The sequence below is a fragment of the Dipodomys spectabilis genome, unplaced genomic scaffold (assembly GCF_019054845.1).
Source record: "Dipodomys spectabilis isolate Male_0828 unplaced genomic scaffold, ASM1905484v1 ptg000096l, whole genome shotgun sequence".
Lineage (NCBI taxonomy): Eukaryota > Metazoa > Chordata > Mammalia > Rodentia > Heteromyidae > Dipodomys > Dipodomys spectabilis.
The window spans coordinates 25,747,911-25,889,392 of record NW_024870773.1 but is presented as its reverse complement, the minus strand read 5'-3'; the positions used below and the strand labels follow the sequence as shown (position 1 = coordinate 25,889,392).

The 141,482-nt window shown below is 42.8% G+C and overlaps 1 protein-coding gene and 1 non-coding gene across 4 annotated transcripts; both read right to left on the bottom strand.

The window, feature by feature from the left end:
* Positions 1–13,902: 13,902 nt before the first annotated feature.
* On the bottom strand, positions 13,903–13,967 carry Trnat-ugu. The gene has a single exon. It is a non-coding gene; the product is annotated as a tRNA-Thr (tRNA).
* Positions 13,968–29,301: 15,334 nt separating this feature from the next.
* On the bottom strand, positions 29,302–118,993 carry Larp4b (La ribonucleoprotein 4B). Of its 3 annotated transcripts, XR_006148355.1 has the most exons (20): positions 118,957–118,993; positions 94,685–94,804; positions 93,130–93,189; positions 79,719–79,866; positions 79,369–79,509; positions 74,847–74,928; positions 72,656–72,792; positions 69,945–70,048; positions 66,528–66,638; positions 65,502–65,555; positions 65,211–65,420; positions 61,592–61,698; positions 60,934–61,185; positions 58,243–58,288; positions 54,890–55,054; positions 53,913–54,037; positions 53,450–53,558; positions 50,245–51,396; positions 44,819–44,825; positions 29,302–29,312 (listed from the first exon to the last, which is right to left on the bottom strand). XR_006148355.1 is itself a non-coding variant. In XM_042685906.1 (18 exons), exons 2-18 carry the CDS (start codon positions 94,763–94,765, stop codon positions 51,079–51,081), a joined length of 2,250 nt encoding a protein of 749 aa, XP_042541840.1. In that variant the 5' UTR covers positions 94,766–94,804; positions 118,957–118,993; the 3' UTR covers positions 47,756–51,078. The 3 variants fall into 3 exon arrangements, 2 of the variants coding, with proteins under 2 accessions (XP_042541840.1, XP_042541841.1); XM_042685906.1 differs by lacking the exons at positions 29,302–29,312; positions 44,819–44,825 and having other exon boundaries at positions 47,756–51,396; XM_042685907.1 differs by lacking the exons at positions 29,302–29,312; positions 44,819–44,825; positions 93,130–93,189 and having other exon boundaries at positions 47,756–51,396.
* Between the last annotated feature and the right edge of the window lie 22,489 nt (positions 118,994–141,482).

The window sequence follows — 141,482 nt, the reverse complement described above, 5'->3', positions numbered from 1 at the left end:
GCACTTGAGGAAAGTTCCTGATGCACTACATCCTTATTCACATTGGATCATGTCACCTTTTGAATGCCATTGGTGTGATGGAAGATAGCTATGTCCTTATATGATCCCATTTGGTAATTTGTGGTTGCTGATAAGGTAGAATGCATGGTCACACTTACTGGTCTTAGAATCCTCTTTGCAATGTACTCATTCAAACATTATGGCTCATTTTCTCTTCGTCATTGGGTTTTGCTCACTGACGTGTAGAAGTCCTTTTTATATCCTCAGTGTGAGTTCTTTTTCAAATAGCTTTTCCTACAATCAGACTTATCTTCTCATTCGTATTATGGTGTACTTAGAAGAATAAAGTTTTTAATTTTGATGTGTCAAATTTAGCAATTGTGTGTGTGTGTGTGTGTGTGTGTGTGTGTGTGTGATGTTTACTAAGTCTTGTTTAGAAACCTTTCTCTCTCCAGGTTGTGGAGTTATCCCTAATAGCCCTTTCTAAAGGCATTCCCTTTTGCATTTAGGTGTTAATGTTCCTACCTCTGATAATCACAGGCTAAAACCCCATTGAATGATGGCTGCTTTCTGCAGGCAACAGCTGTAACATCTGGCTGTGCCCAGAATCAAGAAGGAGCTGTCAGAGGAATGTGATGTGAACAGAGCTCATGAGCTCTGACAGGGAGCCTGTGCTTTGGGGAGGAAGAGTGGGGAGCTATATAAGAAAGTCCCTGTTTACAGGTCTTTTAGTCTAAGGCTAAATGGGGTTCAGACAGCAAGCCCAGTGGTACGCGGGTAGAGAATCTACATGGAATAATTCACAGCCTTTGATGGCATGGCAAACCAGAAAGGTAGAGCCAAAAAACTGGCATGATTGCAGAGGGATGGAGAAAGAACCTCAGTGAAAAAAGCCGAGGTCCTTGGATTCTGTCTTTCCCCTTATATCCACTGACCTCCCACACCAGTGTGATGCCAACCCAGGCACCTTTTGGAGATCTAAATGTACTGAAATTGTCACAAAGAGAGGATCTGCAATTTGGGTCGTGTGTAGCTCGGTGGTACAGCTTGGAGCCTAGTAAACATCAGGCTCTGGATTTGATCCATGGCACTAGAAAGAAGGAAGGAAGGAAAGCAAGCAGGCAGGCCAGCAAGCAAGCTTTAGGAAAGACATTTTTTTTAATAATGTTACTTTTAGTGGCATACTTTTCAAGTGTTTATTTTTTTCTGAAATAGAGAAGTGCCACTGTAGTGTACTTATTATGTATATAATGAAAAGCTCCTGTATTAATTCTAATAATACACCTATGAGTCATGGTTTTACCATGTGCACAATAATCCGTGAATAATAGTAACTATATTTTCTTTCCTTTAAGATCTTTATAACTCTATTACTTCCTGCACAGGCTGGGGCCTCTAATACAAAGCTGGATATAGATGATGTTAGCTGACACCTGGTTGTGTTTTCATTTCTCAGGTGAATTCTGACCTTCTCGCCACTGATTGTGATGCAAGCCATGTTTTGTGGCCATCCTTTATCTCTGAGGAAGTTCCCGTCCACTCTGAGATCTGCTGTGATGATCTTATTATTGTTCTCATTTAATGTGTTAATGTGGTGACTTATATTCATTGAATTTCTAACGCCAAACCTATTCTTAGAACACATCCAGCGTGGTAATGACATGTTTTTCTTTCCATTACTGACTTCAATTTGCTAATACTTTGTTTAGCATTTCTGCATTCATAAGAGAGATTAGTCTGTAATCTTCCTCTCTTGCTATGACATCTGGTTTTCATATCCAGGTTATGCTAGTCTCATAAACAAGTTGGGGTGTTTGTTCTTTGATGACTTTCTGAGATGGCTGATATATGATCAGTGTTAGTTATTCCGGAAATACTTCTCAGAGCTCATGAGATTCCAGTCTGCACAAAGGGAGCAAACCCTAGCTGACAGCCTGTGGCCACAGTATGCCAGAAGCCTCCTCTCCTCTGCTTGCCTTCCTTACTCTCCATGAGTTCCCAGGGTACACTGTGGACATGGCTTTGAGTCTTTCACCAGATCTCTTGCCATGGGTGGGCCTTAGCCTGTCTACCTCCATCCTAGATCTCTTTGCCCTTGGTCTGTGGTCAACAGACTCCTCTGGTCAGTGGGACTCTGACACCCAACCTTTCTGTTTCCATCCAACAAGTGGTCTTGAATTTCTCCACACTACCTAGTCAGATTTTTAATGCTTCCATGGTACTTTACTCTCCCCAAATGTGGTCTTTTCCATTTTGTTTCAGCAGGAAGGTTTAGCTTAGAAACATTAGAGACAGGAGAAGCATCCACCATCAAATCCACTCCCTGAAATCTTCAACTGCCCAAGTCAGACCCCCCCTACTCCCCAACACAGCAGCCCCGTGCAGAGGGAAGGGCAGCTGCACAATCAACCCTCCTGTTTTTGTCAATAACCAGAAACCAAAGCAAGCTAAAATGTACAAATGTTTTTTGCTGGCAATCCTGGGGTTGAATGCTGGGCCTTGAATTCTGTGCACAATGGTAATGCTCTACCACTTGAGACACAGCTCCACTTCTGGATTTTGCGGGGGGGGGGGGGGTTAGTTAATTGGAGATAAGAGTCTTACTGGCTTTACTACTGCCCTGGATGGCTTTGAACCTCAATCTCAGATCTCACCCTCCTGAGTAGCTAAGATTACAGGTATGAGCCACTGGCACCCAGCTAAAATGTACAGTTTTTGAATTAGTAGGCATCTTAGTGTTTTTGCTTACGTGAATAAAAACAGAAAGCTAAAATTTTCATCTGTCGGACCCTACGAAATATCTTGTGATAAGTATTGCCAAGATGTACGTCTAAGAGTAATCAAATAGGGATCCGGAACATTGTTGAATAAATCAGAAGCAGCAGAAAAATCAATGATTGCGCAAATACTTATGTGTTTGCAAGGTAGAAGGAAATTTCCAACTATGTCTAGCTTTCATTTTATCTTCTCAATTTCTTGGGGTTTCGTGTCTATAATATTTGCAGATGTTGATGATCTCTGAATGTAAAACAATATTACAATGATTCTTAGCCCTTTGTTTCATTTTTTCTCTGTGGAAATTCCATGTATATTGAACACCAATACTTATTTTTGTTCCCATTATGAAAGAAAAAACATAAACTTCCTCTATTCTAGGTCCAAAAGTCCTCACTATTTTTAAAATGGAGTGAGGAACAGGATTCTCTAAATAATACACACTGGGGGGCTAGGAAGGTGGCTTAGTGGTAGAGTGCTTGCCTTGCATGCATGAGGCCCTGGGTTCGATTCCTTAGCACCGCATAAACAGAAAAAGCCAGAAGCGGCGCTGGGGCTCAAGTGGTAGAGGGCTAGCCTTGAGCTGAAGAGCTGAGGGACAGCGTCCAGGCCCAGAGTTCAGGCCCCATGACTGGCCAAAATAAATAAAATAATACACACTGGATTTTGCATATCAAAATAGCATCCTATTAGGCACTGGTGGGTAGTAGATGGGCATATATATTCTGCATGTGTTTACCTGTTCACACAGGGATTATTCTGTGGTTACTTGGCAAGGTGACATTTACAAAAAGCATTAGACCACTGGGTGGGAGCCTATTATAAATAAGTGTAAGGAAACAGTTGTCCAGGTAAAAGAGAACTGGTAAATATTTAGGATTTAAATAATATGGAAGAGTCTTCCAGAGAGTGAATTCTTCTTCTACACTACATAGGTTGGTGACATTCGGTGTGTGTGTGTGTGTGTGTGTGTGTGTGTGTGTGTGTGTGTGTGTGTGTGTGTGTGTGTGTGTGTGTGTGTGTGTGTGCTGGTATTAGGGCATGCACTCAAGGCCTGGGACCTGTCCTGAGCTTTCTTTTCTCAAGGCCAGTGCTCTTCCACTAGAGTCATAGCTTCATTTCTGGCACTTTGGTGGCTAATTGGCAATAAGAATCTCATGCATTTTCCTGCCCCAGCTTGCTTTGAACCACAAATCTGCAGATCTCAGCTTCCTGAATAGCTAAGGTTACAGGCGTGAGCCATCAGCACCTGGCCGATTATATTCATTTGTAAGCAGAGAAAATGATGTTGATGACCAATACACAGGGTCTCCATCCATCTGGGGTTGGACCAGTGCTTGACATCCAGTTTTCCCATGCTCCATCACAAAAGCCAGGCACAGGGCACATGAGGGTGTAAGTGGTTAGCATGTCATCAGAGACCTCGTAGCAAACACCTCTCTGCCCTCTAGCTGCCAACATTATTGGTATGCTGTGTGGTGAGTACTTGGTTAAGATAGAAGAGGTACAAAAAAAAAAAAAAAAGGAAGTTAGATATTCTTTGCTCTTCCAGGAGTCTTAGAACACCTGGATAAGAGGTTAACTATAAATAAATCTAGTAACCATCCTTGCACACAATACAGCCTGGGCACTGTCCTTGAGCTTCTTCATTCAGGGCTGGCATTCTACCACTTGAACGACTGCTCTTTTTGTGGTTAATTGAAGATAAATGTCTTACGGACTTTTCTGTCCTGGCTGCAGTCTTCAGATTTCTCTCTCCTCAGACGTCTTACAGACGTAAGCCACCCATGCCTGGCCATGATACGTATTTTCCTAATTATACCTTGGGTTCTGGCGATGGGAAAGTAAGGTTTCATGCCTCTGCAGAGCAGAGAAGAGACATTAGCTCTGGGGAAAGTGTGAGTCAGGCACACAGTGATATCATCTATCTTGGGTTATCTCCATCTCCTGTCTTCATTCACAAATCCAGAATGAAATGCTCTTTTCTCTTCTAGTACTTGACCAGAATTGCATAATTCCATCATGCCAACTTTGCTGAGGTCGGAACCACTCAGCTATGGCAGGTGCAGTGGTACAGGAAGTCATGGTACAGCTAAGTACAGGTAAGTGATCCTGGAATAGTAGTGAATTGGTTCAGGTAGAACCAACCTGAGCAGGGGAGAATCGTGGCTCCTACAGAGCAGCCAGCCTGCCCTCCACAAAATGTAGACCAGGAGGTGAGGAAAACCTGGCCAACCAGCTGACTCCTGACTATTGATATGCATGGCTCCCTGAAAACTAGACCCAAAAGATCTTTCTGTTGGGTTTTTCTCCTACTTGTACTTAGCGTTATTTGAAATGCTATTGTCCACTTGGCAATTGTTCCCATTGCTTATTTATTTTTTCACTTGCTGTCATTCACTAATGTAACATTGCACCTCACCATCAGCTAAAAGCTAGGTGCCAATATGAAACCTAAGGCACACAAAAATCAGAGGCAATTACCAAGACTAATTTACTTCACTCGTTCGGCAAATATTTGGCAGCCATCTGTTGTATGAGATGTGGTGATATCAGCCTCGAGACCCAAGAGTGAACAAAACCAGGGTACTTCCTGTGGAGATAAAGATGAGACACAGCAAGGAGACAGACGTGCATATGTCAGGTGATAAAGCCATGTCATCACCAAGTTCTATTGCACACAGACATGGATGGATAATGCATCAGGTGACTGTCCTTACCCAGGAGCAAAGCTCATGGAGCTTGCTTCGAACTGACCAGAGACTGGAATTCAGGGCTTCTACTTCGCAGATCCATGTTTCTAATGATGCACTAGTGTTTGTTGATACTTATTTATGCAGCCCATGTTTCTGAAGCATCTATTTGCTGCTCAAATAACTATTTGCTGGAGGATGTGTTTAGCTTTGAGGATACAATGAGGAAAAGGGCTGTGCTTTGATTCTCCTGCCTCTCATCAGTATAACCTGTTTGTACAGTGAATGTGTCCAAGGCTAAACCAACTGGCACAGAAAATCACAAGTAAATTCAACTGGGCCTTTGTTTCTCTGGACAAGGCAAGGATTACAGATAAGCTTAAACTCACCAAGGTCATCCTTAGCTAAAACACCCATCTTGATGAGCATGGCCGTCACATGCCTGGAGTCCTGGCTACTTGGGAGGCAGAGGTGGGAAGATCTCTAGAATCCAGGAGTTCAAGACAAGCCAGGTCAAGCCAGAACTCGTCTCAAAAATTAATAAAATAAAAACACAAATCTAACATCCATCTTGCATCAGTCTGGGAGATCTAGAATTATGTGTTGAACATTAATGGTGTTTTAAAACTGTAGCAAATCAACATGTTCTAGATGAAAATTTCTCTTCATATAAGCTTTCGACAGAAATCTTGGGGTTAAGTGAGAAGATAATTACCCTTTAACTTCTGTGTTGTTTTATACCTCATTTTCAAAAGCTCAAAAAGAGACCTGCTGGTATATTTTCCCCCTATATTTAGAAATCTACTACTCCTGAGGAAGAATAGAGGGCTTGTCTAGCTCTCTTTTGGGAGACAAGTTTCAGGACTGGGGTTTTGGTTACCATAGAACAATGGAACAGGACGGGTGCTGGTGGCTCACGCCTGTAATCCTAGCTCTCAGGAGGCTGAGATCTAAGGACCAGGGTTCCAAGCCAGCCTCAGCAAGAAAATCCATGAGACTTAATTTATTGGAGAAAAAAACTACTCAGAAAAAAAGCCAGAAGTGGAGCTGTGGCTCAGTGCTAACCTTGAGCCAAAGAAGCTCAGGGACAGTGCCCAGGTCCAGAGTTCAAGCTCCAGGCGGGACTGACAAAAAACAAACAAACAAAAAACCAATGGAACAATAGTGGATAAAACCAAATGAAGGTTTTTTTAACTTTATTTTCCTATAAAGATAATGTACAGAGGGGTTACAGTTACATGAGTAAAGTAATGAGTCCATTTCTTGTCGAGCATTGTTACCCTCTCCTTTGTTTTTCTCTTACTATCTCTTCCCTCCCCACAAATGAAAGTTTTAACTGGATTTGTGTCAATAAAACAAGGCTTTCTTATGATTGGTCCTCATATCTGCATATAAATGAGTGCACACAGGTACACACACACACACACACACACACACTCCATTTTCTCTGCAACTAGTCAGACTATGCAACTTCCTAGTCCCCATCCTACCCCTCCCCCCTTCTCAGCCTTCTTGTTCTGGGTGCCAGTGTTGAAGCACATTTGGGGCCAGTCTTGTGGGCCAGGCTGCAGGCCCCAGGCCCCACTGCAATCAGCTGTGATGTGGGGACATAAATACTCTGCTTGCAGATTCCTGAACGAGTATGTATTGATCTCCTTCAGTGGCTGCGTGCCTGTCAGCATAAGAGTCTATTACTCCAAAGGAAAAGTCCTAGTGGGATGTGCACAAAGGTGGGCAGTGGCCACTCTCTCTCGGGACGGCCTGAGCTGCCCCTGCAGGCTCACCATGCCTGGCCCACGCCCCCTGCTGGCCGCTCCTAAAATTCCAGCGGCCAAGCTCTTCTGAGCCTTTTGTTTCCCTGACTTTGCTGTGACCTTGACGCTTCATCCAGAATGGCTGCCTTGAAAACACCGACCTTGTCTTGGTCCTCTGGTCAACACGACATGATTTAACTCCTAATGAATCAAGAAAGGTGATTTCACATGTGAGAACCATATGTCTGGCCAGTGCCAAACTCAGTCTCAGAGTCGGGTGGTCCAAGGACCAATTCCTCACTCACACCAACAGTGGTATGGATGCTGACCTGTCTCCTGGGTTGAGCATCTAAGATCCTCAGTCCCCAACTCTGAGACTCTCTACCCTGTGGTGACTGGTATTCACTCCCACACATGTCCACTGACTGTTGGTGGTCTCAACACTCTACAGTGCAGATGTGAGCTGGGGAAGACTCATCCCGCCAGTCACAGCCCCTGTGGTTTAGGAAACAGGCCCTGAAGTAGAGAGTCAGCCACGGGGGCTTCCGTGGGACTGGCCAGCCAGCCAGGCTGGGAGGGGTCAGAGCAGACCACAGGCAAAGCAGGGACTGCTTGGCATGTCCTTCTGGGCCCTGGCACCTGAGGACCCCCCTGTGTCTATGTGAACTGGCAGCAGTGGGCTTTTGTCATCATCCAGAAGCATGGCATCTCTCTTTCCTCCTCTCCTCTCCCTTCTCTCTTCTCTCTTCTCTCCTCTCTTCTCTCCTCTCCTCTCCTCTCCTCTCCCTTTCTCTCTTCTCTCCTCTCTCTTCTCCTCTCTTCTCTCCTCTTCTCTTCTGGTTGTAATGGGATTGACTCAGGCCCCCAGGCATCTACGGCTTCTGCCATTTCTCCAGCCCACTCAGCAATCTTATCAATAGATGCTCTTTCTACATCGAAGGCACCTGTCTAAGTGCATTCATACAGTTCTTTGTATATCCAATACATAGAAATCACAGAGAAGTTATTTTAAAACCCTGGCTGTACTTTAGAACAAGAAGGGGCTCCACCGATGTGTGGGCTCTACAGTGGGGGTGGGACATGGGGTGGGCACCAGGACCCACTGGGAATTCTGTCCCAGGGGCCACAGAGAGGCAGCACCAGGAGGTACTTGCTCTTATTCAGAACTGGGAGCGGATTGAGCAGTCCCAGCCCTGCCCCAGGAACTGGGCAAAAAACTAGACCACAAGAGCAGTTGCATCCAACAATCACCAAACATGGAAGAGACGCCAAGACCAACAAAGTAAGTTAAATTCAACAAAGAGAAAGGCTTCAAACCCAGGCAGTGGAGTTAAGGTGAGAATCGGAGAAGGTAGTTTAAAAAAATATCATGAATAGCTCGACAGAGAAAGACAGACAGAAAATGTTCTCTATGTAGAAGCTGAAAGGCTGAATAATAGAATAGTGGCTGTAATGTGGGAAGAGCCAGAAGAAGGGGGTAGGAAGGGGGAGGGAAGAAGAGGGGCAGTTAACAGTAAGCAGATGCAGCCGATAGGAGAAATAATTTCTAGCATCTGCATAAGTGTACTTGACAGCAATTAATTGACTATTTTATTGTAGCTAGCTGAGACCATGTTGAATGATCTCAAGACAAAGAAAAAATACATGTTAGAGGTGATAGATTTACCAGTTATACTGATCTGAGCACTACACACGGTACATGAGTATTGAACTCTCCTATTGTACAATTACTTTGTACAATTACCTGGTGTCTGTTGAAATTAAATTTCTGCAATTACTCCATGTCAATTAAAATTAAATTAAAAATATAATTAATATCACCAGAGGGACAAAGGTAAATATCTGACATTTCATATTCAGCTTTAAAATAAAACAGGTGCAACTGAAACACACAATTGTTAATGGGGAAAAAGAATGAATTGGCAGAAATGGATTTCAGTCTAGAATGGAAACAAACCTAGGGCCAGTCAACTAGAAGATCAATTCAAGTGATCATACTGAACTTAGCATAAAGAGCCAAAAACGATTTAATATGATGTTCATTTTGTATATTTTACTATATTTGGACATTATACATTTCCTGTTCCTTCAAACTTTTTTTTTTGCTTTTAATTTTATTTTATTTGTGAACATACTGTACAGAGGGGTTACAATTACATGGGCAGGATAATGCGTACATTTCTTACCAAGCATTGCAGCCTCCTCCTTTAGTTTACCCTTCACATCCCTTCCCAGCCTCCCCCCTCCCCCCCAATCCCAATCCTTCTCCTTCCCCCCCCTTCCCCCCCCCCCCCCCCGCACCGACGTTGTAAAGCTCGTTTTGGACATGACAACTTGTACTTCTCATTGTTGCAACAGGTCCACCTGTACCCTTAAACAACTGGTTTTTCCCCATCTCCTCCACAAGTTATACTGACATCAAATATAGTGAAAGCAGGGTCAAACTTTTTTTTTAATGCTAGAAATTTCAGTTAAAGGAAACATTTAACCAGAAAAGCTTTCCCAAGTATTTTTTTTTTTTAATTTGAAAGGTCCTTAATAACAGCCCTTACATACATATCCAGGGCTAGCCCACTTAGCATCTATGTGTAAATTTTTAAAAATACCAAAGCTGAGTGCTTCAAGCTGATTGATCTGCTCATGATTCTGTGGTCAGTCACTTAGGCTGATACAAATTGCTGGGAAGCCCTAGGCCACGCCCTCTAGGTACCTGGGGGTGCGTGTGCAGCTCCCTCCTGGCCTCAATTACATGTGGCTGTTGGGCTGGCCTTACACCTCCAGAAGGTCAGACTCCGTGTCCCTTCAGATTACTGATGACTGCAGACGGCTGAGACTCAAGCCTGCATCTCACTGCTATCCCATTGGCTGTGTCCCTGAGGAGGTGGGACCTGTGGGGGTGGGATGGGACCACTACTTCCTGAAAATGCCACTTCTACCACAGGAAGGTTGAGCCATACTAGTGTAATGCAGATAGGAAGCCTTACTGGGATTTCATGAAAGTTATCAAAAAGAGTCCCCAATGTCAAGCAAAGCAAAATGACCCCAGGTCCAGGTGTACCTGGTGAGGTACACCCTCACCTGCTTGTCTGCAGATAGGCTGTTCCCACATGGGATCAACCAAGAGTCCACATCACCCCAAGCTGAGCATTCTGCTCCAAGCCTGGCCAGGGACCCTGCTCTTGGCCTCCAAGAGATTGTAGTACATTTTAAATTTTCTGCTTCCTTGTTAAGACCTACGTAAGCTCACCCAGAAATCCAGTCCCTCGCACAACCTTCAAACCTGCAGGAAGGTCTGTGCTCCTCGCTGATTATAAACAGTCCTAGCTGGCCTATTCCCTTTCCATTCTCCATTTTCCTAGCTAAAGCTACAAAACGAAAGGGTTGAACTAACATAGCTGTGCTGCCATATTGGTTCTTGGTGGCTCAGAAAGGAGCTGCCCAAAGGAGCTGCCATTTAACAGCTTATGAATACAAGACATCCTGATCAATGTCGACCCTTTCTCTAAGGTCAGAAGTCAGCCTGATGAGTAAGCCCCAGCCCTGTATCATTACCTGTTTATTAAAAAATCTGTTAAATTTCTATTTCCCCAATGTTGTACTGTTCCCCCCCCCCTACAGTCTCATTACACTCCTTCTTGGAATGTGACCCTCCCTCCAATTCCCATAGCCCATCTAAAACCTCCTTCTCGAAACTGACCCCCTCCCAATTCCCATGGTCCATGTAATGTGATCCATGTGACTGCCCCCTAAAATTTTGTTTAAATCCTGCCCATACCTGTCCACTGCTGTTGCCCGCATTCCTGCTTGGAGCAGCCGGGCAGGTCTGCCCCCCAATAAAGCCTTGAGCCAGTATCCAAAGATTGCCTTTGGATTCTTGACTTGCATTCACCCCTGTCTTCTCTTCATTCCTCTACCTCTTTCCCCTCGGTCCCTCCCTACCCCTTTCCAGTACCCACATCCTGGTATTATCTTTTGCTGACCTTTCTAAAGAATTACACACTTTGGATTTTCCTTTAAGTCTCATGGTCACTTCTGATGGCTTCACACACAGCCAACAAAACATTTTTCTGACCTCGCCATGCATGTGGCCAGCAGCCCCAGGTGTCACGCTGGAAAGCGCATATGCAGGGTGAAACTAAGTCCTTGTATCAGAGGATTTGTCTGGATGTATAAACAACCATCATGGAAGTGATGATGGCGCACCTAGGTAACCCTGTGGGGCCTCAGGGAGGGCCTGAAGACTAAGTTCCTGCAACATAGCACCCTTCCAGGAGACCATGGGTTCTGAACACCTGGGGATGGAATTGATGTATTCCTTCCAAGGACCCTTCTGTAGTGGAAAGAATTTTAAGATCTACTTTCCATTTAAAAAAAAGAAATTCGTCTTTTCTTTAAAAACGAAGGACAAAGCCCGGCACTAGCTGGCTCATGCCTGTAATCCTAGCTACTCAGGAGGCTGAGATCTGAGGAGTAAGATTTAAAGCCAGCTGGGGCAGGAAAGTCCCTGAGACACTTATTTCTAATCAAGCACTAGGAAATAGGAAGTGAAGCTGTGGTTCAAAGTGGTAGAGCCCTAGCCTTGAGTAAAACAGCTTAGGAAACAGCTCCCAGGCCCCAGAACTGGAAAAAGAAAAGAAGGACAAATGGTGAGGCTTTCTCCAAGGAAGGCTTGGAGCTACAGTGGTGCCTATGGGTATCGGCCATGTTCCCTTTTCCAGATGTTACGGATAGGCTCTGCTCTGATTTTGAGAGCAGGCCACATTCAGCTACCCCCTGGTGAGATCACCTCCTATATTTGATCCTGAGAAACTAAAATACTGCTTCATTACAAAGTGGAATAGGAGCAATGGCTTCACACGGGTCGCTTTCCTCTCTCTTTCATTCAATAGCATCCAACAAGAAACACAACTTGGCTCAGATTTGTCAAATACCTGCATTAATGCTTTGTTAAGATGGAAAATTACTCCTTGTGAAATGTCTTACAAGTTTGATGAAAAGTAGTTATGTGATTTAACCGAGACAATTTAAAAATGATTATTATGCCTAGTTCTTCAAATAACTTTCCATTGCAAAAAAAAAAAAAGAATGAAAAATTTTATTGGAGTGGTTTTTTTTTAAAGGCAATCATATTTCTTTATTGGATCTATGAAACCCTCTGGCTAGTTCCTGTCTTAACCTCTTTTTTTTGGTGTGTGTCAGTTTGAAATAAAGACTGTTTATGAACTAATTCCCAGATCAGTTGGATTTAGCCAGAGCTCCTCCCCCACACATTCCAGTTGCCGCCATGTTCTCCGTTGTCTCCGGCTTAAAACCAGCGGAACCAAATGACTGAAGACTAAAACCTCTGACTCCATGAGTCTAAATAAACCTCTCTCTTTTTTTTGATAAGATTTAAAAAAAAAAATCTTTAAATTGTTGTACAGAGGAGTTGCCATTTACCACACCAGTTTATGAATACAACGCATCTTGATCCGTGTCTCGCCTTTCCACATTCTCACCCATCCTTCCCAACCCAGCCCTTTCCTTGCTCTTCTTAATTTTGTAGGATATTAATTGAATCCTTGATAGCATTCTCCCCTTCTCCTCACCTAAATAAATCTATCCTCCTTGAAGCTGTTCATCTCAGGTCCTCTTTTCACAGGCTCACGGGAGTGGAGATCTGATTAACACACATCCCCAACATCCCCTCCGAAGATACGCCTCCAAATGACTGGAAGTCCTCTCCTTAGGCCCCACCTCTTAACAGTTTCTACCACCATCTCCTATAGCACCAGGAGCTGGGGGTCATGCATTCGATATGGGCCACTAAAGGGCTCTGATCCAAACTACAGCAAGAAGCAAGGGAAATGGCAGGGCCTGGGCTTGCTTCAAAGATATCTCTTCTACACAGCAGATAGAACCCAGGGACAGTAGCCCCATCTTTCCAACACAGATACACACGGGCACCATGTCAGCTCTAGGCCCACCTATGTGACTCCTGTACCATCGCGCTTAGGCTTCCTTCCATGACTGATTTCAGATGAAATACAGCCTGGTGTCCAGGCTGGATGCTCCCCGAAGAGCATGTGCCTCTATGGCTCAGCTCAGAGTCTGAGAGCTCTATATCAGGGTAAAGTCACATGATCATTTCTATTTTTGAATGCACCTCACTTTGGATAAAATTAACCTCGTAATTTCACTGACAATCTTCCCTTCCATGACTACCCAGGAAGTACTCGCAAGGTTTTATATCTCGAGTTTGTCATCAGCTTAAATATTTGTGAAGCACCTAGTTGAAATTAAGATAAAATTGCTTTGGCTTAATTGGATGGCATCAATACTTTGAGGAATCATTAAAGCAGCTTCTCTCTCTCTTTCTCTCTCCATATACATATATATGTGTATATATACATATGAACTTATATATATGAATATATATACATAGACATAGACATACATGAATGTGTATGTATACACGCACACACATATATAAATGTATCACAAATAGATACCTAGTTTCACAGTTGGGTAAACTCTTGTGCCAGGCCAATTCAAGGCCTCAGTTTTTGTTTTTTTTTGGGTCCAGTCGTGGGGCCTGAACTCTGGGCCTGGGCGCTGTCCCTTAGCTCTTCAGCTCAAGGCTAGTGCTCTACCACTTGAGCCACAGCACCACTTCTGGCTTTTTTTTCTTTTTGCTTATGTGGTGCTGGGGAATCGAACCCAGGGCCTCGTGCATACAAGGCAAGCGCTCTACCACTGAGCCACCTTCCCAGCCCCCTCAGTTTTTTTTAATGTTTTTTTTTAAAAAAGGTTCTTTACAAGACCAATCTATGTTTTATTTGACTGACTAAGGCAAAAATCTCTCTGATCCTTATGTTGTGTTATTGTCAGCAGCCCTTCCCTCTGTCTAAATTATACCATGCTTCACACATAATAACAATGTTGTCATGCCTCCAAAGTTATACAAGGTGACTTTTTTTCGGTCCCAGATGTGCATAGCTGAGTTATAATTTCACAATCCAGTGGCCAGAAGGAAATGTTATATTTGGAAGGAGGCTTAAGGTCAGCAACTTGATGTCCCACAAATTTTCATATGAGAAAGGGTGTGCAGGGCTGGGTATCGGCCAATGGGAAGCAGGTCTATAGGTTGTGGCGCTATCATTTAGTTTCTAGAACTAAAATCTGAAAGTGTATGGGGGTCTGATAAATGGGCATAAGGATAAAAAGTTTTACAAAAAAGAAGACAACTATATTGTGCTACTTTTAATTATGAAAGATGTGAAATGATACATTATCAAACTTGGAAGCTGCTATATACAGCTATATAATTATTGGTCGTGGGGTTTGAACTCTGGGCCTGGTGCTGGCCCTGAGCTCTGGAGCTCAAGGTGAGCTCTCTCCTACTTGAGCTACAGTGCCACTACCAGTTTTCTGAGTGGTTTATTGGAGATAAGAGTCTCACAGACTTTCCTGCCCAGGCTGGCTTTGAACGGTGACCCTCAGATCTCAGCCTCCTGAGTAGCTAGGATGACAGGCATGAGCCACCCATGCCCAGCCAGGCTCCAGTTTTAAATACTATTTAATCAGGGGCCTGGGGGTGCAGCACTCACAGGAAGTGGTGTGGGCCTCGTGAGAAGCCATGGAATTGACTCAGAGCTACCTGTGCACACATCGGAAGGGCCAGCAAGAGTTAGCATGGGAAGCGAGTTCAACTCCAAGGATAGATCCGAACACACTGCCTTGCAGCTCAGGGAATATACAGTAGATTTGGAGAGATAGAACAGGGCCAAGGAGAGCAAGATGAAGATGATTGTCTTCTAGCACCCAATGTCCTGAAATCCATGCTGTAGGGAGAGGAAAACAGGAAAGAGATAGGGGTTTCATTCGATGCTGTTTAACTGCTAGTAACTGAGCTGGAGTCTGGTCACAAAAGTAAATACTGGAAAATATTGCTTGGGAGGTCTTGCTACTTCCAATGCTGAGGTCCAAGAGAGCTTTGTCACGGGGGCAGTGTGGGCACAGGCTCACACAGAGGGAGATCTTTCCTGCATAGATGTCCGTCCAGACAAGACAAGGTGGGCTGTGAGTCACATGCCCAGACTAATGGACCAAAGGGCAGTCTTCTTTGTCAACATCCTCTGGATGCCCACACTTTCACACCACCTGCAGGTGCCCGGACAGGTAGGGGCACAAGAAGATAGATACGTATCAATACTTAGGCCTAACACATTCCACAAAGCAGAAGATGCTATTCCATTTTTACAGAGAGATCAAAGGAGAAAGGCTTGGGCTCTGATTCTAAAGCTCTTCACATTGTATCTAATGTGATATTCTTTACAAGGAGGGTTCCAAAATACTTGAAAAAAGTAGCTAGAGGGCTGGGAAGGTGGCTCAGTGGTAGAGTGCTTGCCTTGCATACATGAGGCCCTGGGTTCAATTCCTCAGTACTACACAAGCAGAAAAGGCTGGAAGTGGTACTGTGGCTCCAGTGGTAGAGCCCTAGCCTTGAGCTGAAGAGCTAGGGACAGCGCCCAGGCCCACAGTTCAAGCCCCACAACCGACAAGGAAAAAAGAAAAAGAAAAAAGTACCGTAGAGACTATCTTTCTTCAACATAAAGTTTGAGATCTTTTATCAAGAATCTGTTGGCTGTAGTGCATGGATTTATTTCTAGGACCCTAGTCAGTTGTACTGATCCTCAGGCTTGTTTTTGTGACAGTACCATGTTGTTTTTGTCAGTATGGCTTTAGAGTATAATTTGAAGTCTGGTATTATGATAACTCCAGTGCAGTTTGTTTGGTTTTATTTGTTTTCTCAGGACTACTTTGACTATTTGAGACCTTCAAACAAGTCCTGTTCAACTCTGGCTTTGGCCTCCTCTTTGGCTCTTTGCTTTGTTGCGTGGCTCTGATATATACTAAACCCGCAGCTTCTGTAATCTCAGTATTTCAAACAGACTGTGACCACAAAACAGGCTATGTTCAAATTCGAATTTAGAAAGAGGAAAAAGTTGGGCCAGGCACCAGGGCACAAGCCTGTAATCCTAGTTATGTGCGAGGTGGAGATGAGAGGACTCTGTGGTCTGAGTGAGTCTAGCCAGGACATAGAAGATTGAGAGACCCCAGCTCACTCCATGTCTGGGCTCAGTGGGACACGTTTGTTATCCCAGCTACAGAGGAAGCACATGGCTGCGTGCAGTGGTGTATACTTATCCCCAGAAACACAGGGAAATACAAGTAGGAGACCATGGCTCAGGCTGACCCAGGTATAAATCAAGACACTACCATGAAAATCAACAAAGCAAAAAGGATCAGGAGCAGGGCTTAAATGGCGGAATGTCTGTTTTGTAAGCCACAGGGGCTGAATTCAATCCCCAGTAATAATGAGGAGGAGGAGGAGAAAGAGGAGGAGGAAGAAAGAAAACAAATGGGAAGGAGTTTACTTTTAACTTAAAACATCGAAAGAAACTATTATTCTCTTTATTTTTCAAAAGGAAATATTAAAATACAGACTACTAAATATTTTTCACTGTTGTTTGGACATTAAATTCCAGTACTATAGAGTATTATTTTGTAACCCAGTTATTCCCTAGTTATAAAATACAGTATTTTAAACTATGGTATTTTATAAACCAGTTGTGCATTAACATTCAGTTCCAGAACACTATTCTGATGTATAAAATTCTACATAGATTCAGGGCTGTATTTTAGGAGTTTCCCACAAAGAGGGTTAATTATATATCTATTAGGTAGCTATTTTGGGAAAAAAAAATTGGGGAGTAGGTGTATCCTTAACAGTAGAGTAACTGCTACATTAGTTGTGGTATATTCATACAATGTAATAATGTAAGGTCATGCTTGTGATATTTGTGAGGAATTTTATTTACATAAGAAATATTCAAGATATATGAAATTCCATGTTTAAGTGAGCTTAAATATGTAATCATATACACAAATACTATATATATATATATATATATATACACTCATATACATTAAAAACTGGAAAGGAATATTAGGGAGGAATTTCTCTATTGTTCACATGGTAAAGACACAGCACATAGAAGGATATATTTGGGGTAGGAAAAGATATACACAGGGTTGAGCACCATGACACATGCCTGTGGTTCTAGCTACTTAGAGACAGGAGGATTGGAATCGGAGGCTAGCTGTGGCAGAAGTGTGAGACTTTATCTAAAACCCAACAAAAACTTGGCCTGGAGGTGTGGCTCAAGTTGTAGGATGCCTGCCTACTTAGTAGGAGGTTTAAATTCCAGTACTTGGGGGGGAGGGACCAAAACAAACTAAAGCAAAATGGGCTGCGTGGCATGACTCAAGCGGTAAGCATTTGCTCAGGAAGCATGAGGCTATTAATGCTGTTTAGAAGACACCTTATTGCGGGGCACTGGTGACTCATGCCTGTAATTCTAGCTACTCAGGAGGCTGAGATCTGAGGATCATGGTTCAAAGCCAGCCTGGGCAGAAAAGTCTCTGTGAGACTCTTATCTCCAATTATCCACTCAAAAATTGGAAGTGGCATTGTGGCTCAAGTGGTAGCGCTCTAGCCTTGAGCACAAAAGAGAAATCAGGGACATCTCAAGGCCCCAGAGTTCAAGCCCTGCAACAGATCAAAAAAAAAGAATGAAAACAAATATCAATTTTGTTTAGCAGGTGGCTTTTCCAGCCCTCTCATCAGCCACTTACTCAGGCTGAAGAGGAGAACTCTAGTTCCTGGAAAAACAAAAACAAAAAAAAAAACAAAGTAAAGGCTGTGTGCCCCAAGCATGAAAACCACTTGATCTTATAGCAGCCTGGGAGGGGTGGGGATGGCTGGGGGAGGGGGAGGAAGACGAAAGGGCTGGTTACCATGCATCCATAAACCACCACGTGAGCCGAAATCCCTTGTGTAACCAGTTAAAGGGAATTTAAAAAACGTAAAGAAAAAGCAGCGCAGAACTGTCCATTTGGAAATAAATGAAGCAAATCCCATCTTACAGGCACCCAGCCCTGTGAGCAGGAATAGGAATACAAGCTGTGACCCTCAGGGGGCTGAGATCCCTTTGGGAGTTGCCTGTCGCTTCCGCTGCCCCCACTTCATGTCCCAACTTCAGACTAAACGGTCCCCCACCACGTCACCTGTGGTCAGGGTCCAGCTGGGCTCCAGCAAGGGTCCGAGCCGCAGGCCTGCACAGACAGAAGGCGGACCGCCTGTCCTCCAGGAAAGAGCCACTGGACAGGGGGCATCCACTCTACCAAGTCAATTACAGAGCACCAGACTTCCAACCCACCCGGGAGAAAACACTGTCATCGCTTTCTCAAAGAAAGAACAGACATGTGTCCTGGGGCAGGGAGACAGAGTAATAAGTAAATAATTGCCATTGGATTCCTAAACTCCCTGGGCAGCCTGCAGGGTGGGGCCTGGGCGCCCCTCAGTCAGTAACTGTCAAACCCCGTCACCGTCCACGCAGGTTCAGGGACTCACCCCGAGATTTAGCCCAGTCCGACAGCCCTTGTCCACACTAGAACGACGGCTGTGTTCAAGGCATTTCCTGATGGCCATTTCAGAACTCACCTGGAAAGACAGTGGACGTTAGCAGAAGGGGGCGTTTTCACACAAGCAGAACGTTGGGTAAAGGTAATGTCATGGGAAATAATTTTCTTGTGATGGTACTGGGGTTTGAACTCATGGCCTTGTTAGGCTGAGCCACACTTCCAGCCCTCTTTCTCTGTTGTTGTTGTTAAGGATAGGATCCTGCATCCTGCCAACTTTGCCTGTGTAGTTTCCACTTTTGTAGGCTTCTCATTATGGCTGGGATTATTATAGGCATGTGCTACTGCACCCGGCTTCCTCCCATGGCAACAGTGTCTCATGGACTGTTCTGCCTGGACTGTGGCCCACAGCCTTGATTCTTCCACGTCACCCTCCAATGTAGCCCGGGATGGCCAGGCATGCTTCTGTGCCTATGGGACAAGAAGGGCCCTCACAAACATTTTGTCCAGACTGGCCTTGAATCATGATCCTTCCATCTTCAGCCTCCCAGGGAACTAGGATTACAGGTATAAGTCACCAGCACCTGGTAAGGAAATCATCTTTTCAAAGTGCCAATAGCAGAGATCTCAGTCACTCTCCAATAAGTAGGGGTGTCTTAGAGTGCCACTAGGAGTAGGCAAGGGTGAGTTTACTCAGAAAAACAACATGGTAAATGAGGTTGGGATTATGGGTGCAACCTGAGAGCCCAGACTTGCCTATGAACGGTGAGTCACGGTGACGTGGTGTGGGAAGGGGTACTCAGACCCTACGTCTAGCTGCCGAGAGGTTTGAGCCTGCAATCCATCCGCCCTGCACACCGCAGGCTTATCAACACTGGATGCTAGCAGATTTTAAATGTGTACTGTTCTTATGGGATTAAAAAATAAAACACATTAATCCCTATTTGCTCTTCTTTCCAGGACTAAGTAAGAGCTACGAGGCCACAGTGGCTCGGTTCAATATTCAGCGAAGAGCATAAAAGGAAAGAGATTGAGTATGCCAGTATGGAAGGAAACAAAAAGTAATAAAGTCGGCCATCAGTCTGGGGTGTGTGGCTCAATGGTAGAGTGCTTGCTTAGCATGCCTAAGGTCCCGGGTTCAATTTCCCGTACTAAAAAGCAAATTAGTCTCATTATTTATAGACAATTGCCCCTCTAGAAATGAAAAAGAAACTCTGTGAAAATAATTAAAGCAAATTGCTTTAGCAAAAGTAGTGGGATAAATGGTGGGATGAATTTTTAAAATTTAATAGCATGTACATACTAAGAAGAAATTGAAAATAAAGCTAGAGAAGAGAGAAGGAGAGAGAAAGGAGAAAGAGGAGAGAGGAAGAGTAAGCATACTACTATTCCTGACAGGATCTAAAAATATTAAATGTCTTTGAAAATTTAATGTAAATATGAATAACATATTTGAGAGAGGCTTAAAACACTTTTTGGGAGGGATGGGACTGGGGTTTCAAATCGGGGCCTGTCATTTGCCTGTCCTCAAAGTATTTTTTTTTTAATCAGATAACAAAAGTTCCTCTGGTTTTACTATTGATGAATAAGATACTGGAAGCCAGGCACTGGTGGCTTGTAATCCTAGCTACTCAAGAGGCTGAGATCTGAGGTCTGTGGTTCAAAGCCAGGTCAGGCAGGAAAGTCTGTGAGACTCTTATCCAATTAAGCAACCCCCCAAAAAAGCCAGAAATAGAGGTGTGGCTCTAATGGTAGAGTGGAAGAGAGCTCAGGGACAGCACCCAGACCCTAAGTTTAAGCCCCAGGATCGGTGTGCTCACATGCATACACTCGCACGCACGTGCGCGCACACACACACATACATACTCACACAGATACAGTTGGACTATGGTCATATAGGAAACACTATAAAATTCAGATGTAATACAAGAGGCAGATTACTGAAGGCACAGTAATGGTGTGTGTATATGGGTGTATGGGTAGGGTGTGAGAGAGAGAGAGACAGAGAGATAGAGACAGAGCAGAGAGAGACAGGCAGAAACAGAGACAGAGACAGAGATGAGAGTATGAATGAATATCCCAGACTAGGGAATCTCTGAATTTTGTCTGGCTAGTCTTTGAACTACAAATAGGTAGGACAGACTCAAGGAATATTAAAAAAACAAGATCTTGCTAGGTGGTTCATACACACACACACACACACATCTGAATTGAGACTGAAACAGTGTATCAATCAATATCATAGGCTACAGAAACAACACAGACCACTGAAAAAAAATTTTTTTACAGAACCTTGACTCTTCAGGTTAACATTTGTAATTTCCAGGAAGCCCAATTACCTCACATTATCCAAACAGAGACAGACAGAAAGACAGAACCCAGAAACACAGAATCTATCCTCCAGAGGAAAAAAAAGAACAAAAATTGAGATAAACTAGATGTTGGAACTATTTTAAAGTATTTGTTAGAAGACTTGGCATGATGGGGCATGCCTACAGTATCAGATGCATGAGAGGCAGAGCGGGGAGGATGAGGAGTGTGGTCTAAGGCTGGCCTGGGAAACAGCCTGAGACAATGAAAAACAATGAAAGCAAAAAGAGCTGGTGGTGCTATTGAAGTGATAGAGCATTTGCCTAGAAGGTCCAAGTCCCTGAGTTCAAATCCCAGATAATCACAATCATAATCATAATGTATTTATTATAACTATTATTGGTGTAGTAAAATGGAACATATTCATGGAAAATGTCTTCTGAAAGGCAGGCACCGGTGGCTTACACCTGTAATCCTAGTTACTCAGGAGGCTGAGATCTGAGGATTGTGGTTTGAAGCCAGCCCAGGCTGAAAAGTCCCAATGAACCACTCAAAAGCTGGAAGTGGTCCTATGGCTCAGAGTGGTAGAGCACTGTCCTTGAATGAAAGAGCTCAGGGACAGCACCCAAGCCCTGAGTTCAAGCCCCATGAGTGACAAAAAAAGAAAAGAAAAGAAAATGTCTTCTGAATACATACCCCAAACCTTTTCTATAAATGAAAAAAAAGAATATCTCCAATAAATAAAAATTTTAATGGTCAAATGAAATGGCAGAAGAAAAGGGTAAATAAACTTGATGATTGATTAAAATAACAGCCTAGGGACTGAAGAAAAGAAAGCTTCAACACTTTGGGCATCTGATAGGTGATTTCCAATAACATAATACCTATAACTGGAGCCAAGGAGAAGAAAAAGAAGGAGACAAAAGATTTTTAAAAATAATAGCTAAGGCCGGGCGCTGGTGGCTCATGCCTGTAATCCTAGCTACTCAGGAGGCTGAGATCTGAGGATCGAGGTTCAAAGCTAGCCAGGGCAGGAGAGACTGTGAGACTCCTATCTCCAATAAACCACCAGAAAACCGGAAGTGGCGCTGTAGCTCAAGTGGTAGAGCGCTCGCCTTGAGCTGAAGAGCTGAAGGACAGCACCCAGGCCCAGAGTTCAAGCCCCATGGCCGACCAAAAAAAAAAAAAAAAATAATAATAATAGCTAAGGGGGCTGGGAAGGTGGCTCAGTGGTAGAGCGCTTGCCTTGCATGCACGAGGCCCTGGGTTCGATTCCTCAGCACCACATAAGCAAAAAAAGAAAAACCCGGAAGTGGCACTGTGGCTCAAGTGGTAGAGCACTAGCCTTGAGCTGAAGAGCTGAGGGACAGCGCCCAGGCCCAGAGTTCAGGCCCCACAACCGGACCCCCCCCAAAAAAATAATACATTTGATGTACAGTATTTTCACAATAAAAAAAAGAAAAAAATAATAATAGCTAAGAAATCCCCCAAATCTTATGAAATCAGACTGAGAGAGTTGAGATACTCATAAATACTATCTGGCAAATATAAAGACAGCCCCACTAAGGACCACAGTATATTGCCATTCTAGCTGCTCTGCAGGCTCAGATTTGAAGATCACCAAAGCAGCCAGGGTAGCCAATATTCTTATCTCCAGTAATGGAAGTGTGGCTCAAGTAATAGAGCCAACAGCCTTGAGTGAAAAGGAACAGCACCCAGACCCTGAGTTCAAGCCTCAGTATTAGCACTGCTACCAACAACAACAAAAGAGAGAAAAAAAGGAAAAAAGATCACTGAAGGGCTGAAAGGGGGGTGGGGACAACCCAAAATTCTCTGTATTTTACAGTTTAAAAAGTCTCCCTCAGGAATGAAGACAAAATGGAAATAATGTCACCCACAAACTCCCATTACAAGAAGGGCTGAAGGCAGGTCTTTAGAATTAGAATGCTGATTCCTTAGAAATGAATGAAGAGCACAGGGCTGGGAAGGTGGCTCAGTGGTAGAGCGCTTGCCTTGTATGCGTAAGGCCTTGGGTTCAATTCTTCAGCACCACATAAGCAGAAAAAGCTGGAAGTGGTGCTATGGTTCAAGTGGTAGAGCGCTAGCCTTGAGCTGAAGAGCTGAGGGACAGCGCCCAGGCCCAGAGTTCAGGCCCCACGACCAACCAAAAAAAAAAAAAAAAAAGGAATGAAGAACATAAAAAATGGTAACTGTCTCATTTTTTTTAAAGTACATTTTTGTGTTTTGTTTTGTCTTTTTTTAAATGCTGCATGTGATCATTAAAATAAATACTGTAACATCACCCAGAGGAACTGAAAACGCATTCAGATAAAATACAGCTGATAGCACAGAGGATACAGAAGCAATGGGCCTTTCTCATCCACTCGTGTTCCGGCCCCTAAATCTTTCTGCGGTGGCCACAGTGGTATCCACAGAGAGAATGAGCCGCTCCCAGAAGCTCCAAACAGTGTCAGCAGCAGGGGAGGTGGATGAGTGCCTTCACGTTCACCTTGCGTCTCTGTTGACTGGCGTGGGTGCAGGATCTGGGGCATGAAGTATATCTCAGCACAGAGGCCAAAGTTTGCTGAGTGAAGGCTTGAAATGAAATGGCCATGGAAATTGTGGGGCTAAAGGAACTCAGGAAAATGAATTCATAACGTCACGTAGGAGCATCTGGTTATCTCTGAGCTGTGGACACTTAGGTCTGAACTAAATATATGAAGTTTCTACAGGACCTTCCAAAGACTTAGAACCCTGTTGTGTAATCTTCAGCTTGTCCAGGATATACTTCTGGTTTTACCTGGAGATAAGAGTCCCATGGACTTTCCTGCTGGGGTTGGCTTTGAACCAGGATCCTCAGATCTCAGCCTCCTTGAGCAGATGCCTTCCACAAGTTCTCAATCGCAAACTCCAGGACTGACATCAGTAAGTAAATAAATAAATATGGGAAGATACTTTTGAGACATTTAGAGAACTATTGATATATGAGTTTTCCCTCCAGCCACCTTCCATACTGAGTGATCTCAGGTCCCTTTACCTTGTGCACACGGATGCCGAAAACCACCGCCCTTCCACTGGTTTTCTGGCTCCTACAGGGGTGAGTTGCAAATGGAAGAAACAAGCAAGGTGGAAGATGGAGGCTGGCTCCAGACACTGTGCTCTCTGTATCTGGGACCTAAGTTCTCACAGCAGCTCCTAGGGCCTGCTGGCCCAGGTTCATGCTGGAGGCGGGAAAGGGAATGACAGAGCCAGTGATGTTTGCCTGCTTACTTCCTACAGCCCGGGGCCTCCCTTGGTCCCACTACCTGCTGGGGCACTTGCCCTAGGAGGCTTGCCCCCGCCCCAGGAGTGAAGATGGGGTATGGGTGAGCATTGCTAGGAAACAGAGCCCCAGAGCAACCGTGGGTGTGGAAGGGCACAGCTGGGTGAGGGTTGGATGGTGGGCCAGTGCACTGCAGAGGTCCAGGTTGAAATGGGTTGGGGGGAGGGGAGTGTGGATAAAACAAAGCAGAGTGGGCTGAACCCGGGTGCCAGCGACAAGAAATCATCACACAAAACCCGTGCCAGCTTTACAAAAATGGTTAAAAAAAAAAAAAAAAAAACATGAGTGAAACACAACCACTGTGGCACACCTCGACAATCATTTTATACCGATTATGTGTTGGAACTACAGTATTATGGACACAGGGCCTTTAAATAAGGTGTTTCACTCAACTGATCCTGTAATGGGTCCACTAGGAATTTTAGAATCGCCTAAGTATTTCCTGTTTCTATTAGAGGGCACTGGCTGGGGGGGAGGGCACTGGCTGGGGGGAGGGCACTGGTTAGGGGAGGGCACTGGCTGGGGGGAGGGCACTGGTTGGGGGAGGGTACTGGCTGGGGGGAGGGCACTGGCTGGGGGGGAGGACACTGGCTGGGGGGAGGGCACTGGTTGGGGGGAAGGCACTGGCTGGGGGGAGGGCACTGGCTTGGGGGAAAGGCACTGGCTGGGGGGAGGGCACTGGTTAGGGGAGGGCACTGGTTGGGGGGAAGGCACTGGTTATGGGAGGGCACTGGCTGGGGGGAGGGCACTGGTTGAGGGAGGGCACTGGCTGGGAGGAGGGCACTGGCTGGGGGGAGGGCACTGGTTAGGGGAGGGCACTGGTTGGGGGGAAGGTACTGGTTGAGGGGAAGGCACTGGCTGGGGGGAGGGCACTGGTTGAGGGAGGGCACTGGCTGGGAGGAGGGCACTGGCTGGGGGGAGGGCACTGGTTAGGGGAGGGCACTGGCTGGGGGGAGGGCACTGGTTGGGGGGAGGGCACTGGCTGGGGGGAGGGCACTGGCTGGGGGGAGGGCACTGGCTGGGGGAAAGGCACTGGCTGGGGGGAGGGCACTGGTTAGGGGAGGGCACTGGTTGGGGGGAAGGCACTGGTTAGGGGAGGGCACTGGCTTGGGGGAGGGCACTGGCTGGGGGAGGGCACTGGTTAGGGGAGGGCACTGGCTGGGGGGAGGGCACTGGCTTGGGGGGAGGGCACTGGCTGGGGGGAGGGCACTGGTTAGGGGAGGGCACTGGCTGGGGGGAGGGCACTGGTTGGAGGGAGGGCACTGGCTGGGGGGAGGGCACTGGCTTTGGGGGAGGGCACTGGCTTGGGGGGAGGGCACTGATTGGGGAAGGGTACTGGTTGGGGGGAGGGCACTGGCTGGGGGGAGGGCACTGGTTGCGGGGAGGGCACTGGCTGGGGGGAGGGCACTGGTTGGGGGGAGGGCACTGGCTGGGGGGAGGGCACTGGTTGGGGGGAGGGCACTGGCTTGCGGGGAGGGCACTGGCTGGGGGGGAGGGCACTGGTTGGAGGGAGGGCACTGGCTGGGGGGAGGGCACTGGTTGGGGGGAGGGCACTGATTGGGGGAGGGCACTGGCTGGGGGGAGGGCACTGGCTTGCGGGGAGGGCACTGGCTGGGGGGAGGGCACTGATTGGGGGAGGGCACTGGTTGGGGGGAGGGCACTGGCTGGGGGGAGGGCACTGGTTGGGGGGAAGGCACTGGCTGGGGGGAGGGCACTGGTTGGGGGGAGGGCACTGGCTGGGGGGAGGGCACTGGTTAGGGGAGGGCACTGGTTGGAGGGAGGGCACTGGCTGGGGGGAGGGCACTGGCTGGGGGGAGGGCACTGGCTGGGGGAAGGGCACTGGTTGGGGGAGGGCACTGGCTGGGGGGAGGGCACTGGCTGGGGGGAAGGCACTGGCTGGGGGAGGGCACTGGCAGCAGGCCCCTCCTCTCGGGGGCTCAGATTACTTGCAATGCTACCAAGCCAGGCGGGGTGAGAACACGGTCTAACCCTGTGGAGGGCCGCCTTTGGTGGAGTCACCCTCCCTGATGGACGCCATCTCCGAATGGATCCTGACAAGGTAGAGAGATTGAACGGACACGCTTTTGTTGTACAGATCAAGGCACGTTCCTGCGCTTAGCTAACCCCAGGCCCTATAACTAACCCACATAATGGGATTTCTAGAGGTTAGGAACCAACAAAACTCAAATCGGACTAAACCAAACCAGGATTCTTCCCATCCGAGGACTGTCATCTGGAATCCAGACTCCAGTCACTTTGGTAGTAACAGAAATACACTATTTAGCTGGCCATTGCCCATATAACACCCACCGTTAACACAGGCAATGCAGAAGAGACAGGGCTGCCCTCGCATGGCCAGCACACGGCTGGTGGGGACAGGGCAGGGAGGGCTGCGGGCTCACAGGCAGCAGCGTAGGGCATGCATAGCAACAAGACAGGTATGCATCTTCCCTTCACTGAGGGAGGTTCACAGGCCAGGCCTCACAGAACCTTCCAGAACACACTAAGAACTCTAGGTTTGTTCCTAAAGTCAGAGATGCTACTGGCACACTTGAGCAGGGGTATGATGTGGTTGTTGATGCTCTAACGAGGGCGACCTCATTGACTGCTGTAAGGACATAGGGCTGAAGCTGGAGCCAGAGAGAGATGGGGGGCTGGGACCCGGGACATCACGGTCAACATGGTGAGAAGAGGCTCGACAGACTGCACAAGATGGACAGAAGTCTCCTCCTGGACGCACCAGACAGGAGGACCTGTGGGCCTTCAGCTGGCCAGAGGGAGGGCACACATTACGTGCACACTTGTGATGTGGGAGTGTGCATACATGTACATGCACACTTGTGATGTGTGAGTGTGCAAACATGTACACTCACACTTGTGATGTGGGAGTGTGCAAACATGTACGTGCACACTTGTGATGTGGGAGTGTGCAAACATGTACACTCACACTTGTGATGTGGGAGGGAGGGTGCACATGGACATGCACACTTGTGATGTGGGAAGGCATGAGCAAATATGTACATGCATACTTACGATGTGGGAGGAAGTGTGAATGTGTGTGTGCACACTTGTGGGGTGGGAGGGGTCCCTCAGGACAGTCACCAGCAGCTGTCTCCAAATTCCACCAGATTACTTTTTCCTTTATAGATTAAGTTCCTTATTTTTACCCACTAGTTGTTTTTAAAAGTGGAACAGGGATTTGCAGGCTCTGTCTGGGTCTAAAATACCTGGGTCTTAAGGGTGGATTTAAGGAGAAGTGAAGGCGCTGTACCTTAGAAATAGAACAGTAAGCATGCTTGCAGTGACTGCTGGCTGCCGAAGGCCAGGCCATCTGGAAAGAAAACGGGGCTACTTAACCTAAAGCAGGCAGAGTCTCAAGTGCTTAATCATAATCCTGAAGGAGGGTTGAGCCAGGGAGGAAGAGGATCAGCCCTGCCCTGGACCAAGGCTTCCAGAACCGGACCTTATGAGTCACTGGAGACCTTTCCAAATTGATTAGACGCATTGCGCAGTAGCTTGAGGAGGGCTGATGTCTGTATTTGCAATATTGCCCACGTGAGGCCCAGGCTATGGATTATGGACCCAATTTGGAGCAGCAAGACCCTAACTTGGAATTCAGCATCCTCCTGTCATTAGACACGATTAGTATGCTTAGAGACAAGAATATAGACATGCTGGATGCCTGCTGAAGAGCAAGAATGCTGGGGAATCTTGCAACATCTTTTAAGATGATTATTTTTATCCCCTCCACTCTACTTTCATGCCCTGGGGCAAACCCTAGGGTGCTTGCTCAATTCCAGCTCTGAAGGGGCAGTGGGCTGGAGTTTATTAGCCCAGATGCCCTTTTGGCAAGGTTTGCCTGAGGGCTGAAACGAAAACTTGTGCCACTGCTTGGGAGGATGGAGAAGTGGACCAGCCCGGCAGGAGACAGATGTGCCTGAGTGGAGCATTTCACCCACCCCCTTATAACCACCGGCTTTCTCCCAGCACGGAGACGGTCCACGGAACCAGGTCAAGTAGAAAGAACGGCAGGCTCCATTTTGCCTCTTGTTTTAATGATCATGTAATTATAGAGTCTCATTTTCCACACGATTCAAGTGTCTGTGATCCATCCCATCCTGTTCCAAAGCATTTCTTCTCCAACTAACAGCGGGATTTTAAAACCCTTGTGAAAATCCCATTTTTCCAACTGACTTGCATTTCATACACTGTGGTAAGAGCTGGGTGTGCTTAAGAGCACTTTTGGAGAGTTGTGAGGGTAAGGCCATCCAGGGTTACATAATGAGTTCCAGCTTACATAGTGAGTGCAAGAAACTGGAAATGGAGGCAGGTGGGAAATCATGGGAACCCTCACACCACCAAAACAACAAAAACAACCCAACCTTGTCCAAATATTCATCTGAAAATGTGGCCAGGAAAGACATTATGTCTTTGAGACCTGTTGGGGAAGAACAGTAAGGGTCACTTTACTGTGACTCCATCATCCTCTGTTCATCTTTGGCTACCATCTATTCATGGCTGCTTCCCACTAGAGTCTGGACTGCCTTAGTGGTAGGGAAATGACCAACACAGCCAGGGTGCAGTACTGGATTTTGCCAGCAGGCGCTGCTGTCCAACACCTGATAGAACTTAATCCTGGGATTTAGGTCTGTTTAAAAAAAGTCTTAGGTCTCCAGTTTTCTCCAAGTTCAACCTCCTATGACTACTTGTCAGGATGCTACCATTCATAAATATCTATTTTTTCCCCATTGTCCTAAAATTTATGACTTTGGCAAATTCCTAAATCTTAATCTGTCACGATCATCTTAATGTTTTCATCATCTGTTTATCCTGTGTATGCCATTGAGAAGAAGAATCTCAGGCCCTGAGTTCAAGCTCCAGGACTGGCACCAACAAAAGAAAAGAAAAGAAGAAAAAAGAAAGAAAAAGAGCCTTAATGGCTCAGAGAAGATCTCCCAAAGTGGTAGACAAATCATCCTCTCAGGCCAGGAGCTCACATCTGTAATCCTAGCTACTCGGGAGGCTGAGATCTGAAGATCACAGTTCAAAGCCAGCCCAGGCAGGAAAGTCCATGAGACCCTCATCTGCAATAAACAAAAAAAGCCCAGAATGGAACTATAACTCAAGTGGTGGAGTGCTATTCTTGAGTAAAAGAAGTTCAGGGACAGAGCCTAGGCTCTGAGTTCAAGCCTCACACACGCACACGCACGCGCACCCCCACACACATATACACACACACACCCCCCACATTCATGCCTTTCAGCCAGGGAGGAAACAAGAGAAGCCAAACCAGGAGGAAGTGGGTGGGAAGGCTTCAAACTGGGCTGGGGCGTTGGTCCAGGCTCCGGTCCCAGCCTCTGACCTTGACCAGATTTCAAAAGTACCTTGGCCTGGTATCCCTCATACCCTCACACAAGCCTTCTGCCAGAATGGAGACTTCTGGTTACTTGGCGCCATCGTAGGGATGCTGAGTGGTCTCTGTGGCCCACATCAGCCTTCAAGATCTCCCTCAAGGAGACACTGGAGACATGAGCCAGGGCTGAACCAGCAGCTCAGCATGAAGCGCCGCCTGACCACATCCCTTCCCCCCTCCCCCCAAGTCAAGCGAGGTCAACCCCGGAGGTGGAGGCAGAGGGTATGGAGGTGTACTGCTAAATGTCCTCCCTGGGTTTGCTTTTCTAAGTAAGCTCATCTTGTTTTGCTCCTCAGATCCTCTGGGGTGTGTGGACCCCAGTTCCAGTGTCATGAGCTGCTTTCTTACATGGATTTTAAGAACTGGCCTAGGAGCCTGAATGTGGCAGGTTCTCCAAGGGGTTTGAGTGTGGGGTCCAATTTGACAGCCTGTGGCCTCGATCCAGCCTTCCTGCCTCTACTTTATTTCTATTTACTTATTCATTTACTTTCCTTCCAGATCTGGGGCTTGAAATCAGTGCCTTGGTTGTTGTCCCTGAGCTTTTGGGCTTAAGGCTAGTGCTCTACCATCTGAGCCACAGCTCCACTCCAGGCTTTTTTTTTTTTTGGTGGTTAATTGGAAATAAGAGTCTCACAGACTTTCCAACCTTGATCCTTGATCCTCAGATCTCAGCCTCCTGAGTCGCTAGGATGACAGGTGTGAGCCACTGGTGCCCGGCTCTGTCTCTATGTTAATTCCTAGGCAGCAGAGGTGAATTCCGTGCATGGGGCTTGAGGTGTTTTTAGCTTGTATGTCTGAAACCAGGATGGCTCCGCTCTTCTCTGAGAAACCAAAGCAAGAAAACAAATTTGGCGAAGGCCCGTCCTGCTCCTCCTTGGATGAGGCCTGATCTTCTCGGATCTCAGGGGAAGCAGCTCACATCCCTTGGATTATTTATAAGTTAGGTTGAGTCCAGCCAATCTCAGCCATCTAAATGCTCCTTCAAGCCTGGCCGGCAGCCAGAGAAGCACTCGGAGCCTGCCTCGTGCACTCATCCATGCTGTGGTGGGGATAGAAGCCCAGACACCCTTTCTGGTGTGGGAAGGCCCGTCTTCAGCCAGTGCAGGCTGCACGCTCGGCTGAGCAGGGTCGCCCCGGATCCACACGTATTCAAATCTAGGCCGCATGGGGCATTTCAGTGGGAAACCATGCCAAAGGCTTCCTTCTTGGCTTTTCTGATCATCCTTGCGGTCATCAGCTGCTGGCATTTTCCAAGCGAGGCACCAGGTCCATGTGCGGTGCGGGTTACGGCTCGGCCACCCCCTCTTCTTGTTTCCAACGCAGGGAAAGGTCACAGGGCCGCCCTGAAGGCCAGTGGAATGGCAGACTGTCTAGTGACACCCCGACATCGCCCCAGGTCTGTCTGGCTTCTCCCTCTGGCCCCTCTCACTGAGGAGCTTTTCTGGCCATAGCAAGGTGTCGCTGCATACATCCCGCCGCTCCCTCTTCAGGAGCAGAGTTGAAGAATGTGTCTCATGGTCTCCGCCAAGTCCCTGCAGGCGTGAGCACTGGCTGCCCGCTCCGTGCAGCTGCCCAACAGGGTGTCCCCCCCCTCCTCTTCCCCCCCCCCCCCGTCCTTCCTGTCCCTCAGATAAACTATTTGCCCTCAAACACCAACATCAGCTCCGAGGGGTGGAGGAGGCCCCAGCTCAGCCCTACTTCCTAGAGCCTCCAGACACAAATGTGTGTGAGCTGAAGATAGCCTGGGCAGCGAGGTGGGCTGAGGTCTGGAGCACAGGGGCAGGTAGCCCCTGGGCTGCCTTTCGCAGGAAGCAAGCTGAGTGCTGACACCCAGTGAAGGGTTCCATCTTGGCCAAGACCCTCTGGGGAAAGACCCAAGTGTCAATGGAGCCCGCTCTGGAGGAGGCAATGGAGAAGAAGGCTAAGAAGCCACAGGGGGTCTTTGTGCTGAGGTCTGGACTTCAGTCTGACAGTTCAATCTAAGGTGAGGCTTGCTGGGCAGATTGTTCCAGAAAGGCCCGAGTGTGTCAGGCAGATGGGTTCACAGCTCTGGGTGGATGGGGGGGGAGGGGCTGCTCCTACCTGGCCGGCCTGCTCAGGACCTACTGGCCATGCTTCCCTGACTTGGCTGTTGGGGGGAGGAGGGGCAGATCTACCTGCAATGGTGATACCCACTGTTCCACGCGCTCCGGAATTTGTCCTCTCCAGAGGGACCTCAGAGTGTGTCACAGAACCTTCCGGAGCCTGGAGCAGGGAGGTGAGTCATAGCTCCTTCCTACTCAGTGAGGAGGGCTGCGAGCACCGCTGCTCTCCACTGAGTCAGTGCTGGTGCCTGTTTTAGAAGCCACAGCTCGGCGAGGCCCCATGCCAGTGAATCAGAGTTTCCTGCAGGGAGACAGACTTCACCGCCAGCCCCGCTTCCAGGAGGCGGGGGGGGGGGGGGGGGGGTGGGGGGGGGGAGTGCGGGGAGGGAAGGTGACGGAGCCCACACAGTGAGACTGCGGGTCCCGTCCGCAGCTCTCCTCCGAGGACGGCCATCGCTGCTCGGGCGCCAGTGTGGACGGCACCTGAGAAGGTATGGAGGGGCAGGGCCCAGAGAGGGAGGGTTTGTGTGAACAGGGTCCGTCCACGTGGAGGCTGGTGAGGGAGGATTGCCCTCAGAGGTCACGCAGTTGGTCGCTATGCTAGCACATCTCAGGGCCATCTCCTGTCTGTGGTCCATCTGGGAGGTGACCCCATGGTCCCTCTCCCTGGACAGGAAGCCCCCCACCAACCACACGCTCTTCCTGGCACAGCTAGATGGCAGAGTGTAATCCAGCCCAGCCCCAAATGGTGCCAGGTGTGGGCTCAGCACCCCTGGGATGTGGCAAGGGACGGTGCGAGTTCTTCCGAATGCTTGGAGGCTCACACGGGAAACAGGATGAGGCACACATGGTCACGTGTTCACAGGCTCACGTTGCAGAGGGAGGACTTTCCTGTGGTTTGCTTTGCTTTCTTGGAAGGTCTGTCCCCGGACAGACTTGGGGGAAATGCAGTTGCTCCTTGCTTGGTTTGGGGGCGCCTGTCTGTAGCTCTAGCTACTGGGGGACAGGGGCAGACTGGAGGATCTCTTGAGTTTAGGAGTTGACAGAGTGAGACTCAACTCAAGGCCACAACAAAAGTGGCTGGGATCCAGGCACCAGTGGCTCAGGCCTGTCATCTTAGCTACTTAGAAGGCTGAGATCTGAGGATCAAGGTTCAAAGCCAGCCTGGGCAGGAACATCCACGAGACTCTCAAGAAATCACCAGAAAACCAGAAGTGGCGCTGTGGCTCAAGTGGTAGAGCACTCACCTTGAGCTGAAGAGCTGAGGGACAGCGCCCAGGCCCAGAGTTCAAGCCCCACAACTGACCAAAAAAAAAAAGTGGTTGGGGATTCTCCAACTCCAGGGTGGCTTTGGCGAGGACCCGCCTTTGGTCTCGCTCAGGTGTATCTGTGGCAGAAAGTCAGACGCAGGGACATCAGCTGCACTGGGGAGACAGCCAGCTCAGTCAGAGCCTCACCCAAGGACCAGGGTTCCTATGGCCCTTCGCTTGGCCTGAGCCTCGGGGACCCCTCACCCCACTGACACACAGCTGCCCACGCCCTTCCATGCCACGGGAGGGCAGGACATGGCTCACAGCAACTCCTCACCGGGACCAGAGTCAGAGAATCTGAAAGGAAGCCGAAAGGACCCAAAGTGGCACCGAGATACTGTACCCCTCAAACAGCCCATGTGTGTGTATGGGGGGGGGGGTGGAGGGGAGATGGAGCCAGGACAGATGAAGCCAATGAGTGACCTGGAGATGCCTTCCTTCCCAAGACCTCTCAAGGTCACCGGGTCATTGGATGTTTCAGGCCAAGGTGTGTTGAGGGGTGGGGTGAAGAGGAGCTGCTGGCTCAGTCCCACTGGGGCTGGGCGCAGGGTCTGCCAGCTGTGTGCAGATGTGCATCATGCGGAAGCCAAGGAGGAACTGTATCCTCCTCCCAGCTCGAGCCACACTGTGCTTCTTGTCACGGAAGCAAGTCAAGCCTGAATCATGTCGGGCTTGCGATCGTTTGCTTCCTGGACAGGGGGGTTTCCTCCCCAGAGCCACGCAAAGAGCGGAGCACTACGTCATCATGACGACGCACAAAGACGCCTTAGTTTCTGCCCTTTTTTTAAGGAATGTTATTGCCGATCTTTCTTCTCTCCTATGTTATTTACTCAGCTGATTAGCTCTAATGAGCACCTGGAGACTCGTTTGGCAAAACACGAGCTGAATTCATGGCCCAGTAAATAGGGGGAAAAAAATCTGTTGGTGCTCCAGAGAGATTGCATGCAGGTGGCTTCTCTCCAGGAAATGGGATACACCCACAGAAGCCCCCAAAAATACCGCACTGGGGAGCCAGCCTGCTCCCCAAGCATGCAGGGCAGCATGCAGGCATGCAGCTCCAGGCTCGATGCCGGAGCGGCTGCAGCCCACAGAGTCCTGGGGAAGGGAGACCGAGGGCAGGTTGCCCCCACTTAGGACAGCAGACAGGAGCATTCACCACTCACACAACAGGGCAGGACCCCCGGGCCAGCCAAGTTTCCGGGCTGCTGGGTGTCCCTCGGTCCATAGGACTTTTCTGCCAGGGGCTGCTTCTGGTGGGCTGCACCGGCGTGGCTCAGCTGTAGCAGGAGGAGGTGGCATTGTATCTCGGCCTGGGGATCTAATTATTAATGGTGGAAGACCGTTAGGCAGCCAGTTCAGAAGCCCTGTGGTGCCCCGTGGGCTTTGAGAATCCCTGGTCACCTGAGACTGTGTGTGTGTGTGTGTGTGTGTGTGTGTGTGTGTGTGTGTGTGTGTGTGTGTGTGCGCGCGTGCGCGCGCGTATCTGCCTTTCCTTAAAATTCACACACAGGACCACAGGAATGAGCGAGGAACTCCACACATCATGTTCTTACCTGTAGCCCCACTGTTGGTTCGGATCCCATCAGAGCTGGGAGCAGATCCAGGCCCGTTGCTCTCGCGGATCATCCTCATAGGTGAGGCCCACTGTTGGGGTTCCTCCCGTGTGGGCTGGGGGCTGCGTTGCCCGCACCACCTCCCTGCGGAGACACATGGTGTCTGCTCTCAGCCTCCTAAGAGTCTTTTGAGACATGATGGGCCATGGAGAGACTTCTGTCCATCCACCCTGCAGGCTGTGCTACTGACCAGCCCGGTGCCTGGCATCACGGAGCACTTTCTGAGGTCCGGGCCTGCGCCTGGAGGAGGCTGGTCTTGCACCAAGGTCTGAGGAGCACTGAGCTAGCACCCACGGCCTGGAGGAAACAGCACCGGCTAGAGGCAGAGGGAGGATGAGGAAGCACTCTAGGTGAAGGACGATTAGCGTCTGTCCATGGAGATTTCCAGAACACATGGATCCAGTCCTGTCAGGACAAGTCGAGTCTGACTCCCTGAATCGAGCTTCCAGTACCCCACAGCTCTGACATGGAGCTACTGAGCGCAGGCAGACCTGGAATGAGGACCGGCTGCAGAGGTGCTGGGCTGGGGCTCTGGTCCCAGGGCCGGTGCGCAGAGGCCCCGCCCCTCCCTGGCCAGCCCAGTGTGTGTCTGCAGGTGCAGGCAGCAGAACAGGTGAGGCTGGATTGCCCTGATCACATGGGAGACTGATGTGTGAACCAACATACAATCAAGTGATCATCTTGGGGGTTTCAGTCAGTTAATCAGAACTCATGCTGACGCCACCAGGTGCTTCCAGTGCAGAATGTACAACGGTGCATGTGTGATGGAAGGTGGGTCAGCCTGTCTCTGTCTCGCTCTCCTGCGTGTATGTGTGTGTGTGTGTGTGTGTGTGTGTGTGTGTGTGTGTGTGTGTGTGCGCTGGTCCTGGGGCTTAAACTCAGGTTCTGAATGCTGGCTCTGAGCCAATTGGTGTTCAAGGCAAGCACTCTACCACTTGAACCACAGTACCACTTCTGGCATTTTCGGAGTAGTTTATTGTAGATAAGAATCTCGAGGGGCTGGCTTCACACTGTGATCTTCAGCTCCCAGCCTTCTGAAGAACTAACATTACAGGCATGAGACACTGGCACCGGCTCGAGGCTCAGAGGATTTGATTTTGTGAAGACATCAATCCTCAAACAAACTCAGTGCTACATTCATCAAAATTGCAGCAGAATAAGAAGGCATGATGGTGTGCGTTTATAATCTCAGCACTCAGGAGGCTGAGGCAAGAGGATTATGAGTTTGGGTGTACTTGGGCTCAGAGTGAGATCTTGTCTCAAGGAAGGATGGAAGGAAGGAAGGAAGGGAGGAAGGAAGGAAGGGAGGGAGGGAGGGAGGGAGGGAGGGAGGAAAGGAAGAATTGATTACAAGAAAATTCCAACAGGTTTTTTTCATAGAAATAACCAGCTGGCTCTAATTTTATATTGAGAAAATGGACTAAGAATAGCCAAAATAACCTTGAAAATGAAGAACAAAGTAGGGAGATAGCCTGATTTCAAGGCCTTTGATAAAACCACACTCAACAAGATGGTGTGGTGTTGACAAGAAGAGAGACCTACAGATCAGCAAGCCCGCCACATGGAAGTGCCAACAGTTTCTACAAAGGCACTGAGATAACCCAGTGAGAACAGCATGTTTTTGACAATGGTGTTGTACCTGTTTATTCCCATATTACAGAGCTATAATAAGAGAGAGAGAAAAAAACCAAAATAGATATACTAGCTAAAACTATCAAATATCTAGGCAATTTTCTAAAGAATGGGAGGCAAGCTCAGTGACCTTGGGTTTGGCAAGGAGTTATTAGAATTAAGAATTCTTTCAGAAAACTGGTACAAGCTGGGTGCCAGTGGCTCATGCTTGTCTACTTAGGAGACTGAGATCTGAGGATCACAGTTCAACGCTAACCTGTGCAGGAAAGTCCTTGAGACTCACCTCCAATTAACCACCAAACAGCCAGAAGTGAAGGTGAAGGTATCGCTCAAGTGGTAAAGTGGCAGCCTTGAGTGGAAAAGCCCCAGTACTGGAAAATGAAAAGAAAAAAGAAAAAGAACACCCCAAAGCAAACACACCAAAAATAAAAACAACATCAAAAATAAGCTACACAAAAAAAGAAAAGAAACAGAAATATGTTCAGACCGTACACAACAAAGGATCACATCTAAACTGTGGAAGAGATGAGCAATCTTCTTCCAGACCTGCGGTGGATTCCACCCTGGCCTCATGACCCCCAGGAATCCTGGGACCACGGTTTAAGTGGATCAACCTGTGAGAGGCAAATGCTACTGACAGGGTTGCTTGGCATCTGCAGTGTTCTCCCGATCTAGGGAGGAGAAAACTCCTCCTCGGGGGGGAATCAGCTAGGAAGAGGCCATGGCTGGAATCGGAAGAGCCTCGGGAAAGCCTGAACGAAAAGGTTGCTGACAGAGAGGAAACACATCCCACAGAAGACACAGAAGAGGGGCACTGAAAACCAGCTCGAATGCCTTTGCGTTTTAATGAAGAACAACAAAAAAGAGCCACCCCGCTTCCTCCATGGCTGTGAACAAAGGACCAGCCAAGAGCTGCTCAGGATGGGGGTCGGGCGCCCTCTTGTGGCCAAGGCAGCTCTAACCCATACAAAGGTGTGAACTTAAGAAATTAAGGAGGTCATTGAAGGGGGGACCTCTGGTCTCTTCTGTGCCAAGAACCCACGAAAGTAACGTTCAAGCCTCCAAGATCCTGGCAAGTCGAGGAAGACATGGGCTGTTCAAAAATAAATGGTCAAGGACAGCGTCTCAGGTTTCCATTCTGCAAAGGAAGGTGATGAAGTTCCCACCACTGTCAAGCTCGTAGGCAGAGGAAATTGCAACGCTGAAGAACATCATTCCCACACCAGGTGAAGCCAGGGAGGAGAAGCTACAGTCACAGGCGGCCCTCAGGAAAACCACGTGGCTTATGCACGTGGCAGCCTTGCATAGGAAGTTACAGCTGTGCACTGGAACTGAACTGCCTTCTTCACATTTACCAAAACATTGATGAGGGATTTCCAGTCCATGCTGGATGAGAGGTCGGTAGAGAAAAGAGAAGGCTTTCTGCCTAATGTCTCCTCTGTCCTTGGGCCACTCAAGCCGAACAGTAGACAATCACGGCTGTCAAGGAACCAGCCCAACTTTACTGGCTTGGTCCAGAGTTCCTTTCATCCCTGTGAGTTGTCTCGTCTTCTCATACCCACAGCCGGGACATTCTCTGTAATTATGAATCATCCTTGTTTTACATGAATTCAAAGAGGATGTCTTTGATCAGTTTGTCAGTGTTGGATTGGTTTTCGCTTTATAATAGCAAAACAATTTAGGTGAGCGACCCTTCACGTGTGAAAGGTTTGTAGTTGTATTTTACTGTTTACAAGAAAAAATAATCTATACAAAACAAATCCTGAGCGTTAATTTTAGTATTTTGCACAGGATCCGTTTTCCATGTGTTAACCTCTACAGTTTCACTAACTCAATGTTATTTTTTATTGAGATTTCTGGAGCCTAGCGAGCTACATGCTCTTTCTGTTTCCTTCTGTTCTTATTTCCTCGGCGCAAGAGACTGTATGGACTTCTGTGCAAACACTTGAGACAAGTCTTTCTATTTGGTTGTCTCTTGACTATATAAATTCTGAGTGCAAATCATTGAACACTTTAACCAAGTATTACAGAGAATAAGTCCTATGTGTAAAAAAAAACCAACCCAACATCTGGCCACCACAATGCTTAATCTATAGGGAGCCACAGGCCAGGAGGGGCACACAGCTATTATTATTATTGTTATTGTTGTTGTTGTCAGTACTGGGACCCTGTCCTAGGCACTATCCCTTAACTTTATTTGGCTGACATCTGGAGCTCTACCATTGGAGCCACAGCACCACTTGTGGCTTTTTGGTAGTTGGTTGAAGAGTCTTATGGACTTTCCTGCCCCAGCTGACTGCCAATTACAATCCTCAGATCTCAGCCTCTTGAGTCGCTGGGATTACAGATGGGAGCCACATCTCAGCTCTTTTTCTTGGTGTTCGAAGGAACCCCTGAAATAAAATCAAGCCCCACCATCACTTAGTCCTGTGCTGTCCAACATGGCAGCCACTGGCCACCAAGGCCAGTGAAGGGCAAAAGGGCAAACTACACCGAAGAGCTCAGTTCCCAGTGTGTGTGTGTGTGTGAAAACGGTACGCAATTTTCCACTCATAAACATGTTGGCATGACCTTATTTCCAATGTACTGATTTAACTAAGATAGCTCAAAATTAATCTACGTCTTTTCCTTCCCCTGGCCTCTGGCTGTGAACTAGGATCCTCACCATCGCAGGCAGGGCTTACAATGTGTTCCCATGGGGCAGTGCTGAGCGAGACTCCACTGGCTGAAAGCTGTGGCTGGGTTGATTAGAAACTGGGCCTGTGGGCTGTTGGGCCAAGAAAGGGAGCCAAGAAAGGGAGTCAAGAGCTGTGTCTCTTAGGCTCTCTCTGCTGGGCTCCATAGCTGCCTCCAGCCTTCTAAGCAGAGATGAGGCCCAGGTCCACATGAGATCAGCCAGGCCTGCCACAGAGCACAGCATTTGTTTTGGTATGCACGCACGTGTGTGTGTGTGTGTGTGTGTGTGCCATGTTGTCAGCCATGTTGGGATCCACACAGACCCTGGGAAGGAGTCTGACACGGCAGATGTTGGGGCCAGGACCCTGTGCTCTGGAGAAGAGCCACCTCCCCACGTAGCCTCTTTAGTGGCTGCCCTGTGGATGGGAGCACCCGTGTTGCCAAGAAGCGGCTAGTGGTGCAGGCTATTCCTGTGATTGAAAATGGCAGGGGCTGGGAAGGTGGCTCAGTGGTAGAGTGTTTGCCTTGCAGGCCTGAGGCCCTGGGTTCGATTCCTCAGCACCACATAAGCAGAAAAAGCCAGAGGTGGCACTGTGGCTCAAGTAGTGGAGCACTAGCCTTGAGCTGAAGAAGCTCAGGGACAGTGCCCAGGCCAGGCCTGCATTCAAGCCCCAGGACTGGCAAAAAGAAAAAAAGAAAAAGAAAATGGCAGAATGTGGGGATCTATTCATGACCTTCAGATGTTTTGAGCCTGCGATCTTCCCTTGGGGCTCAATAGCACCATTTTACACAGAAAAGGGAATGGGGTACCTGGAATTTACCTTACAATGATTCGCTTTGAATTCTTTTTTATTAAATATATATACATATTTATATGAATTCTCTTATTAAATATATATATATATTTACCTGCATTCTGTTAAATGTATATATTTAATACATATAAATAGATATTTAAAATATGCATTTTTTTTCCAATTTGACAGCTCGAGGCTTCTTTGGGAATTTATGCTGTGGTTGCCATTTTCCGGGGTGGCTCCCCAAGGCTCCTCGAGCTCTGGGTGTCTCGGGGTACAGGGAGAATCTTGCTCCCTTCCACGTGTCTACCTCTACCTCCTCATCTCAGCGTCAGCATTCAGCTGGAAATGGGAGATTTGGTGTTCTGTTCTTGTTTTTTAAAAAAAACCTTTTTTGTTGTTATTATAAAGGTAATGTGCAGAGGAGTTAGTTACATAAGTCAGGTGAAGAGTGCTCTCTCAGAGTATTTGTTTTGTTTGCTTTTTTGTTTTTGGGTCCGGTCATGGGGCCTGAACTCTGGGCCTGGTTGCTGTCCCTCAGCTGTTCAGCTCAAGGCTAGCGCTCTACCACCTGAGCCACAGTGCCACTTCCGGCTTTTTTCTTTTTGCTTATGTGGTGCTGAGGAATCGAACCCAGGGCCTCAGGCATGCAAGGCAAGCGCTCTACCACTGAGCCACCTTCCCAGCCCCTCGGGGTATTTGTATTGTCTCTTTCCTCCTCTCTTGTACCTTGGTGACCTCAAGTCTCTTTTTTGAGTGACTCTGGGGACACCTCCTCTATTCCTAGGCCGCTCCCCCTTCCATTTTATTTCCCGGAAGGCAGCAAGAATGATCTCCATACAACGTAAATTGTTTTGTTCAGCATTTATTCACAGAACATAGTTTGAAAGATTTTTTGTACAGTTCCTAGCACTTGGGAAATGGCTCTAAACAGAAACAGAAAAGTCATGTTGTGCAGATGTGTGCATTCTGGTGGGACCTGCAGTCAACAAACAAGAGAAGCACAGAGTCTATGGCAACGAGCGGCGTGAGCAGAAAAGCAGCCAGCTGCAAGCAGAACAGGCCGAATTTGGATTGGAGAAGAAGGTAGCTGAAAAAGGTTACATGGAGTAGTGCAGAGGCAGAGAAACTTCTCGAACACTAGCCAGGATGCTGGTGAGTGACGCTTGGTGGTTCTGATCAGGGGGGGTCCAGGGCCATCTAAGGCAGGAGGACAGTGTAGCTCACAGTTGCTCACTGCTGTGGCCCCGAGGCCTACGCAGCAGTTTACACACAAACGTGAGACCCCCTCCCCCCCATACCAGAGATGCCCCGAGAGCAAGAGGGTGTGCATGGCTGGCCAGTCTGTGGAATTCTGGTCCAAGGTAAGTAAATAAGTTTGGAAAACTCAAGTGGTGCCAAGTGCAACAAATGCGACGAGCTGGGAACACGGCGGGGAGTGCGAGTCCTGCTCGGTGCAGGGTCAGGATCATCAGGATGCGGGAAGGGTTCCCGGCTGAGGCTGAGATGGAGCAAGGTGGCCATGTGTGCAATGGGACAGGGCCGTGTGGATGGAGAGGAGGGGAGTGGTAGTGGGGAATGTGGGGGAGGGGCCCCTTGGGGCCTGAGGGAACTCAGAGGGTGGTAAGCCAGCATGGCTCACGGCAGGAGGGAAAAGCTCTGGCTCGGAGGGAGGAGGACCATGAGAGCATCTGCAGGAGATAGCTGTGCCATGCATGGAGGCGGGAGCCAGTTCAATGACTTCACAAAGCTGCCAGGCCTCCCTGATGGGCAAGAAGAAATGGGGACCCGGGATGGACCTGGGAAAGAGGGTTCCAGTTGAGACGGTAATTTTTTTTTTTTTGAGAGGAAGCAAGAGAAAGCAAAAGCTAGGTGTTGATGGTCCCAACTCTAACCCTAGGAATGTTGACCAGTGGATTGTGGTTTGAAGCCAGTGCAGGAAAAAAGTTTGTGAGATTTCCCTTGTTCCTTTCTCAAGCATGAATAGGAGGACTATGGTCTAGGGCTGTCTGGGCAAAACCCAGTAACCCTATTCAGAAAATAACAAAAGATAATGGGGGGGCGGGGATGGTTGCTGAAGTGGTACAAACGCTAGCAAGCTTAGGTTCAAATCCTGGTACTGGAGCTGGATGAGGTGGCTCACACTAGGAGGCTGAGATCTGAGGATCACTGTTCAAAGCTAATTAACCAGCAAAAAGTCAGAAATGGAGCTGTAGCTCAAGTGGTAGAACACTAGTCGAGCACAAAAGCTCAGGGACAGTGCCCAGGCCAAGTTCAAGCTCCAGAACTGGCACTATATTACTATATATATATATATACACACATACATACATACATATATATACACATATATATACATACATACATACATACATATATATACACATATATATACATACATACATATATATACACACACACATATATATGTATATATACACATATATATACATACATATACACATATATATATATATATATAAAGAGAGAGAGAGTATGCCACTCCAACAGCAAGCAACAAGAACAAAAATCTAGGACCTTATTTTGTGTGCATTAAGTCTGAGATAAGGATCAAGTGAGCAGTTACACACACAGCTTGGTACAGGACTGGGGTATGGGGCACTCAAATGTCCAAAGCCTACCTGCTAGTTACCCCTTCTCTCTTAACAACCCCAACTGCACCGGGGGACCCGCATCTCCTGATACCTGGTGAACAGGACAGCAAGCGGAGGCTGACAGTAGAAGAGGTAGTGAAGGCTTGTGTGTGGACCCGCAGCACTGAGATGCTGCCATGGCACTGGTGTTCCTCCATCCCTGGCCCTCAGGTACCGTCAGTCACCCTTGTCTTGTTCACCAGCAGAGGTGGGAAAGCCTGAGCAGGGCTCAGGAGCTGGTCTCAGCCCAGGAGCCTGTGTAGGGACAGCCTGCCCTACTCCCTCCAGTGGGTCCCACGCCCGTCTGCCCCTCAGCAGGGTGTGGGTGAGAACAGGGGTGTTCTGGACTTGATACGCCACATTCCCAAGACAAACACACATCCTGCCCTTTGCACCTGGGTCTCAATGATAGTTAGATGTGTTAGATCATCAGGGCAGGTACTGCACTAAGTACTTCACAGGACTTCATCGACAACTCCATATCTTTTATGAAACATATTGTTATAAACAACAAGCCCACTACGAGCCAGCTTAAGCCAAAAGGAGCCTGTTGGGACACACACTTGAAGATCCCAAAGGAAAGTTCTGGCAGCAGGACTGGGTTCAACTCCGAGGTTTTATGACACCGCTGACTCCACCCTTTGACTGCAGGAGCTGTAAGGCCGAGCCTTGGCTTTGGGACTGCTTCCTCTTGGTCTCACTCCCACCCAACCCAGATCACACAGAAGAAAAGGGAAGACTATCAGGTGATTCCTACAGGAGAAAGATTCTTCCAGAAACTTGTATTCTTAGATCTCCATTCGATTACCCAACCACTGGAGGCCCAAGAGCAAACTGCCCATGGAGAGAAATTTTCTCAGAGAACTTGGGCCATGGAGTGGGTACAATCCCAAACGTTCACTGTTTTCTGAACAGCCCCGGACTGGAGGTCCTGTTGTAATCCCACTCAAAAAATAAGGAATTGGGTTTAGAGTTCAAATAACATGCTTAAGATGGTTTGTGAGGGCTGGGAAGGTGGTTCAGTGGTAGAGCGCTTGCCTTGCATGCCTGAGGCCCTGGGTTCAATTCCTCAGCACCACATAAGCAAAAAGAAAAAAGCCGGAAGTGGTGCTGTGGCTCAAGTGGTAGAGCACTAGCCTTGAGCTGAAGAGCTGAGGGAGCGCCCAGGCTCAGAGTTCAGGCCCCATGACCGGACCTTAAAAAAAAAAAATGGTTTGTGAGCTATGACGTGCCCCAGACAGCAGCAAATCTGGAGAAGGTCATTTGACGGGCACAGAGCACCAGCCCCTTCTTCTTCCATAGTAAGTTCTGGTTGAGATTAAAAATCAACAAGTTATAATGCTTAGGAAGGCAAGCAAAAGAAACAGGGCAGCAAGAAACGGGGAGCAAATGGAGAGTGAAAGATAGCTTCAAGGAAACTTTAAAACAACACACAGGACCAGAATATAGCTGTGAGTTAGTTACTGAGAGGCAAGTTGATAATTTAGAAGAGTCTTTGTATCAGGGTCCAAGAGGGAGATTACTGGAGCAACCTGACAACAGAGAAATCTCTAACATGTGTGAATCAAACAGAACTTCAAAATATGTCAAGCAAAACCTACTTAAATGGAAAGAGACTAAACAAAATGAGGGTAGACCTGCCTTTCATTACAGATGGGAACTTGGACACTTACTCAAGTGAGAGACACCTAACCACTCAGCAGCAAGAGAGAGAACTGAGTGATGTTCTAGCCAAGTGGCCCAGCATTCACCGTGCCCCATCAAAACCATAAAACCTTCAGCACACAGACTGTTTTCTGGACACAATGGAACATTAGAAATCACTAACAGGAGGATAACAGAACCATCTCCAAACACCTGGAAATTGAGTAATATACTTCTAAATAATCCATGAGCCAAAGAAATCTCAAAAGGAAAACAAATACCAAAAAACAGAACATAGAACTAGGATGTAGTTTGAGGTGCTGAGAGGAAATTTATAGCACTAAAATGCTCATGTCAGAAAAAGAAAAAAAAAAGATCATGGTTCAATAGTCTTCAGTACTTTTCTTAAAGAAACTAGGAAACAAAGAGCAAGGTAGAGCAAGCAGAAGGAAGGAAAGATGTTTAGTGGCTTCAGGTCTGGGGCTTTGAGGAGCTACGAATATTCTCTCTGGTGACAGTTTGTCAGCCCAGCCCAGCTTGGTTAGAATACTGCCAACACTGCCCCCAGGCCAGGGCTAGCAGTACAGATCCCTGCCGTCCCCCACACCCCCAAAAAGCACTGTGCTTTCCAGGGGTCCAGAAAGTACTAAGCAGAATCTTCCTAGCTCCACTGACCCAGGGACTTCACCCCCTGCTGCCACCCAGGGAAGTACTGTAGTCACTAGCTGAGCTGCTGCTGTCTGAGTTGGTCCAGGTGGATCTGCTCACCTCTGCACACCCGGAGAGTGAGGCCTGGTAAACAGCCAAACCCCAACACCTCACATTGTGTGGAGGGTGGGAGGGAGGAAGAAGAGGAAGAGGAGGAGGAGGTGGTGCGGGGCTCTTAAAGGTATTTCTTAGGAAGCAGGCGCAGCCTGGTGGCTAACCCTTCCTGCCCTGCCCTAAATCCTCGCCTCATTCCCATATTCACACAGCACCCACAGCCCTCCCTACATGAACACAAATGACTACACGTGCACCCCACCCAGAGGGACCCATCTGCTCAATAAACAGGCCCGGGCTACGCGGTTATGGGAGGGGCCTTGCTCTTGGCAGGAAGCCTGCAATGGGGTGCGGGGCCATCTCCAAGGGGCTCTCGCAAGTCCATGGGGCCGGTGGCCAATTGCATGTGGCCTTTGCTCAGTTCACAGGCGGCCTCGTGGCATCTGCGGGCCCAGCTGACTGCCTTCAACCCTGGTGCACACCTGTCCGTCTGCACTTGCGCTGTGGCTCCTGTCCACTCCTGATGTGAGGACAGGAGGGCAGTCTCTGGCCAGGTCACCTCTGGGCTGTGCCTTCCCTTCCGTTAACTGCCTTCGGCTCACAGTGAAGCAGACACAGCAAACCACCAAGCTCACATACACTGCAGACCAAGTCACTCGGGGCAGAAATGGCTCCCACAGGCCGGGTGCCCACACGGCAGTCTGCTGTGGTACTTCCACCAACGGCTGGATCCAATGGTTTTAGACACGATTTCTACACGGAAAGCCGTGGCTACCCTAATGCCTGAGCTACACTCTGCTTCAAACTTCCTTCATGGGGGAAAAGAGTCAAATGCGGTGGCAAGGCTCGTTGCTGGCCTCGGGTGTGGAAAGGCTGGCTTTCTAGCTGCTAGGCCCCCCACGCCCGCCCTGCTGGCACAGGACAAGCCCAGCTCAGCTTTGGCAGCCTGAGGATCATCTCAAGCCACTCAATTTTCAGATTTCTTCAATGGCATTATCTGACCCCAAACCACACCCTCTGCAATTCCAGAGGCAGGCAGGTGCCTGGAAGCCTTCAAGTTCTTACCACTCATCCCCTGTGTTAAGTGTATAGAGATAGTCTTCAAGATGGATGCAATCCCTGAGTTCCTGGATAGCAATGCACAAGGCACTGTGACCACGGCGAGCTCTGTGAAACTCAGCGACACAGAAGGACGGGTGCACTGTGCTGATGTCACAACAAAGGCAGAAAATAGTACCGGAGAGTGAGCCTGGAAACAGAAACAAGTAGTACTACAGATCAAGATGGGAGAAGGGATGTGACACTAGGAAAAGAAACCTCCCACATAGCTCTACCTAACCAGATTAGACATAAACAAAGGAAGTCTTCAGGGCCTGGGTAGTATCCCTGAGGTGCTTTTGCTTAGGGCTAGCACTCTACCACTTGAGCCACAGTACCACTTCTGGCCTGTTCTGTGTGTGTGATACTGAGGAATCGAATTGAGGGCTTCATGCATGCTAGGCGAGCACTCTACCACAAGTCATATTCCCAGCCCTGGATTACTATTTCTTTGGTAGTATTGAGATTTGGATTCAAGGCCTTGCTTGTACTTGCTAGGCGGGTATGCCAACAACTGAGCCACATAACCAGATCTTTCTGCATGTTATTTTTTGAATAGGGTCTCTCTTTTTTGCCTGGACCATAATCTTCCACTTCTGCTTCCTGCATAGCTGGGATGACAGGTGCTCCACCACGCCTAGCATTCATGGATCGAGAAGAGGTCTAATGAGCTTTCTGCTTGACTAGGACAGAGATCTACCCAGTATATCTCAGGCAGCTAAGACTGAGTGAACCACACGCACGGTCTCCTTTAAGAGTCAAAGACCATCAAACCACAAAGGAAGACTGACTAGTAAGTTTTACGACCTACTAATTATTATATTACGATATATAAATATAATTATACATAATTATAATAATTTGCCACCTATATTAAAAAAGTAACTTTAGTTAAGACAAGAGGTAGGTTGAAATATATTTGTAAGATAGGTAACAGAAGATTAACAGCCACAAGAGATAACTCAGTAAGAAAAAGAAAGCCTAGTAGAAAAATGGGAAAATAAGATATAAAAAGGCAAATTAGTGAGTCAATGTCTTAATCAGATAGTTTGCCCATTCTAAGCTGGGCGCTGGTGGCTCATGCCTGTAATCCTAGCTACTCAGGAGGCTGAGATCTGAGGATTGTGGTTCAAAGCCAACCTGGGCAGGAAAGTCCGTGAGACTCCAATTAACCACCAGAAAACCGGAAATGGCGCTGTGGCTCAAATGGTAGAGCACTCGCCTTGAACTGAAGAGCTCAGGGACAGAGCCCAGGCCCAGAGTTCAAGCCCCATGAACAACAACAACAAAAAAAAAACCCAAACCAAAAAAACTTTCTAAGAAGTCTCACTCGTCCTTGGCCCTTTTGCTGGGATGGGATTGCAGGGTAATGTCCATGATGTAAAAAAGCAGGATGATGTGACACAGCAGCAGCTAACTGTGGAAGTGACAAGAGAAATACAGTCCCCACCCAGGGACAACTGTTTGTGGTAATCCTTGGGCTTCATGATTGACTTGTCACAAGACTTGATGTGAGTGCTCTTTCTGCCTTACGTAGTATGGTCAACTCAACACACTCACATACAGACACACACAACACACACATACATATAAATACACGGTTGCGTGCGTGTGCGTGCTGAGGCTGGCACCCACGGGCTGTCCTCATGCACACGGATGGAGAGACCAAAATAAACAAACAAATGAATAAAATCATTTTTAAAAAGATGCATTCATGAGGAAACTTTTAATTTAAAAAAATCAAAAGAAAAATTGAACAGTGCCTAAATCTTTATTTTTCATAACCTACATTTTTTTCCAAATTAGACAGTTTTACACTGAATGACACAAAAGGAAACTTAAATTACCAATAGTTTACATGTACGCTTGATTCCAGTCTTAATGAAAAGGAGAACAAAAACAAAATCCCTCAAGAAAGCTTCCACATCACACGCCCACTGTGACTCGGCAGCCGTCAGTGCCCCTGGAATCCGATTGTCTGCTGCTTCCCATGTACCAGGCTACAAAGCACACAACCCACAACTACAGCTCACGGAAGGGGTACAAAGACAGGTCTGCACCATTTGTCATTTGCTGTGATATACCAACCCAGTTCCTACATATCAACGGCAGCAATCCTGACGAGTACAGCAATATGAGACGTGTGAGCCACCTACAAGTGGCCACCAGTGATGCAGTGACAGGAGGGACCAGCCAGAGGCATCAATCAGAACACCAACTCTTAAAGAGAGCAATTACTCAAAATTCATGTCTGGTGAATCAGGGCCAGATTCTTATTCCTATATTTCCAACGGATAAGGTATCATCACACAATTTTACAAGCTAAAATGTCATTTGTGACTGCGGTATCTCTGATTCTATAACCTGAGACACTAAAAGAAAATTTAAAAAGTATGAAAGCCACATGTCATTAGCTGTATGTGACAGAGCAAGAGTCCACATGCACCCTCACAACTTCCTATGGTCAAAAATTCCCATTTTTTTCTGAGTGGAAAATCTCAAAGAGTATTATCATATTATCATTTTTTGACATCATATAGCTATTTGGCATATCTATTAATTAAAAAGATATCCAAGCACGATTTCAGCTCCCAGAGCCAGGCTGTGCCACTGATAAGCAGTAATTAAAGTGTCCAACTCGTCCGAGCAGCAGTGGCGGCCTGGCCACGGTGCCCCCTGCCTCATGCCCGCAGCCCCTGAGTGCAGCTGCTGAGGAACAGCGGGCTCTACCCACACGGACTTGTGGCACTGCCATGCTCATGCCTGGGAAAGCATCTCTCTAAAAGCCAAGGCGTAACTCCATGAGCACTGGAAGCTGGGGGTGAAGACGGAGGACGGCTGACCCTGCCCTGGCCCCTCCTCCAGCCAAGATGGGACCCCAAGGACCCGCCAGTGTCTACACCATCTGTTAGTCTGGGCTCAAGAGATCAATTATTTCTGACTTTTTTTTGTCAGTGATCTGACAACTCTAAAAAAATTAATTCCCATGTTTCTTTAACAGGCATTTGAAGCGTATTAGCACTGCATGTTTCTATGTATTTAAATAATGACAATTGATACATCAGGCATGGCTTCCCTGGCAGGATAAATCACACTTAGCAATATATGATTTCGTTAGAAGATTATTTTTTACTTTCATTTGAAGGAACTGCCAGTTTCTGCTTTCCAAATTATATTCTAAACCATTTCCCATTAGATATGATTAGCACTTATTTACATACTTCTTACAAGTATGGAAACATCTGGATGCTCTGAGTAAGACTTTCCATTTTCTTTTTGCAGCAAAGAGGCAGAATCAGTTCCACACACCAGTATGAGAAAAAAAAAAACCTCAACACATTAAAATAATAGTCAAACCACAACATTTAGTTTATCTACATCCAGCTCAACATTTATAATATATCAATAATTTTTTATCAGATTTTTCTCTGTAGGGTACCTTTTTAATATGTTCTGATTATTTACAACTGTACAAGCAAAGCACACTCCCAAGTGCACATATTTAATACAGTATCGACTATTTGCATTTACAGGATTTTTCAACAATCTGAAAAAAGATCAACTGTTGAAGATCTGTAAGGTATATTACAAAACCTGCTAGTTCTTGTACTACCATATGCTTACTCAGAAGATTTATCGACGAGAGATCTGCACGTAACTGAGTAACTCTGATCCTCTCCTGCCAACCCAGCGGCCGGTCTCCATGAGCTCTACACTGTCTTATACAAAAGTTAAGGCAAAGTCATTTTCAAGTTTAAATAAAATTCAAGTCTTTAAATATTGGATGGAAATAATTTTTCTTCTAAAAAAAAAAAAGACAACTTCAGTCTTGTTAAATAATATTTTGTGGAATAAACTGTATGGTTACATTTAGCAGGAAATATTTTAATGTTTGCTGCTTAGAATACTTAAAGAAAAACTTTAGGCATTTTTAAAACAAAATAATTTATATTTAACTTTATGATAAACTTGCTAACTTTAGTGCACCCTTGTTCTTCAGAAGTGCGGCACTTCTAGAAGTGACTCAATGAGACCCTCATACTGGAGGTAAAAAAAGCAGGGAATTTTGTCTCCACCAGCCCAAGAGGGAAAGAAACCACACACACCAATCTCTCATGGCTACACTTGCCAATCCTTGCGCGGGTAGAGGAACAGGAGGGTGTCCACATGGAGCCGACTACGGTGTGGACCCTCTAACAAGCGTGCGTGGGGACACGAGAGATTGTGGAGAGCAGGCACACAGCCGCCCACGGGGATCAAAACAACACCAGGTTCAACTTCATGGTACAGTGTCACTGGGCAGCAAAGTTTGCATTTCATTCAGGTTCTATTCACAATGTGCTTTGAATTTATTTTACATTGCAGCCACTTGAAACTGGAGTGAGAAGCTGGTTACTTGCTTGTAGGATAGTAACACTCAAAGGTTTCATGTCTTTCTAGGACTCTTTGCAGGTTCATTCTGCCCACTAGTTCAAAAAAGGAATATAGATTCCTATTCTCTATTTATGTATTTGTTTAAAGCTAGAATCACCTGATACAGAGTTTAAATGAGAACACAGCTCCCGTGCCAGTGTATTGGCGCCCGGACACTGCCAGCCCCTTTCTCTGTGAGGCCCGGGCCAGCGCATCAGCCCTCATCCATCTGCTGGGACACCGACAAGATATGCACTTGCAGACCAATTATTTAAAACAAAACAAAACCAAAAAAAAAAAAAAAGTAGCATAGTTCCCTTAATTTAGAAAAACTCACTATATATAACTTGCATTCAGAGCCACGTGGAGGCTTAATAAAAAGTATCAATTTGTTAGGATAAATGCATTTTCTATCCTGAAAAAAATCAGACTTATGCATCACCTCCAGTTAAGCACCAACCTAAAATAAGGTTTATATTAATTAAATCCTGAAAAATAGATTTTTTTCAAGAGGGGAAAATTCCGACTCACAGAAAAAAACTAACTTGCAGCATCCCACAGGCCTCACAGACACTGCTGGCTCCTAACTAGCAACTCTTTGTGCTGCTGGGGAGTTTCACGTGGTGAGTGCAGCTCTCCTGGCCCCTCCGGGCATCTGCTCTTCACTGAGGAGACTTGGGGGGAGTGTTCTGTTCTCTGTGGAGACGCTTCCCAACTGCTGATGCTGAAGCTGAAGCCGAGGCCGAGGCTGGGGGAGAGGGCCGACGCCCTGGCTGCCTCCTCTGATCTTTGGGGGCTCCAGGAGTGGGCTTGAGGGCGGGGGGCTCTTTGTATCTCTCCACAGGCTCAGCGAGCTTCTTCTCCTCCTTCCCACAACTGACAGTGTTTGGCTTTTGTTCTTTTTGGGGTTGCGATGGGGAGGAAGGAGGTTCTTTACTCGTTCTCTGACAAATCTCTGCATAACTGGGCTTTCGTAGTTCCTGCCAACAGACAAATGTGGGGTTACACTCAGACAATGGTGGACAACCCCTGAAGGGACGGCTGGCATAGGAAATCAAGTTACTTAAGTAGAATTCCACTTTACAGCTACTTTTTAAAGTTATATTTTTATTATCTTTGGAGAGGTTGTCCAAAGGGGTTATAATTTAACATGGCTAAGGTGCTTTCTTTCTAACAAGCTGGCAGAATCCAATGGTTAAGCATCCCAGTTCTGTAACTTTCCTGAGGATGCTGCAGAAACGCCTCTTATCAATGGCTAACATAAGCACAGTGTGGTGTCACACACCTAACAGCCCAGCTACTGAGGAGGTGAGATCAAACAGATCAAAGTTCAAGGCCAGCCTAGGCAAAAAGTTAACAAGAACCCATCCCAACCTGAGTATGGTAGGGTGCATCTGTCCATTCTAGCTACCTGAGGCTGCAGGGAGGTAGTTCAAAGTGCAAAAAACGCAAGGCCTTAATTGAAAAATAAGTAAGTAAAATAGACTGTGGCTATGCACAAGTAGTAGAGCACCAACCAGCCTTGCAAGCTTGAGACTTTGAGTTCAAACCCCACTACTGCCAAAACCCTGATGATCAACAGATAACATCAGAAAAGTGACAGTGATAAAAGCTGATCTAATCTGCCTGCAGCCTTTAGGTGTTGTTGGCCCATGTGCAAGCCTAAAAAGGGCCCTGGTGGAGAAGTCGATGCTTAGACTTGGCACTGTGTTCGCTACCCTGCTTCCTCTGGCACCGGGAGACTTCTCAACTGTCACCCAGGGGCCCTGTCTATCTTTATGTTAAAACCAAAACAACGTACAATAGGGATTTTAGGTACATAGGGTCATTTGAAAAATAAGTGGTTAACAACTTTAACCTATTAAAGATTTCTTTCTAGACTTAAATCGAGTGGGCAGAAGGCTCAGCTTCCAAGTATCTACAACAGCGGCAACTGCTCACCCTGGCAAATGAGTGAGAGGCCGATTTATCCAAGATGGAAACCACTGGAAGAAACCATCACTGGATAGGTCACTCATCTTGTTTTTCCTTGTAGTTTATTTTTGCTAGTGCTAGAGGTTGCACTCAGTGCCTCCTGCTTGACTGGCTTTCTTGCTCACAGCTGGTGTTCTACCACTTGAGCAGTACTCCTAGCCCAGAATTTTGCTGGTTAATTGGAGATGGAGTCTTGGACTTTTCTGCCACAGTTGGCTCTGAACCTTCGACCTACAGATCTCAGGCTCCCGAGCAGCTATTACAGAAGGATTACAGCTGTGATCACTGGTGCCTGGCCTATTTAATTCCTTGTGAAACACATGATACATCCAAGAGATGCTAAACTGACCACAAGTTCTATGGAAGAACAGGAAGTGGAACCTACTGCTTCAGAAACTCTACCAACTTACATTGAAATAAGGACACTCCAAGGCTGTACTGCAAAGATTACAGAGTAGGAAAATCCTTTGTACAGAAAACAATACACATATGTGCTTACACACATACATGCATGCACACACACACAACTCATCAAATTAGATTTCATTTTTAAAAAAGGGAGGGGCTGGGAAGGTGGCTCAGTGGTAGAGCACTTGCCTTGCATGCATGAGGCCCCTGGGTTTGATTCCTCAGCACCACATAAGCAAAAAGAAAAAAGCCGGAAGTGGCGCTGTGGCTCAAGTGGTAGAGCGCTAGCCTTGAGTTGAAGAGCTGAGGGACAGCGCCCAGGCCCAGAGTTCAGGCCCCACGACTGGACACCCCCCCCAAAAAAAGAAAGAAAGAAAGAAAGAAAGATGTTGAGGCTTGGGCTCTGTCCCTGAGCTCTTATAATCAAGGCTAATGCTCTAGTACTTTGAGCCACCTCACCACTGCTGGTTTTTCTGGGGGTCAATTGGAGATAAGGCCTTTCCTGCCCAGGCTGGCTTGGAACCTCAGATCTCAGCCTCTTGAGTAGGTAGGATTACAGGTGTAGGCCACTGGCGCCCAGCCCAGTGCTATGTCTTTTTGCCACACAGACCCACCCCCATAACTGTTGAGGAGGAAGACAGGTATACATACCGTGGCGGCTCCATTCACCTGCACTGATTTACACGCAGTTGTAGTAAGGGTGGGAGGAAGTCTGTCCACACTGTGCGTTTCCCTTTGCTTTTCTATCACCTTGGTGTCCCTGTGAAAATGCACCTGGCAGATGAGTCTCACACATTACAAGCCAATCCAGAGAGCACACAGTGGGTCTCACAAAACCTTAGAGGCCAGTCCAGTGAGCACACAGTGGGTCTCAGGCAACCTGACAGGCCAGTCCAGTGAGCACACAGTGGGTCTCACACAACATTAGAGGCCAGTCCAGTGAGCACACAGTGGGGCTCATACAACCTGACAGGCCAGTCCAGTGAGCACACAGTGGGTCTCACACAACATTAGAGGCCAGTCCAGTGAGCACACAGTGGGGCTCACGCAACATTAGAGGCGAGGCCAGTCCAGTGAGCATATAGCAGAGCAGCGGTGGAGGAGCAATACTCACTCAGGCAAATGGGCGGGGGATGGGGATTGTTCGTACACTGCTGACACAGCACAGGAAGCTGGCAGAGAGGGCTCTCTGGGGACCATAGCAGGAATGGTATTTGTACTTGCATCTGTACTGAGGCTCTGAAAATCGTCAAAGTCAAATTTATGATAAGGTAAAGAGTCTCTCATCAGATCTTTACTAAAGGAGGTTACAGTCTACTTAATGTAAGTCTAAACATTATCACACATATCTGCAGAGCCTGTGAAGGCACAGGAGTGCTCAAAGGAACTGTGACTACCTTACCCCAGAGGTACAGAGACAAGTGGAAACAAATGACAAACTGCCAAGTCTCAGAATAAAGACACAGAAGACAATCTACTCCAGCAAAGGTCTCATTGGTCCTCTGCCTTCTTGCTTTAACAAATGTAAAACTGGTCTTGTGACCTGGGCTCTCTTCTACATTTCCACTACATCTGCAAGCTTGTTTTCTGAAAAAGTGTCTATCAAACACAACTTACTCATCATGATTCCATAGAACCTGGCATGTAATACTCAATATTTGCTAAGTATGGAGTTCCAAACGCAGTTCACTATGACTTATAACCAAAACAAATCAAAAGACATCTCCATACCTGCATCAGTTTGAATACCTTGTGGCAAGTGGTAGCAACGGACAGCAGTTTTCCTGAATTCACAACATCCCTTGGAAGCAGGTGTGTTACTAATCCCAAATTATTAGGTAGGGAAACTACAGCCTAGAACATAATCTGCCCAAGGTCTTATATCTGAACAAACCCAGATCTTCTGACTAACCAGTGACTTTCTAAGTACAGTAACTACTTCATACAAGTCCATTCTCGTTTAGCTTACAGAATGATATATTTAAATTGTGATTTTGAAAAGGCAACAAGTAATTGGTGTAAATCTGAATGTAAAAACACAAAACCAATGCTTAGAAAATACTAGCAATATGAGAATTGTATTTATCTTACTCGTTCTTTTGACGATCCTATTATCAAACTAGATAGCCTGTTTTCAAACAAGTCCTCTGTCTTCAAATTGCCAGCAGCTCCAGGTAACGGGGGAAAGTTAGACAACCCGAGTTCGAAGGTTGGTGATGGTGGCTTTGGTGGAGTTGGAGACTGAGTCTGGCTGCTCTAAAACAGAATGACACCCCAAAAGTCATACAAGGTGGAAAGAGAAAGACAGCACAAGTGCTAAGCAAGGAGTCTTGACTCCCAACACTGGCCTGAAAAAAGTCACTAAACAAACAATGCGTGTAAATTCCTAGGATATAGGAACTCCATACCTAACTTTACAGGGTTTAACATTTCCCAGAAATTTATTACAACAGGATACCCTATGTGAGGAGTCTAGAATAAATGCGTCAAAGCTGGGCGCTGGTGGCTCATGCCTGTGATCCTGGCTACTCAGGAGGCTGAGATCTGAGGATCATGATTCAAAGCCAGCCCGGGCAGGAATGTCTATGAGACTCTTATCTCCAATTAACCACCAGAAAACTGGAAGTGGTGCTATGGCTCAAGTGATAGAGTGTTCACCTTGAGCTGAAGAGCTGAGGGACAGTGCCCACGCCCAGAGATCAAGCCCCACAACCAACAAAAAAGAAAGAAAAAAATACATCAGAGTTTGAGCGAGAGCAAGTTAAGGAATGAAAATGGATCCAAACTAACAAAAAAAAAAAAAAAAAAATCAGACTATTTTGGAAAGCCTTTCTGTTTAAGCCTCAAGAGTGACACAGATACCTACTTTTAGTTTAATTTCACCCAGCTGTGTGCCCTCAGGACCAAGTTTACACTTACTAACCACTGCTATTGTCCTCTTCTTATAATCTAGAATAATGACAGATACTCAAAATAATCCAGTGATATACAGACATTGTGAATTCAAAGCAAGTCTTAGAGGTTGTAAACATCTACATGTTTCTGAGGTGAAAAGAGATTTTCAGATTAAGCCTTCTATGTTAGTTTTTTAGGAGCCATGGTAGGCAATATATTAGAATTGTAAGATGACAAAGCCTGCAGATAGGGTTTGACTTTGAAGGCAGGGTTAAATATTTTTAAAGAGTTGAATGTCTTTTATATGCTTTTTTGCTTGTCTTTAAAATTTTCAGGTCATTCCAGAACTTCTAAGTGTTCTACAAATACGAACATGTTAATCAGGAAGACAAAGCAAAATGAATCCAAACTAACAGCAGTTGCTTCAGACAGGCCCAACAGAGCAGTACCTATCACAATGGATATGCAAATATCCATCGGACTAAATGGGACACTATTTACATATAGGGACCACTAATTACAAATGGAACTAATTAATGGTATGCCAAATTTAGCTGACATGATTAAATAGAGAATTTCTGAGTTCTAAAACAATCTAGAACACACTTCTAGTGATAGGAAAGCATATCTATGGGATTGCTGAGCCAAGAATTTCCTCAAGGTCTTCTCTGGTTGTCATGCATGTAATTCTAGACCTGCTAAGTCCTTAAACGTCAGTGCACACTATCAACTCTGCAACTATTCTCACAACCCTGATGCTGCAAAGTCCCAGCCTCTATTAAAGCCAGAACAAACTAGCATTTTCCTCAGGAGATACTCTGTTTAATCAATATAAGCAAAATGACAACTCATATACGTAATACACAAATGAATTACTTATTTTTTGTCTGTCTTCTTTGTAAATTATAGCAGAATACGTTACTACTTGGTTTACATACTGGATGGATGATAACATATTTTGGGGCATAGCTCCTTTTTTTTATTTTTTGTCAGTTGTAGGGCTTGAACTAGGACCTGGGTGCTATTCCTGAGCTTTTGTGCTCAAGCTAGCACTCTACCACTTTGAGCCACAGTGCACCTTCTGATAAAATATTTTGAATGATCAAAAACAAATTTTGAACAAATTTCTGCAAGGAAGAAGCTTAATTCTTTCTGATTATCCCTGTTTGGGCCATTTTACTTTCTATAGTTTCATGACTTACGGCCTAAAATGTTACAGGGAATTCTAAAAAGCACAGTCTGTAAGTGGGATTCTCAGTGGGGTGGTGAAATGCTGCACTCTCAGCTGTCCTGCCGGGACAAGAGAGCCATCCCTTTGCACAGTGACTCCACACTATATATGCTACCCTCCTATTATTCACCGAAAGCCATCTTAGTTAAGAGTCAACTGTGGTATCACAGTGCTATATTCAAGTAACTTTTTTTTTTTTTGGGTGTGTGTGTGTGTGTGTGTGTGTGTCAGTCGTGGGGCTTGAACTCTGGGCCTGAGTGCTGTCCTTCAACTCTTCAGCTCAAGGCTAGCACTCTACCACTTGACTGACCTACAGCGCCACTTCCAGTTTTCCGGTGGTTTATTGGAGATAAGAGTTTCACGGACTTTCCTGCCTGGGCTGGCCCCCTTAGTAGCTAAGATTACAGGTGTAAGCCACTAGCGCCTGGCTTCAAGTAACCTTTATTTACTTAATAATGGTCCCCAGGCACAGATGTAGTTATGCTGGCAATTAAGGTAAGGGAAAGAAAAACCAAAGTTTCCTCTAGATGAAAAAGCTCTCCACTTACATGCTGAGTTGCTCAGAATAAATATTTTTTTCATGAAATTGCAAAGGAAAACCAAATTTGTGCTCTATATAGAAGTTACCAACAGTGTGTGCTCAGAGCTTGGTGAAGATGGAAAGGAGCTGTGCAATGGTTGCTCTCACTTGTAATCCTTGCTACCTGAGGGCAGGTTTGGAAGAACTTCATTTCAAGGCCAGACCAGGTAGGAAAGTCCTCAAGGCTCTGTTCTTTAAGGAGGGAAATTGGATGTGAAGGTTTGCCTGTGTGATCCCAGTAATAATGGGAAGCTGAAGTAGATAAGACTGTGGCTCAGGGATGTGCCCCAGGCAGGAAGCCAGGCCTGTAACTGGTAAAGAACAGAGGCCTAGGCCTGGCCCAAATGGTGACACCCTAGCACAGCAACCACAAGGCACAAGTGTTGAAATTCAGGGCCCAGTATCACCCAAGGGTTCTGGTATCCATTAGGAAGGAGTAACAGAATGTATCCCAATGGGATGCCGTTGGGTTTTAAATTCTACCATAAACCTAGACACACTGAAGAATTTTTCTGGACTCACACACAAGTAGTACCTGCAAGCGTAAGCTCTCGGTTGCATCTGTTTCATGCCATAAGTATCTGTGCAAAAGCTAGCTAGCTATGGGTATTTCTAAAATCCTCCACAATCTTTTTAGGCCACCAAAAAGGTTTTGAAATGCTCCTTCTCAATCCATGTAATTAACTCACTATTAGATTTAAACATCTTTGTGAAAATGACATAGGCCTATGTACTCACTGTAAACTTCTCTTCTCTTTTTTTCCGATACCCAAAGGAATTTTTCCTAGAAGTAGAAAGAAAAAGACCATTATATTTTTCTAACTCAGAAAATTTAACAAGTCTGTGCTTATATATTCAAAGCATGCATCAATTTGGTCCTTACTTTGTAATCTTTCAAAGATGATTTTTTTTTTTTGATGGTGTCAGCCCTGGGGTTTGAACTCAGGGCCTGGGCACTGTCCCTGAGTCTTTCCCCCGACTCCTCCTTCAAGGCTAGTGCTCTACCACAACTCCACATCCAACTTTTTGGGTTAACTGGAAATAAGAGGTTCACAGACTAGACTATCTTAACTAGTCTGGCTTCTAACCATGATCCTCAGATCTCAGCCCCGAGTAGCTAGGATTACAGGTGTGGGCTCCTGGTACCCAGCCTTCAAAGATGAATTTCAATTCTAGAAGTCCAACAAGGATAAGCTAAACATAAGAAGTTGAGAGAAAAGAATTTAAACTGATGCTCATATAGGTAAAAGAAAGGGATGAACATCATTTTAAAATGGAAGAAAATTTAGAGACCTTTCTCACCTGATAGCATACATGTCACCCCGAGTTACACAGGAGACTGAGATTGGGAGGGGTTATATACCAGACTAGCCTGGGCAGAAAATTTCACAAGACTTGGGCTTTACAGGGGGAGTTAGATATGGTAGTGCAGGCCTGGGTAGATTGGCTCAGGCACATACCCAGGTGAGAAGCAATACCCTATTCTAAAAAGGAAGGCTGGAATCATGGTTCAGTGGTATCAAGTCACCCTAGCAAGTGCCAAGGCCATGAGTTCAAACCCCAGAACTACCAAAAAAATGAACCACAACAAAAAACTTACTTAGTAGGTACTTGGAATTACAAAGATAGGATTGATTGACTAGCCATTTAGATGTAGATGAAAAGATGTAGATGTAAAACCAGACACCAAACTATATAGATAAGTTATGTAAAATGATAGTAAAGTGTATCAGATGGATATTTATTTTCTCATCACTAAAATGTAGGAGATCTCAATTTGGTTCCCCTTCCTCTTTCACATAAACACACAAAACTTCCCAATCCCAACAGCTGTCTATACCTACACTTGCCTTCTTTGTAAGTGTTCATGATTTCTAATACAAGCACTCTACAGGCCACAGGATGGTGTTACACAGCACTGCATGGGTTTATATGGTTTTAACAAGTCACATGTAAATTCAATTTAGCAATTGAGAAGTGTGACACAGACGCTTAGGATTCCATAGGAAAGCCAGGCTGTCTCCAGTGGAAAATCTAATCTGTCCTGTAGGAGACCATCCCAGAAACAACTCCTCTGACTTTTGGTTGAGGCTTACTAGAAACTAAACACTAGACCATGGGATTATCCAGTAATCACAGACTTGAGCTATCCATCATGGGTGAGTAGCTGTGATGTTGGCCATGTTCCACCACCTGGTAGAACAGGTTACTCGGCCCCTTGATGATCAGTCTTCTGTGCTTTCCATCCACACCTATGGCCTCAGAAGAGGCCACAGCTCTATCTGGATGAAAGCCTGGAAGGGACAGGACTCAAGGTGTGGTGATATGTGGGAGAGGTGTGTAGGATATTTGTGTTGAGGCTGCTGTCCACAGGAGAGGACTTTACACACAGACTATACTTATGGACAGCCCTTTGCTGTCCATAAGTACTCATTACCACTAGACAGCTGATGTCATTAGGCCCAACACTTCATGGGAAACACAGTGTCCTGATGACATCTGATTGCTATGGGATCCTATCAGCTCTGCCATCAGTAGATCTTGTAAGACTCTTTGCTTACCGTGACAAAGTGACCACCTTTGCAAAGACATGGCTATAGAACAGAGATGGGTCCTAGTTTATAACCACAACACAGGACACAGTATGGCTCTATAGGCAGAGAAGTCACAGCGCCATGGTGCAGAATCATTGTTATGCCAGTCTGTCCCTCATCCTCACCACTCTGCATGCAGGTGGTTTGTCCGCAAGTCTTACACCCCTAAAGAGGAAGGTCTAACTCCTTGCTACAGAGCCTTTGGCACCCAGTGAAAAGGAAATTGCATATCAACCCTGGCTTTGTGATCCAGTTCATATCCCTGACTGGCCAGACACATGTTGGAGAGTTAGCCTCAACATGTGAGAAGTGAGCCACAGCTCCACTTCTGGCTATTTTGGTGGCTAATTGGATATGACTCTCATGGACTTTCCTGCCTGGGCTAGCTTCAAACCATGATCCTCAGCCTCCTGAGTAGACAGGATTACAGGTGTGAGCCACTGGTGCCTGGCTTCAAGCCTTAAGAAGTAGATTTCCTATCTGCCATAGACAGACTCCTGACAGGTATAGATAAGTGATGCCTAATAGGCAAGTGAACTGAGCGCCTCCTGGAAAAGACTCATCCTTCAAGACACCACTGGGAACAACTGTGATTCAAGAGAAGGAATCAAGTATCTACATAAATAGATGTTTAGAAGTGGATACTCCAAGAAAAATGCAACTATTTCTAAATAGCAACCACTCACAGTAATTATATAAAACCTCTTATGTTTATAGCTTTTGACTTTTTGAGGTGTATTAGAAAATAATCCTAAAATACACCTACAGACAGCTAAAAATATTTAGTTACAATAGGTACGTAGTATCTGTTCAACAGAACAGATGAACTACTTACCTTCCTCTTCCTAAACCAGGAGAGGATTCAAGACTACTTGGTTCCACACGCCCAGTTCCAACATCTCTCTTGGCATAAGTAGAAGGGTTTTGTATACGTGTTCTAGCTTGCCCTGCTTGCCTCGTCTGTGGACTCCGGACACCATTAATTAGTCGATCTGCAGTAAAGTTAAATATGGAAGGACTCTCCAGTAGTCCTGGTCCTCTCTCTGCACTGGGAATCGCGTGGCGTAGATGAGATTTACTAGGATTCCTGTAAATAACATATAACCAAATACTGTTTAGAGTATGATAATATGAAATATTTAGGCTAAAAATCTGCTTTGTGTTGAATATAAAAATGTTATATTTAGAATAACTGACACATACCATTTAGGATACTACATGAGCCAAAGTCCTGTTTGTAAGGTTTACTATTTATAAGTCAAGGTTCAAGTTAAAAGGCAGGTATATAAGGTACAAGTTGAATCTGAAGAGAATCTATTTGTTTAGGTAGGCAAGAGATATTGGTGTTTAATCTGTAAAGACTAAAGTTATACATTTCAAACAGTTTTACCTCTGATGAGCATTACTAGTAGTAAAATTACAGCTCTTATTATAAATAACCAGAAAAATAGCAACATGAAGTTATGGCGCATGTGATCACTCTTAGCACTTGCCTGCTTCTAGGCGGATACTGTCTGAGTGACGTCAGAGGGGATGTTGTAGGTTTGAAGGTTGGTGATGTAAACCCATTTATAAATCCAGTACTTGGAAACGGAGTTACCTAGATTGATTAACAAACAAATAGTTGTAAATACTATGAAACATGACAAGTTGGTCAATACTATTGCATTTTGGGGTAACCTTGTTCATTTCTTCCTCTTGTCAGATACTGTGGTCTATCAAAATATATAAAAAGAACTACAGCCGGGCGCTGGTGGCTCACGCCTGTAATCCTAGCTACTCAGGAGGCTGAGATCTGAGGATCGCGGTTCAAAGCCAGCCCGGGCAGGAGAGACCGTGACACTCCTATCTCCAATAAACCACCAGAAAACCGGAAGTGGCGCTGTAGCTCAAGTGGTAGAGCGCTCGCCTTGAGCTGAAGAGCTGAGGGACAGTGCCCAGGCCCAGAGTTCAAGCCCCACAACCGACCAAAAAAAAAAAGAACTGCAGGTGGCTGGGAATGTGGCTTAGTGGTAGAGTGCTTGCCTAACATGCATGAAGCCCTGGGCTCGATTTCTCAGTACCACGTACAAGTGGTAGGGTGCTAGCCTTGAGCAAAAGAAGGTCAGGGGCAGTGCCCAGGCCCTGAGTTCAAGCCCCAAGAGTAGCAAAAAAAAGAAAAAAGAAAAAAGATGGAAAAACTGCAGCTAAGAAAAACATCCAAAAACTATTGCTAAAGGTATACGCTTGCTGAGCATCCACAACCATCAAGTTGTGCTAAGAACCTTTTCTCTATCATTTCAGCTAATCCCTACAATAGCCCAATGAAGACATTACAAGGATAGAACTTTGCTCAAGATCACATTGGGTCCTGAACACAGGCATTGTTAAAAAGGTCCAAATGCATAGCCTAAAGATCACTAGCATGCCGGGTGCTGGTGGCTCATGCCTGTAATCCTAGCTACTTAGGAGGCTGAGATCTGAGGATCTCGGTTCAAAGCCAGCCCGGGCAGGAGAGACTGTGAGACTCCTATCTCCAATAAACCACCAGAAAACCGGAAGTGGCGCTGTAGCTCAAGTGGTAGAGCGCTCGCCTTGAGCTGAAGAGCTGAGGGACAGCGTCCAGGCCCAGAGTTCAAGCCCCATGACCGACAAAAAAAAAAAAAAAAAAAAAAAATCACTAGCGTAACACTACCTTCATTCTGCTAAATCATAAACAATTTGTGTGTGTTTATGTACCTGTGCGCTTGTCCTGGGGCTTGAACCCAGGGTCTGTGCTATTCCTGAGCTTCCTTTACTACTTCCCTCAGTGTCACTTCCAGCTTTTTCTGAGTAGTTTAGTATTGTTAAAGAGTCTCACAGGCCTTCTTGCTGGGACTGGCTTTGAACCAGGATCCTCAGATCTCAGCCTCCCAAGTAGCTAGGATTATAGGGGTGAGCCTTTAGCAAGTTCAAAGCCAGCCAAGCCAGCCAAAACTGAAATTCTCATCTCCAAATAACTACCTCTCCACCCCCCTGCCAAAATAAGTAAATTTAAATAAAATTCATCAAAATTCTCTTGGAACTTTTTTTTTTTTTGAAGTGGTACTAGTTAGCCAAGGCCTCATGCTTGCTTGGTATGCTGACAAATAGCAATTGAGCCCTGCCTCTAGCCCAGCTTTTTGCTCATTATTTTGCAGACTGAGTCTCATGGACTTTTTTAGCTCAGGTTGGCTTTCAATCTCAATCCTTCAAATCTCAGCCTCTTGACTGGCTACAGGTGTGAACAACCAGTACCTAGCTAGAATATTTGATTTATTGTTGACGTTACTTACTTTATTACCTGTCTTTAGGAGAACTATTTTTTAACCTCTACCTCTACAAGCCGTGTTCTGAGCACATTTTCAGATCACTAATAATCATTTCCCATGTCATAATTTAATCTGTCATATAGCATATAAATACACTGACAAGAATCAGAAGAAAATTAGATATAATCTTAAAAGGTTAAAAATATATGAAACAGGGCTGGGAAGGTGGCTCAGTGGTAGAGCGCTTGCCTTGCATGCTCAAGGCCCTGGGTTCGATTCCTCAGCACCACATAAGCAAAAAGAAAAAAGCCGGAAGTGGCGCTGTGGCTCAAGTGGTAGAGCACTAGCCTTGAGCTGAAGTGCTGAGGGACAGTGCCCAGGCCCAGAGTTCAGGCCCCACGACCGGACCAAAAAAAAAAAAAATATAATATATGAAACAATTTTAAACACTGTTCAACTATTTTTAAAATGCCACTGAAGTCAAACTTTTCAGGTTACAGATCAGAGACAAAAATTGATCTGACCTGGGTCTCAGCAACTCATACCTGTAATACTAGCTACTCAGAGGCTGAGTCCTAGAGGATGAAAGTTTTAAGCAAGAAAAGTCTTGTGAGATTCTATCTCCAATTAACCAGCAAAAATCTGGGCTGAAGGCATGGATTATGTGGTAAAGCACCAAGAGAACAAGCAAGGTGAATGAGTACATGCCACTGAGTTCAAATCTCAGTACTAAGAAAAAAATCTGACCTGTAAGAGTTCCTGTTTTTCTTTTTCGGTCGATCGTGGGGCTTGAAAGCTGGGCCTGAACAAGGTCCCTCAGCTCTTTAGCTCAAGGAGAGCATTCTACCACTAGAACCATAGCACCACTTCCAAGGTTTATTGGAGATTAAAAGTCTCATGGGCTTTCCTGCCTGGGTTGGCTCTGAACCTCGATCCTCTCATCTCAGCCTGCTGAGTAGCTAGGATTACAGGTGCGAGCCACTGGCACCCAGGGTGTTCCTATTTTTTATATGAAGTTTTCTTCTTTTTGAACTCTTTTCATAAACTCATATGTAACCTGAAAGTTTGACGTAAGTGACAAAACAATACAATGCCTGATAAACTACCTACCAGTTTAATAGTTTATTTATTTATTTATTGTCTACTTTTCCCAATCATCAACTCCTTGGTGTATTTCTTTTCTAGCCTGAATTTTTTGATGGACATTTATCTTTAGTTTTTAGAATATAACAGACACCAGCAATTCAAAATTAATCAACACTGTTCTCAATTTCCCATGTCCAGTTTTTTGCCAGTGAGTGATGACACCTATGTGACTGGTGCCTGGTTCCCAGCCATCTTACCCTGAGTACCCTCCATCTTCCCTATTCTAGCTATATCCTGAATATGAAATCTACAGACTCTTCTCAAAGTTACTACTGCAATTTCTGCTTTTTCCTCTTTTTCTGGGTCAAATATAGGGCTTTGTGCACTAGGCGGGACTCCACCTCTGAGTTATATCTGTACCCCTCAATTTCTGCTTTCTGACCATACTCACTTGTCAATTCTACTTACCTACCTCTCTTATTCCAACAAAAAAATTACCATGCATACCTCCAGTATATGAATCCATCTTCTCAATTTCAAGGGCAATTACTACATTTTTTTTTTTTTTTGATGCCTACAGCTGTCTTTATTATCCAACTACATGGAAACTCCATAGCATAAGATGAAGATTTCTTTTATTAGAGCAAACTGAATAAATGTATGGTTTCTCTACTAGACTACAATTTAAAATTTTCTAAATGTCTAGTACAGTGTCTGCAATATAAACATTTGTAAAGCAAAACAAAAAGCAGCTTACCAAGGGTGGATCAAGGTAGCTATGTGTTGCTGACCACGTCTGGGGGGTAATCAGGCTGTACAGAGGAAACTGCTGCTGGGGACTGTATACTGGAGGTAAATAAAATGATGTTGTATAACGCTGCTGTGTATAAAGGTTCATGTCCAGAGGTCTAAATCCATTCTTTGGCAAAAATGTGTTTATAGCTATTGCCTTTGCTTTTATCCGTGCCTGTTTGAAAACATTTGTATTACTAGTAAAATACTTAGGAACATTGATTAGATATTAAAGAAGGTATAATCAACTGCTTACCTTAATTGGTTTTCCTTGAAAAGTTTTGACTTCTTCTCGAAGATACCTGTAAGCCTAAGGGAAAAATCATCCAAAATATCATTCTGTTAATCTTGTAAGTAAGATAGAAACTGATAGTTAACTCCATAATTCAAATAAAGAATTGTGGTTCTCTTTGGGCCACAAATCCCCTAAAATAACTTCTTCCGTGCAATGGAATGTTTGCAGAAAATCTCGTAAGACTTGTATGTAATTTTCTAAGTACTAATAAATCAGAAAACCCTCCCACATACACAGGCTAAGAATTCTGATGTAGGATGTAACAATGAATACTGAGTATTAGTACTAATCCCAATATGAAATTGGAATTATGCAGTTCAGGTAACAGTAAATAGGAATAGAAAAAGATGTGGACTTAAGTGTTCAAGTCATTCCTTATTTCTATCAAGCCCCCATTAAACTGAGTATGTGTCCAACCATATTCACTAGGCAGGTCAGCCATGTGCACACTGCTCCACAAGCAGTGCTTCTCACCTCTTGTTCAGCCTGTCCCCTTCTATTCAATTAGAACCTGTTTTCCAGGTTTTTGTGTTTTCTCTTCTGAACCTCCCTTTTGCACCATTTAATACGACATACTTGTCCATTTGTTTCCCCCAAACAAGATGCTTCCTTCAAGAGCAATGAGACAAGTACCCTTCCCTTCTTTGATATCCTCAAGAAGTTTTCCTTCCATACCTTAAAGACACCTTGCAAATGACGCTCTCTAAAAGATTATTTTCCCACTTTCAAACAGTAAAGCCTTTCTCTGTCCAGATATAGGCTTATTCTCTTAAAATGTCCTTAACAAAGTAATGTCTTACTTTTCTATATTGCTACAGAAGCTATCTATAAAAACATATCTATTTAAATTTCTACAACTCAATTTTCTCTCTTCTTTATATTCAAAGTGAACATGATAATCGGAGTACTCAGCCTTATTTTCACTATGTACTAATATCAAACATTTGTGAACCATGTACTTCATAGGTGATGAAGGAAATAACTTACCTGTTGTGCATCAGCTTCTGTTTCAAATGTAATAAACCAATTATCATTGTAGGCAAATTCACAGTTTATAAATTTTGGTAAATTATCTCCTTTAAATAGTGCTTCTACTTCCTATAGAAAATAGAAATAAGAAATTAATTTCCTCTATGCCACTTTTTATCTTCAACAATTTAAAACCCACCTTTAAGACAGAGTCTAACATGCTACGGTGACTAACCAGTAGTTTTCAGACTAAGTATGTAGAGGCTCCAGAATTCATAGAGCCTCTAGCTCTCAGGTCTTTGGCCTGACACAGAAACAATCATCCAAAATTATTAAAATGAACAACCCCGGGGGGGGGGGGGGGAGGGGGGAGAAGGGAAGAGAGAGAGGGAGAGAGGGAGGAAGGGGGAGGGAGGGGCAGAGAATGGTTTCTCTGCCAGAATAAAAAATTTCCTATATTCAAAGGACATGATATAGAATGATTAGAAAGATATTGCCTTAACAATGGGGAAAATGAACCTTAGAGGAAAGGCTGCTCTGACTCCATCCAACAAATAATCCTTAATGATCAAACTGGTTCCAAGAAACTTTTTTTGGAAAAGGGATCTTGTTCTTTTGCTCATGCTGGCCTTGAACTTATGTCTCAGGCTCCTGAAAAACTGTGTTGCCATCAAGTATCCACACTACCCCTCAAAACCAAACATATGAAAATTTGCAACGATACAAAAATACTCAGTACTGAGTAAAGTAAAATGAGATGGTGTCTGCCTATAATCCTTGCTACCAGGGGGTAGAGATTGGGAGTAGCTTGAGACCAGCCTGGGCAAAAAGTTGAGAAGATCTCTTATTTCAACTGAAAAAAAATAAAGGAGCACCATGGTTCAGGCTGGTCCAGGAATAAACCTGAGACCACATTTGAAAAATAACCATGGCAAAATGGGTGGGTGGGGGGCATGACACAAGTGGTGTAGTGTCTGCCTAGCAAGCACAAGATCCTGAGTTCAATTCTGCCAAAAGAGAAAACAATACATCAAATTCAGAAGCTGAACTTGACTAGTTAGTATTAGTACTTTAAACTCAAATGAACCTTCAATGCTCTGAGACTGATAATCTAGAATAGTTTAACTTTCTGTCCCTGCTTCCAGAGACTCTAAACTATTTTACAAAACTTAGGTCAATATTTAAGATATTCTTTCTGATTACTGACAAACATGTGGTTACATTCAAGAACTACAGAAGTGTCTAGAAACTTCTATCTAGTTCTTTGCATTGTAGCCTCCTCCTTTGTTTCCCCTTCCCATCCTCCCCACCCCCACCAAAGTTGTAAAGCTCATTTTCCCACATAACGACTTGTACCTCTCATTGTTGCAATGGATCCACCTGTATCCCCATTTAAACAATTTGTTTTTTCCCTTCCCCTCCACAAATTATACCAACCTCAAATACAGTGAAAGCAGGGGTTATACCATGGGGGAGGGACATACAAAGCAACAAAGAAATAATCTTATAAATGTGTTAGAAACAATCGCACAAAAGAAAAACAGTTGAATATGTATCTTAGGGTTCATTTCCCTAACATCACTTATCTGACTTTTTCTGCTTGACTCAGACATATACTAGTTATTGCAAATAAGGGAAACCATGGGACCTATGTTTCTTTGGGCCTGGCTTACTTCACTTAATATAATTTTTTCCAAGTCTTTCCATTTCCTAACAAATGGGGCAATGTCATTCTTTCTGATGGAAGCATAGAATTCCATTGTGTATATATACCACATTTTCTTGATCCATTCATCTACTGAGGGGCATCTGGGTTGGTTCCATATCTTAGCTATGGTAAATAATGCTGCAATAAACATAGTCATGCTGGTAGCTTTAGTGTGGCCTTGTTTGTGATCATTTGGGTAAATGCCCAAAAGTGGGATTGCTGGGTCATAGAGGAGCTCTATGTGGAGTCTTTTGAGGAACCTCCATACTGCTTTCCAAAGTGGTTGAACAAGTTTACACTCCCACCAACAATGCAGTAAGGTTCCCTTTTGTCCACATCCCCTCCTATCCAGTTCTTTTAAGCCCAAGTAGATGGGGCCTGCAACATAGAGTCCCGGGAAACATATTTCCCTTAATTTTCTTATTCAGATTGCTTTGGACTATTTCCTTTCCTTTATATTTCAATTTCATGAGATTTTCTCTGAACCTTTTCTCTTAAGATTTGTGTTGTTCAAGTTTTACTACATACCCAATCTATGTAGTTTTTATACAAAGAAATTTGTAACTAAATGTAGAAAATTCTACTTGGGTATACACTTTGTCCATTTTTAAGTCATGAAAATTAGGATATGTGTCCAAATTATCTTGAATAAAAACATCTAAATTAATAAATTATTCAGAATCTTAATAAAAATATAAAGGAAAAGGCATAGTATTTAATTTTTCTACATAGCAATGTAGAATTAGGAAATACATCTTGTATTGAATCAACAGTAAACTCTAGAACAAGATCATGATTTCTTTCCCTGGGTGCATCCTTGTTGGAATCCTGACAGTTGCTACATTTTACAAATATTTTCCTTAACAAACTTTCACACTATTCTATTGGGACAAAACAGAAATGCTAATTTCTATTTTCAAATAGGAATGACTTTCCTCTGAATGACTTCATGTGAAATCACACCAGACAGGAAATAAAAGACTAACCAACTTGACTGGATTCTTTGAAAAACTCCAAAGTAGGAAGCTGCTGCTCTATTTACAATGCCCTTTTTTTATTTTTAATTTTTTATTGTAAAGATACTATACAGAGGGTTACAGTTACATGAGTAAGGTAATGAGTACACTTCCTATTGAGCATTGTTACCCCCTCCATTGTTTTCCCCCTACTATCCCTTCCTCCCTACCTTCCCCGAGGTTTTTTTTTTTTAAATTGTGATTAAGTGATTACATAATTTCCCAAATTTCACAGTATTGTGGAATAATGGTGCTCATTTAAAGTCACAAGCTCAGTCTAACTTTCCTGGAGTAAATTGTCTATCACGGTCTATAACATATAACGGTGTACACCTATACACCATACATGTGATCAGCAGCATGGGGATATACAATGCTCTTTTATAAATATTTACCATGACAAAAAAAAAAATCTTCTTTATCTTAATTTTGGGGTTTGTTCTTTTTTCTTAATGAATACTTAACTGCTAGGTATTGAAACATACAAACCCTCACTAGCTTTTGGTGGAGAGCTGTCCTCAGACCAAAGGTATGAGTCATTTCCCCTTACAAATGAATCATAGTGTAATTGTCAGTGGGCAAACCCTGGGTAAAGTATTATCATAATCTTATACCTTCTATACAATGTAGACCTAATAAAATTAAAAAACAAAAAAAACAAAAAGCTCTCAGGAAAATGACCAAGTACTTATGAGAAGAAAAATGACTTACTTCTACAGGGGTAGATTCAGATATTTCACGAAGTATCACTATACAGCGGTTTTGATTTGGCCTTACTTTTTCCCCCTTTTCATCCACTTGGACTAAAGGTAAAGCTATGAAGAAAAGAAAATTAAATAGTAAAACAAGTATTTCCAAATACTTCTAGCATTAAGTATTGCTAAGTGCACAAAAGCCTATATAATAGCAAACTATCAAAAGTTTTGAAACTCTACAAAGAAAAACAAATAGCTTAAAACAATATTGCATGTTACATTTTCAAAATTAAAAAACAGTTAAAAGATACTGCAAGAGTTATTACATATGCAACCCTGGGAAACAAAGGTCCCAGACAGCTCAAATATGAGGTAGATTAAAACATTTGTCTACTTTCTCCTTTGTACAAGTCCCGACAATCAAATAATTCTGTCTTACTTAACCTTCCTATATTTTAGTATTTTAAGATTCATAAAAAGTTGGGTTGTCAGTGGCTCACGCCTGTAATCGTAGTAACCAGGAGGCTGAGATCTGAGGAAGTTGGTTCAAGGCCAGCCCAAGCAGGAAAGTCTGTGAGACTTATTTCCAATTTACCACCAGAAAACTGAAAGTGGAGCTGTGGCTCAAGTGGTAGACTGACAGCCTTGAGCTGAAGAGCTGAGGGACAGCGCCCAGGCCCAGAGTTCAAGCCCCATGACCAAAAAAAAAAAAAAAAAAAAAAAAAAAGAATCACAAAAAGTTTCCATGTACCCTTTATCCTACTCCCCCTAATCATAATATCTTGTATTACTAACTCAGGAACAAGTCAGATTTCACTTGTTTAACATGAACCTATCTGCTAAATCTGTGTTTTGGAATTCAGCATTCTATGATGGCAATCAAGGCTCAGAGGTATTGATCAATGTGAAGACACAAAACACCAATATCAGGAATTGAAGAGATAGCACTGCTATAGGTCTCACAATATTCAAAAGCATAGTAGAGAATATTATAAAAACTTTACACCAATAAATGTGACAACTTATATGTAAGAGAAATTTTTGTGTATGTGCCAGTCCTGGAGCTTGAACTCAGGACCTGTGTGTGCTTTCTCTGAGCTTTTTTATTTTGCTCAAAACTAGCACTACCACTTGAGCCACAGCTCCACTTCCCCTATTTCTAAAATATAAGTCTAGGTATTTCAGTGGGCAGAGATGTGAGAACTGAGTTCAGATATGAAAACAACCCAGATGCCCCACCACAGATGAATGGATCCAAAAATTGTGATATCTATACACAATGGAATATTATGCAGCCATTAGAAATGACAAAATAATGGCATTTGCAGGGAAATGATGGAGCTAGAAGAAATCGTGTTGAGCGAGGTAAGCCAAGAACGAAGAGACAAACGGTACATTGTCTCCCTGATAAGTGGATGCTAAATCCAAAATGTTAGGTGATACGACAAAACTAACAGGACTTAAGAAACAAAGAACTCCCACTCATCTGGTTGAACCACTACTAAATATCCCCATGTTGCTGATCACATATATGGTATATAACATGTGAACACTGTTATGTTACAGACTGTGATAGACAATTTGCTCCAGGAAAGTTAGATGAACTTGTGACTTTAAATGAGCATCATTGTTCCACAATACTGTGAAATTCAGGAAATTATGTAATCACTTAATCACAATCAAAAAAAAAAAAAAAAAGAACCTCGGGGAAGGTAGGGAGGTAGGGGGAAAACAATGGAGGGGATAACAATGTTCAAGAGGAAGTGTACTCATTACCTCACTCATGCAACTGTAACCCTCTGTATAGTATCTTTACAAAAAAAAAAAAATATATATATATATATTAAAAAAAACAAACAAACTAGCACTACCACTTGAGCCACAGCTCCACTTCCCCTATTTCTAAAATATAAGTCTAGGTATTTGGGTGGGCTGAGATGTGAGAACTGAGTTCAAAACCGGTCTGAGGAGACAAATTCTTAAGACTCTTACCTCCAATTAAAGAACAAAAAACCAGAGTGGAGGCTTGGGTTTTGTAATAGAGTAATATCCTTGAGTGAAGGAGCCAAGCAAGAGGTGAGGCTCTAAGTTCAAGCCCAGTACAAACAAGATGAGCACTTTATCATCAATTATACCTAAGAAATGCTGTTTTCCTTTCTTTAAGAAACAGATTGTAGAAGCTAAGTCTGCAAAGCAAACTAGAATACAAATAAACTATTGTGAAATGATAGGTAAATGAAAACTGTGACACAACGGGTAACACTTCAAGGATTTACATTTCCTGAAATCTCTGGGTTTCTGACGCAACATTTAAACATTCGTTAAGTTGTTGCCAAATTTCAAAGAAAAAAGTTCATTCACAATATCCTTCTAAGGAAAAATGTAAGATTTCACCAACATTTAAGCAGTAAGTCTGAAATTCTCTCCAGTAGCAAAAATGCTAATTAAAATGTATTTTATTCTAATGACAAAGAGTAGTATTTATCTTCAACATAATAACTCACATTAAAATATTCCCTAGAACTTCTTTTTCCTTCAAGTGATCCATAATATGTCTCAAGTTTCATTTAGTGCTCTCATTATGTGGACATATGAGACAGGAAGGAAAAGCCAGGAACGGCTTGAACTGACAGCAAATATTATCAGATGGCTACAAGCATAAAGCCTCACACGAACAGCAATGGTATGAAGACCAGTTTTATTCATTTAAAATTGTTATTTACTTACATCTTAGCACTTCAACAATCAAATCCACATCAGTACTGAGTTTCTTGATATGGTCAAGGTTAGCTACCGTAGTAATTGGCACATATTGATCACTATCCATCTGTGATATGAGATACATGTCACTAGCGAGATTCTCCCTGTTGAAAGAAAACAAATGTAACTGCTGGTTTTTTAAGGAGTTTCATAGGAGATACAATTGTGGTGCTCTACAGCTTTGGAGTTAGATCTAAATCTTGAGTCATAATCTCATCTTTGCTCTCTCTGTCCTTACATACTTACACATTTTACAAAGACACTTGGAAAGAGAGAGAGCAGAAGTAGATCCACACTGAACTTGATGCAAACTAATGAGTAGTTAATTCTTTCTAAAATAAAATTAGAGCACATCTTTCTTTTAAAACGCTTGTGCAGCTGGGCGCTAGTGGCTCAAGCCCATAATCCATAATCCTAAGTACTCCGGAGGCTGAGATCTGAGGATCGTGGTTCAAAGCCAACCCAGGCAAGAAAGTCCGTAGACTCTTATGTCCAATTAACTACCAGAAAACAGGACGTGGCCCTGTAGCTCAAGTGGTAAGAGTGCTTACCTTGAGCTGAAGAGCTCAGAGATAGTGCCCAAGCCCAGAGTTAAGCCCCAGGAAGACCGGCACAAAATATTACATATAGATACACACACACACAAACACACACACACACACACACACACACACACACACGACACAAAATATTACACACACACACGCACACGCACACGCACGTATGTTATTCTAAAGTAAGGAAATCCAGATTAAGTCAACAAGATAAGGCTGGGATAAGATAAGGTCAATACCCAGAGTACAAGCAATAGTCTGGAACACTTGGCTAGAGAAGCTGCAATTTTGTGTCTGGTTTTCTAGCAGCCAGAATTAAAAAGAAGGAAACAGATCAGTAACTTTACCCACAAGATCAAAAGGTATGCCACAAATAATCACTAAGATGAGCTGCTTCCTGCTATTTTGGCCACACATAACTGCACCTGGTGAATTCTCAGGAAAAAGACAATGTGTAAGATAATGAAAAAGCCTTAAAAAAAAAAAAATCAATACTGAAGTACAATAGTAGGTTTCCCAGGACCTCTTCTTACAATGTTCCACCAAAGGCCAATGAGAACTGCAGAATTCCGAGTGACTGATACATAAGAGGGAAATGCTGCTGTGTCTTTCCTCTCAGCTAACTACTGCTTTGCTTAGATGCTGGTAGTCAAGACTACCTTAGAGCTAGACAAGGACTTGTGAACAACAAGGGGCTGTGATTTTCAACTGTGCCACTGAGTATACTTTCACATTATGCCACTATGTAATATACTCAAGTGTTGCCAATTTGTGACAAAATAGAAGCAGAAGGAAGGTCCAAAAACAGGTCCTCCACCCCAGTTTCAAAGCATCTTCATTATCTGCCTTTACCAGACAATCTGTGAGGTCTTCAGGGCTCCAGAGACAACACTTGAAAAATCAGTACTGATAGAACTTTACACAGGGCCAAGAAGCTACCTTTAAGCTCAAAGAAAACTATATTTAACCCAAACTTGTACATCCATTTTTGTCACTTGACATGAAAGGTTCTACCATATTTCTAAATAAAAAAAATAATGACTCAGGGTAAAAAAGACAGTATACATATTAGTGCTATAATAAACAATTTACTCCTACAGAAAGAATGTAGGCCAAGCCTTTAACTTCAAGCTGCAAGTGAGACTGAAGATATTAAGCCCTTACTGCAGGGAGTGGGCAAGTGTACACATGTGTGTGTGCATGTGTGTGTGTGTCTATGTCTGTATGTGTGTACAGGAATCCATACAACTCAGATAATCAACAGCAAGATGAATTTCTAGACCCATCTATAGGGGGGAACCACTGACCAGAGGACTGTGATTTGTTCTTCAACATACAAAAGGCTACTAACATGACATACTAGCTCCCTGATTAATAAATGCACATACACAGAGATGACTAATAGACATATATTCTGATGAAAAAATCACATTTGCATGTTCTAGAGACATTGCTCAGCAGTAAACCCACCTGCTTGGAAAGCATGAAGTCCCAACTTCAAATGTATTACAAAATGAATAGATTGATCAATCTCGTTTTTAGATAATAATGAATTCACTAATATCATAGATACTAGGTACTAGAAAAATTACTACCAACCTTACCTAGATAAGCAGAACTCCAACGTTTTCTTAAGAACTTCTCGAGGGTCTTCTTCCTGACTTTCTGGTTGAGGCTCATTTCCTCCTACATATAGGTAAAGATCAATTCAGGAAAAAAATGTCTTAAATTTTACCAAGTAAGTAATTTAATATGACAGTACACACACACACACACACACACTTCCCTTTACATAAATATACAGAGAAGAAATTATTTTACCAACTAGAAAAATTGCCAAAAAAGCTCCACAGAACAACAAGAAAACCTGAAAACCAAACAAAATAAAATAGATTCCTTTTCTTTTCTCTAAAACAAAAATAGCTGAAAGCCAGGCCCAGCTGGTCAAGCTTGTAATCCTAGTGACTCAGAATGTTCAGTTCCAGAGGCTCGCGGTTCAAAGTCAGCCCAGGCAGAAAATACTTCATCTCTAAAATAACTAGCAAAAAGCTGAGCAGGAGGCATGACTAAAATGGTAGAGCACCAGCTGAACAAATAAGACAGGCACATGTGAGGTCCTGAATTCAAACCAAAAAATCAAAACAAAAACAGCTTAGAAAATAATCGGATTAAAATTTCACTAATGAAGTTTAGCAGTGACTCTTTAACACAAAATGGCTGGTATAAATAGCTGATGTCTCGAATCACTTTAAAATGGATTTGTATTGGGAGAGATCCAGGGAAGGGACAATGTCCAAAAAGAATGTACTCTACCTGACTTAAGTAACTGTAACCCTCTGTACATCACCTTTATAACAATAAAAAATTTACAAAAAATATTTGCAGGTAATGGAAAAAGGATAGATACCAAATAATATAAAGAAAGAATTAAAAGAAGGAAAAGATAAATATAGGTAAAAATAAATGCTGTAGATCGTAAATAGTTTGTACACTATAGCCTTAAATTTACATTTCCAACTAGTCAAAGGGACAAGTAGAAAACTGTTTGGTTACAGTATACAAGTAAGTCAGAGCTTCAGGTGACCCAAAACAATCCTGGGATAAAGAGCTATGCAATGTCTAGTGATTTAGGCCTCTAATGGAGTGAAATAGTTTATACAAAGAGAAGAGCCCCTGCCTTTGCCAGCATACTAGACACTGAACAAACAGGAATTTTAACAACCTTGAGATGAAACGCATTCAAGTGCTAAGAACAAAGAATGTTTTCATATGCTCTTATATAAATTAGCCTGGAATAATCATATATGTGCCAGGGTAATACAACAAACACTCTATTTTAAAAGTCAAAGTTAATGACCATGGAAAAGCAAAGACACAGTAGGACATTTAGAACAGCAGGGGCTAGGAAGGTGGTTCAGTGGTAGAGTGCTTGCCTTGCATGCATGAGGCCCTGGGTTTGATTCCTCAGCACCACATTCACAGAAAAAGCCGGAAGTGGGTGCTTGGCTCAAGTGGTAGAGCACTAGCCTTGAGCTGAAGAGCTGAGGGACAGCGCCCAGGCCCAGAGTTCAAGCCCCACGATGGACCAAAAAAAAAAAAAAAAAGAATAGAACAACATAGTTCATTTCACTCTTCCTAATGAAAAAGAAAAACAAAATTGCTAAAATCACCAAAGAGAAAAATACTGTAAATAACACCAGGAGATGTGAGATAAAACATGACCTGTCATTCCTTCATCTAGAGACATTCCTTTTAAATTCACATTCCAACTTCAATATTTAATAGATATTTACTAAGTATTACAGAAAATATTATATTCAGCCTAAATAAGGCAAAGCCTCTTTTCATGGGTCAACATTCCAGTTCAAGAAGCAGGCAGACTGTTAGGGAAGTGAGACAGGAAATAGCAAAGGGACAGAGCAACATCATGCTCTTCTGGATAGGAGGTGCTACCTCATTTGATCTGACCTGAGAGAGATAAGGTATGGGAAATGTGGGAAGTAAGTTCTACATGTGCTGCAACAAAGGCCTTTAGGCCTTTAGAGGGTAGTCAGGAAATACTAAGGAGGCTGGCATAACCAAGAAGAGTGAGAAAATAGAGTAAGAAAGAAGCCTCAGAGTAGGATATTATAATAGAGTTGGATGCCAGAATTTTAATCTAAATAGGAAGCCAAATCAGGGCTGCATATAGATTACTATTACTGAACTATTTGTTGAAAAGACTACCCTTTTTCCTGTCTTTGCCTTTCTGCAAGCAGACAGAAGCATAGGTAGGAGGATTGATGTCTACACCAGCCCTGAAAAAATTTTGAGATCCTATGCAAAAAATAACTAAAGCAAAAAACAAAAAAAAAAAAAACCCAAAACAAAACAAAACACTGGAGGCATGACTCAAGTATGATACACGATTGGGCTATGTTAGCCCCAGAATTTAAACACTAGTACCTTAAAAAAAAAAGTGTTGTATATACTACAACATTAAAGTCTAAGGCAACAAAACTGATAAAATTGATTTTATAAAAATTAGATTTTTATACATCAAAAGATACTATCAGCCAGGGGCTGGTAGCTGATGCCTGATGCCTGTAATTCTAGCTACTCAGAAAGGTAAGATCTGAGGATCATGGTTTGAAGTCAGCTCAGGCAGGAAAGTCTATGTGACTCTTACCTCCAATTAACCAGCTGTGGCTTAAGTGAGCACTATTCTTTAGAAAAAAGCAGCTCATGGATAGCACATAGGCCCTGAGTTCAGGCCCCAGGACTACCCCTCCCTCCACCTCCCCAAAAAGAAAGTAGAGCAGCCACCTTTGCTTCAGAAAGAATGGGCTTCAAAGAAAGGAAATTTGCTTTAATGATAAAGGAGTCAAATCTCTTAAGACCTAACAATGTGTGAGCCTAACAGAAACACTGGCACAAACACTATGGAAATCAGTTTGGTCTTCCAAACTGTGTTTGTATAACACTAAACAAACTTTCTAGTGTAAGTACACAACTACTGCACTCTGGAGTTTAAGGAATCAAACTGTCATGTCTATATAAAAACTTGTACACTGATTGTTTATCACCGTCATTTAAACTGCCAAAACATGGAGGCAACCAAGATGTCCTACAGCAGGTGAAGGGATAAACTGTGGTTTATCAAACAATGGAATGATTCACCATTAGGAAGAAATGAGTCATGGGGCTGGGAAGGTGGCTCAGTGGTAGAGCGTTTGCCTTGCATGCCTGAGGCCCTGGATTCGATTCCTCAGCACTACATAAGCAAAAAGAAAAAAGCTGGAAGTAGTGGTGTGGCTCAAGTGGTAGAGCGCTAGCCTTGAGCTGAAGAGCTGAGGGACAGCGCCCAGGCCCAGAGTTCAGGCCCCATAGCCGGACACCAAAAAAAAAGAAAAAGAAAAAGAAAAAAAAGAAATGAGCCATGGGAAGACATGGAAGGACCTTTAGTGTATATTACTGAACAAAAGAAGCCAGTTTGTAAAGGCAACATACTGTATGATTTCAATTCTATGGTATTGTGAAAAGGAGAGACAGGAAAGGAAACAGTGGTTGTTAGGAGCTGAGGGAAGGAGATTAATAAGAAAAGGCATGGATGAAAAGAAATTGGAGGTGAGCAATCAATTTCTTATTATCTATAAACATTTCTACACTGGCCTACTATCCAGGCCTCCTATGTTATCTGTTCTAAGTCTTTCATTTTTCAAAGCCATTCTTCCATATCCCTGCAAAATAATACATTCTCCAACTATCTTCATGTCACTAACTCCATTAACAATAGTAGTAAAGTTCAAATCCTCCTGGATTCTAAGACTCTTCAATATGGCTTCAATGCCCTTCACACCATCATTTAATCTATCCTTTTAAACTCTGGATTCCTATGTTAATTCTCCAGCTTTGACTTAAATGACACTTTTTCACCTCATGAACAATGTTCTACTTCTAACTAAATGCTGTCTCTGAAACTACTCAACCCTTATATCTCCCAGATGTCTAGGGCCTCATCTCTGTAGTTAGTAAGACTAAGTTTAAAGAAAACTAGAAGGAGGGGCTGGGAAGGTGGCTCAGTGGTAGAGAGCTTGCCTTGCATGCCTGAAACCCTGGGTTCGATTCCTCAGCACCACCAAGCAGGAAAAAAAAAGCCAAAAGTGGCATTGTGGATCAAGTGGTAGAGTGCCAGCCTAGAGCTGAAGAGCTAAGGGACAGCGCACAGGCCCAGAGTTCACGACCGGACCCCCAAAAAAAAGAAAAAAAAGAAAACTAGAAGGAAACACATTCACATACCCACATACTCACACTCTTAGGGGAAAGATTTATCTAGCTCTTTATGAAAAAGACATGTAGTGGTTCATGCCTATGATGTTCATGCCTATGATTGTAGCTAGCCACGAGGCTGAGACTGGGAAGATTCTGGTTTGAGGCCAGCCTATACCAAAGAATGTGCAAGACTCCCATCTCAACCAACGAAAAGAAGGGGATGGCTTTCATCCCCGCTACATGTGAATCAGGACAGCCAGGGGGGGAAAAAGCAGGTAATTGGAGACATAGCTCAAGTGGTGGGGCATATACATGACAAAGCACAAGGTCCTGAGTTCAAACAAAAACATAAGTGAGTTGCTAACATAGCTTTACCTGTTTCACTATTTTCAGGCAGAGGTTCATATTCTGACTGCTCCAGAGCCAAAGCGTTCATGTCTGTCTGAGTGGACTCTGGTAAGTCTGGCAATGCTGCATTCTCATGGCTTTTGTCACCATCTCCATTGGCATCCAACCCTGTAATTCCAATTTTATGCCAAGAGACACCAGAAGAACAGCTTTCACTTAAAACATAACAAAAATAAGCCTCACATTTGAAATTATTCAATTGGCTTAACTGGACCAGGACACACACTTGAAACAGTAACTTGGGGAAGATTAAAACAGTAACAAAGGCAGACTTGAGAAGAGGGCTGCTCCTGGTCATGGCCTGGCTAGGAGCTCACCTTGTGGGCCACACGCGGCATGATGGCTGGGGACTTCCTCCCATGTGGCACTCACACCCACAGCTGCATTACTTGCTTCCAAGTGTAACAGATGAGTCCCCCATACTTTTGCATTAGGATTTAGCTCTGAAACCTTAGTTGTTGTTACCTGGGGGAAAAAATTTTGTATTTATATTTTTATCTAAATTTCAATCATAAGCAACTTTATTAGCAGCGTTAAATAAAACATACCTATGTTACAAGTATTTAGGCTAAAGAAGCTTAGCCAGTCTATTACACAGTCCTTTGGGATGAAAAAAAAGGTTAAAAATAGTAACACAGGGTGATGCAGTGAGAACTCCCATCTAATTTGCTCTTACATTCTGAAATTCCTCCTAATTTAGTACAAGGCTCTCTACATGCTACAAATGACGGACTTGTCCCTGCCTTCAGGGGGAGTTAAATGTCTTACTAACTGTAACACAATGAAAGGATGTTCAGCAAGTTAAGACTACAGAAATCCTGTGCTCAAATGCTGGAGTCCTCCTTCAATGGCTGCTCAATTCAGTCAGGTAAAAGCTGGAACATTCTTTTGTAACCCCAACCTCTTTGGACTTACTCCCTTCTGGTCACCAAACCTCTTCTGTTTCTAAATCTGCTGGCATCTGTTGCTCCTATCCTGCTTGCTCACATACTCATTACAGATATCTTTGTGGCTCACTCCTTCATTTTCTCTAGGAATTGTGGTCTTTCCTAACATACCCTAAAAACTTTCAATAAATGGGGCAGTGGTGGCTCATACCTATAATCCTACTACTCAGGAGGCTAAGTCTTAGGATTAAAGCTCAAAGCAACCCCAGCAGACAAATCTGCCAATAGTCTCATCTCCAATTAACAGAAAAAAAAAAAAAAAAAAGGTGATCATGAGAGTATGGCTCAATGGTAGGATGCCAGTCTTGAGTGGAAAAAGCTAAGCAAGAGCATGAAGCCTTGAGTTGAAGCCTAAGTACTAACACACCTAACTCAACAACCAACTAAACAATCAAACAAAAAACCTTTAACAAGTCAAGTACTGGTGCCTGAAATCCTACTGTTCACTAGGCTGAGATCTGGAGGAATGCAATTGGAAGCTGAAGTTTGAGAGACTCCATCTGCAATTAACTAGCAAAACAGCCAGACTAGAAGTGTGGCTCAAGTAGAAAAGTTCCAGCTGTGGGCGAACAAGCCCAGAGAAAGGAAATGGCATCAAATCTAAGCCTGGACTCTGCACAAACTCCCCTCAACCACCCCCACAACATCGAATCCTCTCACCTAATTTTTTTGATGTAATTTCTTTTTTACTTACAAAGTAAGTTTTTCCTCAAGAAAAATTAAATGTCCTAGTAACAATTACTCCCCAAACTAACCCCAGTTTTGCCACCACAATCCCTCAATAAACCTAGACAATTTGCCTTTTCAAACACACCAATTTCCATACCATGTTGGCAGGAATTAGAAGGGATGCACGGCTTGGTTCCAGGTGTTCCCCAGACTAGTACCCGAGGTAAGAAATTGCACACAGTACTGAAGTTTCCACACTCCACAACATGTGGGTCAGGAAGCACAATTAATGAGCTATTGCGAAGAATCATCAAGTTTAACCATTAAGAAAAATAAACAATTAAATAGAATTATCAAGATGCAACTACTTCAAGATATTAAATAAAAAATATACTGAGCTGGGCTCCTATAATCCTAGCTATTCAAGAGGGTGACATGTGAGAACCATAGCCAGTCCAGGCAGTAAAGTCCATCAGATTTTTATCTCCAATTAACCATAAAAAAGCCCGAAGTGGAGCTGTGGCTCAAGTGGTTCTAGCTTTGAACAAAAAAAAAGCTTAAAGAAGCACTCAGGTCTTGAGTTGAAGCTCTAGGACCAGGTACTCCCCCTCCCCCCCAAAAAAAAATCTTAAGAAAAATAGAACTAATCCATGATAGCTCAAGTAACAAAGCTGGCAGTGAAAATCATAAACTAGCTCTGAAACTGAGAGGCTTCTGGGTAAAATGACAAGAGTTGCTCTGAAACCAACTGTGGAGTTCTTTGGCTCCTTAAAGAACCACTAATTCTTTCAATTTCCATCTAAACTTGTAGGCTATCTTTAGTTTCTCTTTCTGTACAGGGTCAGTCTCTCTTTCTTCTCATGCATCCACCTAACAAGGACATCCTGAATGCTCACTATCCCGCTGCAAGCTCAGTGCTAAGCACTCAGCAGACATGTTCTCATTGAAAGAAGACATTCCATTTTCATATTTATATATCACCTGTCAACATTTGCACCTTTTGTTACACTTGTTACATAAACTGCCTTTTCTGTTTAGGCCCAGTGCTCTTTCCAGTACTCATCACACAATCAAGTTTTCTTACTTCGTTCCATTCCATCATTTAACAGATTCCTTATTTTATGTGCCTATCATGTTTTTTAAATTCCCAATACTGGAGCTGGGCACCAGTGGCTCACACCTATAATTCTAGCTACTCAGGAGGTTGAGATCTGAGAACTGTGGTTCAAAGCCAGCCCAGGTAGTAACCTCTGTGAGATTCTAATAAACCACCAGAAAACTAGAAGTGGCACTGTGGTTCAAGTGGTAGAGTGCTAGCCTTGAGCTGAAGAGCTTAGGGACAGAACCCAGGCCCAGAGTTCAAGCCCCATGACTGACAAAATAAAAATAAAAATCCCCTAACACTAATCTTTTCCACTTAAACCACCTTTGCAGTTGATCATCTATATAAACACTATTATGTTTTGTAAGTTATTAAGACAGGTTGCACAATACTCTGGCTATGAAGTGTCAACAGCAGCATTTTCAGAGCAGTTACAGCACAGCAGGGTTGGTCTCCCATGGTACCCATGGTTTGTGTGTCTGTTATCCATATACTCTTGGATGGCATCTACATCCACTTTGCTCACCATTATGTCATTAATACCTACCTGAGTTCAGAACTTAGTAGAGAGGTGCCTGGGAAATATGCTAAATAAATACTTAATGATGTATAGGAAATTTTATTTCCCATTATCTGACAACCTTTGCAAGAATTCTGTCACAAATGAATGGGACCTTAAGTGTCAGGAACTTATGCAGAACCAATACTCTTAACAGAAGACATGTGAAAAGCTCCATGTAGAACATGGACACGTCTAAAACCTAATAACATGACAATGAACATTTGAGAGCTTACTGCAGTCTACATACTTCTAGGTATTCAGTCAGAAAAAGTTTAACAGGTAGCTATCATACACTGCCTCTATTTCCCAAGAAAATCAAGGCAAAAACATTAACTTGTCCACAAAGAGGGAATGAGTTCTTATATCGTAAAAACAAAAGACTGATGATTCACTGTCATCAGTCAAAAATTCACCAATTTTTCAAAATTTGTATGAGAAATGGATTTTTGTTAAAGATTTAAAACTCCTACTATTTTCTTTGAAATATAGTCATTACCATTGTAATCATATGGCACCTCTGAATGATAATCCAGAATTCTAGTTTCAGGGTTGGAGGTGTGGCTCAAACGGCCAAGTATCTACCTAGCAAGTACAAAGCTGGGTTCAAAAACCCCAGTAATGTCCAAAAAAAATAAATAAATAAATAAATATAGTTTTATTTGCTTCACTTCAGAAGTCTTATTCTTCCTTTGAAAATTTATGGGTAAACAAGTCTTACTAAAACCAGAAGCAGGTTGGGGCTGGGAAGATGGCTCAGTGGTAGAGCGCTTGCCTTGCGTGCCTGAGGCCCTGGATTCGATTCCTCAGCACCACATAAGCAAAAAGAAAAAAGCCGGAAGTGGCGCTGTGGCTCAAGTGGTACAGTGCTAGCCTTGAGCTGAAGAGCTGAGGGACAGCCCCCAGGCTCAGAGTTCAGGCCCCACGACCGGACCAAAAAAGAAAAAAAAAACCAGAAGCAGGCCTGGGAAGGTGGCTCAGTGGTAGAATGCCTGCCTTATATGCATGAGGCCCTGGGTTTGATTCCTCAGCACCACATAAGCAGAAAAAGCCCAAAGTAGTGCTGTGGCTCAAGTGATAGAGCACTAGCCTTCAGCTGAATTGCTGAGGGATAGTGCCCAGGCCCAGAGTTCAGGCCTCACAACCAACAATAAATAAATAAATAAATAAAAAACCCAGAAGCATACTGAACTTAACAGCCACATTCTAAAGTGACTTTACATCAACAGCCAACGTTACTTTCAAGAATGGGGCATCCCTCTCCCCCCAAAAAAGAATGGGACATCCCAAAGTTCTGATGCGCCACAGAAACTTTTATCCCTCAGAACACTTTAACATTAAAAAAATTCATAAATCTGTTTTATAGCTGTGAGACAAAAAAAGTCCAGCTGCAAAGTAAGAATTAGAGAAATTAATGAAAGAAAGGGAGTAATAGGGGGGAACAATAAAATAGATGATATAATAGGGTAAAAAATGGAGAAACAGCTGCTACATAAGGTTTAAGAAGTCTGTAACAGTACTTTTAAACCAAGTTTTGAAAAGCAAGGCAACATCATTTTTGTTCAATAAAACAGCACATACTTTTTTACATATTTTAATCTACAATAAAGGATTGTAAAGGTGATGTACAGAGGGGTTATAGTTAAATAGTTACATAGGTCAGGTAATGAGTACACTGAACACAGCAATGCCTCAGATCACAATATTGTCTGGGCATATCTCATAATTGAAACGCTAATTTAAAGCAGAAAGATTGTGTCCAACTTAAAGCCACTTTGGAAAAGATAGCAACAGGAAGTATTTGCACTCTAGATGGATGTGTCAAGCAGTGAACAATTAGTAAATACTAACTGTATACCTATTCACTTACATAAAAGACACTATGTACGTTATTTTTTAAGGCTTAATATTAATTTGGTAGATTTTCTTACTCCACAACTATTTAAGGAGAAAAACTGAAGAACATGAAGGAAATTCTTTCTTTAAATGTGGGTATGGAAAGAAAGGAAAAAAAACTAGAAAAAAAACCCCCCACCAGGTTAGTTAGTTACTCCTTAAATTACTCACATTATACATCTTTATATTTGAGCCACATCTACCTCTGTATTACCAATGGCTTTTCTTGCGTAATACCACAAAAATCACTTATAAACCACTAGTTGAATAAATGAGGCATTATATTTCAAGTACAGTCAGTCCTCTGTCTCTAGGAGTTCTATATTCATAGATTTAACAACTTTGGACATCCTACCCCCCTCAAAATACTAGAGAAATTGTACCTGCATTAACATTTACAACCTTTGGGAGGGGAGGCGTTGTGGGGTTTGAACTCTGGGCCTAGGCACTGTCCCTGAGCTCTTCAGCTAAAGTTTAGCACTCTATCACTTGTGCCACTTCCGGTTTTCTGAGTGTTTTATTGGAGATAAGAGTCTCATGGACAATCCTGCGTGGGCTGGCTTTGAACCTTGATCCTCAGGTCTCCGCCTCCTGAGTAGCTAGGATTACAGGTGTGAGCCCATTGGCGTCCAGCTCACACTTTTTTCTTAATTTTTCCCTAAACAATATAATACAATAACTATTTCCCTAGCATTTTAGTTACCTTGTATTAGCTACTGGAAGTAAATCAGAAATGAGTTCAATTATGAGGGAGAATAGGCATTAAACACAGATACTATGATATTTTACAGGCAGGACAATTGATGTAGATTTTAGCTCTGCAGAACTCTTAGAACTATCCTCTGTGTATACTGAAGGATGAGGGAACTTCCTTAAGTTACTTCTGCTTCAACACATCTGTTTAATAAGCAAGGTCAGTCTCCTGTTGTCAAATAATGTTTTCATGTATTACGGTATTTCTAGAAAGTGCTATCCTAGAACCACCATCAGTAGCAAAGCTTCTTCCTTGAGAGGGCCAGCTCCATCTTAGGAACCTGAGAAGGTGCTCAAAAGTTATTCTGACTGAAGACAGATCAAGACTTTACAGCTGACCAAAGCAGCATATACAAAAATTAACAGTTTATTCTGCAAATGAGGCCTATAGTGTCACTGAATCACATTTGCCAATACACTGTCAAAAATTTGGTGAAACATATCACACTGTCTTTCTGACAATGTTCCCCTGGAAAGGGCTCCAGCTGCAGGAAGACAGAGAAGGGGTACCACCCACAGGAAGTGGTCTGATCACCACTGTGCCGGGGTTATTAATGAAGGTTTAGTACTAAAAAGAGTTTACACACACACACTGGATTAAATAAAACACAGAGTTTATACTCTCCAACTTGGAAATGGTTAAGTTGATGCTACAGTCACCTCACAGCCTTGCAATAAACATTCAAAGTGCCAACTGTTAATAAAACTTTATTAGTTTTTCAGTAAATAGCAATCAAAAGGTAAAACTACCATATCGCAGTGCAGCAACACACACTGATAAACATACTTACTAACGGTGCACCTTTGCTTTGCCAACCCCAAACAACACCATCCTCTGACACTGGTAGCTGAAAAAGGTTCTGTTCCAATGAAAATGAAGTATTTTCTAAGTTTTGTGGTTTACTAAGCATCTGCTCATCTTCTAATACATCCTTTGTGATTGCGTGAGTCCATAGATAGCCCACTGGATAGCTACATCCATTAGTCAGTCTTTCAGGAAATACCTGACTTGCTAACCCTCCTATCTGGTAATAGGAATATTCATTCAAAAACTGGGAGAATTCCTCTGGAAAACTCTGACAATCCTCTTCTGAGGGTTTTTCAGACATATTTAGGATATCTTCTGTGAGCAATGCAACACGGTCATTATTTGATATTATAGTTTCTTTGCTCTCTACTGGAATGGCAGGAATTAACTGGCATGCATCATCAAGAGTGGCAGTGTAATTGTCCACTTGTATTGGAGCAACATCCACCAAACAAGGAAACCCATTAGAAACGTTGCATACCTCTAGATTTTCAACAGTCACTTCTGAATTTCCCACAAAATGCGTTTCACCATTTAAAATAGACTCTTTAACAGTGGATCTGGCATTTTTTTCTTTGAAATGGTTTGTCTGTCCATTTGTCCCAAACGGACCTACACAGTTGTTAGGACTGATCTTGCCTTTACATGTTAGTTTCAGCTTACTGAATTCTGATGCATTATTATCAAAGGCATCAGAAACTTCTTGCTTCAGCTTTGTGTTTTCACCACTATTAAATGAAATTGAACTTTGGCTTAAAGGTAGTATAACATCAAGATCTTTGTCTTTGTGTTTATGCATTTTATGTTCTTGATAATGCTTTTCTTTTTGGTTAGCTTCAAAATCAGGATTTTCTGTTATACTTGAACTAATATAAGTTGTTTCCCAGTGAAAGTTTTTTTCAGAATCTGACTTGATATTTCCTATGTCCTCTTTACTTGTCTCTCCATAATTAACTATTTGTGATTCTTTTCCAGCATTTTCTAGCATGTGAGGACCACTAGGTTGGTCATGTAACACAAAGACTGGACTCTTCACACACGGTTTATCTTCTGTTTCTTCGCTCAGGTCTATTTCTCTTTCTTCTTGACCAGCAGAGACAAAAATAGGAGAAGATGTAAAGATACCCGGAAGAGATCTGGAATGATTATGAAACTTGTCATCTGGGGACAGTGCTTGTGAAAATTTAAGTTTCACAGTGTCTGCCCTTTTGACTATCCCTTTAGTAATGTCTGATTCACATTCCACACAAGTTAAATCACAAGCCTGTGTCTGAGCCTTGTCTGTCCTGCTATCTATACACTGATCTTCATGACACCAAGCTTTCAACTCAGCAGCCCTCTTGCTATGATCCTCAGCCTTTAAAATGCTCATTCTGTCTTCATCTTGGAGAGAGGAACAATTTTCAGGCTGCAGGAAGGATAGTCTGCTTCTGTTTGCCAGCTGGGCACTTTCGGTTTCCAGGCTGCCATCCCCTGAGTGCTGTTCCTTTGTCAGAACTGGCCCTGAGAGGGGTGCAGGATCAACTCTGCTCAGGGTGACCTCTCTGAAATGAGCATGACAATTATCTCTGAAGCTCTCTGAAGAGTTATACCTTCTGGGATTTAAATCAACCCTATCTAGACCAAAGGAGAGGATACTACCTGAGCTGGTAACATTGTGGTGGAAATAACCATTGTTTTGCATTGGTTTTGTAGGGGTATTTTCTCCATTTTTAGAGTTAAAACTTTGATTGATACCAACTGGAACAGCTTCAATGTCATCATTCTCCTCAACACATGAAGTGTCACTAGGTAAATTGGTAGGTGAATCATCTATCTGACTTCCTATCCCAGAAGCATGGCTTACCCTTTCTTTGGTAACAGCACACACACATTTTAGTGAGTCACTGGCTGTGTTAATATTTAACTCAGGGAGTAGGCCAATATTATGCAATGTACTACTTTCTGTGTAATCTTTAGGGAATTTGGTATAAGCTTTTGCCCTTAAGGACTCAGCTTGCAAGTTATCAATGTTTGTTTCACAAAATGGATCACTATCAATTAAAAGCTCAGAATTAGGCTCAGGTTTTTCACTAAATACTTCTGTTACATTTAGATCCAACATTTCTGGAGGTGACAGTTCATTCTGCTGCAGCTTTGATACTCCTGCTGCTGGGATGGTATGTGAGCCTGAACATTCCTTCCTGCTAACTACAGGCCAGTCCACACCGCAAACTTCAGAGGTAACAGCTGAATGACATTCTTCTCCTGCAGCTGCTCCATAAATGGGAGCATACAGTTCTTCCTCCACAGTCAGGCACCCAGGATCTATAACACAAATGCTATAAAATTTGCTCTCTTGTGAATTCTTACATTGTTTGTCACCAACATAAATAGGGCTTTCATCTTGCAACTCCCTATTGGATGCATCTAAAAAGTTATCATCATTAAAACTACTGATTTGAGCATATGCCACACTTTCTTTCTCTACTAGAGAGTTTTTACAAGTGGCCATGTAACAGCATAGATGGTCACTTGAAGTTTTCTCCTGTTGGGCCTGGTCAGAACACACCGGCAAATGTAAGAGACACTGGTCCTCTTCAGAACAACACTGTCTGTCACTATTCATGCCACAGACATGATCAGAATTCTGCTCAATAACAGCAATATCTGAATTCTTATAACTTTCACCTAAACTTTCATATCTAGTGAACAACTTAGATGTTGAAGAGGAAATAGAATTCAATGACTGCTTTCGTCCATAATCTTGTTTGTGCCCAGGCCTTGAAAAAATTCTAGTCCACATATTAACACCAACAGCTGCTCTGCTAGTTCGATTTTCAACATTGTGAAGCTCCTCACCGTCAAGGGTATCAAATAATGAAGATAAAGTTTTACTTATCTTGTTTTCCGATTCCTTCTTCTCCACAGATTTTTGTAACAGGCCCATTTTCTCATTGTCATTGTCACTACTTAATTCTTTGCTGAAGCAACAACCCATGTTCAAAAGTTCAGAAACTCACATTACAATGCTTGTCCTTTTCTGAGACTACAAATACATCTCACACTAACTTGCTATGGTTTCTGAGGAGAGGCCAACACCCAGATATCAAAAATAACTCCTTGCATAGCAGTCACATGTTCCTGCCACTCAAATCCAAATTCTAATGACAACAGAATCCTGCCTGACAACTATCATACTCCTTGTGCTGAAATCCAAGTAGTACATGGAATCCAAAGGTTCAAAATAGCAGCAAAATACAGCTATTATCATATTTTCCTAAGTGTAATAAAAAGATTTATAGTATTAGTAACTAATTTGTAACTAGATATTTGTAAATGATTTTCTAGCTTCAAAAAATAATATCTATATTAAGGAATTATTCCTAATTTTGTAAAGAATGAAAATGGAATGGTGCTAGTTAGAAATACATTTTGAAGCACCTGTGATGAAATGACAGATTATCTAGAGTTTGCGTTTAAATGCTTCAGAAAATAAAGTAAATGTACTGAAACATAAGCAACTGTGTATGTTGGAGAAAGAAACAATGGAGCAAGAACACCTAATATGGGGGTGGGGAATTGCTCAAGTTCATGTTGGGTACACTGGAGTTCATTGTATTATTCTCTCTGCTCTGCAGATGCCTGAAAATTACAACAAAGACAAAAGGAAAGAGCAAGAGAAAAAAATCTACACCCACTAGCACTCATAATAGGAGCACTTCCAAAAGCATCATATGCTGCTGAATGGATAACCTGCAAGATCAATAGTGTACAAAAAAGCAGGCAGCAGATGTCATTTGTACATATATAAAAAGGGGATTTTCCTAGAAATTCAAGTTTTCTTATCACTACACTGCTATTATTCAATTAATCAAAATTATTAAGCATTCATTCAAAAATTGTAATCAAAAGGCAAAAGGACATATTTTTGTTTGTTGTCCATTTTGTTTCAGTGAAACTGAGGATCAAACAAACCTAGGACCTGTTCATGCAAGCCAATGCTCTGCTACTGAGCTATAGCTCCAGCCAAAGATATTTTTTTAGTGTAATAAGTGGTAAAACATTTTCTGACATAGTTCAGGTTTAACTGAGTTGTTTACAGAGAAGTTAATATACATAAGAGTCAGGTTTTCAATTTAAGATTAAAGTTATACATTTTGATTAGAAAAGAAATGGCATAACCCCCTATCTTCCTTCCCAGAAGGTAATTTAACACAAACTCTCTACACCTAGGACTATTTGTAGCTTAAAGATCACACCCATACTCCTCACTCTTCTCTTCTTTTTTCATTTATGATAAAATGCAATAATCATTAGAATGGAAAATGGCTCTGAAGCCAAAGCAGTTACTCTAAGGAAATCAAGCAACTTGGCTCCAAAGTGTGCAGCAGGGTTTAGAATCTGGAGTCCTCAGATGGGCTTTAGCTGAAGCACAAAAATCTTTTGACATTTGCCGGGCGCTGGTGGCTCACGCCTGTAATCCTAGCTACTCAGGAGGCTGAGATCTGAGGATCGCGGTTCAAAGCCAGCCCGGGCAGGAGAGACCGTGACACTCCTATCTCCAATAAACCACCAGAAAACCGGAAGTGGCGCTGTAGCTCAAGTGGTAGAGTGCTCGCCTTGAGCTGAAGAGCTGAGGGACAGCGCCCAGGCCCAGAGTTCAAGCCCTACGACCGACAAAAAAAAAAAAAAAATCTTTTGACATTTATCTTTGCTACAGATGGAACCTGTAGTCCTAATAGTTAAAGAACTGTTAACTTAGTAACACCACTTCTAAATGTCAAGTCACTAGGTAATATCTTTTTTCTACAGAGCAGCAGAAATGACCCACTGTCAAAAGTAGCTGTCTCTCTACCTCCAACACCTTCAAAACCTTCTTAATCCCTTTCCTTTTCCCTTGCTGCCTCCTCCCCCAGGATAGATGGAGTCGTTCTGGGGCTTGAATTCAGAGCCTAGGAGCTCTGAGCCTCTAGAAGCCTCAGATTTTTTTTCTTTTTTCTTTTTCTTTTTGCTCAAGGCTAGCACTCTATCATTTGAGCCATAGCTCCACTTCCAGCTTTTTGGTGGTTAACTGAAGATGAGTTTCATACTTTCCTGCCCAGACTGGCATTTAAACCAGATCTCAGCCTCCCAAATAGTCAGGTTTCTAGATGTGAGCCATTGGCACCCAGCAAATCCCTTTCTTGGTTGTAGTATCCTTCCTCTTAGCACTGAATCAAGGTATTAGGCAGAATGTCATTGTCTAGGCCATATCTGGTACTCTCCTATTGTTGACCACTGAAATCTAGCTCTTGCTTATTACAGCATCCCTTGGAGCTGCTTTCACTAAGGTCACAACTAAAGGTCAAATCAATCGTTCCTAGTTTACTTCACTTCTGTTGGCCACTTTCTTCATACATTTGTCTCTTGCGTTCTGCCCATTTCTATAATCACTCTCCTTTCTATTTTCCTCCCAGTTTCTAAAATATTGGGAAGCTCCAGAGTTTCATTTTTCCTGTGTGCAAATGCATAGAAATGTAATGCAAATTTAGCATGTTAACTTTATTAACCCAATATACTTCAAACCAAAGCCCTTTATTGTGTCAAGTCTAGAACATTCAAAAAGACACTCCTTTGCTAGGGACAAAATAGAAGATTACTGTCAGGTTCTGGTGCCTCACACCTGTAATCCACGCTACTCAGGACACTGAGATCTGAGGATCAGAGCCAGCCCGGGCAAGAAAGTCTGTGAGACTCTTATCTCCAATAAATTACTCAGAAAAGGACAGAAGCGGCACTGTGGCTGAAGTGGTAGACAGCTAGCCTTGAGCAAAAACAACTCAAGGACAGGGCACAAGTCTTGAGTTCAAGCCCTAGGACTGGCACAAAAGAAAAAAAAAAAAAAGATTCATTCTTCTGTGGACACAACTATATCACAATGCCTCCTAACTCCTTATCTATACTTATTTTTGTATTGACGGTTTACATAAAATTTGGTAATACAACTTTGCAGATTATATTAGGACTAGTAATAATACTTATGAATTCATGTTCTTTTTTGAACCACCTCTATAGAAAGTGCCTTAGCTGTTTTTAGCACTTACACTCTGATTTGCTGAATGAATAAAACCTCAAATTTGACTGAGAAGTATTAATTACCTGCCTGTTAAACATAAAGCATGTGCTAGATACAAAGTAAACAAAGGACACAAGGGAAAACAGATTACCCAAGGCTAGAGAAGGAAGAGTTCAACTATAAATGAGCAAGAAAACGGAATGAAAATGTTCTGAAACAAGGCCACTTGTACATACCTAAAATCCAAGCTATTTGGGGGACTATGGTAAAATGATTTCAAGTTCAAGACCATATATGGTAAGACCTCATCTTACAGCCTCCTTCAAAATAAATGTCTACATCAACATTACAGGTGATGAATATCCAACTCAGCAGCAAAATTCTCAACTTTAAATCTAATATAAATAACAAAATGATGAAATATAAGTTTGGATATTCTTTCACTTAAAAATACACTTTATTAAGAGTAGATGAAAAGTGCTAGCTCCTTGGTTCAAGGGGTAAAGCGTTATCTCAGCAAATATAAGGCCCTGAGCTCAACCCCAGGAGTCCTCTCTCCTGCCAAAAGAGTAAGTGAATTATTCCTCTCTTTGAATTTCTACATGAAATTCTTAGATGGTGCTTACTACAAGTTATAAAAAAGCTGTAAGATACTTAAAAGGTAATCAAACTGAATAAATTTGGAATACTTCAGCTCTACTGCATACATACAAACGATGAAATGCAGGATTAAAAATTATATATATAGTGTGTGTATGTATATATATAAAATTTGTGAGCTGTGTGTTTTCAAACACTCAAGAGTGTTTAAAAAGAATACAGTTTTGACACGCTCTGTACCCTGGACACAGTGGTGAATGGATCCTCTCCACTTTTGAGAAACATCTACTTTTCTAACTTTTTCACAAGCATTATTGTAAGTAAGGAGCTACCTATGAACCTAAGCTATGAAATTACCTGACTCAAAGCTGGGATGGAACTTGTTTGAGAAGTGGTTTGTGATATCGGACCATTCATCTGTAAAATTAAAAACATCCAAACACTGTAACTACAATATCAAGAAAACATAATCTCAACCAGTCATTAAGCAAAACAAAATTTACTGAAAAATATACTTTTACACTAAAAAAAGCATGAATATATTCACAAGAATATAGAAATTCTACAATAGATAAATTTTAAATAACAGGTATTTTCATTTTCACAAAGCCATTTAGAAATTTTGAATATTATTACTTGACAGGATAAATTATAAAATGAATGAAGGCAGTCAAAATTAAATGTGGATAATATGAATAAAAACCTTAATTAACTCTTTATACTTTAATGGTTGTAATCTTTGTGAAGTGTTTATAAATTGTTACCACATTCTCTTGATTTAAAATAGAAAGCTTTAGTCAGGTACCAAGCTCCCTGGAACTGTGATCCAAAGGATCACAGTTTAAGAGCAGCCTGGACAAAAAACTTTAAGAGACCCCTTTCTCAACTCATAGCTGGTGTAGTGGTATATGCCTGTTATCCTAACTGTAGAAGGCAGATCTCAGTTCCAGGCTAACCACAGCAGAAAACTTCATATCCATCTTAACAGAGAGAGAGAGAGAGAGAGAGAGAGAGAGAGAGAATGTGTGTGTGTGTATGTGTGTGCGAGCGAGCGCGCACGCGCACACTAGTCATCTCAGCTACAAAAGGAAGCCTAAATGAAGTAGATCTAGTCTAGGACAATGCTAGGGCAGAAAGTGACACTAATCTAAAAAATAACCAGCTCAAAGAGGCTAGAGGTGTGGCTCAGTGGTAGGACACCTGCCTAACCAATACAATGTCTGAGTCGAACCCCAGTGCTGCCAAAAATAGATAAAACACAAAGCTTTTAAAGAATCTACAGAGTTATAGATACCTTGTTTTTCCTCTGACCGAAAGCTTTAGTAAGCTGCTCAAATATTTTTTCAGTCTAACAAGGTTCAAAACACAGCAGCCCAAATACTACACAGTTGGTATTTGAGAAAAACAAATTTACCAGATCATAGGAACAGTAAGAATTTTCTTCCTCACAGCCTCCAAAAATGGACCATAACTCCTAGTTGTCTTTCTCTTAAATATGGCTCCTAATGCCCTTATTCCAGCGGGGGTCGCTCAATCCTCAAAGGAAAGTACTGTCACATACAGATGCTTCTCTCAGTTTATTACCATTAGATACTGCCCTCTATTTCTCTACATGCTTTTCCAAAACTGCAAACACTTATGTATCAGAGCCTTCATTTCTGAAGGCTCCTGTGTTACATTAACACACCTTATTAAATAAATGTGTTCATTTTTCTCTTATTCACCTATCTTGTGTTATGGAGGCTCTAAGCCACGAACCTTACTTCAGATAGGTGAGACAACCTTCTTCCTCTGAGAAACTGTATTATTTATATGCAGGACCAAAAACATTTTATTGCTTTGAACTTAAATCCTTCTATACTTTATCAGAGAAGAAACTGGTGCCTTGCCCGTCCCCTCTGACAACACCTACCAGATGAGAGCTGTCCTTGCCCTCTTGGACTCGCTGCGCCTGCGGTTCAGCCACAACTTTAGTGTCCTGATCAGAAGTCATGAGCTCCACTGGACAAAGATGAATGCTAACTTCAGGATGCTGCAACACAACAAACAGTAAAATAGGTCATGAGGGATACAGTATATCACTGATTCTAGAAATAATATTTGGCCCTTTAGTTTCTTCTCCACACCAATTTGATGGCAATGATGATACTGGAAACCTTAGTGCAACTGTACTAACACACAAAAAAAACCTACTATCAAGGATGAGGGGAATGGATCAAGTGGTAGAGTTGCCTAGCAAGCACAGGGACCCCGAGTTCAAACCATATGAAAAAAAGTCTTCATCGGAGCTGGGAAGGTGGCTGAGTGGTAGTGCTTGCCTACCATGCATGAAGCCCTGGGTTCAATTCCTCAGTCTCACATAAACAGAAAAGGCCAGAAGTGGAGCTGAGGCTCAAGTGTTAGAGTGCTAGCCTTGAACAAAAGAAGCTCTGGAACAGTGCCTAGGCCCTGAGTTCAAGCCCCAGAACTGCCAAAAAAAAAAAAAAAAAGCAGTCATCAAAGAAAAATCTACTCAGATAATTAAGGGTTAACATAAAAAATTTATGAAAATTTTCTACCATACAATAAAAAAAACAAAAACCTACTTTGAAAATAGTCAAATTATCTGAATATTTTCCCCAAAGAAGATATATGCAAGTAGGTATCCACAGATACCTAATAACTAATGTCACATTATTATTATCATTACATCATCATTATTATCACTCTATTGGGTTTGAACTCAGTCTTACACTCTCTAGGCAGGTACTGTATTACTTGGGCCACACCCCAAGTCCTTTTTCCTTTGGTTATTTATGTTTTGGTTTTTTTGTTTGTTTGTTTTTTGGTTGGTGATGGGGCTTGAACTCTGGGCCTAGGCGCTGTCTCTGAGCTCTTCAGCTAAAGGTGAGCCATAGCACCACTTCTGGTTTTCTGATGGTTATTTGGATATAAGAGTCTCACGAACTTTCTGGCCCAGGTTGGCTCTGAACCATGATCCTCGGATCTCAGCCTCCTGAGTAGCTAGGTGTGAGCCACTAGTGTCCACCTTCTTTTGGTTATTTTTAAGTGGGGTTTTGCCTTTATGCTCAAACTGGCCCAGATTGTGACCCTCCAATTTATACTTTCTAGATACCTAGAATGGCAGGTGTATGTCACTACGTTCAAATTTTTGTTTGCTGAGATGTACTCTTTCTCACTTTTTGCCTACACTTCCTTGCAACTACAGTCTTCCCAATCTTTGCCTTAGAAGTTGCTGGGGTTACACGGTAAACCACTGCACCTGGCTTAACATCACTAATTATTAGGCAAAGACAAATCAAAACCACAATAAGATACCACATCACACTTGTGGAGAAAAAAGGGAAGCCTGTATATACTGCTGGTGGTTAATTGGAGATAAGCGTCTCAGACTTTTCTGCCTGGGATGGCTTCAAACTACCATCCTCAGATCTCAGCCTTCTGACTAGCTAGGATTACAGGGATGAGCCACAGGTCTAGGACCCTGAGACTCTTACGTCCAATTAATCATGAGAAAGTTGGATGTAGAACTGTAGCTCAAGAAGTTGAGCACTAGCCCTGAGCCAAAAAAAACTGAGAGAGAACATCCAGGCTCAAAGTTGAAGCCTTAATACTGGCTTTAAGCCTTAAAACTTTAATATACACATATACAAACACAAATACATGAGGGGAGAGAAGATGGGAAAAATACAGGTCAAAAGAGGCACAAAATTTCAGACATAAGCCAGGCCTGGATGGCTCATGCCTAGAATCCTAGTTATTCAGGAGACTGAAATCTGAGGATCACAGTTTGAAACCAACCTGGGCAAGAAAGTCCTTGTGACTCTTATCTCCCACATTAAGCATCAAAAAAAGCTACAAGTGGAGTTGTAGCTCAAATGGTGGAGTGCCAGCCTTGAGCAAAAAGCTCAGGGACACCACCCAGGCCCTGAGTTCAAGCTGCAGAACCAGCGCGCGCACACACGCACACGCATACGCACACACAAAACTACAAAAAAAAAAACCACATATATTTGAGAAATAAGCCTAGTGATCTAACATGTAACATGAGCACTACTTGTTGCATTACATTCTGGAAATTTGCTAAGAAAGACTTTAGGTTTTGTTGTACACACAAAAAGCAGGTAACAAATCAAGATGATGGATATATTGAATTGACTACAGTAACTATTTTACTGTATCAAATACGTAGTATACCTTACATACTACAAAACTTCAGAAAAGCAAATCAAAACATATATATTCAAAATACATTCAGAAATCAAAACATACATACAGTTTTTGATGTTTTCCAAATTTGTATATATAGTTTTTGACTGGCTCCATTAGTTTTATTTTGTTCAAGGACAAAAGTTGTCAGGACAAATAAACAGTAATTCAAAAACAATCACTTTACAATGTCTAGACAGAGAACTTCACATAAAACACCTCTTTTAATTTCCTCAAATCACTTACAAAGGGACAACTTTTCTAATTCTCTATCATGAGGATTCTCAGATCTTCATTCTAAGGCATTTCTTCTTCTTACTGCACATTACACTACTTCACAAACAAGATAAAGAGTTCAACTTTAACCCAGATATATTTTCAGATTCCTCTGAACACAATTATCAAAGGGCCAAAAAAGGAGTTTCAAAACATAACTTTCTTATGTTGGTAACCAAAGATGTCTTTTCCATTTCTATAAGGCTGCTGTTCCCTATTTTCAACATTACACACAATATCATGAAAACTTGCTAATGAAATAATATGGTGATCAAAGGCAATCTCCTCCAATTGTCAAAACGGTCTCAATCACAAAAACAGAAAATATTCAAATGCTGTAAAATACATCTGAAAATGTAAACTACTAGATAAGAAATGAAGGAATTAAGCTTTAGATTATCTTTTAAAATGTGGAAATAATGGCAAATATGATAAATTTTAAGTTTTATATTTATGTGCATCTTTTCTTTATGTGTACTTAGTACCAATGTCTTATTAAACTAAGTAAACATATGATTCCATTTAAAGAAATACATTAGGCAATAGTAAAAATGCTATTAAAACAGCAAAAATCTGCTGGGTGCCAGTGGCTCATGCCTGTAATCCTAGCTACTCAGGAGGCTGAAATTTGAGGATTGTAGCTCAAAACCAGCCCAGGCAGGAAAGGCCATGAGACTCTTTATCTCCAATAAACCACCAGAAAACCAGAAGTGAAGCTGTGGCTCAAGTGGCAGAGCGTTAGCCTTGAGCTGAAGAGCTCAGAGACAGCGCCCAGATGCACAGTTCAAGCCCCATGACTGACCCAAAAAACAGCAAAAACCTTGAAAGAATGTGACTGATCTTGAAAAAACAAATTTAAGAATATCTGATTCTAAGCTGGGTGCTGGTTGCTCACATCTATAATCCTAGCTACTCAGGAGGCTAAGATCTGAGGATCATCATGGTTCAAAACCCATCAGGGCAGGAAAGTCCATGAGACTCTTATCTCCAATTAACCACCAGAAAACTAGAAGTGGTGCAAGGGCTCAGAGTGGTAGAGCACTAGCCTTGAAGGGCAAAAACTCAGAGACAGTCTCTGGGCCCTGAGTTCAAGCCCCATGACTGACAAAAAAGAAAGGGAGGGAAGAGGCAAGAGAAAGGAAAGAGGGAGGGGAAGAGAGGAGAGGAGAAAGGGAAAGACGAAGACAGGGAGGAGGACAGACAATTTGGTTCTCGGTCCTTGGAATTACTGAAAAATGATTAGAGGAAACTGATTTTATAGTTTTGTAGATTAGACATATATTTCACATGAAGATGACTCTGAAATACCTGAAAGGATCATTACCAAACTTTCTACCATCTGCTCCAGAATGGTAAAACGGCACACAGGAACTACAGCTGTTTGGGAACAGATGGACTTAAGTTAGGTAAGGAACTACATGCTACTCTGGGCACTAGTGGCTCATTCCTATAGTCCTAGGTATTCAGGAGGCTGAGATCTGAGAATCAAGGTTCAAAGCCACCCAGGAAGCTGAGCTGTGGCTCAAATGGTAGAATACCTGCCTTGAACAAAAAAAGCTAAGGAACAGCAACCAGGCCCTGTGTCCAAGCCCCAGTACTGGCATGAGAGAGAGACACACACAAAGAGAGACAGAGAGAGAGGAGAGAGAAGAGAAAAGAGGGAAGAGGGAAGAGAAAAGAGAGAAGAGAGAGAAGAAAGAGAGAGGGAGGAACCTATCTTTTAAACATATATAATGAAATGTTCACAGAGGAAATGACACGTAGAATTTTCCCCAAAATAATAGGTGGAACAGAAGTTTATAACTATTCAGTTTGGAGACTGTTCTATTTCATCCACTTCTGGACTTTGAAATTTTCAATAATAAAAGGCTTAAAAGGCAATTATAACAAGTGTTAGCATGACAGGGATCCTGATTTGATCAATCAGTATCCTTTCCATAAAGAAAATATTTTGGGGGGCTGGGAAGGTGGCTCAATGGTAGAGCTCTTGCCTTGCATGTATGAGGCCCTGGGTTCGATTCCTCAGCACCACATAAGCAAAAAGAAAAAAGCCGGAAATGGAGCTGTGACTCAAGTGGTAGAGCACTAGCCTTGAGCTGAAGAGCTGAGGGACAACGCCCAGGCCCAGAGTTCAGGCCCCACGACTGGAGCCCCCCCCCAAAAAAAAGAAAAAAAAAGAAAATACTTTTGGAAGGTCTACTGATATGTGAACTTAGGGCCTTGCCTCTGCAAGGCAGGTGCACTACCACTGGAGCCATGTCCCAAGCTCATTTTCCCTTTAGTTATTTTGTAGATGGAGTCTCATGTTTGTGCCCAGGCTAGCCTGGACTGCAATCCTATTTACTCATCCTGTGTATCAAGGATTATAATTATATATTACATGCACAACTTATTGGCTGAGTTGGAGGACATGGTTTTGCCTTTTATCCCCAAGATTTTATCTTCAAGATAATCAGCACAAGAGACGTGGAGGCATAGTTCAAGTGGCAGAGCATCAACCTAGCAAGTTTAAGGCCCTGAGTTAAAATCCTAATATTGACAAAAAATAAAAGAATTAAAAAATATCCCAATACCTACTGCTGGAAATTGTACAAGTGGTAGATCAGATATTGAGTAAAGCAACTTTTCAGTCATATCATTAAAATTATAACTCCAGGCATATTAGTCTTGAGGTGATGGAAAAGTACCATCTATAAGGTATTCTTGCCAAAAGGAACTATATTTAATCAGGCCTCTAGGTCTGACTCTCAATTTAAAGACAATTCTAAGGAAGTACTTGTTAAATAACACAAAGCAAAAACTATCAGTTAAATCCAAAATGTGGAGCAAGACAAATGGCCTCATTTTTACTGCTGTAAAACACAAAAGCTCTAACCAAAATAACTTCATGTAATGTGAGAACTATGTGTGGATCCTTAGTGAAATAAATCAAACATCACATTTTGGACACAAAAATAGTCTATGACTAAATAGATAATAAACATGACACAATTAATTTTGTTATGTTCAAGGTGGTACAGTTATGTTTGTTTGCTACTATTATTGTTTCAAAGGCCTTCTCTGTAAGAGACATAAGCCCAAAATCACTTGTAAGCTGGTCAGGGTGGCACGTGCTTAGAGTCAGAGCAATCTGAGTGGTCAGGAGGCAGGCTCACGCGACCAAAGTCAGCCTGAGATACACACAGAGTCCACTATATTTTGTTGGTAGAAATGTAAACTCATGCTTCCACACTGCATGCAGTTTGGCAGCTTCTCAAAATGTAAAGCAGAGTTACCATATGACTCAGTAATTTCACTCAGGCACATATTCAAAAAAACTGAAAACACGTATTAACACAAAATCTAGCACACAAACATTCATAGCATTATTCATATAACCAAAAAGTGGTAAACTGGGGGCTGGGAAGGTGGCTCAGTGGTAAAGTGCTTGCCTTGTATGCATGAGGCCTTTGGTTCAATTCCTTAGCACCACATAAAGCGAAAAAGCTGGAAGTGGCGCTATGGCTCAAGTGGTACAGTGCTCGCCTTGAGTTGAAGAGCTGAAGGACAGCGCCTAGGCCTCAGGCCCAGAGTTCAGGCCTCACTGACCGATCAAAAAACAAAAAACAAAAAAACAAAAACCAAAACCAAAAAGTGGAAAACTATTACAGCCTCCTTTTATACATGTGCCTAGCTTAATTCAATTGATTTGAAAACATTAATGAGCAAAATCATAATCGGAGAATTTGATAATTTCCAAATTAAAGATACCATTTCTCCCAAATGGCATAAAATTTCGCTTTTTCTTAGTATAAAACGGTAGTGTGAAAATGTGAATAAGTTATTTCTGAAACAAAAACCTACGTAGGAAAAGAATTATTTGAATTACTACTATGCAATGAGTAAATGCTTCACAAGCTACCAAATAAAACCTATTAGGTCTCATGTCCATTTAGCAGAGTATGGAATGAGTTAAAAAAAAACATAAGGCCAGAGCTGAACACTGGTGTCTCACGCCTGTAAACCTAGCTGATGAGGAGACTGAGATGAGGATCATGGTTCAAAGGCAACCCGGGCAAGAAAGTCCATAAGACTCTTATCTCCAATTAACCACCAGAAAATGGAAAGCATCACTATGTTGAGAGATAAGATAATGTACCTTGAAGAGGATTTTTTAAAAAAATCTATTGATAACTGTTTCATTGTGAATTGAATTTAGAACATATATTTAAAATGAGACAAAAATCCTATTATATAGTAGCCAAATATAAAACCTCCTTTCCTGGATCTAAAACGTCACACTGAAGTCAGGAATGCTCCATTATGCAAACAATTCCCTTTTCTGCTTTTGTCATCCTCTGCACATTTTGTCTATATTCTTCTGAATTCAGTCTTCCAACTTCCTTCAGTCCTTAGTGCAAGCACTCACAGAATTCTCTGGTCTTCACAACATCAATCACATTGGAAACTTTCGCCTTTCACCTTCCTATGGCTCCTTATCTGTAGCACCCAGTGACAAAAATATATCCTTGCCAGGGATATACTTTTTTTTTCCTGTCAATTGTGAGGCTTGAATTCTGGGCCTGCGCATTGTCCCTCAGCATTTCAGCTCAAGGCTAGTGCTCTACCACTTGAGCCATTGGTAGTTAGCTTGCAAAGTATTTTTTTTTGTTTTTTTTTGGTTGGGGGGCTTGAACTCTGGGCCTGGGTGCTGCCCCTCCGCTCTTCAGCTCAAGAGTAGCGCTCTACTACTTAGGCCACAGCAACCCTTCCAGTTTTCTTTTTTTTTCTTTTTGCTTATGTGGTACTGAGGAATCGAACCCAGGGCCTCATGCATGCAAAGCAAGCACTCTACTGCTGAGCCACCTTCCCAGCCCCACCCTTCCAGTTTTCTGAGTGGTTTATTGGAGATAAGAGTCTTACAGACTTTCCTGCCCAAGCTGGCTTTGAACTATGATCCTCATATCTCAGCCTCCAGAGTAGCTAGGATTACAGGTGTGAGCCACTGGTACCTGACTAGGGAGATACACTGTTAAAATTTAACCTATCTCTTAATGACATCAGAATATAAGGTTTTACTGAAATAATCGAAGTACTCCATGTCTGTTTACATCCATAAATAAGGGAACTTCAAGTTTCTAAGATCTCTTCTAATTCTTAATGCCAATGACCAGAAAGGCAGCTAAGTAACAACAAAGGAGACAGATAGTACAAGATGCTATTGCACATACAAGTGCCCCAAAACTCCAACCTACACTAGGAGGATCATGTTCTTAAAAAACAACAATAAATGAGTATTCAACTGGACAAGAAAACTGAATTTTACCTACATAAAGAAAATAGGTTGTTAAGAACTTCAGAGACGAACTGCTGTTCGACACCCTTGGGGAATCAATTTGAAGTTAAAATGTGCTACTTTCAAGGTCCAAGTGCATTTTAGTTTACCTGCCAGACTTTAATTTCTCTGGAACTGTTTGCTTGAAAAATAAATTCCCAATGCCAAAACAGCTATATTACATTATTAAAACAAAATCAGACATTTAGGATTGCAAGGAAGGTATGTTTTTATTGGCAGAAACCTTCATTTATGAACTCAATGACTCTCTTAAAAGAGAGGTATAAGAAAATAAAATAGGAATTATAATTTTTCATTCATTTGCTTTGTTGTTAAGATATGGTTTATCTCACAGTTGTCAGCCACTGTTGTACAATGTCTCAAATCTTAATTCATTCTTAATTCATTGGGAGTATCTTAGGACATATTATTTTATGTTCCTTCCACAAACCTTGCTCAAATGAATCTGCAGGCTTGAACAGTGGAAACACCTACAGTGCTTTCAGGAAAATTGCTATTCTAGTTTTTTTTTTTTTTTTAAGATTCAGTATGTCACCAGGTGCCAGTGGCTCAAGTCTATAATCCTAGCTACTCAGGAGGCTGAGATCTGAGGATCACAGTTCAAAGCAAGCCCAGGCAGGAAAGTCCGTGAGACTCTCATCTCCAATAAATCACCAGAAAACTGGAAGTGGTGCTGTGGCTCAAGTGGTACAGCACTCACCTTGAGCTGAAGAACTGAGGGACAGTGCCCAAGCCCAGACTTCAGGCCCCACAACTGAAAGACACAAAGAGAGAGAGAGACACACACACACACACACACACACACACACACACACACACGATCAAAAGATACTGGCAGATAAAATAAATTAATCCAACCTCAGCAGAGTACTTAATGAAACATTTAAATGGACACTCAGCACTATTATATTCCTAAGATGACACAAATAAACTTCAAGATTGATTTTTTTTCATTTCTTTTGTACATTTACATCTGTGTTTCATTGAAAAGGCTAACAGAGGAAAAGCATATTTGTCCTAGTTTGAATTGACTTCCTTCCTAGAGGCATAAAAGCTACAAAAATTTACTTACTAGTAAAATGTAATTGGAAAGTATAACAAATAAAACTGTATGTGTACATTTATGCATAATTTTGTTTGAGACACTAATTATACACACATATATTTAAATACATATTTAAATCTTCTACCAATAAATTATAATTTAAAACTTAAATACAGTGACTTCATACAGGTTCTAGAGTGTGAATGCACACTCAAGAATGTGTGCACACACACTCAGACAGTCCCCTCCAGCTTTAAGGTTTTGCAACTTGTTTTATGACACTTTTATTTCTAGAGAACAGAACTTTTTTGAAGATTTATTTTAGCTAGAGTAAGTGATACCAAACAAAATGAGATTTTTATATAATCTCACTATCTCTCTCTAGCTAGAAGAGAATTACTTTATCCATTAAACCTGACAAACTTCAAATCCTCACTCCCGTGCTAAGGATGCCTAATAAAATATTATTTGAACCAAGAGCAATGTAAAATGAAGTTTAAAAAAAAATCCTATCACTTCATACATAGCTATATTAGAATTTACATGACCCTGGAAAAAGACCAAAGCTGCAGTATCTGGGAACCACAGCATCATAAAATGCAGCCCTCTTGCCTCAGAGTTTATATACTATGCTTCCTCCAATAAAGAGCATTTTGTGAAATGTATCTACAAACTCTTCATAGTCACAAAAGGAAAGAAACAAGTGTTAAAGTGGCTTTCTAAAATGCAGGCTTAGCTAGTTTACATAAAGTCCTTGGTCACAAAAGAAGTACCAGGAAATGCTCTAACTCAAACTTACAGCCTCTGTACAGTGCAATGCAGTATATTTACTTCTTTTAACCTACAGTGGGAAGAATAATATAGAAGACAAAAAAAACTTTTTAATAGAATGTAAAATAAAATTTTGTGGGCTAGCTGTCCTTCAAGTTCAACCTACTTAGGATATATCCTCCTCTCCCTTTTTCCATTTCTTGACATCTTTCTCTTTAAGAACTTCTTCCTGCGTGAGCAGTGTAAGCTCAGAGGTTGAAGGTTTGTTGTCAGTATGTTATGCTGGGAGCTAATTAAACCTCCCTGCTGTATTTAGTGCTCTCTCCTTCCCATCCCCATTGCTAAGTCTTTGTTAGACAAGTCTATTCATTTGTTGCAAATGCATTTCTTACTGAATGCGTGTGCCTCTACATTTCGTACCATCTCTTAGCCACATCTGCAAATCTTAATGACAAACAAAATTAGAGTGTGGTATTCGTGAGGTAGAAGGATTCTGAGTTCAAATTCAAAGCCAGCTTAGACTATATGCCAAGACCCTGTCTTTAAAAATCTACAAAACAAAACAAACATACAGAGCCCAGAGAAGGAAAAGAATGACTCACTGTTAGAATTTCATATGTGGTACTTAATTACCTCTCAGGTAAGAACAGAGCTGTCTAACTTTGTAAATGATACTTTTTATCCTAGGGAACTACAAACATATGGTATTCCCTTTACTGTACAATTTATGAATTAAATTTTCACTAAGTGATTATTACCTTAGGATCCCCTTCATTAGCTCTCATATGTATATGAAAAAACAAGGAAAAGGTAGTAATATTAATATACACCTGGCCGAAGAAGTATCAAAACAGTACCACAAGGACTGGCCTACCAGTGACCCAAATGCCCTCTAACCATACAGACAGCTTCACAGGGTGTATATAACTAAAGCAGATTATTTTACTAAAAGGGAAATCCACTCTTTAAACTACATCACGTCACTCTGTGAAAGGGGGGAAAGTTTGCGTTCCCCTCACCTCATGTCTTCACCCCATGCAACACTCCTATGTACTTTCCAGCTTGTAAGGGCAGTTTTTCAAGTGAAAGTGCTTAAGAAAGAGTAAGATGCGGTCGGTGGAGGTAAGAAAACTCAGAACTCAACACCTTAAGAAGAGACACAATGTTAGAAGTGAAGAAGGCCTCAGAACTGCCTTAATCCCACATTGCCCAACTGAGGGCTGGGTTCTTGTTCCTATGAACTGAAACGGAGAAACAGAACTAGAACATAAGGGGTTTCTGATTCTTATGGGGGCAAAATGAGTTCTAGTTTCTAGAACAGATTCTAGTACTCTTGGAACAACACAAAAATTGATCTCTTAAACCTCTATACATGAGGCTGACAAAATTTAATTTTCACTTTTTTTTTTTTTTGGGTCCGGTCGTGAGGCCTGAACTCTGGGCCTGGGCGCTTTCCCTCAGCTCTTCAACTTAAGGCTAGCACTCTACCACTTGAGCCACAGTGCCACTTCCGGCTTTTTTCTTATGTGGCGCTGAGGAATCGAACCCAGGGCCTTGAGCATGCAAGACAAGTGCTTCCTTCTTCTTCCTGTCTCATTGAACCATATGGTTTCAGAATGACCTATCTAAAGCATCAGACTCATCTCACCATTTCAGCTAACACCCTGCTGGTATAAACTCAGGATAAAACAAAAATAAGCACAGATATTCAGACATTACTCCTCATCCTCCACACAAAGTCTGGGTTGGAAATTTTATGTGCTTATAAATCCCAATTATGTTGGAATGTAGTACATCAAATTATCATTATCTCAACAATGCAAAATTTTTATAGTAATTGGATAGCATGAACACGCCTTATTCTATTCATCACTGCACTTCTCAAATGGTATCTAACAGAGGAGACTCTACTGAAGTATGTGTTTAATAATATTGTGTGTGGAATAAATGTGGGAAGAATTGCCTAGCAATTGAAATAGTAACACAAAGAATCAATGTAATTCCACATTAAAAGCCTCATTCCAAATGATGGATTAGTGTGAGAAAAAACAGTATTTATGTTAAGAAAAAAATTACTTTTGAGTAAATTTTTCATTTCCATTTCATTTGAGGTATTTTCTAGACTTAAGTGTAGTAGTGTATAGGTCTAAGAGTACAGTTAAGTGACATTGGCACTGACATTTGATATTAAAGCAATGAATTTCTGAGGTTTCTAAGTGCCACACATATATACTAAACTATTTGTATCAGAAGAAGGAGTCAAAAAATCCTTTGAAAGTCTGCTGAAAGTTATGAATCCATTCTGGAAAAAAAAATATATGTATATACTTAAAAATGAAAATATCAATGTATAAGTACAAGGATTCCTTCAGAGTCAGAAGAGGCATTAAGAATATGGGCTGAGGGCTGGGAGTGTGGCTTAGTGGTAGAGTGCTTGCCAAACATGAATAAAGCCCTGGGTTCAATTCCTCAGGAATACATAAACAGAAAAGCCAGAAGTGACGTTGTGGTTCAAGTGGTAGAGTGCTAGCCTTGAGCAAAAAGAAGCTCAGGGACAGTGCCCAAGTCGAGTTCAAGCCCTCAAACATGCAAAAAAAGAGCTGGAAGCAAGACTTCCCACATGCCAGACAGTGACTCGACACACACACACATATCCCCCATCTTGTTTTCCTCACTTCTAGTGTGAGGATCTTTCAGGATGCATAAGTAAATAGCACAATGCCTGGTACACAACACATATGCAAAAACACCTAGACCTGACTATTACCAGGTCTGACAGATACACCTAGTGAAACTCTGAAATACTAAACTGCTCACAAACTAACAGCTAGTAACTTTAAGCAGAGAATCAAACAGCAATCTTGAAATAGTAGGCATTAAAATTCCAGACACTTTCAGGTTTTCCAAAAGACACTGAAAACACTATACTGAAAAATATTCGTAACATTTACAGAAGAGACAGCTTTTGAAAAAGAAGCTTCAAAATTAAAAATTCAAAAGTATACTACACTTTGGCTTACTACTCCTAGGCATAATATCATCTCTACTTCACAAACTGGATTACAACTTATAGGCTTTAGACTTACATGCCCAATTCTGTAGATTATATGCTGTATTAATAATGTGATAAAAGTTTCTGGAGAAGTATGAGGATCAGAATCAACCACTTAAAATTCTAATCGGTGGTACAGGGCTTGTCTAGTAAGTACAAGGATCTGGTAGTCTCATTAGCAACATGGGTTTTTGTTGTTGTTTTAAAGTTTGGCAAAATTCTTACTAGCTCTAAGAATTTTTAATTACTGCTTAACAAAGTAAATGACTTTTGCTCAGTGCTGTGGTATGTGATGCCTCCAGCCTCACTGAACAGGCTAGACCTGTACTTTTTTCTTTCTTTTTCCAGACTTCACTGTATAGCATAGGCTGGCTTCTAACTAACTTTTAATCCTCAAGCCTCTGCCCCAAGTGCGGGTGTCCCACCATACTTGGCTTGAGTATTTATTGTATCATCCAAGGTGTTGCATAGAAGGTCACCTTTCTGGAAGAATTGTGTTTTATTTGCAATCAGCTTGGAGTAAGAAGATAAAAAGAAAAGGTACCATTTTTTTTTTTGTTCTTCCTATATTATATAATGGAAGGTAAACATCTCCAGGCAACAGATATTCTGAAAGATGAAAGAAAAAACTAGCATTTGAATTGCAAGTCAAATATCTTGTTGAGAGTGGGAGATACTGCAATTAACACTTACCACTTACTTTGTAGGAAAGCTCTGTTGTTATACTGAAATTCCTGACTTGTGAAACAGTTTAGATAGAGGACAGTAAACAAATAAAGGCCAGGGAGAGTGCAGCACAAGTCACTTTTTCTGACTTCCTCTTGCATTAGTGTGAATGCAAGATGCTGAATCTGCACATGAACCTTGTGTTAGCACTGTGGATATAAAAAACTGCCTGAGTGCTTTAGGAAAAAAAAATTATATGAATCTCTTACAGTATTTCTCAAAGACGGAACTGTAAACTGCAGGCTACTAAACAAAGTGAAGATGTTAGACCATCTATTGCTACTACCGTAAGGTTACTGGATTATCCAAAAATGACAAAACATATTCCTAGAGTAAGTGTAGTCATACACTGCATAATGAAATTAAAGTTAACAATGACAGCATATACAATAGTGGCTGTGTAAATTATAATGGAGCTAAAAAATTTCTATTGCCTGGGGACACTAAAGCTGTTGCAACACCATGTCAAAGCCTGCTATCTAGCACAATGCAATACTCAGGTTTGGAGTGATGCTGGTATAAACAAACCTACCACACACTACCAGGTGTATGAAAGTATAGCAAATACAATTGTGTACGTAGAGTGCCCACTACGTGACAATGACAATAACTGACCATTACTAGTGTCTGTATTCAATATTGTTTTATTGTTAGGGTGCACTCCTATTTTACACTTTTTAAAAGTTTACATTTTACAACAGGGCACTATGTCATGGTGGTAGCAGTGTCACCCATCCATTGAACGGTAAGTGTCTCAACTGCATCAAGAGGCCAGCCAGGTTAGTACTTGACCTAACATCTTCTATGCTTGTATAAACACAACAATGAAATACTCTAACTCAGAAACTATCCTCATCTTAATCCACGAGTGTACATTGTTCCAATCTTTTAAAAAGCAGGGAGGGTAGCTGCTTGAAGAACCTTCTTACAAAACTATTAAGATGCTTACTTAAAATTCTACAGCAGATAAACAGTCCCTTGTGTTGCAAGGACACTTGAGAGTGCCCCAAGTGAGCACTGCAATTGTAAGTGCAATGGGTTAGTGAACTCTGAAAAGAACCAGTTAACAGTCCTAGCTCTGCCACCAAATAACTAGCTATGGTCCTAATTAGGTTCACCTCTGTGGACTTCAGATTCTGAGGGTTTAGAGCTCTAAAATCTTAAGCCTGAAACCGGAGTACTATACTGTTTTTTAAGTTAGTTTCAGAAATTAGTTATTAAATCTCAGTTGACAAAATAATATAGATCAAAACTCAAAGCCTCAGAAAATGACTGCCCTGTGGTGATTTCATTCACACCTAGCATTATATGATCAAAAAGAAATTAAAGGGGCTGAGAATGTGGCTTAATGGTAGAGTGCTTGCCTGTCATGCATGAAGCCCTGGATTCGATTCTTCAGTACCACATAAATAGAAAAAGCTGGAAATGGTGCTGTGACTCAAGTGGTAGAGTGCTAGCATTGTGCAAAAAGGAGCTCAGAAACAAGCCCCAAGACTGGCAAAAAATTAAAAATTAAAGGTTTCCAATCATATAAAATACAGACCAATAACATTCTGATAACAGTATACTTAATTCCCCTGAATTAAGGCTTAGTAAATGTCAACTACTATTAAACATTTGGTAAATATATATGCGCATATATATATATATATATATACATACACACACACACAAAAAAAACACACACACCAAATTTATGAACTGGAGTTAAATAACTCATTATGTATTTGTCCCCCTCTTTAACTATCTCCCTCTTAAATTATCTAGGAATACAATCTGGGGGTATATAATGGCTCTGTGAAAACATCTATGTAGGCTTTTTTATAGTTGTATCTCATATGAGTTCATGAAAAACTTACTCTCAAGAATAGATTACAATCTATAATGCAAATACTTTGAACATTGAAACAGTTTGCAAGACTCTCTGTGGGCTTCACTGAAACAGACTAAAACTTAAGTCATTTTGAATCCCAAGGCACTCTGCAGGAAACCAATTTACTAGAAACAGGTCACAGAGAATGAAAATTGGGAGACTGAAATTTTTATGTGCCTGAATGCGTCTGCATGTTTTTTGACAATCCTATTTTCTACTTCTGATCCTTGTACTGCTTAGTTTAACTCACCTGCACTGAGCCAGCCCTAAAGGATGGTTTCAGCAGAACAGATTAAGTTTATCAACGTATACAAAATAGCTGTGAGAAACTGCAGGATACATGCTCATACAGCAACAAGCACTTCACCCTCTGGTCTCACTCATGGCCCTCCCCTCCCCTTCCTAGATAGTTAAGGGCTGAAGAAAAAAAAATACTGCTGATTCACCAGTTACTCATTTGCACTGACAACACGTGACCACCTAAAGGGCAACCAGAATTAGCATTCTAGCTGATAACAAGTATCACTGAAAGTACAGACATTAATCAAGGTATACAGAACTTTAAAATCATGCCAGATGGTTTTGTTCAAGCCTTTGATATCACATCCATATAAGCAGCTCTCAAAAAACTCACTAAAAGACAACTAATAGCCAGGCACTGGTGGCTCATGCCTGTAATCCTGCACTCAGGAGGCTGAATCTGAGGATTGTGGTTCGAAGCCAACCCAGGCAGGAAAGGCCCTGAAAATCTTCTCTCCAATTAACCACCAGAAAAAGCCAGAAGTAGCGCTGTGGCTCAAGTGGTAGAGTGCTAGCCTTGAGCAAAGAGGAGCTAAGGGACAGTGCCCAGGCTCAGTTAAGCCCCAGGACTGGCAAAAAAAAGCAAGACAATTAACGTATCATCAATTCCATTTATTTCTTCAAAACACAAAAGAAAATGAATGCTTTTGCCTTTCTGAATATTTAAAATATAAGGGTCTTCAAGTCTACCTTTAAAAGTCATGTAAGACACAGTCAAGTGGTTACAGTAAAGGACTATATCCGCCCCCCATCCCCCCCCCCCCCCACCTCAACACAGGATTAAACTCTGCTAACTGGTGTTGTTTCCTTTGGAAAGGCAATCCACTGTTAGCATATGAGACTGAAGTCTACTTTGTTGCTTAGGGAAGTATCATTCTTCCCAAAAAGTAGGAAGAGCCAAGCACTGGTGGCTTATGCCTGTAATCTTAACTATTCAGGAGGCTAAGATCTGAGGATGAAAGATGAAAGACAGCTTATTCAAGAAAGTCTTCCAGACTCTTATCTACAAGTAACTACCAAAAGACGAAACAAACTAAACCAGTGAGAGGCTCTGTCCCTTGTTTTTTTCTTCAAGACTAGACCTCTACCACTTGAGCCACAGCTACACTTCCAGCCTGCCTAGGGTAACTTTGAACCTTGACCTGATCCTCAGATCACAGCCAGAATAGCGAAGATTACTGGTGGGGGCCACAAGTGCGTGGTGGTTTGTTGTAGTTGTTGTTTTTAAAGAAAGAATGTTTAACATGTTCACAGAGCTGGGTGTGGTAGTACAAACCTGTAATCTTAGCACTCAGGAGGTGAGGTAGGAGGATTCTGAGTACAAGGCCACCCTGGGCTATACATATAGCAAAACCCTGTATCTCCCACCCCAAAGAAAAATATCACTGAGGTAACCTGTGAATTTATATCAAGTTGGTCACAGATATTTTGAGCACTAACAATAAGAACAATCTTTTTTAAATGTGATTAACAAAATGTTCCCATTTTTCAGAGACGGTCCTTTAAAAAAACAGCTTTTAGCTTGCTTTAATAAAAACTGAAATAACATATTTTAAGCAACTGACAAATGCTAGAGTTAAGACATTTTTAAAGTATTTTTAAGTATTTTAAAACAAGCATGATATTTAAAATAAACAGTACCATACAAACTGAAGGGGTTCTAGGCAAAGCTATTCTTTATTAGACTAGAGCTGCTCCCTTTTCAACTACAATGGCGTTTGAGCTAGAAGAGGACTGTCTACCTTGCTGCCAAGTAATAACCCATCTGTGTGCACCACCATTCCTGCCTCCTGCACGCCACTTCTTACACATGCAATTCTCCCACTTTAAACCCTCCAAGTACGCCTCACTGTTTTCAAGGTAAGGAAGGAAACTCTCAACCTACATGGGGACATCCTAGGCCCTCTAACATCCTGCTCCCATTTACTTCTAGCTACTTCCCTCTTTTTTCCATGTCTACTTTAGTTTCTGGGAAACTCCGGCTTCTTCCCACCTCAGTCACAGCCTGTGTGACTTTTTTTGCTGAGGGGGCTACTTTCATTCCCTGCTGTCACAGTACCACCTTGGGGAGCCTCCCTGATCTGATCCCTTCTGGTCTACATATATGATCTCTCAGTAGACTGCGCTTTCATATTTCATGGTTCTGCCAGCATCAATGCACAGCAAACTCCAAAAAGGAGGACACTGAATTCTTTCTGCTCATCATTAATACCTTGGAGTTTACTAAACCAATTATTAAGGGGGCTGGAGCAATACCTAGCTCAGTGACAAAGTGCTTGCCTAACATGTTTGAGATTCTGGGTTCAACTCCCAACAGAACAAAAAGACATAAACAAATAATGTTTGTATACCATGTGCCAGGTACTGTCCTTCAGCCTGCCCATCAATGATCTCAACAGACAAATCCCTTGTACTTTATAGAGTTAAATACAAGAAGACAGATCACAGTAAGTACTTCATATAGTATATTAAATAAATGTCCTAAATACTATGAAGAAAAACAAAGCAGGGAGGGGATAAATGGAGCCTGGGGCAGAATATATAATAATAAATATAACATCTGTAAAGTGACTACCTGAAGAAACATAGAATTAAGAGCTATCAGCGGCCAAATGTCAGTCTAAGTCATGCCTCCAGCCCTTTCTGTTATTATTATTATTATTGTAATATGGTATTACTTTTTTGAAGGGGCCAGCCTGGACTGCGATCCTGTTTTCCCATGAAGCTGGGATAACAGGTATACATCAATGCACCAAGCTTTGTATTGACTGAGATGGGGACTTGCAAATATTTTGCCCAGGCTGTCCTAGAAAAGTAGTCCTCCAGATCTCAGCCTCCTAGGCAGCTAGTATTTACAAGCACCAGCCTCCACACTTGGATGTTGGGGATTTTTATGGCTATCAAAAGAAGCACACATGAATACACTTTTGGTGAGTAGCACTAAGGTTTCAATTCAGTGCCTCAAGCTTTACTGAACAGGGACTCTCACCACTGAACCATACCTCTAGCTCTTTTTCTGCTTTTCTTTTTTGTGTTTTGCTAGGGGAGTGGGAAAGGGTTGCTGTTACTGGGGTTTGAACAGACTGGACGCTCTCTGTAAGCTTTTTTTCTCTTTCTCTCTCAAGCCTGGCTCTCTACCACAATAGCTACAGCTCCTCCCAGCTTTCTGTTAGTTAAGTGCAGATAATGAATGGCTTCAAACTACAATCTTCAGACCTCAACCTCCTGAGTAGCTAAATGTACAGGCATGGGCCACTAGTGCCCACTAGCTACTTTCCTGGACGCCATGCAGTATACTAAATTACCAGTTCTAGCCAGAGTAACAGGCCACAACTCCATGGGTATCAAGAACTTTTCTATCCAGCTAGCCCACACTTACAATCCTCCCGTCTCAGCTTCCCAAGTAGCTACAGTTACAGGGTCTAAAAGGGGCATTTTTTTTTTAATGGTAAGGAAAACAGTAAAATCTAGAGGTCCTACAGTTAAATCCTGTACCTAAGTCACTTTATAGATGAAGCTATGAAGTCAATTAAAACTTTGTATATATTAACTTTTATACACTAAAAGAAACTTTCTAAGTGCTTTTCACATTTGTATATAGACACATGCAAACACATGATCAGCAAACAATTTCTCTAAAATTGGTGGGAAGTATGTTTAGGCAAGCTTGTATGCATTGCTCTACTTGAATAAATTTTACAAAATGTCTACCCAATAGCAGTAAAGAGGTTATAACCATAAAAGAAGTCTCTCTCACAAGGGGCTCCCATTAACTACTGGCATGCTAAATAAGGCAAATGCCTTTGTCCATAGTACTCTTAGCCTAAACTCAGAAATTAAGGCAATGGTTCCTGAAAAAACTACCTACATAGGGCTAGGAATGTGGCTTAGCTGTTGAGTCCTTGACTAGCATGCATGATGCCCTAGTTTGATTCCTCTGTACCATATACACAGAAAACGCCAGACGTGGTGCTGTGACTCCAGTTGTAGAATGGTAGCCTTGAGCAAAAGAAGCCCAGGCCGAAGTTCAAGCCCCAGGACTGGGAAAAAAAAACAAAAACAAAAACACTACCGAAATACTTCCTTATAGATAAATGAAAGTGCTAAGCAAAAGTTGAAAGTTTTTAAAGGAGGGAGCACTCCATTTTAGGGTAAGGAACTTCCAGGAAGGTGGGGGCGCAACACCATGGTTTGAGAAGGAAGGAGGCAGGCAGGCAAGCAAGGACTAGAGGAGAGCAGTGATCCAGCCAGACACTAGAACAGGGAGCTATGTCAGATGAAGACATGGCAGGGTCACACAAGGCAAGTCTGGGAACTTAGTCCTTATGATTTTTGAAGAGAAGGCCAAGAACTCAAAAAGAATATAATTTTTTTTCAGTTGGTTGTGGGACTTGAACTCAGGGCCTGGGCTCTGTCCAAGTGCTCCTGCTCAACACGAGTACTCTACCACTTTGAGCTACAGTGCCACTTCCAGTTTTCTAGTGGTTAACTGAAGATGAGTGTCATGGATGTTCCTTCCAGGGCTGGCTTTGAACCACAATCCTCACATCTTGGTACTAGCTAGTATTACTGGCGTGAGCCACCAGCACCTGGCAAGAATATCCTTTTAAAGCAATCTCTGTAGCACAACTAAAACAATTTGTGCAAATTAAAGAGCATTTTGAGCAAGCAAATAATTCATCAGTTTTACAATGAAGCTTACATAGATCAAACTTCAAAATGTACATTTTCAGTGAAAACCAAGTCATTTGTCAAGTATTACATTACTCTTAAAAAGTTAAGTAGCATACTTTCAAATTTGTGTTAAACAGCAAAATATACTTTCTTACAACCCAGGTCACACTAGCTGGAGTGATAGGGTTGAAAGAAAGAACAAGATTTAAAAATACATAAAATCAGCAGCATCACTGTAGAACCTTCTTGATTACAACAGAGGTTATGATAGCTTCCACAGAAAAATGGCCAAGATGCAAAGGTATGGGAGGAAAGTGGTAAAGGAAGAACATAAATAAAGCAATTTAGAAGGGAAGAACTTTTCAACTGGAATTTATCTTTCTTCTCTTTATGAGAGAACCTAACAGCTTCCAATCCTACAATTCTATGCCCTAATGAGAATTCATTTTCTTCTTTTGTGTGCGTGTGTATGTATTACTAGGACTGAACTCTGGGCTCACTGTACTACTTGAATCAGGCCACAAAGTCCAGCAAATTCATTTTCTAATCAAGGCAACTTCAGAACTACAGTAATTCCAAAGATAATAACAATTGCAACAACTAAGAGTAGAACATTTAAGTTAAACTAAACTCAGGTACTGTGAATTTTACCCTTTCTGATGGTATGGCCTCATTTACCGTGTACTGTAAAATTAATTCCTAGAGAAAACGGAGAATACTTTGTATGAAAAAAGGTTTCCCCCAAAAAAGTAGAAGCAAACCCTGCATTGGTGTCCATTTTAACCCTATATTTTCTACACACAAAACTTGTTCTCTGTTTTCTACCACACTAGAAAAAGGGTGTTTTGAACGTTATTCAATAGGAGAAATTACAAAAATTCACTGAGATTTTCTTGAATTTATAAACCTAGAGTCTTCCTTAAATCTGAAAGCAATCTGAAAGAACTTTTGTTTTCATAACACATGTGTAGTTAAAACTTTTGCTATTAACTAAAAGAATAAATGGAATAGCTGGGCACTGGTGGCTCACACCTGTAATCCTAGCTACTCAGGAGGCTGAGATCTGAGGATCTTTGTTCAAAGCCAGCCAGGGCAAGAAAATCCTTGAGACTCTTATCTCCAATAAACCGGAAGTGGTGCTGTGGCTCAAGTGGTAGAGTGCTCTCCTTGAGCTGAAGAGCACAGTGCCCAAGCCCAGAGTTCAAACCCCACGACCGACAAAAAAGAAAAAGAAAAAAAAAAAGAATAAATAGAATCTACAGTAACATGCATACAGTAACACAGCATTTTCCCCGCCTGCAATAGACCATTTCCAAGAATAACACCTTTTTAAAATTGGAAGGCCTGGCTAGGAAGGTGGCTCAGTGGTAGAGCGCTTGCCTTCCATGCCTGAGGCCCTGGGTTCAATTCCTCAGCACCACATAAGCAAAAAGAAAAAAGCCGGAAGTAGCGCTGTGGCTCAAGTGGTAGAGCGCTAGCCTTGAGCTGAAGAGCTGAGGGACAGCGCCCAGGCCCAGAGTTCAGGCCCCACGACCGGACCCAAAAAAAATAAAATAAAATAAAAATTGGAAGGCCTAGGTCACAATCCAGTTCATACTCGGATGGAAAGTATGAATGCCAACATGACAGCTTCAACAGTAATTTATTAGTCATTTCTTGTCACACTAATCAAGTCTTTCACTACAAAAATGTGAAAACTGAATAACTGCAGCTACCTGAAGGCATCATTTATTGTAATTGTCATTAAATCAATGTCCAAAATTTCATTTAGCATTTTAAAATTATGTTTTAATATTTCCTGGGAATTTGTTTTATAAGTGACTGCATAAAATATGCTTTCAGATTCATATATTAAGTCAGAATTTGTTCTTATTTAAGGAAGCACTTTAAATTCAATAAGTCTGCTAAATCTTTTTTTAAAAAATCAATGCCCAAGTACACTAAATAAAATCAAATTTCTCCCTTAATTTACTGTGGCTAATTTTCAGCTACTCTTCTATAGAACATAGTATGATGAATGGTAGGGAATTTCTATATTAATACCTCTTTTCTCTGGCTCCTATACAACAGAGTGTTAACTCTTTTCTCCAAATTTTCATTCTGACCTCGAAACTTGTCTTCTCTCCCAGATACAGGTGATCAACAAAAAGTTAACAGAAAAAAGAAAAAAAAAAGTTGACAGCAGAATATTAAAAACAGTAACTCAGTAAATTCTACATATTATATCAGTCCTATGAAGTTATTGCCTGAATTGAAACTCAAACACCAAGACGATAATTTTTAATGACTAAGAAGCTATTCCATGTTCATTCACGTAAATTAGTCAAGTCACATTAGTATCTGAAAATACAGGATAAAATTTATTTCTAACCAATGCAAAGTATACAAATAAAATTTATGCTTTAATAACAAATTTGGAAATACCGTGCTTTTACAAAGTTTCACTTTAACAACTCAAGCAAACCTTAAGCTATTTCTTGTATAGCTTGATTACAAAACTGCCTGTCGGTACATTAAACTGGGGAAAAAGCCACAACCATTCCAACTTCTGTAAAGTACCCTGACTGTAAATTAGGGGAGCCAGCCAGGTTGGGGAAGTATGAAAATTGCACACTGTATAGACAATCTGACCGCCAAAAGAAGTGAGCATCATTCTTCTCTGCCCTATGGTCTACTCAAACTACAACTTACCACAAATTTTAAGCGCATTTTCAACAGTTAACTGAAAATAAGAGAATCGTAAGACTCATAAAAGAAAAAAATGTTACGGTGACTTCAACACTTACTTGTAACATTCAAATTGCTATCGTGTCTACAAAAACCTTCACATTTACTGTTTACAGTTACAAAGTGACTGTACTGCAGGCAGGGGAAATCCTTCTCATCAGTCAATTACAGAAAACTTTTAAACTCCCGAGTGTATGAATGAGACAAGGTAGTTTGCCCTCAGCGAGATGGCCTCGAATGAAAGTCAGGGAAATTATGGAAAATCTGCCGAGTCTCAACGTTCACGTTAAAATTCGGGCCCGTTTTACGTAAAAAGTAAGGGAGAAGGGCATCTCTAACCTCCACTAAGAAAGTTGCAATACCCAAGGCCCTAAATTCTGAAAAACCGAAATGCACATTCCGATCGCACACTTCTGAAAACCAGGTGGGAAGAGGTTTCCCGACCGGTTCCCAGGCGAAAGGTGTGTACCGATCCCACGACAAACACCGAGGACCGTCCCAACACTGACTTTATTAAAGAACTCCTTCAAAATCCGCCCGGGTCGGGGCCAAGTGGAAAAAGGTAGCACTCCAAACACTCGAGCAACAGGATCCCAACTTCCTGGTTCTACAGGAATGCGGTTCCCTAAGGACCGGCCCGCCCGGAGCGAGAGCGCGACCGCTGGGCTCGGGCGGGACCCAGGGGGGCGAGGCCGGGAGCCGCACTGCGGGTCCGGGCGGCGGACCAGCCCGGGGCGCTCTCGGCCTGCGCCCCCAGCCCATCCTCTTCCAGCTACCCCGGCGCATCGGAAAAGCCTGGGGGAACAAGGCCTCAGGGGCCCCGCTGGGCGCGTCCGATCTCGCCGGAGCCCGGCCCGGCCCCAGCACTGCGGGTCCCGTCCGACCCCGGCTCGCAGGGGTCCTCCCCGCCCAGCCCGACTCGGCCAGGCCCGGCCCCAAACCGGCTGGACCCCAACCAGCCGCTCGGGGCCCCCTCGGGGCCCGACCCCGTGCGGTCCTTCCCAGCCGCGGTCCGCCCCGACCCCCGCCCGGCCGGGCCCTGCCCTGGTCCTCCCCGGCCGGGCCCTGACCGCCGCGGGCCGCGTCCCTCCGGGAAGATGGCGGCCCGGTGACAGGCGGGCGCGGGCGCGGGCGCGGGTGCGGGCTCGGGCCGGGAAGGGCAGCCGCCCCGCCGGCGGCCGGGAAGGCCGGCTCACCTGTCAGCGCCGCCCGCCCCGCCCGCCCGCCCGCCCGGCCGCCCGCGGGCTCCTCGCCGCAGCCCCGGTACCCGGCGACCGCGCAACACGCGGGGACGGCCGAGGAGGGAGACGGCAGGAAGAGGCGGCACGGCCGGGCCGGGCCGGGGGCAGGAAAGGAGAGCGGCGGCGGGCTAGCGGCAGCGGCGGCGGATTCTTCCCCTTTCGGGCCCGAAATTGTCTCCACCTCGAGACTCCGGATCCCCAACGCTCCTTCCCGTTCGCATGAGAACACACAACCCTCACTTCCGGGGACCTGCGGAAGTCCCGCCTAGCGCGCGCCCCCGCGCCCCCGCGCGCCCCCGCGCCCTGCCCCAGCGCACTCACCAGCCCGGCGGGTCGACTGGCACTAGGAGCTCCAGAGAGTCTCACGTCACGGCAGCACGGCGCTGTGATTGGATGCTCGAGGCGGCCGCAGCGCTCTCCCACTTCCCTCGGCCTCTCCGCGAGCACCATCTTCAGCCTTCTGTGATTGGCGCGTGCGCGCACGTCGCCAGTCCCGCCTCGCTGCGCGCACACCTCCCTGCCCCGCCCCGTCTTACGCACTCCGCGCTCGGCCCATGCACGCCCCGCCCCCGCCCTACGCCCCGCCCCGTCGCCGCTGTCGCGGGGTGAGTTCTTGGTGCCCCGAGTCCGCCCTGCGGTTTTCTCAGCCCGTCTCTGTCTCTCTTCACAGTGAGCAGCGCCATTGACAGCTGGGCCCGCGCGGGTCTGCGCCCGAGACCCAGGGCCCGGCCCGGCCGTTCCCGGAACTCGACCCTAGTCCTGCACGCGGTCCCTGCCCCACCCGCCTCTCCCGGACGGCCACCTCCCCCCCAACCCCGCCCGTCCCGCGCTCCCGGGTCCGCAACCCCTTGTCCATCCCGCGCCGTCCAGGAGGACGACCCTAAACCCCGAGTTCCGACCCTCGGCGCCTCCTGCGACCACCACCCGGACCTACCCGGGGTGCGCGCGCCCCGCCGGGGAGGCGCTGAGTCCTGCGGGCCGGGGCGGGGGCCGCGCGTGCCGTCAGGGTGAGTCCCGCTGTGCCCGAGGCCGCCTGGGGCAGGTGAAGGCCGTCTCCGCAGCTCCTCATTTGAGTCGTTTTCCGACTCAAGAATATGTTGCCCTCCCTAATTGATCTCTAATGGGGGAGGGGGGAGAAAAGGGAGAAAAAAGTATGTCGCTTTTCCGTAAAGCTTGATGCATGATTTTCTGCATTCCTGCTCTGGCTGAGATAATGTACTATATATGAGTTATTCCAAGTTTTGATTTTTTCCCCCCAGTTAACGTTTGCTCTGTTTCAATATTCATGTATATGACACAATTGTGCTACTTATCGGTTCCTACTAGGTGTTCCAACACTGAAACTTCTACATTTGGAAGGCAGCATCTCAGACTCCAATATATTGAGTGGATCATGTTCTGTCGCCAGTGTTTGTGTCGACTCCTTTGTGATACCTTGTAACATAATAGCTGAAATTTTGAGAGTTAAATAATTTTATTCATCACCGTTTCTAAAAATAATCATGTAAGACAGATAGCCTCTAAAAGCATATTTCAGAAAAAATAGTAGTATTCAAATTCTTTCCCTCCCCCTAGTAATTTTGTCTACTGTTAACTTCACTCTAGTCTTCAAGCATGGCCATCAGTCTCCCTTCCTGTCCATGGGTGCATAATGCCAACAGGCATTCCTACAAAAAAAAAAAAAACAGATCTTCAGTGGCTCCTGTTAATTTCCCTACAGGATTAAAGTCCAAGTTAGGTTTCATGGAAAGAAACGCCTTCATGAACCAGTCCTAGCCTGACCTCAGCCCAGTTCCTTTTCCTTTCCTATCCTGTAGGTTTAGATGACACACTAACTCCTAACCATATTCATATGCCAAACATTGTTTAAGATATTAGATGAGTTTCTTGGTCTACTCTTACATAAATTAAGCATAGGCTTTACAGTCTAGAATAAGCAGTTTTACTGAAAGCCAAATCAGTTTGTATGTGATATTTCTTTCTCTCCTCTCTCTCTTTCTCTTTCTCTCTCTCTCTCTCTCTCTTTCTCTCTCTCTCTCTCTCTCTCTCTCTCACACACACACACACACACACACACATACACACACACAAAGCATGAGACATGGCTCAGTGGTGGATTGTTTCGCTACCATGTACAGGGTCCTAGATTCCAACCCCAGAACTCTCCAAAAAAAAAAAAAAAAAGAGGCCAGGTGCTGGTGGCTCATGCCTATAATCCTAGCTACTTGGGAGTCTGAGATCTGAAGATTGAGGTTCAAAGCCAGTCTGGGCAGGAAAGTCAATGAGACTCAGCTCCAATTAACCACCGAAAACCAGAAGTGGCATTGTGGCTCAAAGTGGTAGAGTACTAGCCTTGGGTAGAAAAGCTCAGAGACGATGCCCAGGCCCTGAGTTCAAGACCCATGACCAACTTTAAAAATAAAAAATTTAAAGAAAAAGAGGCAGAGTCCTCATAGGATTTGGGATTCTGAGCACCTCAGGACCAAAAAGGGTGGTTCCCCTTGCCTCAAGTTCCTTTGTTGACCTCTGGTCAAATCTTGCTTACTTTTTTTCAAGTTACAGGTCTAATCTCAACCATACAAGTCTTTTCCTTCCCATAATCCACTTTCACTCAGGGGTGGTCTCAACCAAAGGCTAAATTCTCTATTGGCAGAGGCAGCTCAGCAACTTTTATAACACATGGTAGCAAGTAGTACCTACTGAATGAATGAATTGAATAAACCAATGAATAAGGATGTTACTCTCTTGGCAAAGACCTAGGTTTTAACTGACATCTGAGAACCTTATCCTTTTTTTAAATTCTCCTGTCACAAACCTTTTTTTTCCTCATTGTTCAAGAGTTTATTTCTAATGACTTAGAACTACTCATTTGCCCTTTAATTAAGCAAATAGTCACTAAGTAGTTACTTTGCCTTAGGGATTGCAGAGTGACTGAAAAAGAAGAGCCACGTGGAAGAGACAGCAACAAGTAAACAGGAATAAAGAGTAAAGCTAGGCACTGGTGGTTCATACCTGTAATACTGTCTACTCAGGGGCTGAGATTTGTGGTTAGAAGTTCAAAGCCAACCTGGGCAGGAAAAGTCGAGAGCTTCTTATCTCCCATTAACCACCAAAAAGCTGAAGTATAGCTGTAACTCAAATGACAGAGCACCAGCCTTGAATGAAAACGTAAGGGACAGCGTCTAGGCCGAGTTTAAGCCCCAGTACTGTCACAAAAAATAATAATAAAAATAGCCATGTGCCAGTGGCTCACACCTGTAATCCCAGCTACTCAGGAGGATGAGAAGTGATGATTGTGGTTCAAAGCCAGCCCAGGCAGAAAAGTCTGTGAGACTCTTATCTCCAATTAACCACTTGAAAATCAGAAGAGACACTGGTGGCTCGAAGTGGTAGAGCACTTGCCTTGAGCGAAAAAGCTCAGTACGGCATCCAGGCCCTGAGTTCAAGCCCCACAACCTGAAGGATTGAGTTCTACCATATTCCCTGGGGTCAACCAAAGCATCAGGTGTGTGTTCACATGCTTGTCCACAGGCAGGTCATTCCGACCCTGGCCCCCAGGAGACAACAGCCCCCACACCACAGCATTCCACTGTGGGCCTGGCCAAGGACATTGCCCTTCATCCCCAGGAGACCATAGCCCATTTTCTATTTTCTGCTTCCTTGTTAAGATCTATATAAACCCACCCTGAAATCCAGTCCCTTGCACAACCTCCAAACCTGCAGGAAAGTCTCTGCTCCTCGCTGTTCCTCAAGAAATGGTCCGTGCCTATTGATGGTAAGCCAGCCTATTCCTTTTCTGTTCTCCATTTTCCCAACACAACTGACAACAACAACAACAATAATAATAATAATAAAATTTAGAAGGGGAGATTCTAAGCCTACTTGGGAAGGAAGCAGAAAATGTTAACTAACTCAAAGACAGAATGGAGGGATTACTGACAAGCCTTCCACCCAGAAGGAACAACTTTGGTAAGTAACAGACCAGCCCATCCTGTTTATTGAGTCCAGTTTATTATGAAGAAAATGCTGTTAGAACTAGGCTTTGCTGTGGAGGTTCTCCTGCCACAAAAGAGACCAGAACAGAAGCACAATAAGGAACTGGTGTCATTTTAAAGTTCAAGTATCAGGGCTGGGAAGGTGGCTCAGTGGTAGAGCGCTTGCCTTGCATGCATGAGGCCCTGGGTTCGATGCCTCAGCACCACATAAGCAAAAAAAAAAGCTGGAAGTGGCGCTGTGGCTCAAGTGGTAGAGCGCTAGCCTTGAGCTGAAGAGCTGAGGGACAGCACCCAGGCTCAGAGTTCAGACCCCACGACCGGACCCAAAAAATAAAATAAAATAAAATAAAAATAAAGTGCAAGGATCACAATGAATAGCTACATTAGAATACTTTGAATTAAAAAAAAAAACATGAACTCAAACCAATACTGGGAAACATAAGTAAATGGGTAAGTAAAAAAAAAAAAAAAAATAGTAGAGATGAGGAAGAAAAAGAGAATGCTGTTCTGTATAGAAGACTTGGCTAATAAGTGAAGAAAGAATTTTTTAAAAGACTGTGTTGCAACTATCATAGAATTTATGCTGTTAAGACTCATAAATGCTAAAAAACGCTGGGTGAAAGTTTACTGAGGAACAGATTATGTGCAATATTCCCATGCTAATTAATTGTTCTTGATTTCAAAGAAGTAAATTTCAAATTTTCACAGTGGACAAGTAATCCAGTACCAGCTTGGAATTAGATGATTTGGGCAGAAAGAGAGACCTGGCAAAGTAGACACAGTTTTGAACCCAATATTCATGGACACTCAACTTTTTTTTTATTGTGATTAAGTGATTACATAATTTCTCAAATTTCACAGTATTGTGGGATAGTGATGCTCATTAAAAGTCACAAACTCATTCTAACTTTCCTGGAGCAAATTGTCTATCGCGGTCTATAACATATAACGGTGTACACATATACACCATACATGTGATCAGCAGCATGGGGTTATTTAGTAGTGGTTCGACCACACTCAACTTCTTTAAGAAATGAAAGGCGCTGCACACCAGTGGCTCATGCCTGTAATCCTTAGCTACTCAGGAGGCTGAGAGCTGAAGATCATGGTTTGAAGCCAGACTGGGCAGAAAAGTCCCCTTGACACTCTTATCTCTAACTAAACACTCAAAAACCAGAAGTGACACTGTGGCTCAAATGGTAGATTGCTAGCCTTGAGCACAAAGAGGCTCAGGGACAGTGCCAAGGCCCTAAGTTCAAGCCCTACAACCCACAAATTAAAAAAAAAAAGGAATGAAAGGAATTCCTCTAATGGGAAAGGACAATGTTCAAAGCCCATTCCTGGTCTCTGCCGTCTGTACTATGACCTCTTTTAACCATTGACTCTTTATCCTGTTTTCTTTCCCCAGTTCCCCATGCCGTTCATTCAATAGTCTATCTACCCCCTGCTCCACCAAATCAGAGCTTGAGCCAGAGCCTCCTCGAGCCTCTAGAATGAGGGAAGTAAGAAGTGGTTCCGGGTCCCTTCTCACCCACTATCCTGTATGGGAAATACAGTCAGCTATCTGTATATTTCCTCTCCTTTTCTGAATTCCATGGTGATGACTGTCTTTGTTTTTTTTTGTTTTGTCAACTTTATAACCTTATATACCATGTAACTAATACATTAAAATGGTCAATACATCAGTTATATTACAATCATGTTTTCCTCTGAATATGTTTTAGTCACTTCTTATAGACTTGAAAAACAGGTTGAGCGTGGTGACACATGCCTGTAACCCACAGTTAGAAGATGGACAAAGGAAGATATTTTTTGGTTCTTTCTCTATATATACACACACTCCCTCTCTCACTCTCTCTCTCTATATACACACTACACAATACACATATATGTGTATATATGCATATATTTTATTTATTAATTAAAAGTAGCAATTATAATAATAGCAATAGTAAAAGGTAAGTATGAGCTGAGAAACTAAAAGGGATGCTTTAGAAAACTTGGAGAGGGGCTGGGAAGGTGGCTCAGTGGTAGAGCACTTGCCTTTCATGTATGAGGCCCTGGGTTTGATTCCTCAGCACCACATAAGCAAAAAGAAAAAAGCCTGAAGTGGTGCTGTGGCTCAAGTGGTAGAGCGCTAGCCTTGAGCTGAAGAGCTGAGGGACAGCGCCCAGGCCCAGAGTTCAGGCCCCACGACCGGACCCAAAAAAAAAAAAAAAAAACTTGGAGAAAATCGAAAGTTATGATATTGATCAGGATGTGTTGTACTCATAAACTGACATGCTGAATGATAACCCTCTTGTACAAATACTTAACAAAAATATAAAAAGAAAATCAATGCAACAGCAATATTCACAAGACAATATGTTGGAAACGATCTATACAATTTGGAGGGAAGTGAGGAGGAAGGGAAAGCAGGAGTAAAATGAGGGAAGGGGTAACAAGTTTGACAAGAAATGTACCTATTACTTATGTAACTGTAATCCCCCTGTACATCACCTTGACAATTAAAAAGAAAAAGAAAATCAATGTTTGGGGCCAGGTGAAGGATTTAGAAGCCTAAAAGAGATCAGAACAAGGTCATATTAGCTAGTTGAAAGACTTGACATGTTCAAGTGGAAGTGATTTTCCAAAATATACCCCAATTCCTTACTTCGACTCAGAAAATGACCCCAGACTCAAAAATCTTTGGTGAATTTCAGAAGGTCAGTCACTAGGAAGTGTGAGGGCTGTGCTGGCACTGTGGATTGCCCATGCTGTTTCTGCATGTTACTGGAAGGACATCTGGACATCTCAGCTCTTGTTTATGTGACGTGAATTATCACCAGTCTTCTTGATGGCACTTGGGACAGATGCCAGGGTTTCACAAAACCAGGCAAGGCCTGAGCTATGTTACATAGCAAGACTCTGTCAAAAGAAAGTAAGACTTGGAAAGTTGTTTCCTTGATTTGGTTTGTGAAACATTTGAGGCTTGTGAATGCACTCCCATTCACTTAACAGAACAAACAGGAGAAAGCAAGGGAAGTGGTGACAATATCCAACAAGAAATGTATTTTTTACCTGACTTATGTAACTGTAACCCCCTCTCTATGTCACCTTTGAAATAACTATCACTTTTTTTTAACTATACATAAAATAAAATGCATTGACAATCTCTGGGCCTAAAGCAGAAATGATCATTAAGGACCTCTGAAAAATGGAAATCAATTACTATTGTGAATGAGAGATGTTCTTGCTGTATACCTGTTTAATACCTGGTCATGGTACTGCCACTCAAAGACAACTGTTTGTTCCTGTCAAGTTGAGAGTACCTCACTCACTTACCTGGACAGTGTACAAAATTTGCTATTCCAAATAGATCAATTTGCTATTCCAAATAGATCAATTTGCTATATACTTTTTTTTATCATGTCATAAATCCTAATAAGAAATCCTTTACATTTCTATTATTTCTATTTTTTTAACTATTTTCCCAAAAGCATGTATGTGTGTGTGTGTGTGTGTTTAGAGGTTGGGGCTGGGAAGGTGGCTCAGTGGTAGAGCGCTTGCCTTGCATGCATAAGGCCCTGGATCCAATTCTTCAGCAACACATAAGCAAAAAGAAAAAAGCCAGAAGTGGCGTAGTGGCTCAGGTGGTAGAGCACTAGTCTTGAGCTGAAGAGCTGAGGGACAGCACCCAGGCCCAGAGTTCAGGCCCCACAACTGGACCCCCCCCAAAAAAAAATAATAAGAAAGAAAAAGAAAAAAAGAACAAGGCAGGAATGGTGGCACACATCTATACTTCCAAGACTTGAGAGATGGAGGACAGAGAATATCAAGTTAGAAGCCAATGTGGTCTACATAGTGACATCTTGTGTCAAAAGTACTAAACAAACAAAAATGCCCAAATTGCTTGATTCACAGCCCTGAGTTTGAGATCTTGGTCAGAGATGTTTTTTTCTTTCATGAAGTTTTTCCAATAAGGTTCTGGGAGGAAAATATACTTTAGTATAAAGAAGTGAACATAGGATCAAAGAAGAGATTTTTGAACATGAGAAAAACCTGAGCATACAGACAGAGTACAGAGAACAGGATAGAGCCAAAAACTACAATGATTGCTTTTTTGTATGTTTATTTTGCTTAAGTAATGATACTAATGTTGGCAAAAACATCACTGATACTTTCTCCCAGTATTACAGGGTTTTATCATCAATCCACATTGTTTTCATATAATATTATTTATAAATATGAATACCATTGTTTTGCTACTTTGAAGATGATAAATTAGATGGTTTTAATACACAGTATTTCATATCCTCAAAATGATGCTGGAATGTAAAGTATCATGTCTTATAAATATAAGGAAAGTGAACAACTAAGTGATAGTCTAACAAAATGAATACCAGAAAGCTGGAACTTGAGGTTATGGAGGAAGAGGTAGGGTCAAGGGGAGGGAGGCAGATGCAGAGAGGAAGGATGGGAGAATGCAATCATGATAGTCAATGTTTATACATGAAAATGGAACTAGGAAAGTTGAGGGGATTGCTGGGGTTGGGAGAGAGAAAGGGGAGAATGATAAAAAGGGGTGACATTGATCAATAGGCATTGTACTCACAAACTGACATGTTGAACTGAAACCTCTTTGTACAACTACTTAAAGATAATTAAAGAAAGAAACAGGGAAAGTGGACTCCTATGACTAAATAATTTACCCAAGATTTCCTTGCAGATAAACAAAAAGCCAAAGTGGGGGTTGGAGACGTGGCTCAGTTGACAGAGTGCTAACCAATGAGTGAAAACATTAGATACTAAGTTTAAGTCCTGTCTTGAACCAAAAAAAGAAAAAGCCAGTGTAACTCCAGATTCTGTACATTTTGGACTATACTATTTTGTGTTCTGTGCTCTCTGCCAGCAGGATGGAAGTTCCATCCCAGTAGAGAAATTTCACATTTCACTCAGTGGAAATTTTTTTTGCTATATACCTTGCTTAACATAGCAAAGTGGAAGACAAATAGCTTTCTATATAAAGAAGTAATCAGACTTAATATATTGCTCTGTGATAGTTCAGCCAGAATGTGATATCTTAGTTCAGAGAAGAATAGCTTCAATTCCACTGGAAGATATAAATGTGTCTTGTGAGCTCTGCTCCTGTTATATAACCTTTGCTAAATGAAGATGAGTTATTTGACATCAATTGGAAGTCAGAATTCCTTCAGTCTTGAGATCTTGTGCCTATCACTTTATCTTATTCAGTGTGCTTAAATTCGGGCAAATGTGGCTTATCTTGATATGCATACACTGCCCCTCTCCCCAACACACTCATTACCCCAGGACTATCCAATGCATACCCATAAAGTTTCATTCTGATCTTAAGCACTGTGCTATTTATTATGGGATATGCAACAGCATGCTTAATTTTTTAGTATATAAAAGAAAACCTGCATGCAATGTAGGCTGCATTTTCAGAGATGTTGTAATGTTTGAGGGCAGAAGAGACATTTATGGATGAGGTGCTGTATCATAAAACACTAAATAATAAAAACTCACAAAATGTGCTTTGCCACAGGTAAAGTGGGAGGTGGAAGCTAGACATGGGAAATATATGTTCAGCACTAGATAGAAGAAGTTCAACTACATCCTGAAGACCATTTTGAAGATTTGGGAAATGTGAGTCTCACTTGGAAGTTGTTTAGTGTAGGTGACAAGGAGCAATTGACCCAAATGCTTCAGGGAAAGAACTGGCTGTTGGGTGAAACATTCAGATTATTATGATCTAAAGTTAGCAAAAATTCTGGCTCAGGTAAGAAGGCTAAAGAAAGCCCGGAAGGAGGAGATGCAGGCTCCTCAACTCCAATCAAGGCCACAAGCAGGTTAGATTGTTGGATGGAAAGGAGAATGGATTAGCAGCTTGGAGAAATCAGGTCTGTAAAAATGGTTGGGAACAATGCGCTTGGAAGAAAGTGAATGTTGATGATATCATCTTCACTGCCTTGTCATTTGTACAGATGCTAGAGACTTGGCTGCCTTTGCTCCTTATTTTTTTTCTTTTTCTCTTTTTATTGTGAAAATACCATATAGAGGGGTTACAATTCCATGGACAAGATAATGTGTTCGACTTATGGAAACTCCTCTTAATGTGGTCAAAGACTGGTTGAAGAGCTTTGAATTTCCCCACCACTGCTAATCTTTTTACGTGATTGCTTTACTACTTGGTAGTATGATAATCTTGTTACAGTATCAATTCATGTTGTGGTAATCTTGTAATACAATGTGTTTAAAAAGCAAAACAATCATGCAAAGTTGGCTCACATCTATAATCCTAGTTACTCAGGATGCAGAGTTCTGAGGATCCTGTTTTGAAGTCATCCCAGGTAGAAAAGTCTTATGAGACTCTTCTCTCCAATTACTCAATTAAAAAGATGGAAGTGCTAGCCTTGAGCAAGAAAGTTGAGTAAGAACACAAGACCTTGAATTCCAATACTTGCATACACACAGAGAGAGAGAGAGAGAGAGAGAGAGAGCACAATGGTTTTTCTTGTGATTTCAGAACACCTATTTTTGAGGTGAACAAAGAAAATATTCAAATCATATCCTTCCACTGTTTGAAATTCTCCATGGTATTCTGTTTTGCTTTGACTTATGTTTCCTATACACAGAACTATATTATGTGGTATGTTTGAGCACATTTTCATATGTTTGTTTGCCATTTCTAGCCATCTTCAAGTTTCAATCCAGAGACTGTTTAGGACTAGAAAGAGTAAGGAATATTTATCCCAAGGAAAACAGAGAATGGAGGTGGGTTCTGAAGGATGAGACCCATGCGAATAGGAACCTCAAGCTTTGGAGAATATTAAAGGAAAATTTCAGACCCTTTTCCAATCCAGTTTCAACTTGCTTCATTCTCATTTCCTTAATAAAGCTGCATTTCTATTGGGAAAAAAAGAATAGAGGTGGGATAGGAGTAGGGTGTGAGAGGGAGAGCTTCCCAGAGTGCTGGAGATGAGTCCTTCATTTCTCTCAACAAGATTCCTATTTCCTTCTCTCCCCTCTCCCCTTTTTCTCTCTCTGACCAAATCTATTTCTCCAATTCCCCATTCCCATAGAATAATTCATTTTAGCAAAGATCTTCCTTTGCAAACATCCTATTTGACACAGTCTCAGATGAAGAAAGACACAGAAATTGTTCTCTCTCAGTAAAAGGAGCTTCTGCAATGTGTAGAAAATGATACCATTGTATCTCACTTTAAACAGGAAGATACTCATAATCTGCTCTCATATTAGGAACATTAGTAATCTTCAGCTTGGCTCAGTGTGCAATCTGTATTGGAGGATCACAATATATAGGAAATTCTAATAATCTTAATATTTAATAGCTGCTTTAGAATCATGTTACTCTCTCTAGGTCACTCACTTTGGTGAAGTCAGCTGACATGTCATAGGCCGGGCCAGCAGCCCTGTGGTGGAGAGCACTATGTGGCAAGAAATTGGCCTCCTAAACACAGCCATAGAGACCTTCTCAGAAGTGAACGCTCCAGCCCCAGCAGAGCTCTCTGTTGCATGGCCTGAGCTGACTTCTTGACTGAAGATGGGACATGCCCAGGGTCCAGCCTACCCAGCTAAATTGCTCCCAATTCCTAATTCTGGTGGATCTCTGTTTGTTTATGTTATTTTGGGGGTTGTATTCACCCAGCCTCCTTCCTACTTTTCTTTTCATATATCTCTTTGAGATATACATTGATCTTTTCCCCAGGAAAGCTAGCATTTTGAATCATACAAAGTAAGGGAAATAAGCCAGGCCCCAGTGGCTCACGCCTTTAAGCCTAGCTATTCAGGAGATCTGAGATCTGAATTACAGTTTGAAGCCAGCCTGGACAGGAAGTCCCATGAGACTCTTATCTCCAATAAACTACTCAGAAAAAGCCAGAAGTGGTGCTGTGGCTCAAGTGGTAGAGCACTAGCCTTGAGCCCAAACAAGTTCAGGGACAGCACTCAGACCCTAAGTTCAAACCTCAGGACCGGCAAACAAATAAGCAACAACAACAACAACAACAAACAAATGACAACAACAAAAAACAAAGTGAAATAAAATTCCCTTTAAAGTACCTCCTCTACTCCAGAGTGTTTGCAGAAAGGGAGTCACTATAACAGCAAAGTATAGACTTTGGGGGACTCCATTTCTGTCTTTAACTTTTGCCAAATTATGTAATCTCTTTTGGCTTTGTTTCTACCATTTGTTAAATCAAAGGACTGACTTAGAAATTGCACTAATAGCTAAACAGCAGAGACATTATTATTATTGTTGCTGTTGTTGTTGTTTTGGTGATACTGAGATGAAAGCATTGTTTGGAGAATGCCAGTCAAGTGCTCTACCATATGAGTGAAGCCCTCAGCACTTTGCATTTTGTTTTTGCAATAGGGCCTTGCTAACTTTGCCCCTGCTGGCACATGGAGTTCAAGATTCCACTACTTCCACCTCCCAACTTTGGAGTGGCTGGTATTACAGACTTGTACTGCCATATCTGAATATTTAATTTACATTTTAAATAAAAACCTGAATTTTTTTTAAGGAAAACATTCATCAATGAGAGATTTAAGATGACTGAAAATGTGAACTTATGTAACATTGATTTCTGAAAACACTTTGATCTGCTGGGCTCCAGAAGCAAATGTAATTCAGACAGAAAAGGAAGCAAGAACCAACATTTCATCATTAAAACCAGGGTATCTTGCCAATTCATGTCAACAAATAGATAAAAAGTTTGTTCTGCTTCTTTCAGGTATGGAAAATTATGGCACAGTTGCATTCACAATACAAATAGCAAAATGTGGTGATTCTTGGGGTAACAGGATGGGCAGTAAGTGACCTACATATTCTACCAGGGAGCTTCAAACTGCCCCAGTTAGCAAGAGTGTGTGGTACAGTCCTAGGAATGAGGGAAGATGTGACTTAAAGCCCTTGAGAATATAAAGTTCTACTGCTCTGCAGGGCAGAGTTTACCAAGTCTCATTTTCTTATCTGACTGATAAGTAGTATCTTAGGTTTTTTTTTATCTTTTAATATATATTTTTATTGTAAAGATACTGTACAGAGGGGTTACAGTTACATGAGCAAGGTAACGAGTTCATTTCCTATCAAACATTGTTACCCCCTTCCTTTGTTTTTCCCCTACCATCTCTTTCCTTCCCACCTCCCCAAAAGTAGTATCTTCTTTAAACAAAGAAAACTCCCTGGCTGGACCCCAGTTGCTCAGGACTCTAATTCTAGAATCTCAGGAGGCTGAGATCTGAGAACTGAGATTCAAAGCCAGCCTGGATAGGGAAGTTCTATAAGATCCTGATCTCCAATTAACCACCAAAAAGCTGAAAGTGGAGCTGTGACTCAAGTGGAAGAGCATCAGTCTTGAGTGAAAAAGCTAAGGGACAAAACAAAATATGTAGGGCTGTTAGACATACAAATTCCTAGACCCCAGCTCAAGATTTTTGATCTAATAAAAGTACTCTGTCCTATAATTTTTCCTACAAGATATTGTGTAGAGTTGGAAATAATCTTTTAAATATTTGGTAGAATACTGCAGTAAGAAATATCCTGGCCTGAAGATCTTGCCATTAAAATTTAACTGTTTTATTATACATTATTTTGAATAGTTTGTACTTATTTCACTGTACAAGAAACATTCTTTTTTTTGGGGGGGGGGGCCTGGTTGTGGGGCCTGAACTCTGGGCCTGGACACTGTCCCTCAGCTCTTCAGCTCAAGGCTAGCACTCTACCACTTGAGCCACAGCACCACTTCCGGCTTTTTTCTTTTTGCTTATGTGGTGCTGAGGAATCAAACCCAGGGCCTCATGCATGCAAGGCAAGCACTCTACCACTGAGCCACCTTCCCAGCCCCAAGGCATTCTTTTTCAATTAGAAAAGTAACATAAATAAAAACAAATGCATCAAATAATCTGCTGTGCCCCTAGGTGTGTACTTTCAGGGCAGTTTGGTGGACTGTTGGGCATCTGTTTCCTGTTGGGCTGTAGCAGTCTCCTCACTTAGGTGTTGGCTAAGTTTTAGGGTCAGGCTTCAGTTGCAGCTCCTTACTACAATCAGTCTTGCCCAGTAATCTGGCCTGGTTGGTGGAAGCCTTAACATTTCTTGCCAGCCTCGCCTTCATCCCTGGTCCTCATCCTTTCCTGTTGTTCCTGGAACTGCACTGTTGCCACCTACAGTTTTGAGAGTCTTCTATTGTTAGCTTTTGTTGCTGTGACCCACATTCTTCTTGTCTACTTCCAGGGAAGTAAATTTCTGCTTAATTCAACTCTAAACCCTATGCTTTGGCCTATGGAACACTTCCAAGGGATCACCTGGGTCAGTATCCTCCTCTGAGGGGCTGGCTTCCAGCTTTGTGGTTCCAAAACATATAGAAACCAAGCCTAAGAGAGTTTTGATAGATTGAAAGTCATCTCACCTCCCCAAGTTGCTGTATAATAATGCCTTTAGTCTGTGTCTAGATTTTAGTTATCTAAAATGTCTTAATTTCTTTCTCTTTTTTCTTTCTTTTCTCTTTCTTTCTTTCCCTTTCTTTCTTTCTTTCTCTCTCTCTCTTTCTTTCTTTCTCTTTCTTTCTTCCTTCCTTTCTTTCTTTCTTTCTCTCTCTCTCCCTCCTTCTCTCTCTCTCTTTCTCTCTCTCTCTCTCTTTCTTTTTCTTTTTTGCCAGTGGGGCTTGAACTCAGGGCCCAGGTGCTGTCCCTGAGCTTCTTTTACTCAAGGCTAGCACTCTACCACTCGAACCACAGCTCCACTTCGGGCTTTTTCTGTGTATGTTGTACTAAGGAATTGAACTCAGGGCTTCATGCATGCTAGGCAAGCACTCTACCACTAAGCCACATTCCCAGCCTTGTCTTAATTCTTTTTCCTTTTTTGGGGGGTGGGGGGGGTTGTCTGGTGGTGGGGCCTGAATTCTGGGCCTGGGCGGTGTCTCTCAGCTCTTCAGCTCAAGGCTAGCGTGCTACCGCTTGAGCCATAGCACCACTTCCGGCTTTTTTTATTTTCTGCTTATATGGTGCTGAGGAATCAAACCCAGAGCCTCATGCATGCAAAGCAAGCACTCTACCACTGAGCTACCTTCCCAGCCCTCTTAATTTCTTTACTAGACTTTAATCTCTAAATGTTCTAGGAAATTTCTTGCCTTTGTGTGTGTGTGTGTGTGTGTGTGTGTGTGTGTGTGTGTGTGTGTCAGTTGGGGGGCTTGAACTCAGGGCCTGGGCGCAGTCCCACAGCCTCTTTGTGCTCAAAACTAGTGCTCTACCACTAGAGCTACAGTGTCACTTCTGGTTTTTGAGTGGTTAATTGAAGATAAGAAAGAGTCTCATAGGGACTTTTCTGCCAGGCTGGCTTTGAATGGTGATTCTCAGCTCTCAGCCTACTGAGTAGTTAGGATTACAGGTGTGGTCCACTGGCACCCAGCTCTGCCTGTTTTGTACCACTCATATTTAAAATATCTCTCATGTTTTTAAGTGTCCAAATATTTCATAATTATTCAATATTGAACAAATTTACTGATATGAATAAAAGGATGACTAATTGTGTAGAGTTATTTAGTTACAAAGAGTTAGTCAGAGGAATTGTGATCCAAATCTTGAAAAAGAAATGATCATGAAATGAGAAAAACATAAGATTTTAACAGCAGGAGGATTAGGAGACAAGATATCTCCTTTCCCTCCCTGCACCGAAGAACAAGCACATACAGAAAATTGGTAAGGTCAAAGGTGAGCAGATGATTCAGGAGGGACTTGGGCTAGATTGCTGTGGGTGAATGCGATGACAGATAAACTTTTTTCCTTGTTTGGCAGTACTGAAATTTGAACTCAGAGCCTTGTACTTGCTAGGACAGTGCTCTATCACTTGAGCCCAGTCCCAGCCTAATACTCTTGATAGCAATATGCAAGATGTAGCTCAAGTAAGTATTATGTAAATGTTTTAATTTCTTTACTATGGTAGGGAAAAACACAGGACACACAGTTATAATATTTCTTTTTTTTTGCCAGTCCTAGGGCTTGAACTCAAGGCCTGGGCGCTGTCCCTGAGCTTCTTTTACTCAAGGCTAGCACTCTACCACTTGAACCACAGCACCACTTCTGGCTTTTTATGTTTATGTGAGGAATTGAACCCAGGAATTCATGCATGCTAGGCAAGCATTCTACCACTAAGCCACATTCCCAGCTCATAATGTTTCATCTTTGACTTTCATTTCTTTACCCAAAACCTTGGGTTTTTTTGGTTCATGTTTGGCACAGGGGAGATCTTATCCTCACATTGGCTTGGTATGTGGTATTTTCACAAACTTTTCTAAAGCTCTTTGAGAGAGAAATAAAAATGGAACATTTGATGAAGAAGGCCTTCAAGTAAGATTATTTCTTATTTTAAGTTTTTTTCCCCTGGAAGTTGCATAGTCTGGCAAGATATATTATAATTAACCAACATCCTTTCCATATTTAGGAAAATTCAAGAATGTTTTTACTTTCAAGATCACTGTGAAATATGACAGCCAAGTACACAACCTAGATAACTTTTAGGGCTCTAACTGCATATCATTTGCAAGCATCTTCCTTCCCTACTTTGTTCCAGGTTGGTATTCAAGTCTTAGGTAAGTCAAGTATTTTTGGTATTCTTGATAATAAGGTGTAGTAAAGGGTTGTTCTTATTTCCTATCACTCTTTTCTTCAATAAAAAAAACCACAATAATTTCCCTGTATTTCTTGGCTTTTAAAACATCTTTCTTCATATTTTATTGCCAAATGTCTGGAATAATCCTCAATTATTGAGTCTTTCCTTTCCTTTCTAGCCTTCCTATAAAGTGCAAGAGTTAGGTCCATGTAGCAAGCCAACCCTGGAATGGCAGAAGCTGTAAGGTCTAAACTACTCAATGGTGCTAAAACCCAGTGGGGGAGGGACACCTGGTCTCCATGCCACCACTCCATGGTATCGCTGCACAGGGAGCACAGGTTCTTCCTGGAATGTTTTTGATTCTGCCAGTTGTGGCTTTCCTGATTGTGAATCTGAAGAACACGCTAACACAAATGTGTTTCACTGCTCACAGGTGAAGTGTCACACATTTTATGAAGTAAAAATTGTATATGCCTTAATGGAACTAAGGCATTTATGAGTTTATTTGTGGACCTCACATACTGATAAAGCAGACTTCTTCCAAAACCTGATGGAAGTAATGAACACTTTCTCTCTCTAAAAAAAAAGGCCTATATAGTATATATAGATCACAGTCTCTTCTCATCCATACTCCAAAAGGGTCCATGACAAAGTGGACACTAGACACCTACTCAATAGCCATCAGAGTGATCAGCTGCATTGTTTTTGTTTTTATAACACTGAACATCTCAGAACTATGTATAATGGTACACACCTATAGTCTTAGTACTTGGCAAGCTAAGGCAGAAGGATCTAAATTACGAAACTAGCTGTACTATATAATAATATCATGCCGTTTCTTTCTCTCTCTCTCTCTCTCTCTCTCTCTCTCTCTCTCACACACACACACACACACACACACACACACACCACCCAGGGACTAGTGCCTATAATCTTAGCTGCTTGAAAGGCAGAGAGAGATTGGGAAGATAGAGGTTCTAGTTCATCTTGTACAAAAAGTTCACAAGGATCTTGACTAACAGCTGGTTGTGGTAGTATACATCTGTCACAAAAGCAACAACAAAAGCTGAAATCAGGAGGATGTCAGTTCCAGAACAGCACTGGCAAAAAAAAAAAGGGGGGGGGGTGGGCAGGGGAGGAAGTTCCTAAGACCCTATTCCAACAGAAAAGGCTGAGCATGAAGTGTGTGTGTGTGTGTGTGTGTGTGTGTGTGTGTGTGTGTGTGTTATTCCAGCTACATACAACATGCACAAATGGGAGAATCATGGTCCAGGGCTAGAGGTTTTGCTCAAATGATACAGCATTTGAACAGCAAACATAAAGCCCCAAGCTCAAACTGCAATACTGTAAATAAATAAATAAATAAACAGACCAAACCAAACAACAACAAACCCAGGAATATTTTTCATTTTCTATGTTTCTTATTCCTTACATGTAGACTCTTAGTTTGTGGAAACAGAAATTTTATGCTCTGCACTGGCTTGTGTCACCCCACCCAGGGAAGGCTGGTTCTGTTTGCCTACAGCTTTCATGCACAACATAATATTACAGGCTCATCTGTGACCTGGCCCCCTCTCAGTCCTGCCATACAGACATCCTTTTCCTCTTGGAGGGCTTTGTCTGTGCTGTTTCTCTGTCTGAAACGTGCTTTCTATTGCATTTATCCAGGGAGCTGTTGCTGAGAAACTTTGAGGTCCAGTAGGAGCAAAGACAGTGGGGCTGCTGTTAGCTCCTGGTATCCTGGTGGACAGGGCAAAACTGGTAGTTGGAGGCAGAGTATATCACAAAGCGGGAAGCAGATATGGCTGATGGAAAGAAAAGCAGAAGTCAAGCAAGCATGTGGACAGGGGGTTTATTTACTCAGGTGGAGAGAACTGGGAGTGTGTGCTTGGGGGGAGGGGGGAGGGATGCTGAAATTTGCATTTTGGAAATACCTTGTTTAAGATAGCCTTAAGTCATCCAAGTTAAAAACCAAAAGTTGGTGTCTTCACTGCATCAATGGTTTTGCAACCATCCAAACTGACATATCTACTCAAGGGGCTTATAAAGTGAAAACTGGAAAGAATGCAGCAGAAAGCCCCTAGTCACACCTAGATTATTTCATTAATATTCATTAGGAGCTCATCTTTGAAACTGTAATAATTAGACGAACTCTTAAGACTGAATCATTAAAGTTGATAAAAATGGTATTTACTACGTTAAAATATCTTGATTTGGATTTTAAGATATAATCTTTTTTTTAAAGGTGCATTGAGATCCTCTTTAACAAATATCTAATACTGGAAATTCTGATATTCATTTGTTCTTGGAATAATCAAGGGGATATGCATAGCCTTTTGGGTTCACAGCATTAGTAAAAATTGGTCATGCTGAAGTAGACTGGGTCCAGTATGGTAGAGAAAGTTTCTACACCAACATTGTTGTTGGACAGTGACTCTGAACTCTAGTCACCAACGGGCTCTGATGTTCCAAGGATCTCTGCTGATTGATGGTTGTAGCATTCCATAGAAATCTGGTGCAGGATTAATATTTGTTAAGCATTGTAGTATGATTCTGAATTTATATACACAAACATCGTATGAAGATTCTCGACTTGGCCAAAAGTTAATTAGGCTTCTGGATCTTCTATTGGGTCCCATGTGTGCATTTTTTTGTAGAATCCAGTTTAGCAAAGAATCCTGCTGAATTGGCGATCCACATCCTGAATATCTGGTCATCCTTCCAATTTTGTCAGAGTCCTCATCCTCTGCCATTCCCCAAGTGACATCTCATCATGCTGGCCTATTTTCAGCAAGGGCCCTGTTTAGTCCAGGGCTAAGTATTCATCCAGATTGCTTCTACTACTGGTCTTAGTAATGTTCCATCCCTCGACCCCTCCCCCGATTCTTGTTTATAAATCCCCAATTGTCCATGCTGCATTTGAAACTGAGCTCAACTCCTCCCTTACTCCAAGACCCCCTGCAGCGGCCCTCACATTGATGATCTTGTGTCTGAACAGGTATCGTTGATAATTTCCTCTTTTACCCATGCTATGTGACTATGTAGAGTTTTTTTTCTTCCATATGTAAGCTATGAAGATCTCACACTATTATTATAGTAAAAAAAATTTATGGTAGTACAGCAAGCTGTGCCATTATTACATGGTGTACCTACTAAAGTCTTATAAACACAGCAGCTGAAAAGAGGAGCACACATCCTCATAGAGAACAGCCACAGTGCAACAGAAATCTGTCATGTTCTGTGAGCCAAAGAGACCGCTGAAATGGGAACAATTGTCTCTAGTCTGAAAAACACTAGCATGACTTGATTTAGAGATTGCAAGGTCTCTGTTTACAAAATCTCTCAGAAGACTTAGAAAGCAGCACTACCGGGTTGGGAATGTGCATGAAGCCATGAGTTTGATTTCTTAGTACGACATAAACAGAAAATGCTGGAAGTGCCACTGTGGTTCAACTAGTAGAGTGCTAGCCTTGAGCAAAAGAAGCTCAGGGACAGTGCCCAGGCCCGAGTCCAAGCCCCAGGACCAGAAAAAAAAAGAAAGAAAAGCAGTCCTCCAAGGTGTTCCTGCTGCTCTACTCCCAGAGAAGGCCATCCTCTCTTTTCTTTCATGGTAACCCACAGGCAGTCCCAGGCTTATTAGTCAGAGGCAAGTGCCATGAACCTCTTCAGTCTTACGACTGTGGTAAATAAATATGGTGTATGAAGGAAAGCTGTAGTCTCAGAGAAAAATAGCCATCAGATACTTCAAAGTTCCTCTTCCTTTTACCGCATTCCCTCTTAGCATTATGATGCCCAGAGTGTTTCCACTCACCTGAGTGCACTCGGCCAAGCCTCGGGAACTATGCAAAACAACCCAGACATTTCAAAGACAAGTGTCCAAAGAGAACTAGAGCATTTGCCCAAGTACAATTGCATAAGAATTCTCTTTCACTGGCCCCTCTTCCTCTTCCTTGGGTTGCATGACTTCTGTCCACAGGACCCAGACTTGGGGCTGGGGACATCTATAGAATATTATATGGAGGGAAGCATGAGGTATGGGGGGCAGGGTCCTGTCCTGCTAGTCTCACTGACTCATCTCAGATACTTGTCTTGGCTTCTTGCCTGGATTGTGAACTTCAGTTCTAAAATAGGGAGTACCATACTGCCTTAGAAGGTTTTCAGCATTGAGCAACTGACCCAGGTTTCACTCATTAAAGAAGAACTCTTGTTTATTCATCTAGAAAGACATTATCACTATGTTGTTCTATATCCTTGACAGGAATTGTGCACACAAAGGTATTTTTTAAAAGACATAGGATTAGCCCTATATGGAAATGCCATTCCTGACATTATTCTGAATACCATAGAGGGATTAGCTTTGGGATAAAGACTGCTTTGTAATCTGAGGATCCTGAGCAGTGTGTCTGAGCAGATGTCTCTGAAATATCTCAGCCTTCAGAGACAGAAATCCACAGCAGAGAGCTCCTTGAGAAAGCCTCAACTCGTAGTTGAGGTCCCATTGGGTTATTAACTGACTGAATTTAACACCATGAAAGCCGTTCTATATAAGCTGTGGCACACAATCTTCTGCCTTGAGCCATTTATTCCTGGAGGGTAGTGACTAACCAGCTGCTGTAAATACTGCTACTCTGGATTTTTGTGACAGCTACCCTAGGTTTCTCCTCCTGCAGGGACATTTCATTTAATTATAGCATAATAGTAAACCATAGCATTTCAAATATTCACGCTGAGCAGATGCGTTTATATTTTTTGCTGTCAGTGGAAACTGCTTGAAGGAAATATGTGGTGTTTGCTTACAAGATTTTGCAGCTAGAGACAAATAACACTGCTATTTAAAGGCTCTGAACTTAGCTCCCTCTGTAGACCATCTTCTACCTTGCCATACTTACATATACACCTCTCTTTCTTGGACAGAAAGGGAACTTGGCAACAACAGCAAGCTATGTAAATTAAGTGTGATGTAAATGTAAAGTCTCTTCTTTCTTTGCATGTGTACCCACTAGTCGTGATGTTTCTTCTGGGCAATCCTTTGCCCAGAAAGAATGAAGAATTGAATATTAAAACTTTGACTCATGCATGATTCAGAAACATTTTCTCCTTTAATACACAAAGCCCTAATGTTATCTTTGGGCTTTTGCAGCTATTTATAGTTTCAGTTTTGCCTGGGGTTGATCTGTGAGCCAAAAGGCAAGTCAGTCTCAAGACAGAGTAGAATGAAGAAAAAAATGAAGCAAACAGATACAACAGAGCCACACAGAATACATAGAAATCTCTCATCAGCTAACAAGGCTGAGAAACCCCATTTTTCTTATCTAAATTTGAATAGACCTCCAAGCAGCTCTAAAGAAAAGGACAAAAACAGCATGAAACAGAGCAACTACAGGAAGAACTAGGATAATTTTACCAGCAATGTAATGATGTTAATCAGAAAACAGGCAAAAACTTTTTAAAAACAGCGTTAAACCAAGTGTTAAACTAAAAGTATTAGACTAAAATCAGAGCTATTCAGTATAGTATTTAATCTGACTGCCAGAGGAAACAGAGTGTAAAAGTTCTAGGGATTTTTGTGTATGTGGATGTATGAGTATTGGGGTTGAACTCAGGGCCTAGGTATTGTCCCCTCACATTTCTGCTCAAGGCTAGCTCTCTACCAATTGAGCCACAACTTCACTTCCAGCTCTTGGTGGTTAGAGATGAGTCTCATAGACTTTCCTGCCTGGGCTGGCTTTGAATTGTGACCCTCAGATCTCAGCCTCCTGAGTAGCTAGGATTACAGGCATAAGGCACCAATGCCCAGCTTCTAAGGAATGTTAAATGTAGGGTTTGGGGGAGGGCTAGATATTGAACACAGGGCCTTG

Coding starts and splice junctions, on each gene's coding strand:
- Larp4b (XM_042685906.1), bottom strand. CDS start 94,765: ATGACTTCTGATCAGGACACTAAAGTTGTGGCTGAACCGCAGGCGCAG. Junction 61,699..65,210: donor GCTACCTTGATCCACCCTTG/GTAAGCTGCTTT, acceptor TAATCAATCTAG/GTAACTCCGTTTCCAAGTAC. Junction 58,289..60,933: donor CCTGGTTTAGGAAGAGGAAG/GTAAGTAGTTCA, acceptor TTCTACTTCTAG/GAAAAATTCCTTTGGGTATC.